Source organism: Cornus florida, unplaced genomic scaffold (genome assembly GCF_030987335.1).
Source record: "Cornus florida cultivar Cherokee Brave unplaced genomic scaffold, ASM3098733v1 CherokeeBrave_3.0.0_Hap2_Chr10, whole genome shotgun sequence".
In the NCBI taxonomy this organism is placed as follows: Eukaryota; Viridiplantae; Streptophyta; class Magnoliopsida; order Cornales; family Cornaceae; genus Cornus; species Cornus florida.
This window is the reverse complement of record NW_026775580.1, coordinates 71228134-71337784: the sequence shown is the minus strand read 5'-3', so window position 1 is coordinate 71337784 and position 109651 is coordinate 71228134. Positions and strand designations below refer to the sequence as shown.

Genomic DNA, 109651 nt, shown 5'->3' with positions numbered 1-109651 from the left:
AAAACCGGTGCACACTGATGTTGGGAATATTTTTTTGTTTTGTTTTTGTTTAACAATGTTGGTAAGAAAAAAAAAAAAAGAAAATAAAGAAAAACAAATTTTAGTAGAAAAAAGTAAACTAAAATCTCAAAAAATTCAAATCCTTTTTCTATAAATTCTCAAAATTAAAAAAAAAAAATGTTTAGAGATATATATAGAGAAAAAAGTTTAAAAATATATATATATATATATATATATATATATATATATATATAAGGTAATGTGCACATAACTCCCCTATGCTATGAGATTAGTATCATATATACTCCTTGGGCATTTTCGAAAAAGTAAAAGGGCAAAATGGGTATTACAATACTAATTTATGTCAGCTACGGTATTTTTGCACAATATAAAAAGATTAGAGGTGTTTTTTGCACTTTTTCAAATAGGGGGTAAAAGTGTTATGCGTAGTATACTTTAGAGGCATTTTTTGCACTTGTCCCTTTTACTTGCTCATTTAGTTAATTTTTATTTATTTTAATTTTACCGAAATAAAACTAAAAGCAAACCCACAAAGCAAAAATAAAATACAAGTAAAGTAAATAAAGTTTGAGAGATGACACCGTAATTTTTAGTAAGGAAACTTCGACTAGTGGAAATCAACCAATAGTTATGGGAAAAACTTTGTGGACTATGTCGTCCAGAGCAAAATGATCAATTATGTTTGAAGCAAAGTACACTGAACTTTAACTTAGACTCACACCCTATCATTTTACCAAAAACCAACTGTTAACAATCTCTGGCTTTGTGATTCCCTCATCCAACAGCTTTCGACCTCAGTCTTACTCTTGATCTTTGTAGAAGGACTGCTGGTAGATTAAACAACACTCCACGAATGCTTTGATCCCTTCAAAATGTGATCGAATCGCCCATTTTCTTCAATTATGAATTTGATGAAAAACAATTAAAATCCTACTTTTCGGAATCTTTGAATCTTTAATTATACTCCATTTCGATCAGATAAAGAATACCACTCCTAAATCACTCATGCGTATATGTGTGTGCTCTCAAAAGTAAAATCAGATTGATTTGCTGAATAAAATATCTCTCAAACAATTCTTTCAATTAGAAAAATATATATTTTCAAGCCCTAAAAGTTTAAGTGAGAAAACATATATTTATAGACTTTTGAAAACCTAATTGACCTTGAAAAACAAGTCAATTTTGTGCATAACTATTAAGGTAAAAGCCTATGCAAAATAAAAAATCAAAACAGACCAGAAAACTAAGTTACCAAAAAGGTCTGAAGGACTTGAAAAATACTCAAAAAAAACTTCAAAAGTTGAACCTGCTCGAGAGACTTGAACCAGTTCAAGTTGGGTAGAATGTATAACTTCCCAAAAGTTTAATGTTAAACCTCCCAAGTGTCCTCACACATTTTATTACCTTCCTAAAGCGTTGTTCTCATCATCCCATAATGTATCAAAGTATGAACACGATCACTTTTTCAATTCCGCTTCTAATCTTGATTCTTGACAAATCAAACTAAAAATTTACAATTCAATCGGACTCGTTTTAACAAAGAAATATGCCACTTACAAATTTATATCTCACATATCAATGTGTCTATATATAACACTCGATATGAATTTAATTTTTACTCTTTAATTTTAAACTTGTTGATGTTTTGTTTCTCAATGATGATATAAAATTAGATCCAATGAGAGATGTCGTTGATCTCAAAAAATGGGAAGCTGCGCCTGGTTAGGGCTTCTCATTTCCACTTTGTTTCATTTTCAATTTTGTGATAATTTTGTTGAGTTACTTACGATAGCAAAGAAACTTCAAATCCGTACACATGTTCAGTGCAGTTGAATTTTATTATTTATTATTTATATTTTTGTTGTACTATCCGTTCTCATAATTTAGGTACTATAAGAAAATTTGAATTTATGATTATTTGTGTAATTCTAATATATATATATATTTTGGAATTTAGGGGTCATGAGGGTGTGGGCTATGGGAGGGAGTGGTATATGCAGTGTATTATTAAGGGTACGTTTTGGGAACAGGAAAAGGGTGTTTTAGGGATTTTGGGTGTCAATTATTGCATGTGCCATGGCATGACTAATAGTTTTATTTATTTATTTATTTTTAATATTTATTTATTTTTTAATGGCTAGCAATTTTTGGAAAAACTTTAGGCAGGGACTTATATACACAAATGACAAAACATATTATAAGGGTGTGCCGGCTTATTTGGGCTGGTGTGCATGGGCGGGCGCGAGATATTGACAGACTATCATATTAGGTGACCATATAATTTCACATTGTGTAAAAAACGTCATTCTATGAGGCAACGCGATTTAAAGTAATGATGATCGTGAACCCATTAAAATAAGCATGTCTAATCTGGACTAGTATTAGGATGTGATACTATTGTGTTTCGGTAGGACGAGGGTTATTACAAATGACGTTTTATGTACAATATGTATGCAATGAGGGTGTCTTTTTTGTAATTTGTCAGTTCTTTCTTCCTTTTTATTTTTTACTTTTTGATGGTCTTTTTTATTACTTAAATCGCTAGTTGACTATTTTCAAATAAAATACATTTCCATTTTTCTTACTATATCAATTATCTCCAATTAATAATTGTTCGACTGATGCTTGTTTCAATGTTTAATGTCTGCAGATGTCTTGATAGTCTAGTAGGTTAGTGCTTATTGCCTTCGGTGAATTTTAGAATGTCAGGCTTTGACTCTCAGCATTTACTAATCTAACTTTTAACCCTTCTTGCCTTGTAAAAAAATAAAAATAAAATTCAATGTCTAAACGTCTAAAGTTTTGCCTTTGCGAGTTTGGGTGCTGCAGGGTCCAGGCTTTAAATGCTAGTCCCAACTCCAAGAACAGAAATTGGGTTCATGTTTCCTGTTTTTTAACAACAAAAAGGAAAGCAGAGTTGAAAAGCATAAAGGAAGAAAAAACCTCCTCCAAGTTTGTCAAGTGCTCTATCTGAACCACGTGTATATGCCACCCTTAAAAGGGACAATTAACCACCATTGACACTCAAAATGTCACTTTGTTAAAAATGGACTTGCCACCCAAAGCTAAAAGCACAACTAAACATGTATAAAGACAGTTGATCCTTATCCGAAAGATTGTACAATTTATTCTGAAGGATTGTAGAACTTTATTCCAGAATTCTCCTAATTGTTAGATTGTAAACGTTTGTATAGATCTTGACGGTTCGTTGTAAGGCTGTTAGTCTATATAAAGGGAGGTGAGCATTCAATTGTTGTTCATCAAGCAACTAGCTCACTTTCTCTTGTGGCTGAGTGTTATCTTCTGGAACGTCTGAAGGTTGTCTTCTTGCATGTGTCATCTATATAAGTCTATGCTCCGCAGCAAGGTGGGCTCAACACAATAATTGACAGCACTATTTATTTCTTTGTAAACGGAGAACATGCTTTGAATGTAGTCAAAAACCTCACAACGCTAAGACATAATAGTCGCTAACACACAATAGTATATGTCTTGAATTTTTTTAAATTTTCGAACAATTTATTGCAAAAATTATTACAAATTCTACAATGAACAGAAGAGTAGATAATTCAATTTCACCTAGTTACCCACCCAAATGGTACACAAGTTTGCATAGAATATCTAGAAATATCATCTCTATTATTACGTTCGGCATTGAGAGGTTACGGCAGGTAGACCCACGGATAGATGACAGTCTTTCTACAATGTTATGGACCCTTTCAAAATTCTTCTAAGACACAATAGTCGGCAGCTGTAAAAATATATGTCTTTGAATTTTTTTAAATTTTCAAACAATTTACTGCAAAAATTATTACAAATACTACAATAAACAGAAGAGTAGATAATTCAATTTCACCTGGTTACCCACCCAAATGGTACACAAGTTTGCATAGAATATCTAGAAATATCATCTCTATTATTACGTCCGGCATTAAGAGGTTACGCCAGGTAGATCCACGGATAGATGACAGTCTTTCTACAATGTTGTGGACCCTTTCAAAATTCTTTTAAGTATTGTTGAGTTGTCTAGACTTGTACATACTCGTATATAATTCTCTAGAATTCTCTGTTTTCATGTATTGATTCTTCTATGAGGATTTTAGAACCCAAATTCACAGAGACTCAGATTTAAGTAAAGTAATTCAGTGGGAGAATGGTTCATGAATGAGATCATAGGGGGAGTAGTATAAGTATCTGCAGTGGTGCATTTTACCCATAGCAAACGGATAAATGAGAAATGAGAAATGAGAAATGACAACGTGTGCGGTCAATAGTAAAATTTACTATTGTTATATTTGGTAGTATCAAATCGTGAATGGTTATATTTGGTAGTGACGAATCGTCCGTGTTAAATTTGAATTTGAAAAAAATTTAATAAAAATTTTGAATTAAACTTCCTTCAATTCCAAATCCAAATCACGTTTCGATACTCTCTAACATAACATATACATTTTCCTTGATTACATAACTGAATTTTCTCCAATGTCGATACTTTCTTTAAGATGATTGGATGTTGAAGGAATTCATTTTGTCTATCCACAAGTCTGGCACTAAATGCATATGGAATAAAATTTTATATATTTTCCCCCAAAATAGCACAGAACAATTCAAGAAATAATGGTAGAGAATTTGGTCTAGCAGACGTTTATGGGATTCCTTGTAAAATGTAGTACGAATGCCTTACCCACAATTAAACAATAATTCAAGAAATATAAACTTCTAGGAATTACCTAAAATTTAATCTGAAAATAGCGTACGTACATTCATGAATCATGTTTCAAATTATTAAAATCATCAGTCCGCAAGCAACCTTAGAAGGGTGGAAGGGAAATTTGTTTTCCAAGAAAATTATAACTAAAAAATAATGCAGTAAAGAGTTAGCATCAAAATTAGCACTAGGCTAATTTTAATTTTGTAAGACCTATTTGAATGTGCTTTGAATTTCAATAATAAAATTCACCTAATTAATTATCTTTAATGGTTAATTGAGGAAGATGGTAGCCAGCTGAAGAATAATTGTTGAGAATAATGAATTTAGTCATTTCAACATGGCTTAAAGATAATCATCACAGAAGAAATACACGGTTTAATTTGATTAAAGTGGTGAGGCTATGACACAGCTGATTCTAACCAGTTGGTCCTCCTTATTTGTCCCCTGCTTGGGCTTGCCTGTAAGCTCTATTTGGGCTTTATGGTTTTGGGTTCTCTTTTTGGATTTCCTTGTTTGGCACTTATTGTGGCCCATTGTACAGTGTTCTAATTTATACATTGCTTAACGTTAATATATATATATATATATATATACTAGTAAAAGACACGTGCGATGCACGTGATGATTGTTTTGTAACTCATTGAATTTTTCTTTTCATATATTTTTTAATTATTTTATTTTATTTATATGTCCTTGTCTAATTAGATTTTCTTTTATTAAAAAAATCATAATAAATAGGTAAATAGAGAGGTTATATGTGATAAAATTTTATTTTAAAATTAATTAATAAATAATTTTTATATTAAAAAATAAATAGTGAAATGCTAAAACTCTTTACATTTTTATATTTTACTTATATGTATTATTATATGTATTATATATATATATTTTAAATATATCATTGTCAAATGTGATATAGTTTTATAAAAAATAAAATAAGTAACTTGTGGTAGAGTTTTATAAAATAATTTATCATTTGTGGTAAAATTTTATATAAATTATTTTATTTTCTTTAAATATATCCTTATCTAATTAGATTTCCTTTTTATTAAAAAACTCATAATAAATAGATAAATAGGTAAATTGTGTAAGATTTTATAGAAACTTTTTTAAAATTTCTTTTTTATATCAATTAATAAATATTTTTTTATATTAATAATACTCGTATAATTAGATTTCCTTTTATTAAAAAAACACATAATAAATAGATAAATAAATAATTTGTGTTAGAGTTTTATAGAGACTCTTTAAATATATCTTTGTCTGATAGAGTTTTATTGAAAATAATAATAATAATTTGTGGTAGAATTTTATAGAAATTATTTTATTTTCTTTAAATATATCCTTGTCTAATTAGATTTCTTTTTATTAAAAAAACTCATAATAAATATATAAATAGTTAATTTGTGTTAGAGTTTTATGAAAACTCCTTAAATATATATTTGTCTAATGTGATAGAGTTTTATTGAAAAATAATAGGTAATTTGTGGTAGAGTTTTATAGAAATTATTTTATTTTCTTTAAATATATCTTTGTCTAATTAGATTTCTTTTTATTAAAAAATTATAATAAAAGGCAATTTGTTGTAGAATTTTGGAAAAATTATTTTATTTTATATATCAATTAATAAATTTTTTTATATTAATAATTATTCCCTAATTAGATTTTCTTTTATTTTAACTAAAAAAATAAATAAATAAATATATAATTTGTGGTAGAGTTTTATAGAAATTATTTTATTTTCTTTAAATATATCATTGTCTAATTAGATTTCTTTTTATTAAAAAATTCACAATAAAAGATAATTTGTGCTAGTGTTTTAAAGAAATTATTTTATTTTACTTATTTACTTTTAATTAGTAATTAATTTGTGTCAAAGTTAACATATTTGAAATTGAATTATCAATAGCACTCTTTTTAATATTTAACGTAATATATATTATCAACACAGAAAGAGCATTGTACTCCCCCCAATCACTGAGAAGCGGGTACTACATCAAATAGAAATGAAACAAAAGACCTCCCATTCCGTTCCGTTTACGCCGATAAGGTTAATGTTTGGTCAGGTCTCCGTTGTCAGCCAGTGGTAGTTGTGAGCTTACTGTTGAAGCTTTTTTGTCTTCTTCATCCTGTTATGGGGGTGTCTTGCCACCAAGTTGTGCTATAACCTCTGACACGCAGCACTGGGATGCTATTTGGCATCTTAAGGAACCTGTAAATCAAAATCTACTTGATGTTGAGAGAATTATTCCAGAGATGTAAGGGCCTTGATTTTCAGTGTTTTTGGTAAATTTGCGTATACAAACTATGTAGAGCAGTGTGGAGACTTCTGTTAAAATATTTCACAATTGTGTAATTAAGCCACACAAATACGAGGTAACAATTTAAAATCAGTATTACACACATGGATTGATCTCTCAACGTTTTCAGTGTTCTTGGTAAGTTTGCGTATGCAAACTATGCAGTGGTGTGGAGACTTCTATTTTAACCTTCCACAATTGTGTAATTAAGCTACGCAAACAAATGGATTGATCTCTTAACTTCACATTGATTGAAGGCAGGCTCGAATGCCATTTAAAGGCTGTAAATCCCCCCTCCAAGCGTGCCTATTAAATAAAGGCTCGTAAATGGTCACACAGGAATGCTTTGATTACCCGGTGTGAAAGGACAGATCGACCAAAGGATGGTGAGCTTGCCATGGATTGATCTCTCAACATACTTTGAGATGCTATCCAAATCTCTCCTCTTCTTGTTCTTTGAGAGCTTCAGAGAGTTTAGGGATTCATTCAAGAGTTTCTTATCCTCAAAAGTTACCCATTTGGATTTCTAGAGTTCCCAATTTCTGTACCCTTCATCATTCTTTAATGCCTCTATTTATATGCTGATGACATGTGTCCTCTCCTGATAAAGACATAATCATAACTGGGTCGGGTCGGAGGAATGTCATTATCTTTTATAATAATAGTATAGATATAGATATAGATTTTGTATTACAGTTTTATAGAAACTCTTTTAATAATAGTATAGATTGAATTTGTAATTTGAATTTATAGAAACTCTTTTAATAATAGTATAGATCTATTAGGTAATTTGTAATAGTATAGATATAGATATAAATTTTGTGTTACAGTTTTATAGAAACTCTTTTAATAATAGTATAGATTTATTAGGTAATTTGTAATTTGAATTTTATTAATTTTTTTTAGAAACAAATAAATAAATAGGTAATTTGAATTTTATTAGTTAATTATAGAGTTTTATATCAATTAATAAATATTTTTTTATATTAATAAATAAATACTGAAATACTGAGACACTTTGTACATTTAATAATAGTATAGATATAGATATATAAAGTATTTTTTGTTGGTAGAGAATTTGGTCTAGCAGATGTTTTAGGCAAAGTTCAATGTTGGTATTTTATAAAATTTAATGACATGTACAAGTAAAAATTGCTTATGATAGCTTTAATTCAACCAACCCAATCCGTTAAACAATGATTTTATTTTATTTTAATGGATTAAACTTTTCTAAACAGTCCATTAAATCCTTTTTTTTTTTTTTTTTTTTTTTTTTTTCACTTGGACCGTGGTCCATTTGTTAAAAAAGAGAAAAATGAATAGGAAACTGGTGCTTCTACTTTCTTGTAACTGCTCTGAGCTATATAAGCAAAAAGAAAAATTGAAAAAACAAAATTCAATTTCCACGAAAACAAAGAATAAGTTGCAATTTCTTAAACCAGCCATCGCCAATTTGTCAGCTTCAAGTGCCAATGTCATGTCTATATAAATGCCAATGTCATGTCTATATACATAAATAGTACTCCATTATTAGTAATAGAGAGTATCGCGTGAGCTTTTCAAATAATTAGTAACTTTGAAATTTGAAAGATTTAATATTCATAAACTCTAATTTTAATTAATTAATTAATAGAATCTCTCTGTATGTATTTACGGAGGCGGCGTTGCACCCCATTTTCTTTTTACATTTGCACTCCTATTTAAAATGAAATAACATTTTCTTTTTACCCTACCCACAAAAAAGTTATAAATAAAGTATAGGGTTAACTGGAAAAAAAACCCCACTCTACTATCGATATAGTTTATATGTTTGGTAAAAAACCCTTTATACTATCAATTTGGTGTGATTGGGTCCTGGTGGTGTAAAATGATGATAATACCATCACTTCAGTTGAATAAATTAATGATTATAATACCGGCCATGTAAAATGACTTTTTTGTCTAAATTTGTATAAATTGGGTTTTGTTTGGCGGAAGGATAATATAAACCTCAAATTGTATAAAATAGGGATAACCTAATTAAATCTAAAACCAAACATGCCCTTAAACTTCTCTCTCCACAACCTCCCCGAGCATCTCTCTTCATCTTCTCCTGGAGCTTTTTCAGCTGACTTCACATGTTGAATAAGTTAAAGGGACTTTTTCCTTTTTTAGTGATGTCAAAGGAACTTGTTTTGCACAAAGCCTATATATCAAGGATTTTTTTTTGCACTTAACCCCTAAAGTATATCTACTTTGGCAGATTCTAAAAAAGGAAATAGTTATACATGTTGAATAAGTTATCTCTTTGACATCACTAAGAAAAATTAAAAAAAAAAAAAGAGTGTTCCAAAAAATAAAAAAATTAAAAATCTATGGTGAATAAACTCCTGTTTTGACACGACCGGTAAAAAAACAAAGAGAGAGAATATAGTAAGCAAAACAAAATGAAACAGCTCAGGAAAATAAAGTATCTTTATTGAATAAATTATCTTTTTGACAAGACCCAAAAAAAAAAAAAAAACTACATCAGTTGATAATTTATATTTGATATTACAAAAGGAAAAAATAAAATAAAATTATAAAGACCCAACAAAAGTTATACATCTTGTTGATAATTTATTTGTTTCGGTTGATAAATTATTTTTGTTGAATAAATTATCTCTTTTAATAAGACTCAACAAAAAAAATATCAAAAAAGAAGAAAAAAAAGAAGAAGTTATTTTTGTTAGATAAAGACCAAAAAATAAATAAATAAACAAAAAAATTGTAAAGGAAAGTAAATAAGGTAAAAAAGAAAGGAAAATTTAAATATAAAGGGTAATTATGGTATTTTCTTAAAAAAAATTAAATGATGCATTAATGAGTTTACGAAGTATTTTGGTTATTTTTTCTAATAGAAAAAGACAAGTAGAGTGTAAGTGTAGAAATATTATTATCAAATCCGTCACTAAGGGTTTGTTTGGTTAGCATGATTTTTTTTGTAAAAAATTTGTAGGAAAATGTTATTTCATTAGTTTGGTTAGCAAGACAGTAAAAAAAAAAATGATTTATATACCAAAATTACCCTCATGAATTCAATACTAAGTGAAATACATAATGCAACAAGGATAATAAAAAATATAAATAATTGTTTTATGTATAAAAATATGTGCGTGCATATATATATATATATAGAGTCCTAATTTGAAAAGTCAGAAAATTGTAACTTAATTAGGAGTCCTAATTTAAAGAGTTAAAAAGTTATAATATAAGTAGGAGTCCTAATTTATTAAAAAGAAGTTCGTTCCTTTTACAAGTCTAAAAAGAAGGAAGAGAAATAAGTACAGAGGGTATAATTGGAAACTAACACATGATGATACAACTTTTACGTGAAACTGAAATTTTCGCGTGTTTATAGAGAAAACATTTTAAGGAAAATCAACCAATTGCAGGAATATTACTTTTCTGAAAATTTTCCCTTACCAAATAATTTAAAAAATTTCCGTTTCTTTTCCTTTCCAGCTAGTTGACGCTAACCAAACTAACCCTAACGTTATTTTGACCATCAAACCTATTAAAATTGCGTAACCAGATAATGGTTATAACTATTAAACAATCCTCAAGAGTAATTTTTTTTTCTCATTTAATCACTCCCTCTAGGATAGTTGAGAAAAATCCTAGAATTTTTCTTTTTTCACACATGGTAAAGGATAGGTTTTTATGTTGAGATAATTGAAAATTAAAAATAAAAATAATATATATATATATATATATATATATATAATTTCATCCGGTTGATTGATAAAAAGTCTTATTTTCATTTTTTATAGTTGTATGCTCACAATTTCAGAATTGTTTTGAGACTACTGTGTTGTTATGCCACGTACATGTATTCAAACTTCCGGTCTTCGCTAAAGTACGACTTGAATTGACTTCAATGGTGCCAAATTAATCAGTCCGGGCCAGTGAATTCTAAGTAGACGCATTACTGATGTTCCAAATTTAAATTACATCGTGAAATTGCAGAGATATTGTATGATTTGTACACTTTTGGTACTCTGCGCAAAAACACGTCTACACCTTTAACAAGTAATGTGGAAATTGACATGCACCATGGCACAATGGAAAAAAAAATGCAATTTTTTTTAATATCAAAACAGTGAATTGGAGGGTGACACTAAGAGCCCGTAGTCCAGTAAAGTAGAAGATTGAGGCTTCAACACGTAAGCCTGTGAGGTTTTTTCCGAAATTAAAAGAGAATTAAAAATAAATAAAACAAAATTTCAGGTAAAAGTCACCTTGCCTCAAACTTGCGCGAGGGTTCAAGTTTTACCTACTGTACAATCAAAGTCGGTGTGATTATGATCCAACTACCTTTGATTCTTGAAAGGGTCAACAGGAAGACAATAGTTTGAAAAAAAAAAAAACACACAAAAAAACATACCATAACTAGCTGCAAGTTCTCATTGCACGATTTCCTGCTTGTTCGGATTTTAGATAGGATTTTCTTGAGTCTCGAAGGTACTGAGCCATTTCACTACAATTTGGTTGAAAATTGAAACATTGTTGAGTCTGAAGAATATGTTGATCTTAACTTCTTGATGTAACGTTTAGTGATTTATCAATTGCAGTGTTCAGCTGAGAAAGTATGGGCTACAAAAAAGCAAAGTGCTAATCAAATATATATTCAATAATTGACCAAGGAAGTCATGTGGATGACATATGATAACCCCTATATTTGTTCTTGGAGCAGGTGAAACTGAAACCAAAAACATTTCAATCATCAACAAATCCACTCCTCTCTCTCTATCTCTCTCTCTCTCTCTCACACACACACACACACACGCAATACACATTATGATGCAAAGAGTGTAAAAGGCTACAAGTTGACATGGTCATGTGCATGTCTATAAAAGGTATCTTCTTCTGAGAGGATTTGGTAGGAAGAGTGGTTGATTTGATCACATGAGTGAGCTCTATATATATGTACAACTAGTACAAAGCAAATATCAATCAGCAAGCCCATCAGAGAACTTATTCCTAGAGTCTTGAGTTATCAATGGCTTCTTACAAAGTTGTGTTCAGTCTTGTAGTAATGGCTTTTTTGTCTTCCTCCCCCTCCATGGCTTTTCCAGGTTCAAATTTTGGGTGGGGTAGCCGGGGTCCTTTCTGGGGAGGGTATTCCGGTCTTTCCCCAGAGTTCTACCAGTTCTCTTGCCCTCAAGCTAATGACATTGTCATATCAGTCTTGGAGAAAGCCATTGCCAAAGAGCCTAGGATGGCTGCCTCTCTTCTTAGGCTCCATTTCCATGATTGCTTTGTACAGGTTCTGGTTTTACAATGTCTAACACACACACACACACACACTTGCATGCACACATACATATATAGGTTTATAAAATAATTTGGTTTGCTCATGCTACTGTTCTAAGATGTTTTTATTTTTATTTTATATTGTTCTCAAACATGCTTTTCATTTAATAAGGATCAATGTTCCAACTTTAAAATCTGCAGTACTACTCTGTTTGAGATGTCAGTCATGGTGTGGCTTTTTTTATATAAAATATTCTTATTATTCTTCTTTAATGTTTTGATTTATTTGTCTTTTATTCATTTTTTAAAAGTATGAATTTACAGGGTTTTATCCAAATAAGTCTTATTTCATTTGCCACCACCCTCTTGAGGACCTCCTGTTGTTAATTTGTTTAGGAAGTAGATATTTTGAAATTGTGTCACTGCTAGTTTACTTTCAATCATAAGCTCAATCCTGTTGTTAATTTGTTTAGGAAGTTGATATTTTGAAATTGTGTCACTGCTAGTTTATTTTCAATCATAAGCTCAATTGTGTTGATTTTGTAGGGCTGCGACGCATCGGTCTTGTTGGATGATACCTCGAACATGGCCAGCGAAAAGAGGTCAGGACCAAACCAGAATTCCCTTAGAGGATTTGAAGTGATTGACGAGATCAAAGCTAAGCTAGAAGCTGCATGCCCTCGGACCGTCTCTTGTGCTGACATTCTAGCCCTTGCTGCTCGAGGTTCCACCGTGCTCGTAAGCAACTTGAGAACTTGAACTTGAACTTGAACTTAGTAATTTTTTTTTTGGAATGGCACATCCGACTATATTTATGTACGTGGTGTGGCATAACAGAGCGGCGGACCAAATTGGGAACTGCCACTGGGAAGAAGGGACTCCAAGACAGCTAGTCTCAGTGGCTCGAACGCCAACATTCCTCCCCCAAACTCCACCATCCAGAACCTCTTAACGCTCTTCAATCGCCAAGGCCTCAATGAAGTGGACCTTGTTGCACTCTCAGGTATGCATTTTGTTCTCAATAATAAATAGTAACAAAGGCTTCTTGATTTTGTTACACCGAAGGGCCTTTAAGCTCGTGCGTGGGCAAAATGGTGTGTGTTTGCTTTACCATTCCGGAATGAAAAAAAAAAAAAAAAAATGTTTGTTGATTTTGATGGATTTTGTTTCATAGGGAGTCATACAATTGGGGTGGCAAGGTGTGTGACATTCAAGCAGAGGCTGTACAATCAAAATGGGAACAACCAACCGGACGAAACCCTAGAAAGGACCTACTACTTCGGTCTGAAATCAGTTTGCCCTAGGTCCGGTGGCGATAACAACATCTCCCCGCTGGACTTTGGCTCTCCAGTGAGATTCGATAACGCATACTTCAAGCTCATACTGTGGGGAAAAGGACTTCTCACTTCTGATGAAGTGCTTCTGACCGGAAATGTTGGGAACACTAGGGAGCTGGTTAAGAGCTATGCTGATGATGAAGGTCTGTTTTTTAGCCAGTTTGCTAAATCCATGGTCAGAATGGGGAACATTAGTCCTCTCACTGCCAACAATGGTGAAATTAGGAAGAACTGTCGTCGAGCTAACTGATGAACTAATTATCCACCTCGTAAATAATGTATGGTGGATTTGTGAGATGTTCTACTTTCTTAGAACTTGAATTGCTGTGAAGCTTGATAATTAATCTGTCTTTGAAGTGTGAATGAATTAGAAATTTGTAATGCCTTGAAAGCTACTAGTATTACATTACTTTCTTGATTAAAATGTGCAAGCTCAATTACAGTGGATATTAGTATGCCTCAATTACATCTAAATGACCGTTAAAACTCTGACAAATTATAAAAACGAAATTTGAAGTCTCCGGTTTCCCTCCAGTGCCATGAAATACAAGCATCATAATCTCTATCACCAATTCACCATAGAGTACTCAATCGATTAAGATGCCTGCTCATACACTGTGTGGAAAAAAAAATAAAAACTGTAGGTATAAATAGGCGACAATCATTCAATTGTTCTTCTAAACACCCTGAGAGCATATCGGACTTAGTCACACTCCATCAACCCATATATAATTATGGAATTGATGTCTTAAAAATAAAAAATTAAATCACGACTTTCATACAAGTAAAAATTTATAATTAAAAAAAAAAAAAAAAAAAAAATTTATACATTAAGTAATTTCATTAAGTTTAATTATTACAATCATTAAAATTTCTAGATCCATCCCTATGGGTACTCACGTGACCAATATTTTCTAGCAAGACTTTTTAAATCCAATTTCAAAATCCCATCAAACGATTGATCTACCAAGGAACGAGGACTAAGGACTTAAAACAAACTGTAGTTCAGTGTTACATTGCACGAGTGGTGACTGGTGAGTAGCAAAGTGTCCCAGTAATGTACAATATTTATACCAAACCTATGGACAAAATGATTCTTGGAAGACGGTGTCGTTTTGTATCTTCAGTAAATGGTGTTCTGATTGGCGTTTGCGGACATACGCCTTAAATCAAAGATCTAGTCTAGCTGGTGGTGGTAACTACTGTGAACTACTCCACAGTTTTGCTCAAATCGAAGATCGAAACCCTAGAATAATTGCAAGGATCTGTAACGTGATAAAGGGCATTTGAATTATATATGTGTATACATGAACCGTAGAGATTATACGATAGTATGGCGAAGCATTCGACGGTGTTGATCTCATTACGGAAGAGATGGCCAATGATGATTCTTGTATTGTTCTCGCTCTCCACTGCCATCGTGTTCTTCACCAGAGCTTCCTTCGATTATTGTAACACTCATCATTACGAAGACGATGCAGACAACAATATTCGCACGACTGAGCGAGTCGGAACCCAGGAAAATCCACTTAGTTTCATGAAATCAAAGCTGGTTCTCTTGGTTTCTCACGAACTCTCTCTTTCTGGTACACTTCCTCTCCCTCCCTCTCTCTATATATACATATATAATATACACGCGCGCACACACACACATATACGCAAACACAGAGAAAGGAAAAGAATGTTAAAGTATTGCCAAGGAAATAAAACAATTTTGTAGAATTTTATTTCTCTGTCTTTTCTCTCATTCAAACAAACAACATCATTCAATTAATTAGGATTTTCAAAAGAAATGGCACAATAATTATGCTTTTTTTTTTTTTTCCTCTATGTTGTTGCTATAGTTGATGTTGAAGGTGTACTTCCAAATTTTGATAAAACATGGCTTAAATTAGCAGTATTTGACAGAGAGGTAGGATAAAAAGAAAATTGAGTTGGAATCTGAACCTGGTATAACAATGCGGTCCCCATAATTTGGTACTATGAATGGGCATTGTATTTTCGTCAAATTGCTTCTTGATATTTTGGGAACTAAATCAGAACCATACACCAAACAATAGAACTTGTGATGGTTGATACAGCAATTTGGATTTGAATGTAATAGCGATGATAGCTAGTAATGTTGTTTGAATTGGTAACATTGGTTAAATTTGATTATTTGTCCAATGTTGGCATGTTGATAATTCAAGTGCGCCCTCTGGCCACATAAGATTTGATATCAAAGTTTCATGGTGGCATCATCTGCTCCATCATTTTATTTAAGGGTTTTTTTTTTCAGCTTCGGTCTTTCTTTTATGTATTTCACTTTTGACAAAGTTATTCATGTGGGAAAATGAGAGAGACATGTTGAGAATGAGGGTTTTATCAGGTCATTTCTAGCAAAGCTATTTATTTTCTAGTTTATAGTGGCTGTTGTAACACTGTTATAAGAGTTACTAAAGAGGGAGTTGAAAGATTATGATGATTTTTGGAATTTATGTAATGTCCGTCATCTTGTTGACTACGTTCCTAAGTGAACAATTTATTGTTACCTTTTTTTTTCCTAGTTGGTACTTACACATACATGTCTCTTCTGAGACTTGAACCCTTGACCTCTCTTTGGGAAGCAAGAGACCGATACCGCTAGGCTACTGGCCCGTTGGTTTGTTACTTTAGCATTATTTGATTATAGACAAATAATTCCCACAATGAATTACTATTAAATAATAACAATTCATTGAAAACTAGAACAGTTTGATATCTTCACTGAACCACTTCATATTTATAACAGGAAGTAATGTATCAAGTTTCTTTATTGTTAAAGACTAATTATGTTAGTTTGTACATATATATGTTTTATTTATTTATATTTTTGTATAGTTTTATATTTTTTATTCTTCCTTCTTGGGGGAAACATATAATGAATCTCTCTTTCTCTCTCTCTCTCTCTAACGCAGTATTACTGTAGACATTGTGCTGTCTTTTACAATATTTTTATGCAAGAGGTATTAAACTAGCGACATCTGTTAACAGGTGGACCTTTACTATTGATGGAACTAGCATTTTTGTTAAGAGGTGTTGGTACGGAAGTTGTTTGGATCACTAACCAGAAACCAGCAGAATCAGATGAGGTGATTTACAGTTTGGAGCAAAAGATGTTGGACCGAGGAGTACAGGTACTAAAAATTTCATTTGGCCAAAAGGTCATCTTAACTGTCAACAACAAGCTTTCATATTTTGCAATTTACCTGCTTTCAAATTTTTTATTTGAAAAGAGAGCTGCATACAGATTGTATTTGAGTCAGCAGATTTCAGTGGTTCATAAATCATGAACAATGGTTTTGATTTTGTGGATGTTTAAGTTCATCTTTGAAGTAGTTTGTAGATTGTTAAGAATAGTAAATTAGGCCCAAATTGTCGTGTGAATCATCATTTATGGAATTGGAATTTGGCTCTTGTGGAACTGTTGGTTGTCTTTGCGGTGGCATGTAGATTTTTAAAAATTATTATCTCTATGCAAATTCTAATCTTGCAAATCATCATTGGAAAATTGGACATCAAATTTAATTTGTGTTCAACTTGCTTTGTAGAAACACTTTCTTATAGTGATAACTTCTCGTTTGTTTTTGGATAAAATATTCTGAGGACTATATATATATATATATATATATATTGGTTGGAAGCTTTTGAGAATTAGATAATGTGAAGGGATTTACAGGATTAGGAAACCATTCTTTTGAAATTTACTTCTGTTGGATATCTATCAAGTTTTTGTTAGTTGGTGTAGTGGTGGTGGCGATAGTGTGTTTGTGTTGGTTTGTGGTTTTGTTGATAGCACGACCATGGTTGTCGCAGTGGTGGCTGTGATGACAATTATATTGCTAATTGATTACTCACATCTTAGATGATAAATCTACCTTGGGATTTTAATAAAGAATTTTTGGCACTCCAAATCCTTAAATCCCTAGATAGTGTGTTTGTGTTGGTTTGTGGTTTTGTTGATGGCACGACCATGGTTGTCGCAGTGGTGGCTGTGATGACAATTATATTACTAATTGATTGCTCACATCGTAGATGATAAATCTACCTTGGGATTTTAATAAAGAATTTTTGGCACTCCAAATCCTTAAATCCCTAGATAATGTTTTAATTATCTCCTTGTGCAAATTAATGAATTAAGGAAAAAGGAACATACCAATGCATCTTCACCTTTATCCAATATCTCATTTAAACACTACCTATCATCACCATCATTATTTTGCTTCAGGCTTTGTCTGTAGTGACTGTTCGCTTCTTTGTTTCAAAGAACGTTATGTCCAACAGAATGAATAAATTGGTTCTAAAACATGTAACTAATACCCCTCCCCTTCTTTCTAATCCTGATTTATCAACGAGATGTGTGTGCATGATACTTTATAGTATGACTTAGTTAGCAGGAAAGATCATTATTATTATAATTTTATAAGTGAAGTATTAATATAAGGCATTCAAAAAGGGAACCATCACTCAAAAACAACAGAGGGGCCAAATAGGGCACCTAAACCCTTGAAGCATCCATCAATTATGTTAATTATGTATTGCGAAATATGGTAAAATGTCTCTCATTTATGATAATAAGGTGTAGGTTCATGTCTTTGTCATGCTCTTCAGCATTTGGTCATGAATGACGATATTAATTATTTAATTAGTTTCAAGGGTGTGTTGCAAATGTCCTGAACTGCAATTAATTCAGCTTTCAGAAGTCCCTAATTGTGTGATTTCTGAGATTTATTCTACACTTACCTTGAGAAGGGTCCTCATCCTGTTGAATATGCTTCCAAGGAGTGCTTTCTACTGAAAATGCAATTGAAATTTTTTTGAACCCCAGCGGCAGGGGAAATTTCTTGGACAGTTTGTTTCCATATTAGTTTTGTTTGTAGAATTTCATTGATATAACCTCTACTCTGTGTGTGTGTGTGTTTGTGTGTGTGTTCGTGTGTTTGTGTGCTCATGCTTGTGCACATAGTAAAATTACTATGTGGTTCTTTCATTTGAATTTTGATGATCTAGCTATAAATTGGTGAATTTTATTTCAGAATGAATCAATAATTGATGTACTTGCCTTTTTTTTTTTGGCCTTTCCTATAGAGAAGCACTTATGTTTTTTAACCACTGCCTTTGTGGAGCTCTTGATTTTTTTTGGACTTAACTCTAAACTCTTTCTAGTTTAGTGTTGGCTAAAATCTGTTTTCTTAATTTTCTTTCTCTCATCTTGAATGGGTGATTTGGTCTTTGTTGCACAAGTAAGGAATTACCATTTAATTGTGAGTATCCTAACTGTTTTAGGTATTTTCTGCAAAGGGTCAAAAAGCTATAGATGCAGCTCTTAAAGCAGATTTGGTCATCTTAAATACAGCTGTTGCTGGAAAGTGGCCGGATGCTGTTCTCAAGGAAAATGTCCCTCGTGTTCTTCCAAAGGTTTTGTGGTGGATTCATGAAATGCGAGGGCATTACTTTAAAGTGGAGTATGTCAAGCACCTCCCTTTTGTTGCAGGTGCCATGATTGATTCACATACGACAGCAGAATACTGGAAGAACCGGACTCGTGAGCGTTTAGGGTATGCTTCTGACATCTTTAGTTGTACCATATATTGCATTATTCAAATCTTTTGCTATCCTCTTTTGCCATGAGGCGGGTACATTCACATACGTATAATGTACTGAGGTTCTTCTGTGGCTTTATCCTACGTGTGTTTTATCTTAAAACTTAAAAGTGTTCGATAGTTCGACCAATTAGGCCTTTTCGGAGTTCCTATAAATGTTGTACAAATATGTATTGAGTATTTGCATTTTTATTTGCCATCACAATAAAGAAGAATGAGAAATGCATTCTTCACTCCATTTACAGTCAGCACAGCTGCTTTTATCGTTTTCCACATGACATTGTTTAAATGGATTCTTTTTCTTTTTCATGGTTAAACAACAATGAAATTGGTGATAGTCGCTAAAAACATGGGAAGCTGAATACCACTTTCCTTGTACAATGTAAAGAATCTCCAGAATGTGTCGGCAACTAATGGTATGAATTGCTTCAGTCATGCTTAAGCATGTGTTGAGTGCCAATACTCGGACTATTTGCCACCACCACGGGCCGCCTTGGGATGCAGCAATGATGATTGATGCTCTAATTATGTCTTGCAAAATACTTTACAACTGGTAATACTTGGGTGAGGTGATATAAGGGAACATTGCTAGGAACCAACATTTTTGTTTTTGAATGTAAAATATCTTTTCAGAAAACTTTTTTATTAGAAATTGTGTCTAGGAATTATTTGAAACTTCTCAATCTCTATTTGGAAGTTTGGGATTTTGGATCCTGTGGACTCTTTGATGCATAAACCCATCTCATTTTCCCTTGTACTCTTTCATTTGATTTAGAAACACTTGGTCCTGTTAATAAGGAGCCAGCTTTTTGGTGGTTGAAATCGTGAAGGTTTCTAGCACCTTTACTTTAGTTCTTTGTTGATTATGAATATATCAATTTTATGATATGCCTTCTTGAGTTTGAAATAGTCAGTTAGACTTTTGGATGCTTGGTCCTCATGCAATGCGCCATAGTAACATTGCTGACGGTGTCCTTCTACACGGGGCTTGAGTTGGAAAGCCTAGGCCCTAAGATCATTTGAACTTGGACTGAGTTGAGATGTGGAAGAATCCAGTTCAACTTTGGTTCTCTTATAGAAGAAAAACCTGCATCAGGGTACCTAAGCTACAATTTCAACCTCTTATAGGCTATTTTTTTTGTTGTCTACTTCCAAACCAAAGCACATCTTCTCATGGGAGGCACCATTTGTCTTCTTTGAACATTTATATTTCAGCTGGATTAGTTCTATGCTTCCTTGTCACCCGTCATTCCATAATTTATCTTAATGTTTTCTTATATGCAGCACCTTTAACATTCATAACTCAAGATTGAGTTCGTTGATTAGTATCTCCCCAGGGTAAAATTTCCCTATAGTGACTCATTAACTCCCTTAGCGGGTCATGTAAAATTTAAATTTACTCTCTGAAAATTTTATTATACTTTAAGAAGCCATTTTAAGTTTTGACTTTTGATGTAGTAGTAGGGTCAAATGATCTGATATGTAATGACATACTCTTTACTCTATTTACTGAAAAACGTGGATTCTTGTTATGTTTTTTGTATTTATGTTGCAGTATACTCTCTTACAGCAGCTTCCTGTCGTCAACTTTACCTAAGATTTATGTTTCACTTTCACATGTTTTAGGATTAAAATGCCTGAGACCTATGTTGTGCACCTTGGGAATAGCAAAGAATTGATGGATGTAGCTGAAAACAGTGTAGCAAAAAGGGTTCTCCGTGAGCATGTCCGGGAATCTCTTGGAGTGCGGAATGAAGATCTTCTCTTTGCCATCATCAATAGTATGCTTTTTTAGTTGATGATAATTTTTTCCTCGGTTAGTTTGTTACAGAAATTAAAAGTTGATATTGTTGTGCCCACTTCTTTTTTAGGGATAATGTTACACCTTTCGATTAAAGGAACTAAGCTTCTTTTCTGGTGCAATGGTTGTTAAGTAGGGCTTGAGTCCATATCTGACTACATCGAGGGTTCAGTTTGACCTTAGTATTCTTCATGACCTTGGGTGTGCAAATTTAGATTGCCTCGTACATGTGTCCTTGTATGCTTGGTGAACCATAGTTTCTGAGAAGTGGAATTTAATGCACCTGCTTTTTTATTTGCATTCCTTGGTTTGCAATAATTGGCATGGACTCTTCTATGTAGGATAAGTGCCATGCTGGAAATGACATCCATTAAGCACACTTGAATATGTTGCAAACTATAATTAAATATGTTACAATTTGAAATATATATTTATTGTTTTTAAATAGACAAGGCTAGCAAGCGGTTGATTGTGAATGCTGGTTTGAAACCTTAGAGAAGCCACTTTGTGAAAATATTATCAAAGGTTAGATCTGTATCTAGTCCATCCCCTCTAACACCCTCGATTAAAGGAACCAAACTTGGTAATGTCCCTTTTAAAAGGCTAGCAGGTAGCCAATATTGTTGGACATTTCTTTCGATATATTTGGGCACATGCCTTTCATTCAAGTATAGAAGAGGAATATTGCTGTAAGGAAAAAAAATTAGGGGCTTGTATAAAATATTTCAAAAACTCAGGCATCTTTTTAGAGGTCTGATCTTGTCAAAACCATGTCCTATGTCCAAGTCTATGCAATGGTGTGACCATGTGAGAAGCTTAAAACACAATCCATGTCCCATGTCCAAGTCTGTGCAATGTGGACTATCTTGGATGTGAGAGAGTCGAAATGCTTGCTCTGAGAAAATATTTAGGGGCTTCTATAAAAAATTCAAAGACTATTGAAAAAAAAAAAAAAATCAGTGTCAAATAAAACTGAGAGTTTGATGGAAGGAAGATAGAAAATGGAATTAATTGTTTGTCTTATCCTCACCATGCTCATGTTTCTATTTTCCATTAGTCCATGACAATGTGTCTTTATCATGTCAAATCCTGATATAGACCCAGCTATTGAGTTATAGTCTCTTGTTTTTTTATTTTTTTTTATTAATATTTTTTTTTTTAAAGTAAAGATTGTATAAAGAAGCATTCAAAAGGGGAACACAGCCCTCAGAAAATACACAAGGCCTAATAGGGCCTCTAAACTCTCAGAGAGTCCAAAAAATCAACTACGCCATGAACTCTCTTTTCACGACACTTTGATATTGTGTTATGGATCTTGTTTGCTAACAATGATGCATTAACTTGTTTGCCCTTATTTTGGAAGTTGATTTTATTTCCCCACCTTCCAATTGTATGGTGGCACTTGCTACAACTTTGTTTCAAATTTTTCACTGAGCATTAAAGTTGAATACAGATAGTCAATAAAATTATTGATTAAAGAGATATATAGCAGCACCAAAAATTCCGGATATTGCTAGATGTTGACAGTGTTTTAGAAAATTTGTAAAAATTAATTAAAAAAATGTAAATAACATGGATAATATCAACTGCGATATCAACGTCTTAAAATTATGGAGACAAATTTCAATATTTAGTGTAATAAAGAAAGATGAACATTTCTAGGGAGGAACCTTGCAATATGTAGATATTTATGAAACTAAGAGGTATGGACACTTTTAAGGACTAAGGAGTCATGTCCATGCTAGGAATGTGTGGGATACCAACACTTCTCTGACTCTCTTGGACATGTGTCTAAACATTTTGACGTGTCTATAATTTAAAAATGAAATTCTTAATTTCGGACACATAACCTGACACCTTTTATACCCATGTATAACTGATGAATCATGTATATTGGATAAGATTTTATTTTAGCTTTGAAAAATTAATAATTATGAGAAAAAAAAAAAATTATAGGTTTATATAAAATTTATAGAGTCCGTCCATATTAAAAATAATTTTTTTTATTAAAGGAGCAGGCATGGGTGATGGAGAGCACTAGTCAGATTCTGCGTATGTGTACATATACATATGTATATGGACATAGACATATATGCTGAGTCCTTGTTATGACTTTCTTTATACGCCCGTAGTGATTGTGAATATATAATTTTTAAGTTATAAATTTCATGTACCCTTAGATATTAGATATAGTTGTCATTCAGTAATGTTTGCGTATATTAAATAAGTTTATGGGATGTGATATCCGAACTCCACTTTTGTATTCTTGTACTCCGGTTGATTTATTAATAAAGGAAATGACAAATGACATCTCAAAAGTGGAGATAAGAATACTTCTTAATTTCTTGTGATAGTTCGAATGTGAGAATCCTTTTGAAGGACGACTGTTTAAATTTTTTATTTTTTTTTAAAAAGCAAGTGGCGTGCAAGAGTACAAATGTCATTTTCCTAAATTTTATCTATAAAAATTGTTTGTATCTTACTTTTTTAATAAGTTTGTAGTTTTGGCTTGTCCTTGTGTCATGTCTGTATCTTATATTTGTACCAATGCTTAGTATTTCATGTTGGTAATATAATTTTTACTCTCTTCTGTTAGTATGACATTCAAGTTCTTCATTTATATAGTTCCATGTGGCTTCTATATATTTTAAGCGGTACATAACTGCAGGTGTTTCACGAGGGAAAGGTCAGGATCTATTTCTCCGTTCCTTCCATGAAAGTTTGCAACTCATCCAAGAGAAGAAACTGCAGGTGCCACCAATGCATGCAGTAATAGTAGGAAGTGACATGCAGGCTCAGACCAAGTTTGAAACAGAACTGCGTAACTTTGTGGTAGAGAAAAAAATTCAAGATCATGTACACTTTGTCAACAAAACCCTGAATGTAGCTCCTTATCTGGCTTCAATTGATGTCCTTGTTCAGAACTCTCAGGTGCTTTCTGCTGATTCATACTGTCAATTACCTTTTACCTTTTTTATTTTCAACAAGCAATTACGTTTTTAATTTAATATCACGACTTGCCTTTTCCCTTCATATTTTGTTCATTGTCTTTTTTCATGCTATGAATTAAATCATAAGTGATCTATGAGCTGATAAAAGGAGTTATTGTGTTAATTGGGAATTTATTACAAAGTCCTAAAGGATAATATTTTTAAAAAAATGATGTTCATGTTAATAATACTCTTTTCTTTACTAAATTGCTATTTCTGCATTTGAGTTGAATCTAGCCTTAAGTGCTATTCTATGATAATGTTGGATCCGAGTAAGATTGGTGTTATGTTATGGAGTTTGCTACCTTTTTGTAATATTTTTTAAATATATGGAAGTACACTAATTGAGAACCAGATAGTACACACCCATGTAACCATGACCTTGAAACCATACAAATTATATCATTGCATCTAAAAAGATAGATAGATCTAGAAAACAAAGATTCCATTGTGATCCCAAAGAAAAGGAGCTCAAAACGGAAACTTCAATCTCCAAATAGGCATCTCTAACCCATAAAAGGGTTGTCTGAACCTCTGGCACAGAATACTCCACCCCAAGCAGAGAGTCACATCTTGCCGAATTGCTTTGACTCACTCACTTATCCATATCTATCCTTTCAAACTTTTCTATGTATCAACTACTGAACTAGCTAATCAAATGGATCCAAAAAGAGAGAAAAGAAAGGCGATATGTCCCACACAACTGGGCAATGCATCAACAGATGGTTCACTAACCCCCTTTCCTTCTAAGCATGCAACAGTGTTTCACAATAATTTTTCACCTCTTAATCAGATTACAACAAGGATCTCCCTTCTCAACATCCTATAATAGATCAGACTTCAAACTGGTTGTCCCAAGAGGCCATTCATCTCAAGGCCATCCCCACCTCAATGTGCTGTAAATAAAAGGAATCTGAGGAAAGTGATAATTGCCTTACAGTTAATCCTGAGTGATCAACTAGAGCCTTTTTATTATGTTGAAAAGTCTCACGTAGGTATTCCTTAAAAGGATCCTTATTGCAAGTTGAGACAGTGGTCATACTAGAAAAGGGTTCCCGTCCCTTTTCCGTATCTCAAAATGCTTAGAGAATTTCCCTCATCACTTCCAATTGCCTTTTCACAACCTCATCCCATGAGTGGTTCGAACTTCCCGAGAATGCTCTCCTGTCAGCATCATGCTTATTGTCCAACTCTCTAGACTCTCCTTTAAAGATTGTTCCTCTCCTTTGCAAACTTGTACAACATTTTTCGAAATGCACTAGGTTGAGTGAACAGATGTTTTTAATCACCACCAATCCACCATCCTTCATTAGAGAGACCACAGAGTCCCATTTGACCAAATAATACTTAAAAATTTATCCCCTATGCCTCCACTTACAACTTTTACATGCAAAGAACTAATTGTTGACTTGCAAAGTTTTGTCCAAAGCTTTTAATCTTGCAAAGAACATAGTTTTTGGAGGAACTGTTTTGAGAGAAGCCGCCTACTTCTAAGTAAGAACCTAAAGAATTACTTTACTGAATATTTGCCCCTTTATGGACTCCTAAACCTTGTTGTCTGATTCTGAGTATTGTTCAGTAAAATATCATGATAGATACACCAAAATTTGATGAAGGTAAATATGCGAATCTGTTTAACATTTGTTGCTCCCAGGTGCCATTTAGGCTGGATATAGAATGTAACTCTTCCCTACTATTATTGTCTTTTTCAATTTGTGGTTTCTTTTATTAATCTTGGTCTTCCCTTTCATGACATATGTTTGTCAATATCAATTACGCTTTGATGCTGAAGTTCTAGCAAATTCTTGTGTAGGCACGAGGGGAGTGCTTTGGGAGGATAACTATCGAGGCTATGGCTTTTCAGCTGCCTGTATTGGTAAGGCCTAAACTAAATTCTGAACTCTCCTCCATTTGTTGATGATTTGTGCTCAGTTTGTATACCAATATGCTTGAAAATAGTCTGGTGTTTAATTGGTTTCTTTTGCATGCATGTAATGTGCCTTCCTTTCAATTTTTAGCCTTTGTAAAAGCTTTCCGCACTCCAAACTAGGCTATAATACATGCTTTATATAAAGGACTGGAGTCTCTGGAGATTAAGGAAACTTGGTGACCAAGTTTGATTATAGAAATTGGATCTTTATTCAATAAATTTGACCCTCCATATGTAACCCAAAATACATAGATAAGCTCTTTTAAAAAACAAGAAAATAAGAAAATAAAATTTAAAAAAAAGTCCCAACATGGCCCCATTTCTATGGCCTTAAACCGAATTACCAAGATACCCTTTATACAGAAGAACTTTATAAACTAATATAACCAGATTTGTACTCGGTCCATACTTCCCCACAATCTCAATTAATCGGGATCAACTAGGTAATAATCTCCGCCACCCCCAACCCCACCTCCAATGTCACCTGTCTTGCTTTTTCCTTTTTCATTTTGTTTAAAAAGTTTCCTGTCATATGACTTTAATTAATTTTCATATTTAGTTTTGTGTTGTGGAATGCAAGGAGATTATTCTATTTGTTAGAAACTGAACATGGAGATGGGATAATATTGTATTTGCCTTGAATAGTTGAATGTGCAAAGTAGGATGGAGATGTGGTCACTGTTCTTGCTCTAATGTTAAACACCCTATGTTGTGATCTTCAAATTTTGCAGACCAACTATTGTTTTGGTATTTCTACGCAAACTACCATGCTGTCATGCCACCCGAATTACTGCTAAATACGCTATGCAGCTAGCCAAATGAATCCCTTTTACTCAGAATGGTATTATTGATTCTAGAAATGTATGAATCATGCATTTATTCCTCTTTTAGAGGTGACATACTTCTTTTATTTGGTTGGGTAGGTTCGTCTCTCGTGTGTTTATTTGAACGTGTATGTGTTTGTGGCAGATTCTGCATTCTCATTGGGCAATTGATGGCATTATTTTTGTATGTTATTTTGTATGACAGGGCACAGCAGCTGGGGGCACAATGGAAATTGTGGTAAATGAAACAACTGGATTGTTGCATCCAGCCGGGAAAGATGGTGTAGCACCACTTGCAAAGAACATTGTCCAACTAGCCACACATGTCCAGACGAGACTGACAATGGGAAAGAGGGGTTACGAGAGGGTGAAAGAAAGGTTCTTGGAACATCACATGTCACATAGAATAGCTTTTGTGCTGAAGGAGGTGTTGCAGAAATCAAAGAGCCACAGTTATTCTTAGATTGCAAAAGCATGTGTACCATTATGTCTTGAAATATTTTGATGAGCTTGCATTCTTTTGGGGGTTACGGCCGTTACGGGTATTGTGGAAGATTGTCCTATCATGAGTTTAGTAGAGGGCAATTCCCATACTACTGAAAGGTCTTTTGTACCACATGTAACAAGAAACTTTGTTCATTGAAAAGGTGAGTTGCCAAATAGTAGTCATTTTTTCTTTTTGCATAATCTACAGATGTATACCTAGAAGTTCATTAGTTAATTTCTTGCACTCAATCTCTTTTTATTGGGAATTTGCATCAGTTTTGGAGCAATATAGGATGGTAGAAATCAAGTTATCAAGAAAAGGGTGTTAGAACTAACTTATCAAGATACATCAATAGAATTTAGGCCTCCTTGGTTGATTAATTTTATACCCTACAAACTGTTCTCTGTGCTGTTCTGGCATTCCCAGGCTTGGGATGGTGTCCTTCAGTCCTAGGTTGTAAACGAGTGTGACCCACTTTTATGGTCTATTGTTATCTTCTAACCTTTATGTCGCATACAATATGGCCTAACATGAATTCAAAAGTAATACTAAGAGAGTCAGAATTGAATCTCGACATTCTGAAAATGCTATCAAATGACGAACTATAAGCTTCCTTTGATTGTCTAATTGTTGGATTGAGATATTTATTACTCAAAGGTTGCTTTGATTTTATCTCTTTATTTATGTATCTTGAGTATGTCTTCGATTCACGTCACTCTTGTCATGGGAGTGAAATCTCTGGGTAGAATTCTGATCCTAAAGATGGAAATATAGTTCCGGACTTGAATTAGCATATTATATGCAGCTGATGGATAAATAATTATTGAATTAGCATATTATGAGCAGACTCAAAACACGTGTCCATCTAAAGATATCCATTTAAAAAAAAAAAAAAAAAAATTTATACCCAATACATTGAGGGGGTTTGGATTGCTTTGTTTTAAAGTTTTTATTTTTATTTTTATTTGTATTTTTATTTTGAAAAATTCATGCTTTAAATAGTTACTAAATTTAGTTCAATAAAACGTTTCAATAATGTTAGGATTTGAAGGGGAATAAGGTTAGGATTTGGAGGGGAATAAAATCATATTCTAAAGAGAGGTTGAATATTTTACTATTTTGTCATTTTATTTTTTATAACGACAATTACACCATTCTTAATTAAATTAATATTATCAAATATAATAACATCATATTAAAATATATTATTATAAAATTAATAATTTAAAATTTTTATTACCAAATAAATTTAAAAACAATTTAATTATGAAAAATACTAATATTTCACCAAATACCTCACATATTCTTTTATGCAAATTTTATTTTATTTTTTTCCATGAATTGCTAAAAGCGAAAAGAAGTTAATAAAAAATTAAGGGTGATGAATGTCCAATAACGATATTGCCTCACACAAGGGTAGTTTGGTAATAACATCCCCTTAAACAAGTTCCCTATGCATTATATAAAAAGGGTTTCCATAGTGAGACGAATCACTGATTTCTTGTTCTCTAATTTACCCGACTCTCCTGAATCTCAAAATTTTTGGCTCTCTAACTGCGGCGATGACTGACGGAGAAGACGCAGCGCGACGCCTCACTGCGATGGCTGACTACCGTAAAAAGCTCCTTTCGCATAAAGAACTCGAATCTAGAGTACGCTCAGGTCTGCCCATAGCCCTAATGCCAAACCCTAATTCAATGCCTAATGATCTATTTTTTTGTCTATCATTTTTTGCAATTATACATATGGAATTTCAATAATCTTATACGATTTATGACTGATTTCAAATTATTGCTTGCCTTCACCCTCGAATTGTCTTATTTGCCGAAAATCTAAGTAAAAATATTATGTGTCCTCTATTTTGTTCTTAGAAATAATCGAAGAAAAGAAAGCACAGCAAGTGTCAAAATTAGTGAATGAATGTAATCTATATTGCTTATGTTTTCAGACTTTTGATTATAGAGACAAATACTATTTGGACAGAAATTATGTGTTGACAGGATATATATATTCACACACACGAATATACATATATATGTATTTTGGAATGTACTTTGCGGTTGATGTTGGATACACCGCAAACCACATTAGCTAATTATGCTAGTAGTTAATGCTGATCTAATTTGAGTGGGAATTAAAATATTGCACATGTTTCCAGACTTCTCAATAATCAATTTTGATTGTGAAAACAATACTATTTGGACTGAAATCAATCAAACAATACTATTTGGACTGAAATTAAGGCATGTGTGACGACATGTTCTTTCACTTCAGGACTGTTGCAGTTGATGTGTGTGTATATATATATATATATATATATATAAATATATATTCGGAAAGTACTTTGCGTATGGTATATCCAATACCAAATGCGCATTTGTTAATTGTTCTAGTAGTCAATGCTGATCCGAGTGGGGATTTAAAACATGCAGTGAGGGAGAATTTGCGAGCTTCCAAGAAGGAGTTCAACAAAACAGAAGATGATTTGAAGTCTCTTCAGAGTGTTGGGCAGATCATTGGAGAAGTTCTCAGGCCTCTTGACAATGAACGATGTAATTACTCTTTTATGTACTTTTTCTCTTTTCCTTTTGCAATGTAACTTGTTTGTCATTTCTATTTAGATGTTTTGTTCTACTATTGAACCTATTTGTTCAAAATGTGAAGCAAATAATGTTATTCACCGGGAGTTTCAAACCCCCAAAAGAAAAGCAGAGATTAAGGTGTTCAATGAGATACCTCATCATGCACTTTAGTTAATTAAACTGCTAGATGTTACTTCAAGTAACTGGAGGACCTTTTCTATTTGAATTTGAACTTATATTTACTCAGAGAACTTTTCTTGAACTGGTGTAACATATCAACGACATTGATTGCTTGCATATGTGGTATTTTAGTGATTGTTAAAGCAAGCAGCGGTCCTAGGTATGTTGTTGGATGCCGTAATAAAGTTGATAAGGAAAAACTGACTGCTGGGACGAGAGTGGTACTTGATATGACGACACTGACAATCATGAGGGCTCTTCCACGCGAAGTAAGTTAATATGATTTTTTACTTGTAGACTTTATAACTGAGGCAATATTGATTATCCTATTGTTTACTCCCTTTCAACAATATGTATGTAATGATGTTGAGAATGTAACGATACATGGTGATGCCTGATGCTGAACATTATGTATAATCTGTTTGACAGGTTGATCCCGTTGTTTATAACATGCTCCACGAGGATCCTGGTAATATCAGTTACTCTGCTGTGGGTGGTTTATCGGATCAAATTCGAGAACTTAGGGAATCTATTGAGCTACCTCTCATGAATCCTGAGCTCTTTATTAGAGTTGGAATCAAGCCTCCCAAGGTGATTCATGTTTTTTGTGGTGATTATTTTGTCATATATTGTTTATTTTCTGCGTCATCATTAACATAGGCCCAGTGTTTGTGGGGAATGATATGTACTGGTGGCACAAATTCTGATCAGTAGGCATCTCAAATATTGATTGTTTCAGGGTGTTCTTCTTTATGGCCCTCCTGGTACTGGCAAGACACTGTTAGCTAGAGCAATTGCTAGTAATATAGATGCCAACTTTCTAAAGGTTAGAACTGTATTTTGCATCTCCTGCTTTTGAGTACCCTTCTGATGAACATTATCTAAGAATTTAGTACTCTTTTTTTTTTTTCCCTATCTGATTCTAGGTTGTTTCAAGTGCCATAATTGATAAATACATTGGGGAAAGTGCAAGGTTGATACGAGAAATGTTTGGATATGCACGTGATCACCAAGTAAGATCCCGGATTTCTGCAGAATGTTTATTGCCTTGTGGTATCTTATAACTAATTAATGAAAATATTTCTGATGGTTTACTTCTATTTTTCAAGCCCTGAATCATCAATGTTTATCTCCTTGTGGTATCTTATGACTAAAGAAAGTATTTCTGACGGTTCGCTTCTATTTTTGAAGCCCTGCATCATCTTTATGGATGAGATCGATGCAATTGGTGGACGCCGTTTCAGCGAGGGAACAAGTGCTGATCGTGAAATTCAAAGAACTTTGATGGAGTTACTTAATCAGCTTGATGGATTTGATCAGCTTGGGAAGGTATCTCTTGGTTCACACCCATTCCTAGATGATTGTTAAAAGTACTCACATGAATAGCACAAAGGCACATGACCACACACTTTTCCCTCAAGGGCTGGTTTTTGTTGAAAATCTCAAGAGAATGGTGGTGCCTCGTTGGTGATCATAGACTTTCACTTAAGTTTTTCACTCAACTAATCATAAACCTTTAATTCATGCAAATATCATTGGTAAATGTATATTTCAGTGATGTCTCAAATAAGATTTCAATATGCTATAGGTATATGACCTCGATGTGGAGTGAGAAACTTCACAGACACAGGACTAAGATGACCATTTAATACATTTAAAATCTGATTCAGGCTTGTCATCACTCTCTGATTAATAATAAATGAAATTTAAAAGCCCCGTTAAAATCTCTGTTTGTGTGTGTGTTGTTCCATTTATGGGAGGTGAGCCCCGGAAAGATATTTTTATCCAATCACATATTAGCTGTGCACTTTATAATGTGGGCTTCTTGCACACAAGGATGAAAAAACATAGAATTGTTTGTTAGTGTTTTGTGTTTTCATGTGTGTTAACTCTGCATCTTTTTTTTACTGCCAATTTTTCTATACAAAATATTTTCTTTATAATTGGGAAAAGAAAATCTAATAACGTCGAATTTGTGCTACAGGTAAAAATGATTATGGCAACAAATCGACCTGATGTTCTTGACCCTGCTCTTCTTCGCCCAGGACGTCTAGACAGAAAGATAGAGATCCCATTGCCAAATGAGCAATCAAGAACGGAAATTCTTAAGATCCATGCTGCTGGAATTGCCAAGCATGGAGAGATCGACTATGAAGCTGTTGTAAAGCTTGCAGAGGTGAGTCAAAAGAACTAGTATATATCAACAATTTACTGTCGGATCTATAGTATAACTTTTTCCTCCAATTTGTTTAGGGCTTTAATGGAGCTGATCTTCGTAATGTATGCACGGAGGCTGGAATGTCAGCAATCCGTGCAGAACGTGATTATGTCATCCACGAAGATTTCATGAAGGTATATCTTCGTAGCATATGATTCTCTCTATCTTATTTTGTACTGTAGTTGAATTTTTGGGTATTGGTTGTCATCACTATAGAGAATTCCTGTACGAGGCTTTCTATTCTGTGGATGAATAGAAGTAAAATGAAGTTTGTGTGTCTTTTAACAATAAGGGGATGTTTGATGTGCCCATTGCATCATGTAATTTTGTAGGCTGTTCGGAAGCTGAATGAAGCAAAGAAGCTCGAATCAACCGCACATTACAACACTGATTTTGGGAAAGAGTAGAAGTAAGATTATTCGTTTCTCAGAGCCATGGATATTAGGGCAGTGCGTTTCCTTTACTTCGCTACCAGCTACATAAGCTGGATCTTTTAGAACTCTGCTGCACACTTTAAAACAGTCCTGTTCATTGGTTCAGTTATGACTTGTATTTCCTAAGCGGCTTGAAAAGATGACCAGCTGCATTGAAGGGGCAAAATGTATGTTGTGTGGTGAGATTCTTTCTTTTTAAGAATCCGAATTTAGTTGCTGGTCTGTTCTAGTTGATCTGGGAGGTTCAATTCCAATGTAGCCATATATGCGGATTATTTGGAGCTTCCATGGAATGCTGGTCATTCCATTGTTCTCGATAGCACGTCTGGTATTGTGCTTTTTGTTGTTCCAAAATGGGTTTTAAAAAAAAGCCATATTATGATTTGATCTGATAACTTTATTTCTGATATCTAGCATTTGTTTGTGAAGTGTTTTATGGAACCCGGTGGATGATTTCATTTTGATGCTTTATTATAAAATTGTAATTGCGTCAAACTGCTTGTTCAAGTGTTCATTGTTATTTTCTAATGTTACCAACAATACAAATCAAATGTATTGCTAAGGTAATTCTTATTTGATGAAAAATTGTAGTTCCAAACTGGTTGTTTTTGTCTCATTGTTGTATAGAAGGCATGCCGTCGGAATCTGGATCCTTTCTGGTGTCATTTCATTCGGTATTTAGATCTTGTAAGCAACAATTTTACCTCGCTTATGCAACAACTTTGCACTACGATACAGTGCGTCTAAACCAGAAGCATATGTTACATGATTTACTTCAGTGGAGGGGATCCAGCTTCATGCCCCTTCGTGGTATTGTATTTAACTTTCTTTTAAATTGTTAAAAACAAGGGTAAAGTATAGCCACACTCTTAGGGTGTGTTTGGATAGTATTAGTAATGAGAGAAAAGAAAAGAAAAGAAAGGATAGTATTAGTGAGAAAAGAAAAGAAAAGAAAAGAAATGATAGTAATAATTTCTATTTGTGTTTGGATAGATAGGAGAGAAAAGAAAAGAAGTGATAGTTATTTTTATTTGGATAAGATAGAGGAGAGAAAAGAAAAGAAAGGATAATAGACAAATTACTTTTTTACCCTTTCATAACCATGGGACTTGAATGGAATAATAAATCTGTCTATTGATTTGTGGAGGATAATTTTGGTATTATCAAAATACCACTAAAATCACTATCCTTTCTCTCACTATCTCTCCCTATCTTCTCAATTTTGAGGAGAAAGCAAATAAGAGATAGGGAGGGATAGCTATCCCTCCCTATCTCTCCTTATCCCTCCCTATCCCTCCACTTAAGTTACCCAAACACAAAGTTACACTATCCTCTCTTTTCTTTTCTCTCCCTATCCCTCCAAATCAACCCTACCAAACACACCCTTAGAGGTTTAGCAAAGATGAAACTTATTTATTTTTTGGATAAAGACATCCCCTAAAGATTCAAAGACGGACAAAGATACCCCTTTATATGAGAAATTGACTGAATTACCTTTTGACCGTTTAGGAGACTTTTTTAACTTTACAATTTAATAAATTGGACCAATCTATTCTTATGAACAATTTATGCCAAAAAAAAAAAAAAAAAAATCCTTTGTTCACTTTTTTTTTTGGTTATTTACTTTATAAATGTCCCAACTTCCTATAAAAATGTAGACGATCCAATACATATATTTCAAATAAATTATATTTTGTTATTACTTTTTTTTCTTTTTTATTTTTAAATTAAGATGTTTAATTCTTTTATCTAAAAAAAATTAAACCAATATATTTTCCTTAAAAATAAAAAATAGGATACCAGTATAACTTTATGCATCTTAAATTATATATCAAATAAAAAAAACAAAACAAACAAAGGCATGTATAAAGTTAAAATGCATAAAGTTATACTGGTACTTATTTTCTTTTATATTGGGAAATGCATAATATTTGATATATAATTTCAGATGTACCATTTTTTTTATTTTTAAGAAAAAGAGATTGGTTTAATTTTTTTTAGATGAAATGATTAAACATCTTAATTATTTTAGACGTCTACATTCTTAAGAAGTTGGGACATTTATAAAGTAAATAACAAAAAAAAAAAAAAAAAAAAAAGTGAACAATATAAAGTTTTTTTTTTTTTTGTACTTTTTTTTATCTATAAATTATTCATGAGGGTAGATTGGTCCAATTTATTAAATTGTAAAATTAAAAAATCTTCTAAACAATCAAATGATAATTTGGTCAATTTTTCATATATAGGAGTGTCTTTGTCCAAAAAAAAAAAAAAAAAAAAAAAAAAAAAAGAAAAGAAAAGAAAAGAAAAGAAAGAAGAAGAAGAAGAAGGTAATTTTTCTCTATAATTTACCCTAAAAAGAAAGAAGAATATACATACCTCTTAAAGGGGCATATTATCATGGTAAACATAAATGACCTAGAGAGGAGTCATAAAGAAAACATTCCCTCTCATAGTCGATCAATTTATACAATTGATTAATTGAGCTATAAGCCTATATGGCATCTTATAATTTAGGACATCCTTTTTAGTGTGATTCTTCCTATTTCTAAGAATGTCTATCGAGAGGACCATTTAATACTCTCCCTATCATATTATTTTTTCTAAATGACGTTTAAAGTCTCTTTCTACAATTTTTTATTTTTATTTTTTTATTATTCATCAAATAATGAAACTTAAAACACACACACACATATATATATATATATGCACAAGTATTGTGGAGGAAGAGAAAGAAAGCAATGACTACATTAATCTTGAGAAGTATACAAGATTTTGTAGGTACAAATAAATTGTGATTGCAGTAGATTAAAACAATCCAAAGTTAAATGGTTGTGATTACAGGGTTGATTCAACTTTTTTAGTTGTAATCCTTTTGGTCAGTTTGTGCTTCACCATCCTCGCAATCTTGTAGAACCAGAAAGCGCTAACCAGCTGTAATCCCAGTGCCATTGCCTGGACAAACAACCATACAACAATTTCAGAAAATGGCGTGCTGAAATACATACATACATACATATATATATATATATATATACATATATATATATATATGAATTTTACCTTTATTAGGAATGGATTGTTGGCATATAGAGTCACATATAATAGATATGGTCCACCCACCATCCTAGCAGATGTGAAAATTACTGCGAATGAAATCTGTCAAAAACAAAGTCAACTGTGAGGCATCACAATTCAGTCATGTAATAACAAAACTGGATCTATCCGTCACATTATGTTCTTGTGTTCAATTCATGTTTAAGAAGCAAAAAGAGAAACTGAAATTGTTTTGAAAGTGACTATCAATGATATCAATTTTGAATAGTAAGGATCCTCTGTTGTACCGCAACGAATGGTTGTGATCGCTCACGCGTGTTACTGCTGAGGATACGACACAATTTTGAAATGCCCATCAAATCATAACGGAACTGTTTTTGTTTTGCATTGTTTCCCATATGCCTATTTTGGAATGCCAATCAAATCAAAACGAAACTGTTTTTGTTTTGCATTGTTTCCATATGTCCCATTTAGAGTTGGAAAATTGAACATACATCGGCTGCCAAATTAAGGTCAGTATCCTTGTAACCAAGCTCTTTGAGAAGCTCCCTCAAGTGTAGGAATGGACTGGAGATCTCTGTTATCCATAAGGCCGCCACCATTTCCGATCCACACTACACATAACAAGTATTATTGTAAATCATCTTTCTCTAATTATCAGAAACAAAATGTTATAACCAATATATATAAGAAATTGAACTCACAAAATATATATATATATATATATTACCATTTCATAGGCCAGACCTGCACCAATTCCAACTATGCTCACTAAATGGTGGACCATATTGTCAAGCTTGACATGTTTGTCTAAGAAGCAACATATTAGATCATAGATCAGATAAGCTTGGGTCACTGCTAGTGCTTGCATCTGCTCAACATTCAAGATCCACCGTATCAAATAACAATAAAACCTTTTTCTTTTTTTTTTTTTTTTAATTTTTCCCACCATTACAGTAGACTACGATTTATGATGTGAAATGTTAGGACTTTCTTAGTTTGTCATTCAGAAAACAATTCTCGAGAACTCGAAAAACAGAAAAAACGAGTAGTGAAATACCTGCTTGGGAGAAGATTTTGAAGCAACGGGACAAACCGGGCAGCTCCAATGTTGTACAGAGAGGGAAGACAGAATCACAGCTAAAGAAGCATGGATTGTGGAGACGATACGATTGCTGAAATCGAAAGAGCGGTTTGGGAAGATCCTTCTTGTCGCTAGAAATGCTGTAGTCCATGAGATGACACCAAATACAACTAAGTTTGTGATATAATCTTCCATGAGATGAGACCAAATGCAACTCACAACTTCTTCAAGGAGATGATGAGTGATTACAATCTGAAAAGCAGATCCATCTGGTTTTTAAAATTTTCTCGAGAAAAAAAAATTAAAGAAAGATGGAGGCAAGGAGAAGTTTGATTCTTCTATACATAACAAAGTTGAAGATGGTCATGAAATAGTATACTGGAAGATGTCAAATAATAATAATTAGGAAGGTTGAAGTTTCAGTTGCAAATTGATATCAGCTATCTGTTTGTAGTTGAACTTCATTAAATTGTTTATGAGAGATCAATTTAGGTGGGGTATGTTACTTGCATTTTTTTTTATCAGTTCTCAACCAAACTTCAGATTATAAAACAAAATGCCAAGCTACTAAACACATATAATCAAAAACTACCTTGTAGTATCCAGATCCAGAAGATAAGTTTTTGAAATTTCGTTTTCGAACTGCACTGTAATTTGAATTAGTGTGTGTTATGAGATCAATATACATGCTCTAAGAAAAAATATATATATATACTAGAATTCTTTTTTTTCCTTTTGAATATATAGAAAATACTTCAATATGAACATTTTATTTTTTCTTTTCAATTTTAAATTACTTTTAATATAAAAATTAAAAAATAAAAAATAAAAAATAAAAAAACAGAGAGAATTTAAAATCGTTTAAAAGTCGATTCTGCCAATTCAAAGGACAAATAGGTGGCCCTTGAAAGGGACATGCACGCTGCCGCCTTAAATGTATTGGTTGAACATTTTCAATGCGGGTAGGGATAGTATCAGCCGGCAGGAGGTACCTTGTTGCTATATTGATTATGCTATCATGTTTATTCGCTGAATAAAAAAATAAAAACTTTATTTTTATTTTTTTATTTGGCTCTTGAAGTCTTTTAATCAATCTTTTGGCCGATAAAAACCAATGTAATTCATTTATTTTTGTTGTACTCAATGTCTACACACTGTAAATAATGAAATTCATTTATTTTTGTTGTACTCAATGTCTACACCATGTAACCAAAGGAACTTTGGCCAATGGTATGATCTCTCCCTCTTCATAGGGAGATGTTGTGATGAGTCAGGTAGGTGGTCCGTGATCCCATTTAAAAGTTTTAAGCTATTACAGAATTCATTTATACTCATTTACTTTTTCATTCGAATCCTATATGAGACAAGATTTCTCTTGTAACATTCACCCCTACTCGAATTTGTAATACCCCTGTTGCAGTCGGGTCACCCTGTCTGTCCGAGTAATACACCCGAACACCTTTAAGCCAAGCGCTTGATATGACACCGGATCAATAATTGAATCTAATTATGATCCCATTTGTAACAGGCCGAGTGATTCACAACTCGGCCTGTTATAGATATCGAGTTCTAAGTTTCATTTTGAATATATTGTGAAATAATTGTATATTTACCTATTTGCTTCAATCTGTCTGATTGTATGATCCCTCCTTTTCTGAAAACATGCCATGCAAGGACGGATTTAGGGGTGGACCATAATTTTTTTTATTTTATTATCATAATCATTTGTAGCCAAGCCCAAAAAAATATATTTATTACTAGTATTTGTGCATTCTTTTTTCTTTTTTTAAGGCCAAAATTAACTAAAAACACTAACTGAACTATCGATACATCTATAGTATTAATCCATCCGGACAACTCTTAAATCCGCCCTTAATGTGCCATTGCAGTGGGTTATCGTGTCTAACACAACCCTTCTCATATAGTATATCTAGTAATCTGTTTGTATAACAAGCCATGAGAATAGTTTTGATTTGTAATTTTCAAATATACCCTCCATAACAAAAGAAAATTGAGTAAATAACCAAGTTTTTTTAATACATGTGTTTGTGTATATATTTGTGTATAAGTACCACCCACTACTACTCTCTCCATTTATAAATCTACAACCCAATTAAATAACTTTTTCCAGAAGGTCAAAGCAGAAAAAAGTCAACAATTATGTTTTCATAGACTTGACTATTTTTTAGTTCCAATAAATCAGTTATTAAAAAATACATAAATAAAAAGAAGAAGAAGAAGAAGAGTCCAACCATTTTTTGAAAACACAAAATTAACTACAAAGACAACAATTATGTTTTCATAGACTAGACTATTATTTAGATTTCTCAAGACTAATACCAACAGCAACAAAGACAACAATGATAAAATACTGAATTTTTATTCAAAATTAGCCCTCGCAACTCTCTCTTCTACTTCTCAATTAATATCCCTATATTTATTCCACTAATAATACAAGCGCAAAAGTCTACATTCAAATCTAATTCCAATTGCGTGTACCCTCCCAAGTTAACGCCTAAATAAATCACTTTGACCAACACATGAACTACTAAAATAACAAAACTCTGTAATCAAGCTTGATCATCTTTCCCACCTTATGCTAAATGCCCCAGTCTGTAGCCACCACATAAGTAACAAAACAAAATCTCTGCAGCCAAAACTTGATTATCATCGCATGTTACCCTCCCGCAAGACATCCATCATATCGTAGATACGCTTTTCTGCCTTTGTTTTAACCTGTATTAACAAAACATTATCAATGAATGAATGCAATAAGAAAATACACTGGGAATTAAGACAGAACAATGTGTGTGCACAATTTACATACACGTACACCATCCCGTCTCAGCCAAAATCTGGTCACCCCTTAATCCCACTAATTTTGCTTTTCATATTACCTTAATTATAACTAAAATGCTAAATCAAAGAATAAGATATTATTTTGAACATTGGGCTATTACAAATAGGAATAGAAAAGGTAAAAGCATATGACTATTAAAATCAATACGACACAGCTATCTCGTGATTCACAACAGGGCTCATATCATTATGAATTGTTAAAATGTTAAGTGAATAAAAAAAAATTATGTAGTATGCAAGGAGAGGAGACAAGCATGAGCACCTGTTGTGCGAGGAAAATTGTAGCATCGATAGTACCCTGCGCATAGATTGATCTACCACAAACATTATGCTGAAACTCAAACGAAACTCTGCAGAAAATACAAAATAAAAAATTTTATGCTTAAAAGTTGAGATGAGAGATCAAATTTATATATATATATATAAGAAAGAATAAAATTACGTTTGATCAGGTGACGTCAGATGATACATATGAAATGCATGACCAGACAGGTACTCCTCTGGGACACCCACCATCTCAATCTGTTGCTTGGGATCACGGATTTTTTGTATCTGATTGAAAATTTTAAATCAGGTTTGAGGACAAGTCGAAAATCCACACAAAGACACAGACACAGACACACATATATAGAGAGAGAACATGTGCTGGTGAATGGTTCCTCGGATAGCTAAGCAATAGATGCAAAATGACAACAAAGTAACAAAGTTTGATCCAAGAGGCAATGCGTCGATGAAAATTTCAGTGTCATGGATTTTTCAAGTTAAATGCAAGAGATATCATGTTTATGAAGGATAGAATATTCATATTTTGTTTTTGAGGTTACTCCTATGCATTTTCAGGTTGCAGCGTAAAAGAAAGAAACCCATAATAGCTAGGAAGCACAGGTGCAACTTTTCTGTCTTTCTAAAATAAATGGACATGCCATGGACATGCACCAAATACTTCATGTACATTGGACTTGCCACGAACACACAGCTGACCCATTGTGGACGCACATGTCAGATTAAAAGTGTTTTTCATTAAAGTACAATGTATGTGAAATTCTTCCAAAAGTTTCAATAATATAGAGATCAAATTTATCAAGCAATTTTAATGCCCTAATTTTTTATGCTTATTACTTGTTTTGGAATACATTGGATCAAAAACAAATAATAAAAGTGTGTGTGTGTGTGTGTGTGTCTCTCTCTCTCTCTTGCAACCAAGCTTCAAATTACTACAATCGACCATCAAAAGCTTGACTACTGGCAAGCAGCCTTCTTCTTCTTAAACAAATACCCTTTTTCTTGTCTTCTTGTCATCTTCTTCCCATCACAATCCCCTTTCTTCCTCAATAGATTCTCTCCTTTATTATCAACAAAACCCTAATTCTCCCTTTTATTTTATTTTATTTTATTTATTTTTAACTATTTCTCTCTATCTCTCTCACACACGCGCGCGCGCACACAACATAATTCCCTCTTCTGCTTCTTTTCTCCTGTACAGCTGCAATCTTTTGTTTAATTTTGGGTTTTTTGATTATTACAAGATTTTTTTTTTGTTAAGTAATAATTGAATTAAAAAGGCGTTCAATAGGGGAACGCATCCCTTATACAAAAGTGGAACCGGGGTTTAAGGCCCCAAAGAAGCCAAAAAAATAATTAAATCTTTGGAAGAGGAATAGGACTTCCTCTTCACATAACTGAAAAGAGAGCGTATGATATGGAGTTTTAGAATCGTCGTGGACGATTCTTTCCCTTCGAACATTCTACTATTCCTCTCATTCCAAATGCACCATCAGACACAATGTGGTACAACTCTCCAATAATCGCGAACAGCACTACGCACGGGACATCCTCTCCAAATACGAATCAAATCCTTAAGATAACGAGGCATAACCCAACGCATACCAAACAGACAAAAAATAAGATTCCAAAAATCCCTCGCTACAGGACAATCCATTAGAATATGAGCAACTGACTCACCATCTTGTTTGCAAAGGCAACACCAGTTAACAAGACAATTATCCATTTTCCTTAGATTATCAATCGTCAGGATCTTACCCTATACAGCGGTCCAAACAAAGAATGCCACTCTAGTTGGAGCCATAGAGCGCCAGATAGTCTTCCACGGAAAATCAACAATATCAAAATCAGATAGACATAAGAATAAAGATCGAACTTCGAAGCAACCATGGGAAGAGGGAATCCATGTCATATCATCACAACCTCTGCCAACTGTCTCCTATTGATACAACAGATCCAGAAAAACACATACCTCGTCCACCCCCCAATCCTGAAAAGAGCACCGAAATTGCACGTCCCACGTAATCCCACTACTATCAAACCGATAATAGTCTGCTACGTAGGCATGTCTATCAACTGCAATACTGTATAATCTGGGGAATAAACAAGATAAAGGCCGGTCTCCACACCAAAGATCCTCCCAAAAGCGTACACACCTGCCATCACGAACTTTAAATCTGATATGAGTGGAAAAAGCATCCCATCCCTTCCGAATGAATTTCCACGCCCCTACTCCTCCCACGAGAGAGACCAGACAAATAGACCAACCACCACTCTCTTCTCCATATCGACATGAAACAAGCTTTCGCCATGGGCGATGTCTTTCCCTCCCATACCTCCACATCCATTTTCCCAAAAGAGCTTGGTTAAAGGGGACCAGTTTTCTGATACCAAGACCACCAAACTTCATTGGCTTGCAGACTTGTTCCCAATTGACAAGGTGACACTTAAATTCTTCTCCTCTTTCGCCCCAAAGGAAATCCATTTTAATTTTTTCAATCCTAGCAGCAATAGAGCATGGAATTTGGAACATAGATAAAAAAATATGTGAGAAGGCTCGATAAAGTGCTCTTTATGAGCGTAACTTTCCCCCCCTTAGACAAGTATTGCTTTTTCCATCCTGCCAATCTCTTCGCATACCTATCAATCACAGGGTCCCAACTCCCCACCGTTCTAAAGGAAACCCCTAAAGGCAAACCCAAATACGGAATTAGAAAAGAACTCACCCTACACCCAAGGACTGCCACTAAAGATGAAATATCCTGAACATCTCCAACCGAAACAAACATACTTTTAGCCACATTAACCTTCAGACCGGAGACAGCTTGAAAACAGGCCAAGATAAACCTCAAATATCTAAGCTGAGACACATCAGCATCATAGGAAACCAGGGTATTATCCGCAAAAAGTAAATAAGAGACCTCCATCTGATGGTCATAATCTCTTCCTACCATAAAGCCCTTAATTAGGTCAAGATCTTCTGCCTTTCTCATAAGTCGGCTTAATCCCTCCATAACAATAAGAAAAAGGAAAGATGACAGGGGATCTCCTTGTCTTAAACCCTGAGAACACCCAAAGAAACTAGTAGGAGACCCGTTAACAAGAACAGAGAACTTAACAGACGAAAGGCATGTCTCTATCCATTTCCTCCATTTACTTCCAAATCCCATTCTCTGAAGCAAATAAAGCAGGAAATTCCAATTCACATGATTATACGCTTTCTCAATGTCAAGTTTGCATAAAACTTCGCAAACACCACTTCTCAATTCAGAGTCTACACATTCACCTGCAATAAGGATTGAATCAAGAATTTGCCGTCCAACAAAAGCATTCTGGGAGTCCGATATAATCCCATCCATCACTCCCCTCATCCTAATAGCAAGAACCTTAGCCATAAGCTTCTATATACAACCCACTAACTAAGCTAATGGGACGGAGGTCTTTAATGTCAGAAGCACCTCCCTTCTTAGGGATAAGAGCAATGAAAGTTGCATTTAGCGACTTTTCAAAGGCACCAGTAGAATAAAACTCCTGAAAAGTGCCTATCACATCGTTTTTCACAACTGCCCAACTTTCCATAAGAAACCGCATAGTGAACCCATCTGGCCCCGGAGCTTTGTCCCCGTTACAACTTGATAAAGCCTTTAGAACTTCTTCTTCAATAAAGGGAATCTCAAGCCCCTCCCTATCGATCTTAGAAATAGCCTCAAACTGAGGACCATCCAGTTTAGGTCTCCAAGCTAGCTGCTCGGTATAAAGCTTCTGATAAAAAGAAGCAATCCCATTTCGCACATCTTCCTCCCTCCACATCTCTACACCTTCCACCCGAATACGTCCTATATGATTACTTCTTCTATTAGCATTATCGAGTTTGTGAAAAAAAATTGTATTACGATCTCCCTCTTTTAGCCAAAGAGCCCGGAATTTTTGTCGCCATGATATCTCCTCCATACTAGCAATCTCAGCCAAAGCTGCCTGACAAGAAGCTCTTCTAGAACGCAAAAACTCCACATCCCCACCCGCCTCTTCTAGGCGATCAATCTCATAAAAATCAGCAAGGACTCTATGCTTCCTCCATTCAAGATTCCCAAAAACATCTTTATTCCACTTCTTAAGATCGAATTTAAGAGCCTTCAACTTCATAGTTAACATGAAGCTAGACGAGCCTGTAACAACGACTCCCTCCCACCAAAGCTGAACTTTCCCTTGGAAGTCCTCCGCTCCTAGCCACATATTCTCAAATCGAAATGGAGACTTTTGAGAACACAAACCTCCACAATCTAAAACCAGAGGAACGTGATCAGATGTGACACGTGCTAAAATTGCTTTAAAGACATTTAGGAATTTCTCTTCCCACTCCCCAGAAATCAAGAAACGATCCAGCCTTGAAAAAGTGACTGGGTCCCTTCCATTTGACCATGTATAGGTTATGCCTTCCATTGGTAGATTAATGAGAAGATGCTCATCAATGAAATCAGAAAACTGATCCATTTCAGAAGACCTCCTTCCTCCTGTGGACCTCTCTAATGGGAATCTAACATAATTGAAATCTCCACCCAAACACCAAGGAAGATACCACATTTCTTGAGCATGGTTTAGCTCCTCCCAGAAAAAAGGCCAATCAATATCGACAATTGATCCATAGACCCTAGTGAAAACCCATCTTAAATTGTCCTCTTCTAATTCGAACTTGCAAGACACTGAGAATCTCCCCACCCATACATCCAACCGAGACAACCATCTACAATCCCACATGACTAAGATACCACCCGAAGTACCTGTAGCATTCAAGACCTCCCATTCCACAAACCTTCCTCCCCACAAACTCCTAACCACCCCATCAATAATGGATGCCAACTTTGTTTCTTGCAAACAAACAACTTGGGCCCCCCACTTCCTTAAAGCTACCTTTACCACCCTCCTTTTATTCGGGTCGTTGAGACCACGAACATTCCAAATAATAATTCGTAACTTTATTAAAAACCAGATAAGATGATCTCCCCTCCACCCATCGTCAAACTCCAACTCCTAGTCCTTCCCCTCTCCCTCACCACCCATTTCTTCCCTTCATAATTAACTTCAGAGATAAGATTCTTGATCTCTTGTGCCCCTTTCTAGGACGAAATAGGCCTCGTGTTCACTACCTCTTCAGTCACAGCTACCTCTCTTCCACTATATCTTGAAGAATGGATAGTGTCAGGTCACTGTTCCCCTCTGAAGAAACACCCAATAACTCACTAGCAGCTCTTATATTTTCAACCATCCAGTCCTTACCCAAGTCAACATCTGTTTTTGAACAACCAGGTCTCTCAATAGTCAATGGTTCCTCCATCACTTCAGAAAAATCATTCTCCAGCCAAGGGACAAACTTGTTGGAGCAGACTTGTTGGATGGAAACTAGATCTGTAGCCGCCTCCCCATCACAATCTCTGCCAAAATCAAATGACTCTGTAAACGAGTCAGAATCTGTATTGTAGTCTCCCATTCCACTGCTCAAGAAACTGACCAATTTATTCTCCTCAACCCAACAGACGGCATGCAATTAAAACCTTTCAAGGCTACATAAAGGCAAAGTTCTTTGAGCAAAGCCATAGCTGACTCATTAGACAGCTGAAAGTTTTATAAAGGGATATTTCAAATATCTAATCTAGCCCATGCTCTCTCTTTTGTTTCCTTCTATTTAAAATGAGACAATCAGTGGTGTAGATAATGAGTTATTATGAATTCTGGATTTTTGATTCTTTGGTTGATGAAAAATAATGTCTTATATATTGAAATATATAACCATTTGTTGCATCCCCGCTCCGTTGGGACAAATCCTCTACATCTTTATCTTCACTGTTGTCATCTTCTTGACTTCTTCCCGTCAATCCCCTTTCTTCCTCTACACTCTCTCTTTTATTATCAAATCCCTATTTTTATCTCAACAAATCCCTTATTATTCCTACTTTTTTTTTTAATTAATTCTCTTAGAATAATTCTATCTTTTTTTCTTTTCTTTTCTCTTGTACAAGTGCAATCTTTTGTTTAATTTTGGTTTTTGATTATTGCAAATTTTATAAAGCAATATTTAAAATATCTAATCCAGTCAATTCTCTCTCTTTTTTCTCTCTTTTTAAATGAGATGTCAGTGTCATAGCTAATTAGTTAATGTGATTTGTGAATTTTTTATTCTTGGGTTACTGAAAATTTGTATTAGTCTTCGTAAATTTTAAAATATACAATTATTATTATTTTGTGCCCACGCAGTGTCAATGTCTCAATTTTGAATATTTTGATCTTGGATACAAATCATTTGGGATTTTTAATGAGATTATTAAGTTAATACTTTATTTTGCATTAGATGCCTGGCTAAGCATTGGGTTTTTGGTAATCCCGGGATGTGACACACACAAGTGTAAGGCAGAAATTTTTCCTTCAGGGTGCTCATAGGTGCATTAGAATAAATTTCAATAAAAGTAACTACTCGTATAATGATAGAAACTGAAAAACAAATTTTTTTTTTTTCCTTTCTGTTTTGTATGTGTGTATATTGAATAGGCAGAATAGAGAGAATTTTGATTAATATAACAAAACTGATTTATGTGATCTATATATTAAGGGTTAATTGCAAAAACCCTTGTACCATACAAGTTTTGGCAAGTTGACCACTTGGACTAAAGATAAAGCATATCACCGCCTTTATTTATAAAAAAATGATTGCAAGATACCTCCCTCGGATGTGGGCACCTCACAAATTTTCAATAGTAGAAGGACAAGCTATGAGAGAAGTATAGTTTCAGAAGAACCACTAATAATAAATTAAACGGTTAGTCCCTCCCTATCCAAAAAAATCTAAAGAATGTAACTGGATACTTGCATACTGCTCTAGTATCTTCTTTAGAACTAGAGATAAAAAAAAAACACTGTAATAAACTTGGATGTCCTTAACGCACCTCATCCATTTTAAAAGAGACCCCCAGCTTCTCAAAGCATGAGATGACAGCCTTGGCAGTTCCAGAAGTGTCCAATTTGTTTGATTGATGAGACTCCATCACCTGAAAGTTCAAACAAACATACCAGATGTTAGCATTACTATGCAATATCAACATAATGGTACAAGTCCACCCTCGAATGATAACAAGTTAAGAAATCACCAGTTTTGAGGGAAGTGAATTAGATACAAGTTGGCAACACATTTATTTAAGGGGAGAGAGAGAGAGAGAGAGAGAGAGACAGAGATGAAAGCATCAATGTAAGAGGATTTATCGTTACCCATCAATGAAGAGGAATCATTGTTGCTGTCAATAAAAGAAGGATGAATTCAATTCTTTGTGGGTGTATTATTTATTAAACCGCGCGTGATAAATACATAAATCATCATTATGTCTTTTCTTTCAATCCTAAATATACTCGCAACTGAAACAAACGCTAGGGGAAGTTGCCACAAATTAGCTCATGCATATATTATTACACACATGCACACATATCATGTGGTCTATTGAATGGTTAGGCCTAAGTTCTTGCATGATAAATACATAAATCATCATTATGTCCTTTCTTTCAATCCTAAATATACTCACAACTGAAACAAATGCTACGGGAAGTTGCCACAAATTAGCTCATGCATATATTATTACACACATGCACACATATCATGTGATCTATTGAATGGTTAGGTCTAAGTTCTTACATGCAAATAACTGTAGTTCAATTAAGGAACTGCTAATGAAACAAGAAGCTGCAATATTAAAAGTAAAATAAACCCCATCCACATAAATTATTCAACCTAAATCTACTTCAATGATCTGGTCATCAAGGATAGGATTAAGATTTCCCACCTCTTTACCTCCCTTTATCTTCCATTTCTCCCTCCATTCTTTCCTTTCCATCTCTTATATCTTCCTCTCTTTTCTTCCTTTTTCCCCTCTCCTTTGCTCTCTCTTTTCCTCCTCTCCTTTGCTCTCTCTTTTCCTCTTTTTTTCATTCTTTTCTCTCCCTTTTCTTTCTCCTTTTTCTCAAGCCCCATGTCCCCCGTTTATAGGCGCTGGAAACAGGACACCTGGTCTGTCAGGTGTCTATTTTATTGCCACCTCACATTATTTTGATTGATCAAGATCCACTAACTTCTTTTTTTTCTTTATTTTAGCTTCACTTCTTATCCATAATTACAGTTCAACTTTTAAACCATTTCCTAATTTTATTTATAACGTTCATTAATTATTATATATATATATATATATTTTTGATAAGTAACGTTCATTAATTATTATATTACCAAGGATACCACAGCAATACAACCAAAAGAAAGGAAGAAAACAAGAACTACCTGTAGGGAATACCCAGAAAAGGCTCCAGGAAATTGCTCAGCCATAATTTCCATGGCAGCAAGAAATGCTACAACCTAATCAAAACAACCACCAAAGTTACATAAGGAATACAAGATCAGGGTGTCAAACTACATCACAACCAATACAAGGGTGTTGAATCTTGAACCTGCTTTCCCATTTGAGGGGAGATCACAGCATAAACTTTTGATACTTCTACAGTCTTATACAAACGCTCCCTGTCTCCACCAGTGGTTCCCATTACAAAAGGCACTCCAACTTTGCAATATAACTCTGCATTATCTGTAAATTCCATGATAGTAAAAAAAAAAAAAAAAAAATTCAAAACAATCAAAAACAGCCCCAATGAAAGAGAACTATGGGAAATTTGACCCCTTTGGCCATTATAACCTTAAAAAACAAATCCCTAAGTTAAGGCAGACATAAAACAAGCACCAGAGTCAGGAGGAATAAGGTTATAAATTCAATTTTATGCACAACCCATAGTGTGTGTGGGTCATAGACTGCACCATTATTATGATATATGTCATAAACAAAAATTACAGGGATCTTGGTGAGGTACTTTCGAATTTCCTCTTCTTTTACTTGCACAAGGTTAATTTATCTCCACCTTATATTTTGAACTACGTTTGCACCAACACGGTGTTCCTAGGAGTTAAACGGTAGAGTGTTTGCTAAAAGAAAAAAGAATTTCAATGATAACATATTTTAATAAGTTGACAAACTTTTTTTTCATCGATAAGTGATGAACTTTATTAAGTATTCAAGTGGCAAGGTTCACACACACACAAAAAAAAAAAAAAAAAAAAAAAAAAAAAAAAAAAAACAACAAAAAAAAAACAAAAACAAATTCTAAAAACTTATTAAACCCTTACTTTATACTTTATCGGTATTTTAGCAGATACTATCACTTTATATTTCCGATTTTTTAGTGTGTCCTCCACTTCTATGTTATTGATTTTATTTAACATTGCTATATTAGGTTCATTACACTCAGTTTCTTATTTGGATACTACTCATTTGATAGTTATTAAAATAATTTTTCAATTTATCTAATATATCGCTCTTTGAATAACACTATTTGATCAATGTCCTTAATGCATGTAACTTTATTCATGTCTCCACTCAACCTATTTCTCTCTTTTGTCAACTTGTAAGTAGCTCTTCCACCCTCCTTTGCACATAATTTTCCATATAAATCATTTCTTGCTTATAAGTATATTGTATTCCTGTTCAATTAGCCCTTACATGTCCATTGCAGTCAACTCTATCGATATACTTTCATAACTTGTTACCCATTGTATCATTTCATTTAGCAACTCCTAAAATAACATTTTTTAGTTTCATCTAATGGAGCTTACTATATTTAATACATTTGTGTCCAACACAGTTGTAGTAGTTAATACGATTGTGTCCATGAATACTTACCATTCACTGCAGAAGGTACAGTGTAGTCCACCACAACCAAATTTGGATACTCATCAAAGAGAGATGCTAAAATGTTTTCTCTGTCAGAAGGACCATGAAACTGAATCTCTTTCCCACTGACTTGCACAGTTTTCCCGGACTCCTCTGCACTACCAAATGATACAGGAAGAAGATGAAGCCCTTCAGAAACCGCTGCTTCAATAACCGCCTTTCCCATTTTACCACCACAACCATTTACCTGCAACAGAATATTATAAACACAGAAGTATGAGACAAATCAACAACTAGCCTTCTTGAGATAATAGGGTAAGATTACAAAAATAATTCATGCTAAAACTTTTTATCTTCCTTATAGGGAGTATAAGGTCACATCGAAGTGTCAGTATCATATAGTGTTCGTCTTCTATTATCGTTGTCCATGTTTCATAACTAAGCACTAAGAAATGCATGGTACAAAGACCAGCACCAATGTTGTAAAAAGGCACGAGTCTAGACCCATTGCTAGCATGAATTTATGAACACAATGGTGAACCACCCATATAGCATGGACAGCGTCATATTCACTCCTAGGCTCCAAAAAAGCCTAGGCTTGTCACAGTTCAGCCTATGGAACGCCTCAACCTACTACAATTCAATTGATCTAACAGGTCCGAGATGAACCATAATATGACATATTAGAGCCTATAGCATCACTCTGAAGTTGTGAATCCAATTATATAAATATATATGTGTGTGTATGTATATTGAGACCATAAATAGAATTTTTTAACCCCGGCATTTTCTTTTGAATCTCAAATATTCCAAAATTCTTCGTGCAGTCAAAGTGACTTTTTCTGTCAGCAAAAGACTGAATCATGCAATCCTCTTGTGCATAAACCATATTTAGATGAATTACATAAAAGAGGAATTTGTGTGGAGAACCATAGAAGGAATACCTAGAGACATAAAAGTTCAGTCTGAAAATAAATAATCATTTAGACAATGAGCATTACTATCTCATTACTCTTCTCCACCAATGCACCAAATGTAATGGAAACTTGTAGTTGGGAATACCCATACCTAATTAATCAACCGTTCAAAAAAGAACTGCAAATGGAATAACCAGTGAGTGTTGCGATACCTAGAGGTATTTGTATGAGATAATGAACATAAAATGGAAAATAGAGAAAGTAATGGAAACATATAAACCATCAATGGAAGCGGAACAATTGATTCTATCGGTAGATCTACAGGAAACTAGAAGTTGATCTGGGGATCACAAGGAAAAGGCTCTTCCAATCTCAGTCTATTTCTTATAACAAGTGAAAATTCCTATTTTGCACTTTCTACTCCCATTATCCTTCCGTTTTTATCCTTTTGTTTCTTTTCTTCTCTCTCATAAATAGTGATATCCTTTCCTTTCATTTCCATACTACTCATCAAAACACATTGTCACAGTTCATGTTAACCATAAATAAGTTGATTGGGAGAAAATAATACGTATACATATATCATATAGACAGAGCTAATAAATGCTTCCCTGTCAGCTATGGATGATGAGTAACATTGGGTATATTAACACGAGAGTACCATGATTGGAAGCCCGAGGTTTTGTGATGCAAACGAAGCCTTCTCAAGAAATTGCTTAGCTGTGTTTGACATGGAAACTATTCGATTTGATAATCTTTGCTTCCTAAACGTAGTCCTAGTCCATGTTCCACCTCCTGGTAGGGCCACAAGGTTCCTTTGTTGTTGAAAGATATCATTCACCGGCACTCGAAGAACAGATGCCATAATCTGCAACAAGGATAATTAAATTCAATACACAGAGCAAGTGAGCAACATATCCAGGATTGATGACTTGGTTAAGCACTCCAAAGCATAAAATAGAAAAATAGTGAATGTAACAACTTCGTTGAGCACACAGTTTGGATTGGATCGGATTGAGTTAAAGCTTAAAAGGTACACTGGAACCAATCCAATCCTAATGGTTCCATGAGAATTGGAACTGAATCGCCTAAAGCAAATCAATAGGAACTGAATCACCTACTGATCCAGCCACTCGCTGCAAAGATTGCTTGTTGGGTGGCTCGCACCTTGGTTGGTGCGCAGAGCCACCTGAATGTAGCAACACAAGCCTAAGAGATAGTGCAGTGGGTGTTGGTTTCTTCATTATTTTAGCAAAATATGGAAATTAAGTCCTTACAAAGCTTCAACTCGAGCCCAATAAGCAATGGTAATCGCTGGCTCATAGAATTGGAGCAATTCAATATATCATATATTTATAACCTTCAATTCTAGCTCAAAAATCTCCTAGCCAGGGCTCCAATTTTTCCAATATATACATGAAAGGGTCAAGTTCATAAAGGTTACTCGGTGAGACATTTTATCAAACAATTGGTAGACAATATATATTGATGTTTTTTTCGTTAGACAGCGCAGTGGGTGCTGGTTTCTTCATTATTTTGGCAAAATTTGGAAATTAAGTCCTAACAAAGCTTCAACTCGAGCTCAATAAGCAATGCTAATCGCTGGCTCATAGAATTGGAGCAATTCAATGTATAACCTTCAATTCTAGCTCAAAAATCTCCTAGCCAGGGCTCCAATTTTTCCAATATAGACATGAAAGGTCAAGTTCATACAGGTTACTCGGTGAGACATTTTATCAAACAATTGGTAGACAATATAAATTAATGTTTTTCTGTTCTGTGGTGCAACCAAACACCGGAATAAGAGAGGGAAAAAAATCCGGGAAACATTTCTTACGTTGAAACAAACGGGTGAAAAGAAAAAAAAAAAAAGTAAATTTGTAATAGCAGACCTTATGTTTCCATCAACACTAACTGTACGAAAGAAATCAGAAAAATGGTGATCGAGAAAGAGTGCATTGTTCTGTGTGTGTGTGTGTGCGGGAGAGAGAGAGAGAGAGAGAGAGAGAGAGAGGGACGAGAGAGTACTAACACTGCTGTTGCTGTTGTAATGAGATTTCCCAGTGGTGGCTGCTGGAAAGAGATGCCGACGGGTGGGAGAGAAGATGCAGTGGCTGGTGGCACGAAAAAGAATTATAGAAACGAGTTAAATCAGCTGGGACATACACATGGGCTGATGGATTTGATTAAACAACTCATTGGGCCTTTATGAATCATAAGTTTTTGTGCTACTCATTGGGCCTCTAAGGTTTCTTTTTCTTTTTCTTTTCTATTATTATTATTATTTTTTTCCTTTGTGTTGTGTTAATTTTCATAAAAAACCTAGAAATGAATGAAGGATCTTTCTTAGTTCGGTAGAGATAATATAAGGAAAGAAAGGAGAATAAAAAGGATGACCCATCCTTCCTCCTTTATAAATTTTCAACCACCCAAAAATGAGCGATAGAAAGGAGGGAAGAATGAAAGACAAGTGAATTGTTATAAAAAATTTAAATTAAATGCTGTCATAAATTATACAAATTTTATTATCTTAAAATAAAATATAATATTACAAATATTATTAGATATAATTGTAAAAACAATTAAAACAAAATCCATAGGCAAAACAAGAATTACAGACCTTGATTAATTGATTTAGAAAGAAAAAAAATAAAGACAAAACCCATACATACAAGTTAGCAATTGGAGAGAGAGAGAGAAGCTTGAGAGTTGAGAAATAGCGGCTGAAGCTTGCGAACGGCAAACCCGAACTGGAACAGCAGGCGATGGAAACTAAAAGATATGGGTTTTGATTTTTTGAACAATCTGAAATGATATGCCGATATGGGTTTTTATATAGGTAATAGGTTTTCAACTTTTGATTATTGCAGACAGATAGATTAGCTGAAGTATATGGGTTTTGAACTTCTGATTCTTGTAGATTTTGTAGTTTGCAGTTGCAGAGACAGAGAGAGGGTGAGTTCAAAGTTGAGAACGAGAGCATAGATGGAGGCGATTCGGGAGGCTGAAATGATTTGCCCTTAAATATTTTTTTTTTTGGTGGCCCATCATCCATGGGCCTATAAATTTTGAGGCCTTGGTCGCCTTGGGTCAGGGTCGGCCCTGAAATTTATTACAAAGTATCATTTAAGAGTTGCAAGGAAGGTGCATTACACGCATGCAAACGAAACCAATAAAACAGCAAACGATTTTCAACTCTTAAATGATATTTTTTAAAAGGGGGCTATATTTGCACTCCATTTTTTTTTTTTTTTTTTTTTTACGTTTGTACTATAAGTTTATATAAAATGGCAATTCTAACCTTAATTTTACAAGTAAAACATTGTTACTTTTTAAATGACACAACTGTCCTTTCAGATTTCCTTTTTATCTCTAATCTTTAATATTTTAGGTGTCTTTTAGCAAGAAAAAAAAAATTTAATTTGAATAAATTGCCTCGTTTGATCGGACCCCAAAAAAAAAAAAAAAGATTAAAAAAAAAAAAAAAAGTTATCTCTATTGAATAAATTATCTATTTTGATAAGACAAACACAAAAAAAGGTTATTTCTATTGAATAAATTATTATTTTTTACCGGACTCATAAAAAATTACCAACAAAAAAGTTACATCTTTTGACAGGAGCGAAAAAAAGTTTAACTTTGTTGAATAAATTATTTCTTTTTATTATAAAAAATAATAATAAAAAATATTCACTATTGAATAAATTATCTCTTTTTACTGCCAAAAATAAAATTATCAATATGAAATCATTTTTCTTCTTTAAGAGGATATCGAAAAAAAAAAAAAAAAGGTATAACACAGAAAAAAGAAAAATAGTAAAAGAAGTAAAGAAGGTAAAAAAAAAAATTAAAGTTACATAAAGGGTAGTTATGACATTATAAAATAAGCAATGATGCATTGATGAATTGAATTACCTTTTTGTCATTTCCTTTAAAAGAAAAAAAAAAAATGTAAGTGAAGTGGAATCGGAGAAAAATGAAATGTCCCTTTTTAAATTAATCATTATATTTTTCGAAGTTGCAACATTCTTTTACCAAACATGCTTTCATATTTTTATTTTCAAAAATTTTACAACAAATGAACTGTTAAATATATTGTAATATATATATATATATATATATATATATATATATATACACACACACACACACGTGTCTTTTGATTTTAGGTTGCAACTATTCAGATGATACGTGACTTTTGGTTTGCACCTTCTGAATAAATTGCAACTATTAAGATGATATGTGACTTTTGAATTGCACCTTTTGAATAGGTTATAACTATTCAGAAGATATGTGACTTTTGGTTTGTAACTTTTGGAAGTTTATAACTAGCGATGGTGCAGCACATTCTGAATATACTTTTTTTGGTCTCTTTCTTGTTTTATATCTAGTCATAACAGTTTCAACGAATGTTTAGAGAATTTCTTCAGTATTGCTAACTGCAGGAACTCAGACTTTATTGTATCCTAGGAGTGTTTTGCTACAGAACCCGTTAGCAAACTCAATTTGAGTGGGGGCAAATAACACTTAAAGGAAAGTGAATACACGCCTCAAAGTCTGTATTTTGTTTGGGTTTTCACATTGGAAAAGTTGATATCAGTTTGCTTAAGAAGGTTTGGTTATCTCCAATAATTTCTGGATCAATTATTTTAACAATCTTAAAGTGTTATTTGGATGGAGACTATATCAGACAATACTATGTTCAAGGTTATGAATCAAGATTTTGTGAAGTTAGATCGATTTGATGGATCTAACTTTACTCGTTGGAAGGATAAATTAATGTTCCTATTCATTGTTCTTAAAATCTCATATGATCTGAATCCAAATCTCCAACCATTCCCAGAGCCAACAGATAAAGATATAGAGAAAATGATCGAAGATAGGAAGAAACGAGAGAAAGATGAATTGGTCTGCAGAGGTCACATTCTGAACACACTTTCAGACTGACTTTACGATCTTTATACTCTTATGAAGTCTCCTTGGGAAATTTGGAATGCACTAGAATTCAAGTACGAAACTGAGAAACTAGGTACGGATAAATTTTTAATATTTAAGTACTTTGAATTCTCAATGGTTGATAATCTGTCAGTTTTAGATCAAGTTCATGAATTACAAGTTCTAGTCACAAGCTTCGTGAAGTGAAAATTGTACTTCTAGAATCCTTCCAAGTGGGGGCTATCATTTCAAAGTTGCCTCCTAGCTGGAATGATTATAGAAAGAAACTTCTGCATAAGGCAGAAGAATTTACTTTGGAAGAAATACAGAAGTATTTACGAATTGAAGAAGAAACTCGGATTCGTGATAAGAAATATTATGTTAAAGATTCTTCCAAAGTGAATTATGTGGATGGAGGCAAATCAAATAAATATCAGAAAAGCCTCAAGTTGAAAAATAAAGGGACTTTCAAAAGGAATCATCCTTATAAGAATAAAAATCCTTCTGGACCATGTTTCCATTGTGGAAAGAAATGACATTTTATTTGTGATTGCAGGTACAAAAAGTACGAAAAGAAAGAGAATGCCAACAATTCAAACAATGCTACTATAATGGAAGAGAAGATTTCAGATTTTGTTGTTATGGTGTCTGTAATGCAAATTGGCATGATAACTGAGTTGAACATGACAACAGTAACTAAGTCTTCAGATTGGTGGCTTGATTCTGGGGTTACTATCCATGTTTGTAATGATAAATCACATTACAAAACTTATGAATCTGTAGATGATCAAGAAGTTCTGATGGGAAATCACAACTCTGCCAAAGTTTTGGGAAAAGAGAATGTTGAAATTCAATTTACTTTAGGAAAGAAGTTGACATTGCAGAATGTTCTTCATGTTTCAGATTTTAGAAAGAATCTTGTATCTGCAAATTTATTATGTAAGAGTGGCATTAAAGCTGTGTTAAAGGCTAATAAGTTAATTCTGTCTGAGAGCTGAATTTTTGTTGGGAATGGTTATGCTTGTGATGGAATGATTAAACTAAGTATTAATAAAATAAGTCATTCTACTTATATTATTTGTTCTTCTTCTATTTGGTATGCATGTTTAGCACATTTAAATTTTAAATCTTTAAAGTATATGTCAAACCATAGTTTTATTTCTTGTCGTGATGATTGTAATGATAAATGTGAAATTTGCATTGAATAAAAAATGACTAAGAAACCTTTTTCTAAAGCCAATCGAAATTCACAACTATTAGAAATAATTTATTCTGACATTTGTGAATTAGATGAAAAATTAACTAGAGGATGAAAAAAATATTTTATAACTTTTATTGACGATCGTTCTAGATTTACTTATGTATATCTAATAGCTAGTAAAGATCAAGCTTTTGACATGTTTAAATGTTAGAAGGCTGAGATTGAAAATCAAAAGGAAAAGAAAATAAAAAATCTTCGTAATGATAGGGCTAATGAATATTTTTCTAATGATTTTTCTACTTATTGTGAAGAATATGGAATAATAAATCAGAAAAGTGCACCTTACACTCCACAATAGAATGGTTTGGTTGGAAAAAAAAAAATAGGACACTTGTTGATATGGTTAATTCTATGTTATTGAATGCTAAGTCACCTATAAATCTATGGGATGAAGCTTTACTTACTGCTTGTTATGTGCATAATAGAATTCCATCTAGGAAAACACATATTTCACCTTCTAAGATTTGGAAATGAAGAAAATCAAACTTCGAATATCTTAAATTGTGGGAGTGTTTAGCCTTTTATAGAATTCTTGATCCAAAGATAACTAAATTAGGTCCAAGAGGAATAAAAAGTGTTTTTGTGGATTATACTGAAAATTCTAAATCCTATACACTATTAGACTTAAATTCTAATGTCATTATTGAATCTAGAGATGTTGAATTTATAGAAAATAAATTTTGTCATTTTTTTTTTTTTTTTGTCTGAACCAATTTAAAGAAAATCTAATGATTTGGAATCCAATATATCTCTTAGAGATAAAAGAAAAATAAATGATGAAATGACTGTACCTAGGAAAATTCAAAGAATTAGAAAAGAAAAAGCTTTAGATCCTAATTTTATTTCATCTCAAGTTATAATATTTCTTGTAGAAGGAGATAGAAATAAAATTCTTAATAAAATATCCATTTTATTGAATATAGAAAATGATATTAAAACATTTTCTGAAGCAATGGGTTCAAGAGATGCAGCTTCTTGAAAAGAGGCTATAAATGATGAAATGAATTCATTGTTGTCAAACCAAACTTGGATTTTGGTGAATTACCACTGGGATCAAAACTGGTGAGTTGTAAATGGGTATTTAGGAGAAAGTATAACATAGATGGGTCTATTTAAACCTTTAAAGCCAGATTAGTAGTCAAGGGTTTTAAACAGAAGAAAGTTATTGATTATTTCAATACTTATGCACCCGTGGTTAGAATTTCATCTATTAGAGTTCTTATGATTTTGGCTTCTATTTATCATTTACATGTGCATCAAATGGATGTAAAAACTTCATTTTATTTTTAAATGGTGATCTTGAGGAAGAAGTATATATGGAACAACGAGAGGTTTTGTCCTACCTAAAAATGAAAGGAAAGTTTGCAAATTAGTAAAGTCATTATATGGTTTAAACCAAGCACCAAAGCAATGGCATGAGAAATTTGATTATGTGATACTATCATTTTATTTTAAGTACAATAATGCCGATAAATGCATTTATTCTGAATTCACAAATGATTATGGTGCTATTATTTGTCTTTATGTTGATGACTTGCTAATTTTTAGAACAAATATGAGAGGTGTTTCTAAAACTAAGAAGTATCTAACTTCATGCCTTAAAATGAAAGATCTTAATGAAGTAGATACTATCTTAGGAATTAAAGTAAAGAAACATGAAAAGGGGTATGCATTGTGTCAATCTCATTATATTGAAAAGATGCTTCTTAAATATAATTATTTGGGAATTACAGAAGCTAGCTAGTACCCCTTATGATTCAAGTATTAAAATGCTTGAAAATTCTCGCAGAGCAATTGCATAGTTTGAGTATGCTAGTGTTATAGGTAGTATGATGTAAGATATGCATTCTACAAGGCTAGATATAGCATTTGATGTGTGCAAACTTTCTAAATACACAAGTAATCCTAGTACAGTTCATTGGAAAGCAATAATTAGAATCCTTGGATATGTTAAGGGAATAGTGGACCAAGGACTAATTTATTATGATTTTCCAGCAATACTAAAAGGATACTCAGATGCTAGTTGGATTATTAGTGCGAGTGATAATAAGTTCACGTCTGGATGGATATTTACAATTGGTGGAGGAGTCATTTCTTAGGCATCTAAGAAATAAACGTCCATAACACATTCAACAATGGAATCTGAGTTTATTGCATTAGCGGTAGCCGCCAAGGAAGCAGAATGGTTGAGAAATTTGTTATTAGATATAGAGTTGTGGTCACAATCGATGCCATCTATTTCTTTGCACTGCGATAGTGAGGTAACTATGTATAGAGCATATAATAAAATATATAATGGAAAGTCTAGACATATCAGTTTAAGACATGAGTGTGGTAGACAATTAATAACTAATGGAGTTATTAACATAATATATATTAAGTCAAGTAATAACTTAGCAGATCCTCTTACTAAGGGATTCTCGAGAGATTTGGTAAAAATTACGTCAAGTGGAATAGGGCTGAAACCCTTTCTTAAAAATCACCAGTAATGGTAACCCGACTTTGTACTAGAATACCACTAGTCTAAAGTTTAATGGGTAATAACAAGTTATTGATATGTGGTTGTATAAGCACTGGAAATATATATATAAACTGCCCCTTCCAAGATGTTCAGTGCAGACTGCTACGTTTTGAGGATGAGTTATATACTTTTAAAGAAGTTCAAAATTTTGAAATGTCTATAGTAGTAGAGACACATATTGGAACTTCTCCTATATCAACAAAAAAAGTGGTGTCGCTTTTAGCAAGGGTTATTAGGGTTTACTCTTGTAAATATTTATGAAACCAGGATGAACACATGGCCATAATAGTGTTAAAGAAAATAAGAACATCTTATAGAAACTGGATAGAATCATGTGTGTAGTATTTTCGATTTTAATAAAAAGGAGACTTGGTTTAAGCTAAGGCCACCATTATTCTTCATTAAATACTTAAACTAATTGAAGGTTTAAATCGAAAGGTACCTTCTTGTATGCGTGATAATATCACATCGACTGGATACTTAATATATTATAATATAGTGGGGGATTGTTAAATATATTGTAATATATATATATACAGGGGTGGAGCCAGCAATTTGGTCAGGGGGGGCATGTTAACATTGATAAAATAATTTATTTTCAAGCAGGCCGAAAATATAATAGTGTAACAATAGTACATTAGAATAAGTAAATAAAAAATAAATAAGAAAAGAAAAAAGAAAAAGAAGGTTTTTGCACATAAATTATGCATTAGTGTAAGAAAAAGAAATTTTTAAGAAGAAAAATGAATTTTTTAATAAGAAAATGAAATAAAAAGAAAAAAATATGTGAGAATTTTGAAGGAAATGATAGGTTTTAATTGTAGAAAGAGAATGTAAAAGTTTTGAAGATGACAAAAAGAAATTTGAAGAATAAGAAGGAAAAGGAATAAAGAATTTAAGACATTTTTAGAAATAGATAATTTTATGTGGAGAATTTATAAATTTTATAAGGGTGTTTTATAAATATTTAGAAATTATACGCATAAAATAAAATAAAATTTAGTGAATTCAGTAGTAGAGGAGCCATTTTATTAATTTTAGGGGGCAGGGGGGCATTGTGTCAGTTTTTACAAATTTATGTATAAAAATAAATATATATTCTAGTGGGGCAGCATGGGCAGGGGGACAGCTACCCCCCAGGCACATGCTGCCTCCGCCTCTACACACACACACACACACACGTGACTTTTGATTTTAGGTTGCAACTATTCAAATGATACGTGACTTTTGGTTTGCACCTTCTAAATAGGTTGCAACTATTAAGATGATATGTGACTTTTGATTTGCACCTTTTGAATAGGTTATAACTATTCAGAAGATATGTGACTTTTGGTTTGCAACTTTTGGAAGTTTATAAATAGTGATGGTGCAGCACATTCTGAATATACTTTTTCTGTTCTCTTTCTTGTGTTGTATTTAGTCATAACAATTTCAACGAGTGTTTAAGGAATTCTTTTAGTATTGCTAACTACAGTAATTCAGACTTTGTTGTATCCTGTGAGTGTTTTGCTACTGAACCCGTTAGCAAACTCAATTTGAGTGGGCCAAATAACACTTTAAGGAAAGTGAATACACGTCTCAAAGTCTGTATGTTGTTTGAGTTATCATGTTGAAAAAGTTGACATCAGTTTACTTGAGAAGGTCTGGTTATCTCCAATAATTTGCAATTAATTATTTAAACAATGAATATTACTATACCCTTTGTAACAAAACAATATATATACCTAAAATAAGACACCATTTTGTCAACCAATTGTGAATCCCTTCCATTAATTGCTGGCCATGATCTCGTCATCTCCTTAATACAATATTAATCCTTTCTTTTACCTCTTTATAACAAGCCATCAAAATCTAAATATAGAAATGGCATGACGGTTGATTTCATCATCCTTCTTTTTTACTGTTCGCTCTATTTTAATTTATCAACATAATTAATTGCTCATCCACCTATATTAATCTACCCTTATCTTTTTTCTTTTATCTTTCTTTTTTTTTTTATTACAACAACTTGCATTTTTAAATAGTTTTATTTTCTGTTTCAGGGTTATCTCTTACCACTTTATTTTTATTAAATTGTACGATAATTGTTCTCTACGTCACTAAAAGAGAAAATCATGTAAGTTTATATGGAAGAAGGAAAAGCTGCTATGAGATTAGAAATATTATAAATATAGTTTTTTTTCCCCTAGGTTTTGTTACATTGGGTGAAGGAAGATTGTCTAATGTGTGTGTATGTGTGTGTGTGTGTGTGTGTATATATATATAAATATAATACTTATACAATTGCTTAAGACATAGGATAAAACATGATCATCAAGGACATTAGTGAATTGCTTTTATGTTTGTAGTTTGTCTAGCAAACACATTTGTTTTCTTCATCTTTAGTACAATAATTGTATCTTAAACAAGTCTGTCTATGATGAGCAAATGAGAGAGACACCCAACCCACAAGCTGGAGCAAACTGACCAACATGAACACGCAATTAACTATTATTCTTAATCCTGTTAATTAGAAATTTCTAATAAATTAATACAATTAAACTATGTGGTGTTAAAGTGACCAAGAATATACTTAGTTGTTTTTGCTTTCACGGCACAAGTGACCTTCGCTTTTTCATGCACACGGTTTAATTTGATTGCGTCATTTGGCGTGTACCGGCTTTTTCCGTATTTTGGTTCCTGTTCTCTTCATCAATTACTTGCAAGGTACATGTAACGTTGTGGCCTAATCTTATTTTCTCTATCTTTCAAAATGAAAGATGAAGTCGAGTTTCAGTCTTGTGAAACAAATGGATATGTTAGTTTTTTGTTAATAAAAAAATATATATATGCATGTTCACTTGCAATGATGGACCGGAAACTTTTACTTGGTGGTTGAAATTTAATTAAAATTTAAAAAATTATAAATTGATATGAATATAATTGATATATATGAGGTAAAGAACCTGCTTTTTTTCATCAAATTTAAGCTTTGCTAAGTAACGTTAACAAGTGTATTTCTTGCCCAAGTTTAGATTTGTTATGATGGAACAAGTTCCTCTTAAGTGATGGAAGTGTAAAGATTAAAAACATAATTAACCAATTGTTTTTTTTTTTAGGTGAATAATTACTTTGAGACTCAAATTTGCCTTCGCTTCTAACTTTTTCTCTGTTCTCTCTCTACCCTTTCTCTCTCTCTCTCTCTCTTTCTCTCAGCCGCTCGTCCCCTTTCGATTTGCTCCCTGCTCCCTTACATGGGAGTGGGGAGGTGACCTTGCTTGCCTCCCACAGATTAATAACCTCGGCGTGTCTCAATAAGTTCGCCATGTGAGTGGTTTTTCACGTCTTTTTTTATTTTTATTTTTGTGTGACTTGATCTGCTCTTATTTGGTTTGTTTCCGACTCGACGGAGTGGATCTGTTATTTTCCCTTTGGCTAGATCTCTGATCTAGGTCGATTTTTTTTTTCCTTGACTTGATTTGATCTTGTGCGGAGTTGGGTGTGTGGAGGCGCCTTGTGGATACAGTTTTCGAGCTGTTACCTTGATGATGACATGACGTTTAGTCACTCCAGTTGCTACTCTTCTCCCTCGGTGGTTTTCGTTCTAGAGCGGTGGTTCTTTCTCAACAAATCTGGAGTCTGTTCTTTATTTTTATTATTTTACTTTATTATTTGTATGCCTTTATCTTGCTTGGCTTATGCATCTGTACTGTCACTTTGACTTCGCCTTGTGCCTTTCAAATTATAAAAAAAAAAATTCTTAAGATTGCCCCAATTAAAATTTGATATTAACAACTTTCATTTTTATATGATGGTTATATAGATCAGTGCTAGCCCTCTTTGTCAAGTTATAATAAACACATCCGTAGATAATTATACCAATTGAGGTTTTTTTAAATTATTTTTCAAATTGTAATGGTGTTTTGAAAGTACTTGGATCCTGGATCCTCTGAGTTATAGATTCTTTAAATTATATTGTTTTGAAATAAGAAAAATTTACCAAAATTTAAAAACTACACCGTTTTAAATTAAAGAAAATTCACCATACTTTAACAATGTTTAATATCGTTATCTCTCCTTTATCTTTTCCAAAAAAAGATCCTCCCTCTCTCCTCTTTAGAAACTGCACCAGTTTAAATCTTTTTTCAGCAAAAAAAATCTTAATACAATATGTAGAATGATGACAATACAAATGCATGATATCTTGATTTATGCTACTACTCCAAAATACGTAGTGTCTGTAGTGATATTAATCATGCATATGGTTGAGTTGAATTCTGTTTTAATGGATCCATTACATATTACCCAAATCAAAAAATAAAATGATAAAAAAAATATAAAATCTAAAAATTTCGTGCAAACAATCATTTGAAATCGAAGTTGTGTGAGTACCAACTAAGAAAAAAAAAGTCTAAAATTCTTTACTATTTAAAAGAGAAACAGAGACGCGACTTGTTTCAGATATGAATAAAGAGAAAGAGATAATCTTTTTTTTTTTTTTTCAAAAGATGAGAGAGAGATAACGTGGTGAATTTTCCTTAATTCAAAACGGTACAGTTTTTAACTTTAGTAAATTTTTCTTATTTCAAAACGATAAAGTTTTTTAAAATTTTTTAAATTAGTTGACATGGTTTAACACCAGCAATAGATAATTTTCAATGTTACGTGTCATTATGTAAGAAATTCAACTTATGATAACTTAGAAAAATTTTAACTTAGAGGATTCAATTTATAAGAGCGAAATTTAATAGATTAAACCGATGAAAGAGCATTGATGATGGACTTCACTGTGTCTTTGGTGACAAGGCATGGCATGGAAAGGTTAATAAAGTAGATTTGTTTGCATTAAAATAGATAACATATTTAGCTCATGGTTACAGTATCGATCATGGTTATAATATGAGTTACGATCGTAATATAATAAATTTAGATAAAATTAATATAAATTGACCTATACCAATAACAAGTGAATTTCACTTGAAACTCTTGTACGTATAAAATTACCAGAAAAGTTTGCAAAAACCAAAGTTTGTATACATTGAACCAATGTAAGCTCATTGGCAATTTAGCATATTTTTCATAATTGGCACACCAACCAATAGAAGATGGAGGAAAGAGGAAGAGACAAAATAAAAGAATAGTATTTTTCTCTTTTCTATACACAATTACTACTAAAAACTAGCTTATCATGAAAGAATATTTTAGTCCACTAAAATTTGATTCCATATTGTATAAAAATACACAATACAATCATATATACATATATATATTATTGTTGTGGAGTTAAAATCATGCCACCCAAAGGATTCCAGATGCTATTAGGCCCTTCGTCCAAGGTGGAGGCAATTTAAGATTTCAATACGGAAAATGACATATTATCTGATTATAATTGTTTGCCTTTTTTGTCAGTGTAATATGCTTTTCTAATTAATTTCTCACTTACTATGTAGGTGCTAGCAATCAGTATTAAATTCCAACATTTTCCTTTATTTATTTTTTTCTTAATTGCAAAAGGTAATTAATTCTTTTCTTCTTTTACCCATGAAAATGTTAAGAAATATGCCAATTTATAAAAGTAATATAACCTTACCCATGAAAATGTAAAGAAATATGCCAATCAATGGAGGATTAGAAAATTCCAAATTAAGTTTGCTAGATATAGACATGTCATCTTTAAATAAAAAAAAAAAAACAAGTGATGGGTCAGGGCTACAATCAAGACCTAAAACTAAATAAATTAAGAAAATTTGATAACAACCATTAAATATATATATATTTTTTATAAATATTTAAATTAAATTATTATTATTATTTTATCTTGACAAAAAATATACTCACCCACCTACACCCGCTACAAAGACTTAAACCTCGACTTTGAGAAAGTACCGCTAAATTATTGATTTTAAATTAAGATTATTTTATTATAATATTTTTTAACTAATAAAATAATAAGAAAACAAAATAATTCTTCACAAGTGACGAGGGAAAGGAAAAACACTAACTAAAACCACTAGTGAAGGATAGCAAACTACATAATTAATTATATATAATCCCAAAGGCAACTTTGTACACAGACAACCATTCATTCCATTTCATTGATGAGTGATGATGACCCACATACAAGCCAAGAACACAGTCCCCACATCCCATTTTAGTCGAGTACAACTAGTAGAACTAAGCTAACTTTAAAAAAACTAAAAGCATCAAAACAAGCCTCCCTTTTTTTCACCATCTCAAGACCACAAAACAAACACCACCACTAAGAGAACAAGACAACAAAAGTTCACCACTTTTCAACCTTGTGATTGATGATGATGATCAGTACTGAATCATATCAGCCATGATGGGTTGGTTAAGATACATCAAGTTCCATGGATTAATGTTCATGAGATGATGATCCAGCTGAGGCTCAAACACACCACCATTGCCTGTGTCCATATAACCAAGGATGTCGTTGAGAGACTGCAGTCTCTGGCTCAGCTCCACCATCTGAGCCCTCAGCACCGAGTTCTCGGCCTCCACATTCAGGTAGTGTCGTGTTGTGATGTCGGTGCTCGTCAGGATCTCGCTGTTCTGCTTCTTGAGTTGAGCAACTTGTGCATTCAGATCATCCAAGTGCTTCTGTTTTCGCATCCTTGACCGCCTCGCCGATTCCCGATTCGATTGCATTCTCTTCCTCTTCCTCTGATCCATCAAAACCTGCAAGTCTTCCTCAGAACCAGAGTTCTGGAACTGAGTAGACCCTGAGGAATTTCCACTAGAAGATGCCATATATATATTTGAATTTATGTAGCTTAAAAAAAAAAAAACAAAACAAAACAAAAACGCAGGACCAAGATACTAATTATATGTAGTTGATTCTGATATATATATATATATATATATATATATAGATAGTTATATGTACAGATGAAGATGGGGTGATAGTTTACTTATGAAAAAACATAAAACCAGTAGAGGAAGACAACAGAGAGAGATTGAACAAGGTGGGTCCTGCGTCTGAGAGATGAATTTATTATAAGGCCACAACGGAGGATTTCACTGAGAACTGGAGACATGAAACTAAAACATTCAGAAGGAAGTATGAAGCTTCAAGATTGACTTGAAGAAAAAAGAAGATGGTTTCTTTGGCAGAACAACAGAGCTTCAGATCTCCACAACAAAAACGTTTTTTTGTTGTGGAATTGAAGATTTCAACAGAGTAATCAAATGGGTTTTTGGTATTAAATCCAAAACTCTAACCTCCGAGCCCCAAAAGAACAGAATCTACCAAAGAAATCAAGAGGCAGAACAAGAAAAACAGAGCCTCAGATCTATAGTAAGAAGAGAGTAGTGAAGAGGAAGAGGTTTTTGAGGTTGGAGAGGAGGTGATTTATAGAACCAAAAAAGGTGGGGTAGAAAATTATAGAAAATGGGCAGGAAAATTTTTTAATGAAAAGAAAATGAGAGGAAAATGGGAAAAAGTGAAGAGGTTTGGCATCTCCTATGAAAGTTGTTGGCAAGGCGATTGAGGATGTAGGGTGGAGATGAAATCTCCACAACCGTCAAATTCCAGCTGGCGAGTAAGACGCTCGCTGAATGGACCCCAACTATGTAATAAAATAATCAAAGTCTGACATTTTTTCTTACCTTGTTTTCAACGCCTTTCGCTGTAACTGGTTTTACGGTTACCAATATTACAGCATTTTTTTTTTTTAAAGTAAATTACACTGACACATCCGAACTTTGTTCTATTAATAGTCATGCACAAGTTAAGTTATAGCTAACAATGACACCTTGCCGTCGTGTTAGTCCTATGACATAAGATAAATTAATCTTTATATCTTTTGACTTGTGTATGAAATAAGATTAAATATTAATTTTAACAAATCAGAATTAATTAACAATGTTGAACAAGATTTAATTAACATTGTTATTAACAAATTAACACAGTTATTAATAAACCACTAATTTGTTGATATTACAAAAAAAAAAAAAAAAAAAAAAATAGTGTTATTTACAAATAAGTATTACAAATCAACATTGTTATTTATAACCAATGATTTGTTGGTGTTAAAAAATTCAGTGTTCTCAACTCTAATTAATAAAAAAATAAGTGTTCAGAATATAAATAAAAGCACTGATTTAATTAACAAATTAGGTAGTAGAATTCAGATTATTACAAATCAATGTTCACGAGACATAGAGAGATGAGAGGCACGTCTTCATATGATCGAAGGGCAAAAGCGTCTTTTTAGTATTTTGATATTTTACAATTAAAATTAATTACACATTGAAGGGCAATCTCATACTTTTAAAAAATTGTTTGGCTGCAATTTTTTTTTTTTTGATATTTCATTATTCAAAAAATGTTTAACTTATATATAACTGTGAAAAAGACCGTTTGGTGGATGAAGGGTAATGAAAGGAAATTGTTTCTTATAAGCAATTCGATCTTTGCATGTCCAATTTCATCCTCTATCATGTTTTTAATTTTTATCGCATTTATGCAATTATTTTAAAACGTTTTTACCATTGCAATTATTTTTTAGAATTGCACTTTAGGGCCTTGCTTTTTGCTTTTCTTTGGCAAAGCCTTGTAAATTTTCATTTTTTAAAAAATTGCTTCATTTTTTAAAAAATTGCTTCATTTTTCTAAATATATACACACACACACAAAGGGCATAAGAGTAAAAATATTTCTTGACAGCATACAAATACAATAGGACAGTAATAATAAGTTTGGTGCATAGTTTAGTACAGTGGTTCAGATTTAAGTACAAGATTTTTGTGCACTACTTGAGTGGCGATCCAGTACATTGAATTGCTCCACTCAATGAGGCTGACTCCACCTTATTTTCAGACTTTAAATTTAAAAATATTTAAATAATAATTTTTTAAATACTAGTACTACTCCCCCGTTTCAAATTAAAAATTCCCATCAATAATTGTGACTCACATTTTGTGAGTCACATTTTATAAGTTATAATTATCAATAAGGATACTTAAATTTAGACGGAAGAAATAATATTTTTGTATGAATAATAATATTCACGCCGGCAAATTGACAGAATTTCTTGAACATTGTTCTTGATTGATCATTTAAATGGGTGATAGGCAAGTGAGATTATACTAGTATATTTGATCAATTAAGAATATCTGGTCAAATTTTTAAGCTAAATCTCAACTTTAAAAATATTTTTCCTTTTTGTTGCACATTAAGAAAAAAATAAAAATAAAAATAAAAAATAAAAAAACACCTATTAATTTGAGGTAATAAACTTTCAAATCAATCGTGATGGGCTTTCAAATTAAGAGGTGTTGCATGCTCGAACAAAAGGTGTCACACCTTCAAAAGTAATTGCGCTATAAGTGTTCTTCTTCCCTACTTAAGGTGACGACAACTTGGGTAGATTTTTGTTCTTGGGTTCAAATGATCCAATAAGTTGGTCGGATTTTGTTCAATTTTATGGTAAATCTCTTTGTTTGTATCTCTGTTAGTACCGTGTTTGGATTCAACACCTTTTAAAATTATGACTTTGAAAAAATCAGATAAAATAAAAGGATTTAAAATGAAATCTTGAAGCTCATCTTTATGTTTGGTGCAAAGTGGAGTTAAAAGAGATAAAAGGATTGGTAAATTGATGGAGTTTTCCGTAAATAACCCTAGTAATTTTTCAAGTTGCACAACATTTTATACAAATATTTTTAATTGTCACTTCCTAAATGATAAATTGTATGACTATTGTGAGTATGTATGTACGTATGAATGTTTGCATAAAAAAAAAAAATAGAATTAAAATTAAAAAAGAAAGTGAGAAAGAAAGAAAACTACAGCCGTGATTTATAGAATGTATTGCAGACACATGCGCTTTAAAAAAGTTAAGAATATATGGAGCTTAAGAAACAAAGAGACAAAGGAATCTTAAACTAAACAGATGCAAAAATTGACCACTTGCATGTTTTGATTTGGAGTGAGGACCTAACCTTTTTAAATGTTTGCTACTCCATTTTTCTTTCTTCACTTCCACCATAAGAAAAAGGTGATGGGTTATAAACAAATAAAAGTGACAGGACATAAATGATGGCACATCCATGAGATTGGGACATACTTGTCAATGATTTGTACTTCCATATCATTTTACAATAACAACCCTCCTCTTTCTCTCTAAACCATTATTATAATAAATTAATTAATTAATTAAATTACAAACATAAGTTACCGCATTGTGAAATATAAATTAATAAATGATTCTGATTTATTTGACATTCGATGAACTAATCTAATAACAACTTATGCTGATTAGCTGGGTTAGTCAAAAAAAATTGAGCATAATTGGTCCCCAAAGACAAATAGATCAGAGATGGAGGATGAAGATCTACAAAATCCTAAAAGTAGAGTCCCTACCATTTGCAATTTGGTGAAAAAAGCCGGTTTAATTGGGGAAAGCACACACATGGTGTTGAGTTTCTTGATAAGCGAGTCGTCGTCTAAAGGCACCTACTTTGGGTCACTTCACAAGTGTGCTTCCTGGTGGGTGGGTAAGGTATACATCTATGCATGTAATTTGCTTTTCGTTGGGGTATACGATGATTTCAGGAGCTGAAAGTTTCCAAGATTTAAGTTCATCTTTTGAATGGTTTGGTGGGTTGTAACGTGTAATCCTTTTTTTTAATTTGACATCATGATCATTACAACTATGATTATAATTATTTGTATTAAAAAAAAAAATACTCTATTAGTCACAAAATATGTGTCTATCGACTCACAAATTATAAATTACAGTTCTTAATATGAACACTTATTTTGAGACTGAGTTAGTCTTAAAATTCAGAGAAAGAATATGAGAATTAAAATTCTATTTGATACCTTTCATTGATGATGTTACATCCAATTCATATAATATGATTTAGCTAAAATAAGTAACTAATTACCTACCAATTGGTCCTAAATTAAAGAGTAAATAATTCAATCATACAGCTGTACTATAAGAGATAAAATCTCAACACTCCCCTCAAGTTGGTGCATAGATGTCACACATGCCGAACTTGTCTAAAAATTTAGAAAACACATGATTTGAGACTGCTTTGAAGAGAATGTCGGCTAGTTGATCCTCAGATCAAATCTTAAGCAACTCCACAATTTTCCCATCCAACTTCTCCTTAATGAAGAATCTGTCTATTTCGACATGTTTCGTACGATCATGTTGAACTAGATTATGGGCAATATCACATGTTGCTTTATTGTCACAATATAGTCGAATAAGTTGCCCGGGTAGATAACCCAAATCCCGCAAGAGAAGTCTTAACCACAATGTTTCACAAAGTGTAAGCGCTATACCTCTGAATTCAGCTTCTGCATTCGAGCGAGCAACAACATGTTGTTCTTGCTTCTCCATGTAACAAGATTACCTCCTACAAAAGTAAAGTAACCAGATGTAGATTGCCTATCATTTATAGTTCCAGCCCAGTCAGCATCAGTATATGCATCTATGTTTTGATAACAAACATTTTTAGTGAAAAAAATTCCTTTTCCAGGAGCAGATTTCAAATACCTCAAAATGCGCATAACTGCATTCATATGTTGCTCTCCAGGATCATGCATAAATTGGCTAACAATGCTCAATGCATAAGCCAGATCCGGTCTCGTGTATGCTAAGTACATCAATCTCCCTACAAGTCTTTAGTATCTTCCTTTATTAGCAGATACTTGGTTGAACTCAACACATAATTTCAATCCTTCTTCCACTGGTGTCTCAGCTGGTTGACATGCTATCATGCTAGTCTCTTGTAATAGATCTAAGACATATTTTCTTTGAGATAGAAAGATTCCTTTATTAGATTGAGATACTTCGATCCCAAGAAAATATCTCAAAAGACCTAGATCTTTCATTTCGAATTCTCTGGACAAGTACTTCTTGAAAGTCTTCATTTCTTCAGGATCATTCCCTATAACTTCCATGTCATTTACATATACAATGAGTGCAGTGATCTTACCCTGTTGTTTCTTCAAAAATAACGTGTGGCTTAAATTGTTTAGACGGTAGCCAAAGGCTATCATAAACTTTGTGAATCTTCCAAACCATGTTCTTGGAGATTGTTTCAACCTATATAATGATTTCTTTAACCTGCAGACCTTTCGACTACACTTTTCGGGTATCATGCATCCTGGTGGGAGATCCATATAGACTTCTTCAAATAATTCACCATGTAAAAAGGCATTCTTCACATTGAATTGTTGCAATGGCCAATCCAAGTTCGCAGTTAAAGACAACAAGACTCGAACTGTATTGATTTTGGCTACAGGTGCGAACGTCTCTGTGTAATCAATTCCATAGGTTTGGGTGTAGCCTTTTGCCATCAATCTTGCTTTAAAGCGTTCAACTGTGCCATCGGCTTTATACTTCACAGTGTAAATCCATCGACATCCAACTGGTTTCTTTCCTGGTGGAGGATCAATAAATTCCCAAGTTTCATTTTTTTGCAAGGATTTCATTTCCTCGTTCATAGTTGCTTTCTACCTAGGGGCAGCTAAAGCTTCTTGCGCACTGTTAGGAATAGATATAGTAGATAATAGATTTACAAATGACAAATTTGATTCTGACAAACGATGGTTCGACACATAATTGCTCATGGGATACTTAACTTTACTAGAAAGTTCAGGTTCATATGTGGGTTTAAGAATACCGCTAGTGTGACGTGGTGGGAATTGTTTTCTGAGCGGCTAAGGCACTAAATCAGGAACATCCTTAGAAGGCGATTGGTTTGATATATCAGTTACGAGGGACTCGAACTCGGATGACAATAGGGTTGGCGCCATACTTTCCATTCTGGGCATTCATCACCACTTTGATCCAAATTTATACCACTCGAATCCAATTCCCCCGATTCCTTATTGGTTGGTCCAACTTATGAGTCATCAACACTAGAATCGCCGTCCTCAAAAGTGTGATAATCATAATCTAGAATCTGAATTTCATTCTGGTACTCCCCCTAAAGTTCATACGTAGAGGAAAAATACATTGAGTCTTCATGGAAGACAACATCCATTGTGATAAACATTCGTCGAGTTGGAGGGTGATAACAACGATTCCCCTTTTGATGAGTAGCATATCCGAGAAAAACACAACGCAATGCTCAAGGAGTTAGCTTGTTGCATTGATGCTTATGGAGGTGTATAAATGTTACACAACCAAAGACATAAGGAGGTAGATTTGGGATGGTTGAGGCAACAATTGCGTCAATGAGAGCCTTTAATGGTGTCCGGAAGATAATAAAGTTGGAAGGTCCTCAATTGATTAGATATGCTGCAGAGGTAAGTGTTTTACCCCAATACGATAATGGCATATGCGATTCTATCAATGAAGCACGAACAACCTCCAACAAGTGTCGATTATTTCGCTCTGCAACCCTGTTCTGCTGGTGTGTATTGGAATAGTGGTTTGATTAATAGTTCCATGTGTTTCCAAATACTGCTGAAGGTCAAAACTCTGATATTCTCCACCATTGTCACTACGAAAAACCTGAACATGTGTATTGTATTGAGTTTCAACCATTTTATGAAACTTTTAAAACAATAAGTTCACTTCACCTTTGGACTTCATCAAGCACAAATAGGTCATCTTGGTACAGTCATCAATAAAAGTAACAAACCAACGGGATCCACCTAAAGTAGTGACTTTGGACGGACCTCAAACATCAGAATGTATAATCATAAAAGGAAGTGGACTTTTATGCAAATATAATGGATACGAAACACGGTGGCTCTTTGCTAGTTCACAAACATCACAACACTCCCCCTCAAGTTGGTGCATAGATGTCACATATGCCCAACTTGTCTAAAATTTTTGAAAACACTTGATTTGAGACTGCTTTGAAGAGAATGTTGACTAGTTGATCCTCAGATCGAATCTTAGGCAACTCCACAATTTTGCCATCCAACTTCTCCTTAATGAAGAATCTGTCTATTTCGACATGCTTCGTACGATCATGTTGAACTAGATTATGGGCAATATCACATGCTGCTTTATTGTCACAATATAGTCGAATAGGTTACCCAGGTAGATAACCCAAATCTTGCAAGAGAAGTCTTAACCACAATGTTTCACAAAGTGCAAGCACTATACCTCTGAATTCAGTTTCTGCACTCGAGCGAGCAAGAACATTTTGTTTCTTGCTTCTCCATATAACAAGATTACCTCCTACAAAAGTAAAGTAATCAAAGTAGATCGCCTATCATCTATAGCTCCAGCCCAGTCAACATCAGTATATGCATCTATGTTTCGATAACTAGCATTTTTAGTGAACAAAATTCCTTTTCCCGGAGCAGATTTCAAATACCTCAAAATACGCATAACTGCATTCATATGTTGTTTTTTAGGATCATGCATAAACTGGCTAACAATGCTTAATGCATAAGCCAAATCCAGTCTCGTGTGTGCTAAGTACTTCAATCTCGCTACAAGTCTTTGGTATCTTCCTTTATTAGCAGGTACTTGGTTGGACTCAATACATAACTTTAGTCCTTCTTCCACTGGTGTCTCAGTTGGTTGACATGCTGTCATGCCAGTCTCTTGTAATAGATCTAAGGCATATTTTCTTTGAGATATAAAGATTCCTTTATTAGATCGAGATACTTCGATCCCAAAAAAATATCTCAAAAGACCTAGATCTTTTATTTCGAATTCTTTGGACAAGTACTTCTTGAAAGCCTTAATTTTTTCAGGATCATTCCCTGTATCCACCATGTCATCTACATATACAATGAGTGCAGTGATCTCACCCTGTTGTTTCTTCAGAAATAACGTGTGATCTGAATTGCTCTGACGGTAGCTAAAGGCTATCATAGACTTTGTGATTTTTCCAAACCATGTTCTTGGAGATTGTTTCAACCCATATAATGATTTCTTTAACCCGCAGAACTTTCGACTATACTTTTCGAGTATCATATATCCTGGTGGGAGATCCATGTAGACTTCTTCAGATAATTCACAATGCATAAAGGCATTCTACACATCGAATTATTGCAATGGCCAATCCAAGTTCGCAGCTAAAGACAACAAGACACGAACTGTATTTATTTCGGCTATAGGTGCGAACGTCTCTGTGTAATCGATTCCATAGGTTTAGGTGTAACCTTTTGCCACTAATCTTGTTTTAAAGCGTTCAACTGTGCCATCTGCTTTATACTTCACAGTGTAAATCCATCGACATCCAACTGGTTTCTTTTCTGGTGGAGGATCAATGAGTTCCCAAGTTTCATTTTTCTGCAAGGATTTCATTTCCTCGTTCATAGCTGCTTTCCACCTAGGTCAGCTAAGGCTTTCAGCACACTATTAGGAATATATACAATAGATAATTGATTTACAAATGACAAATTTGATTCTAACAATCGATGGATTGACACATAATTGCTCATGTGATACTTAACTTTACTAGAATGTTCTGGTTCATATGTGGGTTTAGGAATACCTCTAGTGTAACGCGGTGGTAATTGTTTTCTGAGTGGTTCAGGCACCAAATCAGGAACATCCTCAATAGGCGATTGGTTTGATATACTAATTACGAGGGACTCGAACTTGAACGATGATGGGGTTGGCGCCATACTTTCCATTTTTGAGCGTTCATCACCACTTTGATCCAAACTTATACCACTTGAATCTAATTTTGCTGATTCCTGATTCGTTGGTCCAACTTGTGAGTCATTAACATTAGAATCTCCGTCCTCAAAAATGTGATAATCATAATCTAGAGTTTGAATTTCGTTTTGGTACTCCCCCTGAAGTTCAGACGCAGAGGAAAAATACATTGAGTCTTCATGGAAGACAACATCCATTGTGATAAACATTCAATGAGTGGGAGGGTGACAATAGCGATACCTCTTTTGATAAGTAGCATATCCGAGAAAAACACATCGCAATGCTCGAAGAGTTAGCTTGTTGCATTGATGCTTATGGAGGTGTACAAATGCTACACAACCAAATACATGACGGTTAGGGCAACAACTGCGTCAATGAGAGCCTGCAATAGTGTCCGGAAGGCAATAGAGTTGGAAGATACTCGATTAATGAGATATGCTGCAGATGTAAGTGCTTCTCCCCAATACGATAATGGCATATGCGCTTCTATCAATTGGTGTGTCGTCGTACCAACGTCTAAAGATGTACAAAAGATAGTGAATGTGCAATGTAGCCAAGTTTTACATTTATAAATGCCACTACTACCATTAACTAAAACTATAACAAGGGTGAGTAGGGATCGTCCCAAGGGATTGAAGGGCTACTAGTAATGAAACAATGCTTAGGGTTAGTAGGTCGAGTGATCAAAGGTAGGTTGTTTGGTTGATTAAACTACAATTAAGATTAAACAAGATCAATATAAAACAAGTAATTAAAGGATAGATAAAACAAAAGAGAGAGATCTTGGGACTTAGAAATCACCACTAAGCATCACCTTTCTATACACTCAATTAACAATTAATGAGGGGGAAAACATATGTTGCAGCAATAGTGAGTGTATGTGGTTGTTTTTACAAGCATGGATGACCAATTAAGTATATATTGTCTAAAGACCACAATGAATAGCACAATACATCAAACTAAGTCATTAATCCTTCTTTAAGCTCACAATCCAAACATATCACATAATTAGAGAAATATACTACTTGCATTCATAAGTATGGAATATCAAACAACAAGCATGGATTGTCCTCCCATTTAACAACTAAGGTAGTGACACTACATCTAAGCTAATGACATGGAAATTAAACTAATTAGACTAAGGGAGAGGCACAATCCATCAAGAAATGAGTATGAACTATTAAATAAACTACAAGAGTATTCTATTAAGCACTATATCTTGACAATCTCTAAATCTATAGCATCAACACACATAGACATGCATCAACAACACGAGATAGAGATAAACACATGAACATCTATTCTAGCATACATAGACATATGGATAGAATGAAATAATCAATTGGAAAAATTAAACCACACAAATCATTGAATAAATAAGATCTATGTATACAAATATGTCAAAACATGTATTACAACATAAATCCCCTCAAAAATACATAAATCAAGGTAAAGAAAGCATGCTTAGGGCTAACTCTAGCCCCAAGAGGATGTCTAGCCACTCATGAATGGTGTCCTCCAACCCTCAAGGGCTATCTCCATGTTAGAAATGTTCTTCTTCTTGAGGAAGATGGAGATCTCTCAAGAATGTCTCTAGCCTCATCTTCTCTTTTTTTCATCTCTAAGAATTGTATCTAAGACTATCAAAAACTATCTATCTAAGCATCATTGTAAAAATGGCTCATAATCCTTATATAGGTAGCTCAAATGTCACATCCAATGGTCTAGGCTCGTACACAAGGGCTCCTCCAATGATTGCACAACGAGACAACTTTTAATGAGCTGGAGATATATTTTTTCGGATTTGAGAGGGTTCGATCGATCGAACCTGTGCTGTGATCGATCGAATATGGCTGAGATCTATCAAACTTTAGCTGGATTGATCCTCCCATGGCGGCTCCTTTTTGGATGAGGACAGACCTGAGATATTTTGGGGAATGAGACAAAAGTGGTAGGTAGGGTGGTACAACAGGATAAGATAGAATCTTTTCGATCGATCTGAGAATTGTTAGATCGATCGAACTTTGTGGGATCTTCGGATAATGACAAAAGAGCTTGGATTCATCTTAGAGAGTCTAGATCGATGAACTTTCAATCGATCGAAGTATTCTTGAAATCGATTGAACCAACTGAATTTCCACACTTTGCTTCAATTTGCTTCCACTTTGCTCCTTTCTTCCATCCAGCTTAAGTTAGCTTCTTTGAAGCTCTTATTTAGTTGAATTAGCTTATTTTGGGGATAAGCACCTAAAAAGGGTAATAACACGAAATTAGTCTAAAACAGAAAAATAAGATAGATAAAGGTCCTAGAATACTTAAGCTTAAGGGGTTTAAATGCGCACTTTTCAGCGCTCATCACACCCCCAAACTTAAATATTGCTAGTCCCTAGCAATGAACTAGAAAGTAAAGGAATGAAATGAACAACTATACAAGTATGAACTAGAAAGTAATAAATGGATAACGCCACTTTCGTAGGGAACACGATTGTATTTAGCATATGCAACAAGCCTTTTAAACCCCTAGGTTACCCCTAATGGACGAGTGAAGTCTCGTGAGGGTTTCCAGAAATGATACCTACAAACATTAAGCTCATTCTTACAAAAAAGGCATCAATATTGCAAACAAGCATTGGAAGAAAACTACCTCAAGTATGCAATCTCTCAAAATTTCAACATCAAGCAAATAAGTATGGTCCTCCACACATCAAGAAAATGATCATGCAAATCAAAACAACACTAGAATCCTTTTTGAGTGGACCGGCATCAAGTGTGTTACTATCTAAGCCAACTAAAGAAATAATCACATCCTTACCCTCAAACTAGCATACAAATCTAGTACAGATTATTAAGACAAAGAATGGACCTTCTATTAAAGTTTTATTTATCTAGGTGCGCTTATTCTTTTCACTCGATTTTTTTTTTTTTTTTTTATCCCTAAGGATCAAAGATGGAAGTATGGTGCAATGTGCTGATCTATTAAGCTTTCTAGCGATCCATGAGGTCGAGCGTTAGGTTAATGACTCCCAAACCGGATGGCTTTAGGGCATTAGGTGTTCAAACATCCCTAAGGACTTACAAGCTCAAATCAATTAGGTTACAAATTAAAACAACTTCCATCTAATCATTTCCCACTTCTTACCTTTTGGGAGAAGTCCTCACTTTTTTACCTACCCTTTTTTTTAAAAGCAAAGTTCAATTATTAACCTAGAGTTTGGGCCCTCCACCTTTCGGCGCTAGAAATTCAGTGCTTGATGAGACTAGAATCCCGGCTACTCAATGAAAAGTGATTGTTATCCACTTTTGTCAAAATGAAAGCTTTCAATGCACTACTAGCTCAATTGGGATATAATTAATTCAATAATTAATAAAGCATGTATCCCACAAATGAATGCTAGTATGCACCTGTGCTAGTGTAGAACCCTAGAGTGAATCTCAAAACAATCACAAAATCAGGATGATGTGGACCACAAATGCATGCAAGGAGTAAATTTTTCAAAAAATTTACTCCTAAATGGCATCCATAAGGCATACAAGGAGTATTGGACTCTTAAGTTAAGCAATTTTTAAATTTTTATAATTCTCAAAAGATCAAAATCATCACTAGTTATGGACCAATCATAGACAATCCCTCAAATACACAAGTCATGCTTAAAATTTTGAATTGAAAGCAAATCCTGCAATTAACACCATTACCCCCCTCCTCAAACTTAAATGGCACAATGTCTTCAATGTGCAAAGAGTACAAAGGAAAAAGTATACCAGTGTAGCTATAGCAAAGAATGGCTGGGACACAAGTATCCAAAGTGGGTGGTATAACCCCCCCAAACTTGGGATTAAATGTGGTCTTGAAAAGATGGCACTGGATAAACCTCATTAGATAACAAAGGGAATAATAATAGTGCACAGTGGACATACAAATGTAAATGGGATAAGAAATTGAAGTAAAGAGAGAGAGAGGAAAAAGGGTGGTCCTGAAAATTTGGGCAACACTCTCTTTCACTGAAGTCACTGGGATACATCTGATAAAGTCAATCAAATACAGATATATCAATACAAGGTATGACATCCGGAAGATAGCAAAATATAGCATGTATAGCAAAAGATAGAAATAATGTAAAAATAATGTACATCAGAATATCTGGGCTAACAGATTAGCCGTAAAAATATCACAATAGTAGCAAAAATAGCAAATATCACAGATATGTAAAGCAGGTAATAGAGAGATATGAAGATCATGCTGAGGAGGTAGAACGGGCAGGGCGCGCTCCACGGATATCTCGGGATATGTCTCGTAGTACAGCCATGCCATCTGTACGCAGGGAAGAAATGTCAGCTTGGATGGAGACAGTGTCTGCGCTGATAGAGACTACGGCATCCTCCAAAGCCTGGAGACGCTCTCCAAAATCGAGTGTCTGTACTGGAGCCTCAGGTATGACTGGATCAGGAAACTGTGGTACATCCTGAGTGTGCTCCAGAGAATGAACTGGTGACCTTGCTAGAGAATGATGTTGTAGACCCTCCGCAGGATACTGTTATAAGTCAATGTCTATATGGACTGTAGCTGGATCGACTGCTGAATCATCCGCTGCTGGTGCGGCTGCTGCCATCTCCTCCTCCTCTGCTGCTATCACTGCGTCTCTAAAAGACTCTTATTCTAGTCATTTTTGCCAAAATGGCAAGCTTCTGTCTCTGAGCGCTCAGTGGGACGAAATGGATAGCGCTGATCCCGGAGGATCTAAGTGATCAGATGGCCAAATGGAAGATACTTAGCCCGCTTGGGCTTGGCTTTGCTAATATAGTCGGCATAGAGCTTTATCATCACAGTCCAGTAGAGGGCTGGAATAGAAACCCAGCACCCTCTGTAGAGGGCATATAGGGTTGTCAAATAATCGCCACGCCTCTTGATCTTGTGGCCGCCATGAACACATTTCGGTACAGGACCGAATCAAAGAACCACAGGTCATCGGGCAAATAGGTGCGAGTAGCAAATGTGTCACCCTCACTGTAATGGCCTGTAAGTGCCTCGGCCATAAATGTATAAGAAGGCCTCCTCTCCAAAATGGGATAATCGAGCTCAAGCTCAGGAGGGCAGGCATACAGGCATCGGCAGGATCGGGCCAGAGTCTCCACTGTGATGCAGATAGGATAGCCATCCACTATAGTGCGTAGCTCCGCCAGATTACTCTGGGCAGGTCGGAGGTTCTGGAAGAACATCCGAACAAGCCTTGGGCAAACTGGGTAAGTGACCGGGGCTAGAATGGCTGAAATTCCCCTGCGGTTAATGTAATGACCCGGTCATTTTCCTTCATTTCATTTTTCTCAGATTTTCACGGATTTTTTTTTTTTTTTTTTTTTTTTTTTTTTTTTTTTTTCCGTTGATCCTTTCTTTTCTAAGTTCAGTTTCTTGTCACTTAGTGTCATCTCGAGTGCTCTGGAATGATTTCTGAGCCTCTTTTCTTTGGATTGACAACTTCCTTTGAGGACCGCGTCATTTCCACACTTTCATTTTTCGGACACTATTCACTTTTCGTCATTTTTCCTATTTCGTCTTTTCTCCATTTGTCACTTTGTTGGCATAACCACACTTCTTGTGTTCAGAGTTGGTTTTTGACTTCACGTATCTTCATTCTAAGTGGTTTTCACGAAATACGTATCTTTACTTTTGCAGAAAAGTACTCTGGTTGCTCCCGGTATCCGTAAGGGTACGAATGCAAAGTTCTTTGAAAACTTATTCTTTTCTTGGGGTGTTTTTCATAAATATCTTTTGAAGATATTTCATTTTAGGGGTTTCTAAGAAAATATTTTTGGAAGATATTTTCATTTTGGGCTAGTTGTGCAGTTTTCACTTTTTGTAGGGGCCATTGTGCAATTAATGAAAGTTATTACTAAATGTCTTGTTTTGAGCCTGGATCCTCATACGGGATTCATTTTCACTTTTCGTCAAGTCACGTACTCTTAGAATTTCCTTCTGGTTGTTTTTCTCCAGTTTTAAGGTTTCTGGCCCGAGTTGCCGCCGAACTTGTTCGGTGCATATCTCTCTACTCGGGACTCGGTTTTTGATACCGTTTCTTCTGTTATTCATATTTTCTCATTTTGGTTATTTTTTGTTCATGGAGTTTTGCCGTTTGAGCGCGTCTGCTCAAATTTCACTTTTTCGGACCGGCGGGGCCTGTTCGGGGCACTTTTTGAGATTTTCTATAAATAGGGGGCCTTAGAAAGAAAAATCATATTTTTTTTTCTCTCTCTCTCCTCTCTCTTTGCCGGATCTCATGACAGCCATGGCTGCCATCTTCTCTCTCTTTTTTTGAGCTTCTTCCCTTCAATGAAAAGTCATTGTGCCTTAGTGTTTTATGTTCGTCTTGGCGAGGCCTTTGATTCCACCGATTGGAATCTCGTTTTGGCCATTTCTTGAGTTTGGGTTTAAGGTCAAGTTGTGATTTTCATGGGGCTTCCTTGGGGTTCTTGTTCATCGTGTTGTCCCCAACAAAATCTAGAAGTTTCATCGGATTCGGAGCCGTTTCATTTCGGTAGGGATTTGAGATTTCATCTCAAATGGAGGTAGGGGATGTTTTAGGACTATCTATGTGTTGTATTGAGTGTTTCCCATGATTATACAACTTATATGTTTGCCTTGTATTAAATCTAAAAAGTTAGTAATGATAATTTCTTTGTATAAAATTTAATTCACATGATGATGTATAACTTAAATTTAAATTGTGGCATGCTAGAAAGTTTAGTTTTAATATGTTTGTTAATATATTTCAAATTGGGATTTATTGAATAAGAATTGCACTTTTTATTTAATATTTTTCTTTGTGAAAGATTAATTCACATGGCCATACCTTGCATGAAATTAAGTTGTGACATGCTTTTAAATTAAGTCTTGGCATGTTTGTTAACATACTTTAATTTGAGAGCATTTGGACAAGTATGAAAATCTAGAGATTTTAAATTAAATGACCAATTAAAATCTATTTAACGGTTCCCTTTGCCTAATTAAGTTTTTAACTTGATAATCATGATGACTAGGACTTGTATACTAGTATATATTAAATAGGGACCATTTGAAGTTGCTTTGAAATTTAAAAGTTTAATTATCATGATATAATTAAATTCTACCTTATTGTACCATTGGCCTACTTGAGATTTTAGTGAATGTGTGTGGATACCATGTTATGTTGTTTAACATGTATGAATTGCAGGCCATTTGATTGAGATTTGAAACCTAGGGAAATTAATTAGTTATTTGATTAATTTTCGTTTCTATTACATTATTGATCAAATCATGCGTTTAATATTGATATTATGTTTAAAGCATGATTTTAGACTTGTAATGGACTTATGCGATTATGTTTCAATATTGAATTATATTGTTATATCGTGTAACGAATCGCACACTGATGATTCGACATGTGATATTATAATAGCGCGTAACGAATCGCGTTCTGAAGATTCGACATTGTCATCCTATAGTAGTTGTGGATTTAGGGCATGTATCGCGTGGTTTCAACCTACTTGTGCATGGAACGTAGTTTCGTGCTAATATATATATTTTGCATATAAGTTGTTAACTTATTTATTTTGGAGTCTTGGGACATTGTTACTGTGATGTGGCTAGGGTTTGGCTCTAGTGCGGGAGGTATGAGTTATCTCCATTAAGATAGTGTGCACTAGGGTGGTCTTCCCAGCGGGTTAATGCCTGGAATAATCATTTTGTTCTTGGTTTAGTTCAAGACGTGATGTCCAAGTCTTCCACTATTTGTTTTCGCATTCAATTCCAAGTTGATAATCAATGTTTAATTGTGACTTATGGTTTTGGTTATTGGCGATTTAATGTTGTTAAGTACATTTACGTATTATGGTTTTGAATGAATCATAGCATGCTTTTAATGTTGTTAAGTACATTCATATTTTTATGATTTTTGATAAATCAATGTAAACCTTGATGTTGTTAAGCACATTATGTTGTATTGTTCAAATGTAACTTAGGAATGATCCTATAAATTCATTTGGAACGTAGACGTTAGGTGGCATGACCCACTTTTGTCATCTTTGTATTTTAGATTTCAAATTGATAACTTTGAGAATCTATGTTTTGTTGCTTTGTATAGCATGCATCTATGTTGCTTAAATTGCATAGATATGGTGAATTGTGCTATATTGTTCAAATGTAACTTAGGAATGATCCTATAGATTCATTTGGAACATAGACGTTAGGTGGCATGACCCACTTTGGTTGTTTTCGTATTTTAGATTTCAAGTTGATAACTTTGAGAATCTATACCTTGTTGTTTTGTATAACATGCTCCTATGTGGTTTAAATTGATTGGATGATGTGATTTGTGCTAGAAATGATCTAGGGTAGCTTAGGATGCTCCCTGAGTCTCATCTTGACATAGACGTTAGGTGGTATGAGCCCCTTTAACATGTTTCACCTTAAGGTGATAAAATTGTAAAATGCTAGGTCGATGCATGCTCATTTTCTACGAGTAGCTTTATGTTACTCACCCACGTAGTGGGGACATTTTTCAGGTACAGGAATCAAGGTTGAGTTTCTTGTTATGCTTGGATGATTTGTGGACTTGAAGGTTCCATTCTCGTAAAGGTTAGCTAGAAATGCCACTTGTAGCCTTATGTGTAAAATGTGTATTTTTTGTTCTAAATATGTAATGTGTACACGAGTACGATCTTTTCAATGTAATCGACATGTATGAGATGAGGTCGGAGGCCAATGACATGTATTTTGTATCCTATGTAATTTATGACTTCATGAAATATATGAAAATATTGAAAAATGCCAAGTTATTGTTTCACTATGTTTGTATCGGGTGTGGGAATTCCATTTTCATTCTTTCATAGGGTCTTACTAATAATGCATAAAGTGTGGCCAAGGTCCAAATGGTGCTTTGTAACCATTTCATAATTTTGAGTTCCAGGTTTTTATCCCAAGCTTCATTTTTGTCATTTTGGCAGTTGGGGGAGTCGTATTTTGCATCGGTGGTATTTTTAAACTGTGGATCATTGTAACGCGTCCTAATAGGTAAGTTACGTCTGCGTGCACAGTTATTTTCGGGAAAAACTCTTTCGTTGGCGAAATGAGCCTCTAATGGATTCATTTCACACTTTTGTTGAAAGATCTTGCTTAAGGGCATTTTGGGAATTTCTTTTGGGAAATAAATTCCATTCTTGACTTCGTCACATAGAAAATGTGATTTTAGGGGGAGTTTCTTCACGATATTTTTTCGAAAAATGTCATCTTGATCTCGAAAACTGTGCTCCAAACTCAATTTTATGTTATTCTACTGTTTCTGCTGTTTAAGTTCAACTCTTGTCAAGTTGAACCGGTTCAAGAAGGTTGAACCGGTTCAAGTGTGTCTCTTAGTCCAGCATGGGCGTACTGCCCATGTTGAACCAGTTCAAGTCTTGCAGTTACTGTTGTAAGTTCAGCTTTGACCTTCCAACCTCAAATTGTTGTAACTTCTTTGTTTCAACTCCGAATTGGTCCGTTCTTGAGTCTAAATTGACCTCGTTGAAATAAGCTTTCCAATGGTATCAATTTTAGATTCGTATTCTTCTCCTATCTCAAGATATCCTCATTTTAGTGAGAGGGTGTCGGATTTAGTTCGAACCGAGATAGGGTTCATCTGGGATTTCAGTTCCTTGGGACTTCAGGTGAAGTTACCAAAGGATGTTTTTGGACATTTTTGATCTTATTTGACTTGTTAAAAGTCAAATTCCTTCCTTTTGGGGTAAAATGACCATTTTACCCTTGGTCCTTCTTTTGTAGGATTTTGATGTCCTTGTCTTCGTTTTGCTTCCGCTGAGTCTCAAAATTTCTTGAAGGGCCATTCTCGTGCTTTAGGGATGATGTACATCTCTAAGGACTTGGTTTTGTTTTGCTTCCGTATTTTGGATCCGTTTCGGGTCATCACATGACACACTGGGTTAAAAAAATTCAGGGTCGTCACAGTCAATGTCCTCATAGGCTGCCCGGGTAAGGATATATCGGAAGAAGAAAGAAATGTCAAAAATTGACTCATGTGCCACCTGAAGGCGTGAGTATCTTGGCAGCAGTCTGTCTACGGTCTAGTCTGGCTGTGCAGGAGCCGGAGATGAAGAAGGTGATGGTTTATGCTCAGCCTTATCATGAGATGATGAAGATGCAGAAACAGAAGACTGTAGTTTGCTGTTTGATGGGGATTGAGCTGGATCGACCTCTGTATAATCCTCCAGTTGCTCAGGATTCGGGACCTGAGATGGTTCTGTCTGATGTTCGGGCTGCTCCCGAACATGAGAGGGCTCATTTGGCCCCTCTAATCTGGGCCTGACTCGGTGATGATAATGTCCACGAGCAATAGTCTTGACCCTAGCCATGGCCTGCAAAACAGAAAGAAAACACTTGTAATATAAGTTAGTATTGGCATTAAGAATTGAAGCACAATATATAAAAACATGTATGTCAAATAAGATAGACAACACAAGCCATGAATCTACGCAAGTATGATGGGGCTAAATAAACAGTGACAGTAAGTGAAGCATGCTAAATAATATAAGTATAGAATGTATCCAATGTGGAAAACTCAGGCATTGGGCATGTATGAGATAACATGGAATCACAAAAGAAAGTGTGTGAAGTGTAGGATGCAAATTTGTGAAATTCGACCGATCATAAAAATGTGAGATCGATCTGAGAAATGTTCGATCGATCTTTGAACGATCGATCTGAGAAAACTTCGATCGATCGAACTGGGAAGGGAAATTCGAAAAGTCACAGATCTATGACGTGGAAGGCACGGGGGCACCCAAGCAAACTTGTGGGGCCCTCTTACACATCAACAACACAATATGGGTCACTTGTTTGGCCCGTGGCACTCAAAAATCAATTTAAAAATGAAATATATATACAAAACTATATATATATATATATATATACAAAATCATGGAAACTTCAAATATAGCAAGATTCAGACATAGCAACCATAGATCTAACATGGCAAGCATTACAAATGGGTAGATTGAAACTCAAAATCAAGGGGAAAGCTAGGAACTTACCAAATCCGAGAGAGAGGAGTGGTGGCAAGCATTACAAATGGGTAGATTGAAACTCAAAATCAAGGGGAAAGCTCGGAACTTACCAAATCCGAGAGAGAGGAGTGGTGCGAAGGAGAGAGATGAGATCTGAGATGAAGGAGAAAGATTCGAGCCTCGGGAAGGTCGCCGGAGGGCTCGTCGGAGATGGGAGAGAGATGGTTTGCAGCAGCGAGGGCTGAGAAGGTCTTTAGATCGATCTTTGAATCGATCTAATGACCCTAGGATTTTGTTTTTAAAAACATTCCCGACAGGTTTGATCGATTAAGGAAAATTTTCGATCGATCGAACAAAGATTGATCTTAAAAATGTTGAGATCGATCTCTGTTCACTAAATGACATTATTATTATTATTATTATTATTATTATTTATAATATTATATTATTTATTATTATTTTTTTAATATATATATTTTTTTAGAAAAATAACATAAAATAAAATTTTCTGGAATTTTAGAAAATATATAAATTTTTGGATTTTGGAAATTTTAAAATGAAAAGAAAAGTATAAATTAAAAATAAAAAATCTTTAAAATAAAATAAAAATCTTTTTAAGGTTTTTTTTTTTAAGATAAAATAAAAATAAAAATAAAAATAAAACAAAAACAAAAACAAAAACAAAAATGCAATCAAAGTCAAAATCAAGGTCAACAAAGAGTAGAGATCGATCAAACTGAGATCGATCGAAAAGGTAGTTCGATCGATCGAATAGGTGAAAACCTGCAGAGAAATTCGAACGATGCACAAAGAGGCCTTTTTTCATGGATCTCAAAATTTTTCTAAGTGCGGAGTAAAGATCGATCCAAAAAAAAGTTGGATCGATCTTGGAACTTTCAGATCAATCCAAAGGAATTCTTGAACGATACATAGAGAGCTGATTTATGCAGGAATTTTCAGATCGATGGAATAGAGCAGTGATTGGATGCAGGGATGAGTGTTCGATCGATCGAACCTCATTTGAAATCGATCGAACAGGGACAAAATGCCTATTTTCAGAACGAAAGTGCATGCATACTCAATCAAAATTCCTAGCTAAGTGTATGCATTCCAAAACATATCTAGACGACACAAGAAATGAAAGATTAAACAGAAATGAGGGAGGAATAAGGTTGTAAACCCTACGAAGCCTTTACTAGTCTTTAACGTCTCTAGCAAGACATTGGGCTCTTTTAGCCCGGATCAAACATCTTGTAATGCATTCCCTCCTTGTCAGTGTGATAAGTACTTTGAATTCCACCCAACAAAAGGTTCCCTAAAGAACTTATTGGATTAAGTTCAAAGGAATTTGTTGGCCCTTTGTCAAGTGATCTTTGGGCTTCCATGCCCTTTCAAAGCAAGATTTTCAAACATTATTTTTTGAATTCAAGGTTGAAGATGAACTTTTTAAAGTTTTGGTTTTAAGTAAAGGCTCCATTTTTTCACATTCAATGTCTAGACATTTTTCTACAACCTTTACTTCTTCATGCTTGTCAAATGAATTTGGGGTCGGATTGAAGATATTCAACTTCATTTTCATATGCCCAAATGAAATTTTCATTACCCCCGTCCTACAATTGATGTTAGCATTTGAGGTTGCCAAAAAAGGACGGCCAAGGATAACGGGAATTTAGATCTTGGGATTTGGAACCGATTCTATGTCAATGACAACAAAATCGACCGGGAAGAAGAATTTATCAATTTTAATCAAGACGTCCTCAATGATACCCATAGGCTTTTTGATGGATCGGTCGGCAAGTTGTAAAATCACCGACGTCGGTTTCAAGTCTCCTAAGCCTAATTTGACATATACCGAGTATGGAAGAAGATTAACACTTGCTCCTAAGTTTAGAAGAGCCCGATTAATGACATGGTCACTAATGACACAAGAAGTAGTAGGCGAACCGGGGTCCTTAAACTTTGGAAGGGTGTTATGTTGCAAGATTGAGCTCACTTGCTTGGTCAAGATCACTTTCCTAGGTGCTTGACTTTTGTTCTTCCTCTTTTGGGTGCAAAGATCTTTTAAGAAATTGGCATAAGCCGAAATTTGCTTAATTGCATCAAAAAGTGGAAGATTAATCTTCAATTGCCTAAACATTTCAATGATTTCATTAGTTTTGATCTTTTGTTTATCAAGATAAATGGATCCTTTCAAGGCATCCGGAAATGAAGCTCTTGGCTCAAAAGCTTTTTCAAAAATTTTCTTTGAAGAGTTTTCAACGTAAGAACTTTTAAAATCCTTTTTCAAAGCTTTGTTCAATTCATCTTTCAAATCAATTTTGGACTCACTTTTCAGATCACTTTCTAACACTTTCTCATTTGAATGATCATGCATATGCAATGAAGGAGGAATATGATAAGAAACAGGATGGGTGTTAACTTTTGGTTTCACTAGTTCACTCTCTTCATTGGACACACCTACTTTGTTGTCCACAATCTTCCCACTTCTTAAGGTTGTCACCGCATTGACATGCTCAATTGTGTGCCCTTCCGATGAGGAATAAGTCTCCACAACACATTATTGCTTTGGTGGGGCATTCAAAGGCATCTTCCCCTTCTCTCTAGCATTTAAGATATTAGCTATTTGCCTACTTGGGTTTCTAACTTAGCAATGGATTGAGAATGAGAATGAAGCAATTGAGTGTTCGCCTTTAGAGTGCCTAGAGCGGTCAAAACTTTCTCTTCAAAGGCGGGACTCCTAGAGTTTCCTTGGGAATATGATGGTTGATTAGGAAAATGAGAATTGGAAAATTGATTGCCATGTGATTAAAATGATGATGATTTAAAACCTTGGGAACCTTGGTCTTATTTTTGTGGCGGAACATACTTCCCTTGAAAACCACATTAGGAAGGGTTTGAGCTTTCCCCTTGGCTTTTCCAAGAAAAATTTGGATGGTTCCTCCAACTTGAATTGTAATGAGTGCCATAGGGATTATTTCCTTGATTAACAAATGTAGCATTGACTTGCTCATGGGGCTCACTTTGCATATGTCCATGGGTACAATTGGAAGTAGAATGCAAGACACTTGAACAAGTCATGCAAGATTCATTAGATGCACGATGATGAATATAAGTAGGGGAAGAAGATACTTGATTTGCCGAAGTTTGGTTGATCAAAAATTGATCAAACCTTTGAGACAATGATTTCATCTCGGCGGCTATGTCATTGGAGTTGTCAACTTGATACAAGCCGACATTCTTCCTTCCACCTAGGTTTCTACCATTTTTAGAAGATAAGGACCTATGCATGGAATTTTCAGTCATACTTTCATACAATTGCCACACATCATTTTCATGCTTATCAAGATAAGAACCACTCATGGATGCATCAACCATACCCTTGTGATTATCCGGTAAACTTTCAAAGAAATATTGGACTAGTTGCCACTTAGGTATGTCATGATGAGGGCACTTTCTAAGCAAATCATTAAACATTTCCCATGCCTCATGAAACATTTCCCCATCCCCTTGAGAAAATTCTCTAATTGAAGTTCTTATGGCATTGGTCTTAAAAACCGGATAGTACTTTTTCAAGAACTCTTGTTGCATTTCCACCCAAGAAGTTATAGAAAAAGGCCTAAGATTGTTGAACCAATATTTTGCCTTGTCTTTAAGGGTAAAAGGAAAAAGTTTAAGTCTTAAAACTTCTTTCGACATGTCCGTGTATTTCACGGTGGAACACACTTCAAGAAACTCATCCAAATGCTTATAAGGTTCTTCACTAAGAAATCCATGATAGTTTGGAAGCATTTGAATAGTTTATGGTTTAATTTCACAGTAATGTGCTTTAAATGGAGGCAATTGAATGCAAGTGGGTGCATTGTATTCATTAGGCACATAATGGTCTCTTAATGCAATAGGAGGATTCGCAATTGGTAGTGTTAAACGAACACCTTGATTAGCTTGAACTATGGGGGGTTGTGGAACAAATATTGGCTGAGGCATTCCCAATAGAACTTGACCTTATTGTTGTGGGTGAATGAATGATCTAGGCATGCCTAATGGTACTTGAACATTTTCATGATGCACATTAGGGTGGAGGTTGCCTTGTTGGTCTATGTGGCCAAGGTCCTCCACATGGTCGTTATTCAAATCCTCCATTCGTGAAATGGAGTGATGAGAACTACCTCTCCCCCTAGGATTACGAACAATCGATTCAAGATGCAAATTAGGAGGGACAAGAGTAGGATTCAATGACATACAACCATGCATACACTAGCAAAGCAAATAACAAGCAAGTAGCAATCACTTTGCTCCCTCAACAAATCAATCAACAAATCTCCACATATAATGATCCTATGCTCCCATGCTTAAACAACATACAAAGAAAAGTAAATTGCCTCCACACGGGCTCACGATTTATCTAAGAAATAAAAAATAAGCCTTCATGCGGGCCGACGATTTAACTAGAGCTTGAGTTAGAAAGATCTCACAAAGGGTCCTTAAGCAACTTCAATTCATTTTCAACTTCCAAACTTTGCTATGCTTTGCATTTTTTTTAGATTTTTAGTCCTTTTTGTGCATATCTTAGCTCCTTGTTTTGAATTCTCCTTTGCTTAACCTCCTTGCTCAATTTCACTTAGCCAAATAAGAACAAACACAATAAGTAACCAAAAATAAAATAAAGAAAAAACATGATCAAAAGAGTACTAATCCTTAATTGTTTCCAAAACAAGGCGTTGCAAATTAAATCCCCGGCAACGGCGCCAAAAACTTGGTGTGTCGTCGCACCAACGTCTAAAGATGTGCAAAACATAGTGAATTTGCAATGTAGCTAAGTTTTACATTTATAAATGCCACAACTACCATTAACTAAAAATATAGCAAGGGTGAGTAGGGATCGTCCCAAGGGATTGAAGGGCTATTAGTAATGGAACAATGCTTAGGGTTAGTAGGTCGAGTGATCAAAGGTAGGTTGTTTGGTTGATTAAACTACAATTAAGATTAAACAAGATCAATATAAAACAAGTAATTAAAGGATAGATAAAATAAGAGAGAGAGATCTTGGGACTCAGAGATCACCACTAAGCATTACTTTTCTATACACTCAATTCACAATTAATGAGGGGAAAAACATATGTTGCAACAATAGTGAATGTGCGTGGTTATTTTTACAAGTATGAATGACCAATTAAATATATATTGTCTAAACAACACAATACATCAAACTAAGTCATTAATCCTTCTTTAAGCTCACAATCCAAACACATCACATAATTAGAGAAATATACTACTTGTAGTCATAAGTATGGAACATCAAACAATAAGTATGGATTGTATTCCCATTTAACAACTAAGGTAGTTACACTACATATAAGCTAATGACATGGAAATTAAACTAATTAGACTAAGGGAGAGGCACAATCCATTAAGAAATGAGTATGAACTATCAAATAAACCACAAGAGTATTCTATTAAGCATTATGTCTTGACAATCTCTAGATTTATAGCATCAACACGCATAGACATGCATCAACAATATAAAAGATAGAGATAAACACATGAACATCTATTCTAGCATATATAGACATATAGATAGAATGAAATGATCAATTGGAAGAATTAAACCACACAAATCATTGAACAAACAAGATCTATGTATATAAATATGTCAAAACATGTATTACAACACAAATCCCCTCAAAAATACATAAATCAAGGTAAAGAAAACATGTTTAGGGCTAACTCTAGCCCCAAGAGAATGTCTAGCCACTCATGAATGGTGTCCTCCAACCCTCAAAGGCTATCTCCATGGTAGAAATGCTCTTCTTCTTGAGGAAGATGGAAAACCTCTCAAGAATGTCTCTAGCCTCCTCTTTTCTTTTCTTCCTCTCTAAGAATTGTATCTAAGACTATCAAAAACTATCTATCTAAGCATCTTTGTAAAAGTGGCTTATAATCCTTATATAGGTAGCTCAAATGTCACACCCAATGATCTAGGCTCATACACAAGGGCTCTTCTAATGATAGCACAATGAGACAACTTTTAATGAGCTAAAGATATATTTTTTTCGGATTTGAGAGGGTTCGATTGATCGAACCTGTGCTGTGATCAATCGAATATGGCTGAGATCTATCAAACTTTGGCTGGATCGATCCTTCTATAGCGGCGCCTTTTTGAATAAGGACAGACCTGAGATATTTTTGGGAATGAGACAAAAGTGATAAGTAGGGTGGTACAACAGGATAAGATGGAATCTTTTCAATCGATCTGAGAATTGTTGGGTCGATCGAACTTTGTGTGATCTTTGGATAAGGACAAAAGAGCTTGGATCCATCTTGGAGAGTCTAGATCGATGAACTTTCGATCGATCAAAGTATTCTTGAGATCGATCGAACCTGCTGAATTTTCACACTTTGCTTCAATCTGCTTCCACTTTGCTCCTTTCTTCCATCCAGCTTGAGTTAGCTTCTTTTAAGCTCTTATTTGGCTGAATTAGCTTATTTTGGGGATAAGCACCTAAAAAGGGCAATAATACGAAATTAATCTAAAACGGGAAAGTAAGATAGATAAAGGTCCTAGAATACCTAAACTTAAGGGGTTTAAATGCCCACTTTTCAGCGCTCATCATCAATGAAGCACGAACAATCTCCAACAAGTGTCGATTTTTTCGCTCTGCAACTCCGTTCTGCTGGGGTGTATTGGAATAAGTGGTTTGATGAATAGTTCCATGTGCTTCCAAATACTGTTGAAGGTCAAAATTCTGATATTCTCCACCATTGTCACTACAGAGAACTTGAACATGTGCATTGTATTGAGTTTTAACCATTTTATGAAACTTTTGAAACAATAAGTTCACTTCACCTTTGGACTTCATCAAGCACAACTAGGTCATCTTGGTACAGTCATCAATAAAAGTAACAAACCAACAGGATCCACCTAAAGTAGTGACTTTGGACGAACCCTAAACATCAGAATGTATAAGCATAAAAGGAAGTGGACTTTTATGCAAACATATGGATACAAAACACGGTGGCTTTTTGTTAGTTCACAAACATCACAGCGGAAACTAGAAACATCACATTTTGCAAACAAATTAGGAAATAATTTTTTCAGATAACCAAAGGAAGCATGCCCCAGACGTCGATGCCACAGCCAGATTTTAGATTTTTTTTTCTCCCCTTCAGAACCATCCATTGTCAATGCTTGTTGTACCTTATTGGAACTTTTGGACATCAAGTCCAAGTAATACAGTTTCTCTAGCCTAATACCACAACCCCCTCAGGTTGGTTAAAAAAAAAATATAAGAATTAAAACTATATTCGATACTTTCATTGATGGTTTTAAATCTAATTTATAGAATAGGATTTAGCTAAAATAGGTAACTAATTACCTACCAATTAGCCCTAAATTAAGGAGTAAATAATTCAATCCGACAGCTGTACTATAAGAGATAAAATCTCAACACTCCGCTTCAAGTTAGTTAACAAAACTAACTAACTTGTTCGCTGGTTGGAGTGATGAGTGATGTGAACCATCAAATTTAGAAAAATTCTACAGTACTTCGAAAATATTTTAACAAAGGGTACCCTTTCAATCGAAGCTTTTCATTGATCTTGAAACTCTTCATTTATTAATTTATCAAAAAAACAATGAACTCTGATAGAAAGGGGTATCACTTTTCAAAATATGTCTAAAGTATTGTAGAATTTCTGGTGCTATAAATTTTTCTAATTGTGTTATTTGAGGATTCCTCAGTAATTATCATTGTTGTTTGAAACAAATTAAAGGGAGTACTCAAATTAGGAAAAATTATAATGTTTGGTCCGGCCAATCTCAAATCATCACACAAATCAACATTATTTATTTATTTATTTATTTTTTATAATACATAGTCAGGAATCATGTAATAATTAATTCGAAGACGCATAATTAGACCCATTGAATAATAAAAAGTTGTGTCCCAAAAGCAAGGATATGAATACCATTTGCATAAAAACAGCACTTGCTTATCACACAAATATACGCAATAATGAGAGCTGTAAGGTAGGCCACGAATTAAACAAAAGGAAGCCACCGCCAAGTATTAACCATACGCTACTCACTGGACTTTGTCTCTTGTATAATAGATTCCCAGACTCATGACTCTAGAGTCTAGAGTAAACATATAAAATCTCTCACTTTGGTGGCTCTACCAATATTAAATGTGTGTGTGTCAGTGTGTGTGTGTGTGTGTGAGAGAGAGAGAGAGAGAGAGAGAGAGAGGGAGAGGGAGAACGTTGCGTTATACATACAGCTGATGCAGTAACATAAAGAAAGGGCGGTAGTGGTCGGTTTGTAGGGTCCGATAAAGGGCCTACTAAAACGGGGAAAAAGGAGGGGTTAGGTCAGTTTCAGCTTTGGCTGATGGTTACAAGAAACAAGAGTGTCACTTTTGTGTTTATATCAAACTAGTCATGAGTTCCATATTGCTTTCACTGATGAGTTGGGTAGTGTTTTCTTCATTTGGTAACAATGGGTACAGTGAGGCTCCTGAAATGCAGCAACAGCATCATCATCATCATCATCATCATCATCCTCTCTTTTCTGAGTTGTCTGTTTTTTCACAGTAGCCTCATCGATCACCATTATATCTTCAGTTGCATTACACCTGAGAAAACAAATAACACTTTTATTCGGTTACAAGCTCAGATGGAATAGGTTTTTTTAGGGTATGGTAAAGTAAAAACACATTCTTTTAACAATGTCGGAACTCGAACTCCTTTCTCTTTTTCTTTGAAGATGAGAAAATTATACCATTGGACTATAGACTATGCTTCATGACCATTGTCATAAATTTAACTTTCTTAAAATTAGTAGACTTTGAACACCATAAATCATGCATGGATCATATCATCAAATTACTCGTAGTAAAACAGTCTCATGTCAAATTCCTTTAAATCATAAGACGAGTAAAAAATTCATGGTTGTTAAAATTCTGATTCTGGATCTTAGAAACTTACGATTCTATGATCCTAAGTTGCCATAACGATTCCGATCCTATCAAAAATCTATGAAACGTAGATTCTTAGTAGGATCTATAAAATCGGAAGTAGGATCCTAGAATCTTGTACAATCTTACGATCCTACTGATTTTACTAAATCGTGTTATTTTGTTCTTTTTTCCAAATTTATTTGAGCCTACCATTAATTTTGGACTAATAAATTTAATCATTTTAAATATAAAGTACAACTCTTTAGCCTAATTACATAAAATAAAAAATAAAGAAAGGAACTTCAAATGTAGAGACGATCAATTCTGAATTTCAAAAGTATTGTTTAAAATTTCAAAAATTTCCTCTATTTTATTTTATTCTTCTTAATTTCTCTCTTTTTTTTTTTTTTTTTTTTTTTAGTACAAGAAACATAAAGAATTATATTTTTCCACCTATTTTTTGTCAATTCCGAAACAAAAATAAAGAAAGACTTCATTTTTATTGTTGTGTTGTGATTTGTTTCGAATCAAAGACATATTAATAACTACTTGGTCCATACTCCATAGTCCATACTTGAGTCTGTGACTACTTGGTGATGATGAATTTGAGGATTTATGTTTTGTGTTCTTTTGTTCGGTTTATGTCTCAATTTTTTGTGTTTTGGCCATATTCTTGCTATATTTTACCAACAATAATGTTTAAGAAAGTATTTTGATTTTTTTTTTTTACAAATTGGTAGAATCTTACGATTTACGATCCGATTCTACGATTCCGATTTTATAGAACCTAAAACGATTTTACGTAGAATTTCGATTTTAACATCCTTAGTAAAAATACGTTTCAATTTCATAAAACAAAGAGTTTAATAATAGTTTGACTAAAGCGTGTGATCTATAAGTGAATTTTAATATAAACTTTTTATCGTTATATAATCTTAATTGCGATTCTCATTCAAACAATTGGATCCATTGACATTTGTGTGTGTATATAATAGCAGGTTTTATTCTTTTAGGGTCTCTGTCCTTGGCTGTGAACCTAATCAACAATTGGGATTGACACCAATTCTTTCTCTGGTACAGGTTTTAAGTCAAATAAAGAAATGACATAGATATATGATATTCTTAAAGTTCAATTTGAAGACTGCTAATTTTTCCTTTTGTTCAATTTTTCTGCATAAATTCAAAGTTTGGTAACGATCTTTTCGACAACAGTGAGGGAAAGGAAGTACATGCGCGTTAGAGTTTGAGTGGTTAATGTTTATATAATTGACTATAAAAATAACAATAGTGACGTTCATGAATTGATCATAACATTGCCAACGTTGCTATTATAAATTATTTTTTTAATCCAACCATATGGTCCAGACGTACCTCTCCATGTGATGGCTTTGAAGAGTGCATGACAATGGCATCCATTAATTTTCAGCCTTTTTTTTCCTCTTTGAAATTCATGTCTTTCATGTCACAACTCAAAAAGCAGCCAGGGTTTATCACATTTGAAGTATTAGTTGCATGTGCATGGAGGAACAGTCTTATAAAGTAATTGTGACAATAAAGGTAAAGAAATTAGTGCTGTTGTTTGAACTTTCTCACTCGAGTTTTGTACTTCACCACTAACATTGAGAATTCCCTTATCCGATCCCATAACTATGAGTTAGCTTCATTCCAAAGGCAACACACACACACACACACACACACACACACATATCTCACTTTTTTCTTTTTTCTTTTTTCTTTTTTTGCCTGGAATTTCAAGAGAAGAAGAATGTAAATCAATTCATATCAACAATGATATCGAGTTTGTGAAAATTTTTGTTTCATTAATCACCATATTTGAATAAATTAATAAGAATATCATATTCTCTGTCTGATTTTAATGTTTCACTTACTCCCAAAAAACAAAAAAAGATTAAAAAAAAAAAGAGATTATGGTGTTCTACGTTCAACAAGAAGAGGGAAAGGAAAACGATGAGTGAAGATTCCTTTGCTCCCCATTTGATTTTATCCGTCAATGCAAAACAGCCAAACAATTACCACCACCATTTAAAAGGTGGATCAAAGCATTCTAATATAAGCTACCATGTTCCATATCATGCGAACAATTTTAAGCATTTAGTACTAAAAAAAAAAAGAAAAAAGAGAGCTCTAGAAGCTGACAAAGAATCCCATATTCTTTTGCTACTTTAAATCTCAAATCTTATTATATATTCATCTCAATCACACCACATTTCAAAAAGCTAGCCTTAGAAGCTTCTCATCAAGTTCAGAACTGATTTATCATCCACATTATACAGCATACATGCACATTATATATATATAATAGAGTAATTTCATATATCTTAATTACCATGCACGAGTTAAATATTGGGAAATTAAATTGAAATAATCAAGAAAGCTGTTAGCAGTACCTTACTGACCAAATCTTCCTAAAATTTAATGCCCACATTCATTGAATTAAACAGTCACTAGACTCACAACTACTGAGTGTTTCCTCACCCGGGGACCAAAAAAAAGAAGCTACTTTAAATATCTTATAAAGAGAAAATACATCTAAAAATAATCGGTTCTTGGTTGAAAGCTTAGAACCACACCATACATGCCTCACCTTATCTTAAAACCTTTTTCTAATGGTCGATCGACCTAGTCTAGTTTGTGGGCCATCAAAAGAGTAACCCCTAATGTTGGTGCATGGTTGAAAGCTCTCTAACAATACGAGTACAAGATACGTATCTGATTGGGCAATTGACCGGTCACATTAATGCTTATGACCCATTTGGCATACACTTTATTTTAGACGTTTTATTTTTGACTAAAACAGAAATAATATTTTTGATGTAGGAATATTTAAAAAAAAAATCGGAAGCAGTACGTTTGAGAACGATATTTTGCTGTGAAACTATCGAGCACGTATTGCGCTACTGTTATAATTTTGGGCCATGAACAGGAAAAAATAATTTTTTGATATTCTAGTTTTGGACCACTTTTCACCAAACGTTTTAACATTGTATAAAATAGAATAAGGCCGCATCAAACATACTTTTGTTACCAAAATCAAAACTGTAACAGTCCAAAAATAAAAACGGCAGAAACAAAAAACATGTCAATCGGAGCCTTAACATGACATGGTTGAATAAGAAAAAGAATAGGTGCCAAAAAAAAAAAAAAAAGATTTCAAATTTAATAACACATGAGTTTTCAATTAATGAAATAAAACACATAATATATGTAAATGAGTAGTAGGTGTCTCTACGTCTAACCAATTTTTGGGCACATATTCTTATACATTAAGATTTGAAATTTGAACAGGTCCGATACTAGATACAGACCGAGCATGAGGGACCTGCAACATTTTCCATATTGGATTTATCCCAAAAAAAAAAAAAAAAAGGGAGCATTTTCCATACTGGGAATGGCGCACTAGTAGAGCGACAGGCCCTCGACTTGGAAATGCTTACCTACCCTTCGCTGGTCCATTTGCCCATAATATACCTTTAGGCTTTAGATACTTATTATGTATTTTATTTATTTCAATTTAGATGTCATTTTTGGAAAGTAAGAATTTTTAAGATGATATTTGGGACATGTCTTGTTTCCATAAAAAGTTATTAATTTACCTTTCTAAATTTTGAATATTCATATACACTACTATTACAAATGGTAGCAAATCATTTATCGGGTCCCAGGTTAAAGTGGTGTGGGCCAGAATCTTCGGCCGCTCTTGTTGGAGCAAAAACCTGATCAGTGCCCGCCAACTGGGCTGATATTTTTTCCCTCGGCCCATGGTTGGTGGTTTACAAATTGAAGGCTCCTTATACACACGTAGTGGCGGACAGCTAAGTCCATACGAAAGGATGATCAATATTTTAATATAAAATTCAACATTACAAACTTTAAATGGCAATATATATCAATAAAATAATAATAATAATTTAATAATTTATCTACTTAAACGGGCGGGACAGAATGACCTCCCTCGCCCCTTTGAACCCGTGGGAATTTTTATTAGTAAAAATTATCTCCATCCAAATAAGCTAAACGGTTCTCAAAAATCGGAGGTGAGACTTGGTAGGGCAACCCCATGGGGCTAGGTGTGTGTTAAAAAACTGTCAATCCGAAAAATCAAATCGGATCAAATCAAATTGGGCAGTCTGGGCTTGTTCCATAACGGTTCGGTTCGGTCCGGTCACAGTTCTTAAATAATGGAATCGTGAATTTTTAGTTCGGTTTCAAATTAGAGTCCTACAAGGACCGGACTGCCCAGACCCAATTTTTATAATACATATATATATTACTCTTAACATTGCAAGCGATTTCGACATAACAATCAAACGTGAGCCAACATTTATCACTATCTGATATTTTTTTTTTTATTTGTTTTTGTTTCTCTCAATGTTTTTATTTTTAGGTGCATGCCAACAATTGTCCACTATCGCTTTTTTCTTTTGTTTGCTCACCCAACCTTCTAAATTCAGTCATCATTGTCGATCTTTTATCGCTGCCGTAGGTGATATCCTTTATTATAATCCCTCCTCTAGCTTCTCTCTCACTTTTAGTTCATATATCTCTGAGTCTCACGGCGTGTGTGTGCCTCAAGCATAACCAACAACAATAACGAATTAAGTTTCTTAATTTTCAACCATGAATTTGTCACCCTTTTCAGTTTCAGCAAGATTTAACCTTATTTTAATTTTTAGAGTTTAACTTTTAAGTCTATTTCATTCACTTTTTCCTATCTTTTTCTCTCTCTATTTTAGTTTTGGATTTGAGAATTTAAATATTTTTACTGTTATTTTTATTATATATACAATTCGAGGAAGAAAATATGAAAATAAAATTTAATTAGAATAGTGGAACCGAATCTACTCGTTTTTTTAACCATTTGGGCTAGTTCGGTTTATGACTTAAATGATTTGATTTAATTTTAAATTTTCTAAAACCGTAGGAACAAATTGGTTCCAAAATTTCTCAAAATCGGACTGTGCAGTGGGCACCATCCCTGTCCCTATCTACAACCTTGTAGGTGTAGTTAGTGGAGGAGCAGGTGTCAATTTATTAAAACGACTGATGATGTATGTGTCATTGTGTCAATAAGCTATTGGTGGTTTCAATAGCATGTTATTAGCATAAAACTGTTAGGACAAATCTAACCTCATTGTTTCACAATATATCAGCCCTCCTCTCCAAAAACGAATCACTTCACTCTCTTTATATACTGAGTATATCCCCTCTCTCTCTCTCTCTCTCTACATATTCCCTTTACTCGGTAAGAATTTGGTCTATACATACCCTTTCGTCTCAGTAAGAATTTCGACCACCACTTCTCTGTGATGTCAGGCTGATACAGTTTATACACGTACTGTTACTATGCGAAGTAACAGTTGTGTATAAAATATCTAAGGATTGGTTTGATCAGCGTGAAGTAGATAAAAAGAAAAAAAAAGAAAAGAAATTTTTTAAATTTATAAGGGTTTGGAAAGCATGAAAGAGAAATTTTTTAGAAAGTAATTTTCTCGTAACCGCTTAATTTTTCTCAAAATGTTTCTCACAAAAAAACAGAGTAAAATTTTACTTTCCCGAAAAAGTAATATTTTCATATCTTAGTTTCCTATTTTGCCCATGCCACTTTCTCCACAAACTTCATTAATAGATCAGTTCTCTTCTATTGTAAATTGCTTATATAATAATGTAATACTATTTTGATTGTATATAGCTTTATACATGCATAAAAAATTAAAATTTTGTAATATTTTTTTCTTTCCATAATTAATAATGATTTAGAGTGATATATATATAGATATATAATTCTAATTTTTCACCCAACACTCTACTTAGATTTATTTATATATATATAAATTAGGATTAGTGTCTCTACGCAAACAATTTACAATTTAATTTGTAAATATATTTTTTTATACATAAACTTCTCTCGACTTTAAGACTCTAAGTAATTAGATGTAGCAAACTAATTTAATTTTAATTCTTCATATATTAGATGTATCAAACTAATTTAGTTGAAGCATTGCATTGTATTTCTTTTAGGCTAGCCTCAACATTTTTTTTTTTTTTTTTTTTTTTTTCTTATGACTAAAAGTATATATATTAACTTCAATCTTTTTTCCTAAATATTTTTTGGAACAAAATTTTTTATTAATTAAACTTGTATCCATAATCACATATATAAAATTATTAAATATTAGATTCATTGTTTCATTTTGAACTTAAAATTTTAATTTTGTTCATAATTCAGAAAATAGAGCAATGTCTCAGAGTACAAAATAATTTTATAACTAAAAGGGGAGTTTTGGTAACTGCAATCACTTTCTTTTCACTTCCAAACTCACAAAATAGTATTTTCTCACAACTTTTTTGAAATTTTTTTTTGCTAATCAAATGCATAATGGAAACTTGATTTCATTTTCCTTTCTTTCACTTTCCATGGTAATTTTTCGTTTAACCAAATGGACCCTAAAAGAAAACCTACAATTACGGTAGGTGAAAACCTACTTTCTCTGCTACTTTCAAGTTATGTACATACTGTTACTTTCTATGTGAAATCAGGCTAATTTAACTTGATTAAGGATAATTTTGTCTCTAAAAACTTATGCTTTAATGTGCTATGGAAGTATCATTTTTCAATATGCATAAAAGAAAAGATTACTTCAAGAAATGAAATGTCTTAACCTAACCTGTCATCCTGCTAACATCAACATTGGTAAACAATCTCACTGCACCATTAAAAACACAAAACCTACAAAATCAGCACCTTCCATCCTAAATTTGCCTCATTCTGCATTGCAATTATTAAGATAGGTATCATGTATTTTGCATTACTATTAATATATATAAAATTATTTCCCTTCCTTTGCCCGACAACGGACACCGTGCAACTAGAGCTTTTACCCTTGGGCATGGCCCCCAAGGAATTGTTTGTCCTCAAAATGGCTAAAATAAAATGAAATTGTTTCATCTTAATTTGGCATCCAAACATAACCTAACAATGGCGCTTAGCTTGTGTCTCCAAAGTTTCAGGGCTGTTTTGAGACCCATTTTTTTTTTTTTTTTTTTTTTTTTTTTTTCTCTGAAATGCATAATCCATTATTCACATGAGCATATGCATCCAAATATATGCATGGAGTTATAATAAACATATGCATGTGAGTATATGTATGTCCAATACTCCAATAAGGAAAGAGATACAAAGAGAGAGATTCATACAAACACAAACATTCATAACAGTATGATACATAAACCTAATGTTAATGTACAAAAAAGTTCCTGCAGCACACCTATATACAACTTTTAAGAGGCCACCTCACCTACTGATACACAACTTCATAAAAGAGCTCTCATAAGAGAACATCAGTAACATTATGCTTTAACAGCACAAACTGCTAATGCATTACTCCTCAAGATTATTGGAACTAACAATAAAAACATAAACTGATCTCTCTCTCAAAATACCCACAACCACCAACCGTGGACTCCCAAAAACCGAGAGGGGAAAAGTTAAGAGCTTACCTCCAAATTGGCTGCAGCACCTTCAGGATGGTAATGAAGCATTTCCATCAACATCATCTCTCTTATCGTCTCTTCCTTTAAATCCTCATCTACGTCGAGATCAATTGGAACCTGGGCTGTAGGCTCGCTCCCCGGATCGTATAGTGCATTCATGTATGGGTGTTGGAGTGCTTCATTGACACTAATCCTCTTTTCCGGATTAAACACGAGCATCTTCTCTAGCAAATCAATTGCTAGAGGATGGGCTTTCGGGAACAGATGAACAAAGGGAGTTCCGGAAGTATATGGCATTTTTGTAATGAAATTCCTTGCCTTTGTAGAATCAATGAATTCTAGATCTTCTTCGCTCTGGGTGCCAAGGATGTTAACAATCAGCGTGAGCTGATTGAGACACTCTGTACCGGGGAAGAGCGGTTTCCGGCCAAGAAGCTCAGCAAAGATGCATCCAACTGACCATACGTCAATGGAGGTCCCATAGTTGTCACAGCAGAGAAGGATTTCTGGCGCCCGATACCAGCGAGTGACCACATACTCGGTCATGAACTTGTCCTTCTCCATGGTGCTGGCACGTGCGAGCCCAAAATCACAAATTTTGAGGTCGCAATTTGCATTGATGAGCAGATTCCCAGGCTTCAAGTCCCGGTGAAGAATGTTTGCCGAGTGGAGGTACTTCAACCCTCGAAGCAACTACAATGTAGATACTGGATTACTTTCACAACCAAAAAAAAAAAAAAAATAGACAAGAAAATAACATGGTATGCGGTCTTCAAATCAATCACCTTTAAGAAACAAAATGAAAACAATATGTACAATACAAAAGGAGTCACTTCCATGAGATCAACATCCAAATTCCCTGACAGGATGGCAAACGCAGTAATTGAAAAGAATACCACATAATGCAATTCATGTCATATCCCTGATAGGATACCAAAGTTTTCATTGTGAAGTCTGAAAAAATGTTCTATCATTACAAAACCATACAAATAAAGAATACCAATAATTATCAAGATGATGCGGGCAATTAAGTTTCTACATCAAAATACTACATCTAAAGAAACCGTTATATCACATAAATATATGCTATATTATAAGCAAGATGGGATTGATATACTCTACTTCAGCATTTCATCACCAACACAACAATGTGAATGAGATACCTTTCTACAAAAAATAAAAAATAAATAAAAAATTCATACTACCAGACATAACTTCAAAACTTTTGATCCGTTTTCGCAATACTGCAGAAGCTTCATAGAACTAAGATTGCAAACTAATGCATAATCACTTTTTAAAACTCGACCATCAAAATTATATTAAAAAATAATTAATTCAATGCCACTATTTTGTTTTCACATACCTGGAAGAGGAAATATTGGCTATGTTCATTTGAAAGTAGTTGTGAGGACTTAATAATCTGATGAAAATCTGTATCCATGAGTTCGTAGACCAAGTAGACATCTTTGAATCTTCTCCTATCATTAGGCATCATGACATCTTTCAAACCAATAATATTTTCATGGTGAAGATGGCGCAGAAGCTTCATTTCGCGCAAAGTTCTCAGGGCATCAATACAATTTTCGAAGGCATTGTGTATCTTTTTAATTGCAACCTTCTCATTGGTTTCCCTGTTATGAGAAGAACACACAACTCCATAGGCCCCTCTACCAATGGCCCTGATTGGCACATATTTGGTATCAATCTCAAAGATGGTTTGCCACATGGAATAGTGATGCTTCCCCGGAACCCTAACCCCATTTGGAGGCTCAACTGGTTTTGCAGCCATTTCCCTGCAAATCACCATAAATATGGATAGTGAAGACATGTTTTTATTTTATTTTTTAATTACTAGTTTGCTAAGGACTTATGTAAAATGATCAAATTCTTGATGTAACTTAACCAGTTAAGTGTTGTAGTTAACTGATACTTAATTTGTTACAAACTACAATCTACAAAAAAAAATAATAATAAATAAAAAAAAAAAAAATGGAAGCCCCACAAGACTTGTAGAAGTTAAAGAAAATTGAGACGTTGCCATTACTAAAAATATAACACCACTTTTAAGGAAAGTTTAGATGCCTAAATTGAAGTTTTCACTTGACTAATGACTTATTCTTTATGATGACCCTATTTCAGGAAGCATGCTCTAATCGAGTTATATTGGGAGTTCAACAACAAAATTAATGAAGTAATGAATTGAAATTGACGACATTAAATAGAAAAACGAGAGAGAAAAAGGATTGTAATTACTTTACAGAATTAATGGTAACTCTTTTTGTTTAAATAGTGGCAACTACCTGAATTTATAGATAGTCTTCCACCAATTATGCAATACAAAAACCCCAATTATGCAAATATAAAAACCCTAACCCCAGATAGATTTTAAAAAAACAAATTAACGAAAAGAGAGATTACTAGTGAACAGAGATAAATAAAGAAATTTGCAAGTGAAGAGAAATAAATAATGAAATTTCAGAAAAATTACACGTTTTTGAAAAACCTAAAGCATAAAGCAAATCACCTGAATAATAATAAATTTCTAAAGCAAGAAAATTTGTAAATTTATCAATATATTCATCATTATCGATTATAAATAAAATAAAAAAATAAAAACCTAGTTGTTCACCTTGTGCTCAACACGCTTTATTGAAAATTCTGCTCTAATCGGTTATGCTGTAGTTTGTATCGATTCGAACTCTACTTCTTCTCTCAAATCAAAACAATACGTATTAATCTTGCTCTTCAAGTACAGGAAAAAATTCACAATTTATCCCGACGAATACACTATCCTCGTTTACAACTCATCCACTAGTGTAAAACTAAAACCCTAATTCTCTCAATTCCAATTAAACCCAAACTGTCACTACTAAGTATCAATAGTAGCATTTTTTTATTATCTTCAGATCCCTCTTCACCGAATTAGAGATGAGATAGACGACAGAGATAAAGATAAAATTGTAAAATATTTATTATTTTTTTCTCCATAACGTAGCACTTCTTTTACCCTCGTAACGACAGCTAACCTCTCCTCAGCTCTCGTAGTGACAGCTAATAATTTTTAACTTAAATAAATACATATATATCAAAGGCTTTCTTATGGTACGGCATCGTTCTTATTGATATGTTCATAAAACGACTCCGTCTAGTTTTTTTTTTTTTTTTTTTTGGGTTGGGAAATATCAAAACAAAGCATCTTCTCTTTTGATTTTGTGTGGAGGTGATGAGCTTGTAGAAAATGAAGAAATAATATATATATATATATATATATATATATATATATATATATTATTTCTCTAAATCCAAAATAATAATAATAATAATAATAATAACAATAAATAATAAATTTGAATTCTTTTTAATTTATTAATAAAAAAAGTTTGAATTTTGTAAGTTTGTAGTATGCGTTTGTTCAACATTTGAAAAAATAAATTAAAAAATAGTCTTTTGCCGATAAATTTTATTGCCATGTGCTCTATAGCAGTTATTACCGAGGATAATAAACTATTTAGCGAATAAAAGTAGAGGTCATTCTGTTAGTTGGGAAGTTGTAATTTAACCCATAGTTTGGGAAAGTTTGTTATTCCTTTGAAGACTTTTGTGTGTTAGATGATTGTAATTTATGAATATGTGATCCATAAAATTATTGATTTGTTTTAAAAATTTAAAGATTGGAGTCTAATTGTAAAATGTGGAGGGTTTAAGATAAAATATCTCTAATAGTCTTAAAGACCTTTGAATATGAGAAAATTGCATGATGTGTATCCCGTTAATTATTCATGTTGTAATAAATTTTAGAGTCCAGTGCTGAAAACACTCTTATAATATGTTTACAGTATTTATCACACCTTTATGTACATAAAACACCCTTAAAATTTCAATTTAGAGTAAATAAGTCCCTCCTGATAAGTTTATGTTATAGTTTGACTAGATTACCTTATATACACATATTACATATTATTTAAAAATACATCATTTTATGAAATGACAAAAATGGTCATTTAGTACTTGAGAGGTGTGATACGCACTGTAAGCATATTATAGGGGTATTTCTGCACTTTATAAACTTATTTTGAATCTTTTGATCTTAAAGGTTAATTTAATTGAGAACGTGATTTGAATGTTATGATAACGGTAAGTGATTGGATACCCATTTATTATTTTTATTTATTTCAATAAAGAGTGAATATCTATTTGTTGTTATGTAAAGTATTATATATATATATGTGTGTGTGTATGTAAAATTATAGCAAATTCTAAAGTTTAAAAAATTAAATGTATATTTTTATATATAATGAATAAGTATCTTTAATTTAATTTCTTAGTTATATATTTAATGAAAACTGACAACTATATTAAGATTTAATTCGGAATATATTTTTTTCTTGTTTATAATTATAAAAGGAATTGCAATTTTCATTTCATATGATATAGTACATTAATCTGACAATTGTGACACTTTTTTTTTTTTTTTAAAGAGAGATAATACACTGTTAGCGTAAATATATAGAAAGAATTTTTTTTTTGGAAAGGTGAGAGAAAATAATTAAAAGTGGGTTAAATATAGTTAATGTGCACATAACATCCCTATATTATGAAACTATTAGCGCGCATACACCCTTTTAGGCATTTTTGGAAGAACAGAAGAGTAAAATGTGTATTACAACATTACTTTATGTCAGATTTATGATTGAGGGGTATTTTTACACAATTTTAAAAGAACATAAGTGTTTTAAGCACATTTTTTCAAATAGGATATGAAAGTGCTATATACATTAGTCATTAGAGTGATTTCTGCACCTTTTTTTATTTTTATTTTATTTTTAGTTAAAGGTAAGCTTTTATAAGATAAAAGAATGTACAAATCAACACCAAAGTCTGGGGACACCAAGTTGCAACATACAGAAGAAAACTAAAGCTAACAAGCTAAAGCTTGGCAAGAGAAATACAAACAACATACAAAAGCAAAATCAAAGCTAACAAGCAAAACCAAAGCTAACATGCACACCAAACCAAATCATACTATCCACATAAGCTAAGCATATGCTATCTCAACAAATCTCCAACTTAAAACAGTAACAACTAATTAGTGGTAAAAGCCTGGGCATAGGCCAAACTATAACCGCCCATGAAGAGTTTCTGCAAGTCTTCAATCCGGTTAAGATTACTCAAGTCAGCTGCTTTCTTCAGCTTAATTGAAGCCAATCTCCCTCTGATCGTTTTCTTAATCTAACAGATGATAGTGTTTGGGGATGAGGATGAGGATGAGTTTCTGAAAGCTCTATTATAACTCTCCATCTAAAGGAAATGGACAGCAGCAAAAAGCAATAATTTGTGGACCAAGAATCCCCTAGAATTCCAATGTGAAGAGCACCAAATGATCAAATCTCTCCAAGAAGTAGGTTGGATGTAAAGCCCAATTGAGTGTTGAATGAATGACCAAATTATCTTTGAGTATTGACATTGGAAAAATAAGTGATACAATGATTAACAGTTGGCAAAACAAAGATAACAAGTATTGATATGATGTTTGTGCCTCGTTGGTTTTCTATCCAAAGTGTATAGTCTTCCTTTAATGGCTAACCAGGTGATGAAACTATGTTTGGGGATATGATGCTTAAACAATATGGTCTAGTACCATGGAAAATTGAAGGTAGGAGGAAGGAGGTAGTTGATTGTATGAGCAAAGGAGAATGTGAAGTTGGGAGAAGGTAGCCATATTACTGAATCTATTTCAGTGGAAGGGTTTGGCAGCTCATTTTAGCTGAGATTGGAAATTATGTGATTGAAAGAATGGGATTGAGCAAGTGAGTTAAGGACTTCCCAATGATTTAAGGAAATTAGTCTATCAACTTTGACTCTTAAGTCCACTTGAAGAATTTCCCCATCATTGAGGTTGATTTGGTTAAGTATAGGACCATTTGGAAGCAATAGTCCAACCACATCATAGTGTCAGTACCCTTCCCTATCTTGTGCTTCAACAGACCCCTTGCCATGTCTCTCAGCTTTAACAACCTCCTCCAAAAACCAGAGCTCAAAGCTATTGGCTTAACTGTCTAGAAGCTTCTAGCTTTGATTAAATATCTATGAGTCCATGCAACCCAAAGGCTTTTGTTCCTCTTAGCAAATAACTTCTATATATGCTTCAAATTTGTAATTAAGTTAGTCATTTCCAAGTTTGGAAAGCCTAAGCCACCATTGATCCGTGGCATACATACCATATCCCATGCAACTTTAGCACATGATGACTTCAATTCAGGACTTGACCAAAGGAACCTCTTCAAAATTCTGTTAACTTCTTCAATGACTTACTTGGGTAGGACAAAAGTTTGTGCCCAATAACTTTGCATAGAACAAAGAATGGATTTGATAAGGACAGATCTACCAGCAAAGGAAAGAAATTTTGAAGTCCATCTCCTTATTTTTGCTGTGATTCTTTCAACTGAGGTTGTGCAATCAGTTGAGGTAAGGGTTTTGGATGTAAGTGACAGGTAGTGATCCAGTATTAAATTGAAGGAGGGCAAGGATGTCAGTTTTGGTTTGGTGATCAACTCCAGACAAGAATACAAGACTTTTGGACAGGTTTATACTTAAGCCAGAGAGATCCAGAAATTGATTCAGGGCCAGGAACAAAGTTTGAACTGAAGACAAACTTCCATGAGAAAATAACAGTAAATCATTTGCAAAGGTTAAGTGGGATAAAGCCAGCTTGCTGCACCTCTAGTGAAATTTATGGAAAGGGTGAGAACCTCCATTGCAATGACAAATAATAAAGGGGAAATAGGGTCACCTTGCCTAATCCCTCTTTGACCATCAAAGTATCCAAAAAGTTCACCATTTAAGGAAATAGAGTAAGATGGAGTGGTGAGGCACTGAGAAATCCAGTTGACTAAACAAGCAGGAAACCCCATGAGGTTAAGGGTATCAATTATGAACTACCAATGAATATTATCAAATATTTTCCTAAGATCCACCTTTAGTGCATATCTAGGAGGGTGTGATGACTTATGATGGCCATTAAAAACTCATGGGCTAAAATCACATTTTCAGAGATATGCCTACTTTTCACAAATGCATTTTGAGAAGGACTGATTAAGGTAGGTAGGACTGAGTTAATCTTCAAAGCAATCAGTTTGGATATGCATTTATAAATCAAATTGCAGCATGATATTGGTCTGAAATTATGAACTGT

General features: G+C 33.8%; 7 protein-coding genes and 1 pseudogene across 8 annotated transcripts; 4 read left to right on the top strand and 4 right to left on the bottom strand.

Moving 5' to 3' along the window:
* The first annotated feature begins 12052 nt into the window (after positions 1-12052).
* LOC132279100 (peroxidase 9) lies at positions 12053-13893 on the top strand. Its single transcript, XM_059781029.1, has 4 exons — positions 12053-12319; positions 12853-13044; positions 13144-13309; positions 13481-13893. Exons 1-4 carry the CDS (start codon positions 12053-12055, stop codon positions 13891-13893), a joined length of 1038 nt encoding a protein of 345 aa, XP_059637012.1.
* Positions 13894-14791: 898 nt separating this feature from the next.
* Positions 14792-27496, top strand: LOC132278634 (uncharacterized). Of its 2 annotated transcripts, XR_009471097.1 has the most exons (8): positions 14792-15229; positions 16656-16798; positions 18948-19219; positions 20891-21045; positions 23734-23996; positions 25869-25931; positions 26717-26904; positions 27015-27152. XR_009471097.1 is itself a non-coding variant. In XM_059780473.1 (7 exons), the coding sequence occupies exons 1-7, from the start codon at positions 14977-14979 to the stop codon at positions 27270-27272; spliced, it is 1407 nt and encodes a 468-aa protein (XP_059636456.1). In that variant the 5' UTR covers positions 14793-14976; the 3' UTR covers positions 27273-27496. The 2 variants fall into 2 exon arrangements, 1 of the variants encoding a protein (XP_059636456.1); XM_059780473.1 differs by lacking the exon at positions 26717-26904 and having other exon boundaries at positions 14793-15229; positions 27015-27496.
* Positions 27497-28783: 1287 nt separating this feature from the next.
* LOC132276146 (26S proteasome regulatory subunit S10B homolog B) lies at positions 28784-33138 on the top strand. The gene is made up of 10 exons (XM_059777431.1): positions 28784-28958; positions 29729-29848; positions 30191-30327; positions 30488-30649; positions 30798-30884; positions 30985-31071; positions 31250-31387; positions 32043-32234; positions 32312-32410; positions 32609-33138. Exons 1-10 carry the CDS (start codon positions 28859-28861, stop codon positions 32681-32683), a joined length of 1197 nt encoding a protein of 398 aa, XP_059633414.1. The 5' UTR covers positions 28784-28858; the 3' UTR covers positions 32684-33138.
* Positions 33139-35427: 2289 nt separating this feature from the next.
* LOC132276147 (uncharacterized) lies at positions 35428-37242 on the bottom strand. The gene is made up of 5 exons (XM_059777432.1): positions 36828-37242; positions 36498-36638; positions 36262-36381; positions 35774-35869; positions 35428-35665 (listed from the first exon to the last, which is right to left on the bottom strand). The coding sequence occupies exons 1-5, from the start codon at positions 37044-37046 to the stop codon at positions 35549-35551; spliced, it is 693 nt and encodes a 230-aa protein (XP_059633415.1). The 5' UTR covers positions 37047-37242; the 3' UTR covers positions 35428-35548.
* A 1900-nt stretch (positions 37243-39142) lies between these two features.
* On the bottom strand, positions 39143-52843 carry LOC132278535 (4-hydroxy-tetrahydrodipicolinate reductase 2, chloroplastic-like). The gene is made up of 9 exons (XM_059780343.1): positions 52688-52843; positions 51317-51523; positions 49748-49985; positions 48468-48601; positions 48301-48375; positions 46928-47029; positions 40153-40262; positions 39973-40060; positions 39143-39587 (listed from the first exon to the last, which is right to left on the bottom strand). The coding sequence occupies exons 2-9, from the start codon at positions 51518-51520 to the stop codon at positions 39519-39521; spliced, it is 1020 nt and encodes a 339-aa protein (XP_059636326.1). The 5' UTR covers positions 51521-51523; positions 52688-52843; the 3' UTR covers positions 39143-39518.
* Positions 52844-65370: 12527 nt separating this feature from the next.
* Positions 65371-66810, bottom strand: LOC132278683 (bZIP transcription factor 44-like). The gene has a single exon (XM_059780529.1). It carries the CDS (start codon positions 66120-66122, stop codon positions 65670-65672), a length of 453 nt encoding a protein of 150 aa, XP_059636512.1. The 5' UTR covers positions 66123-66810; the 3' UTR covers positions 65371-65669.
* Positions 66811-89426: 22616 nt separating this feature from the next.
* LOC132280332 (small nucleolar RNA R71) lies at positions 89427-89525 on the top strand (annotated as a pseudogene).
* A 12614-nt stretch (positions 89526-102139) lies between these two features.
* Positions 102140-105500, bottom strand: LOC132278743 (mitogen-activated protein kinase homolog NTF3-like). Its single transcript, XM_059780610.1, has 3 exons — positions 105089-105500; positions 103823-104252; positions 102140-103152 (listed from the first exon to the last, which is right to left on the bottom strand). The coding sequence occupies exons 2-3, from the start codon at positions 104246-104248 to the stop codon at positions 102454-102456; spliced, it is 1125 nt and encodes a 374-aa protein (XP_059636593.1). The 5' UTR covers positions 104249-104252; positions 105089-105500; the 3' UTR covers positions 102140-102453.
* Between the last annotated feature and the right edge of the window lie 4151 nt (positions 105501-109651).

Bases quoted from the DNA above. Each gene is read 5' to 3' on its own strand.
- LOC132279100 (XM_059781029.1), top strand. From the start codon at position 12,053: ATGGCTTCTTACAAAGTTGTGTTCAGTCTTGTAGTAATGGCTTTTTTG. The intron at 12,320-12,852 runs GTTCTGGTTTTA...TTGATTTTGTAG, and splicing joins TCCATGATTGCTTTGTACAG to GGCTGCGACGCATCGGTCTT. The intron at 13,045-13,143 runs GTAAGCAACTTG...GTGGCATAACAG, and splicing joins CTCGAGGTTCCACCGTGCTC to AGCGGCGGACCAAATTGGGA.
- LOC132278634 (XM_059780473.1), top strand. From the start codon at position 14,977: ATGGCGAAGCATTCGACGGTGTTGATCTCATTACGGAAGAGATGGCCA. The intron at 15,230-16,655 runs GTACACTTCCTC...ATCTGTTAACAG, and splicing joins TCACGAACTCTCTCTTTCTG to GTGGACCTTTACTATTGATG. The intron at 25,932-27,014 runs GTAAGGCCTAAA...TTTGTATGACAG, and splicing joins CTTTTCAGCTGCCTGTATTG to GGCACAGCAGCTGGGGGCAC.
- LOC132276146 (XM_059777431.1), top strand. From the start codon at position 28,859: ATGACTGACGGAGAAGACGCAGCGCGACGCCTCACTGCGATGGCTGAC. The intron at 32,235-32,311 runs GTGAGTCAAAAG...CAATTTGTTTAG, and splicing joins CTGTTGTAAAGCTTGCAGAG to GGCTTTAATGGAGCTGATCT. The intron at 32,411-32,608 runs GTATATCTTCGT...GTAATTTTGTAG, and splicing joins TCCACGAAGATTTCATGAAG to GCTGTTCGGAAGCTGAATGA.
- LOC132276147 (XM_059777432.1), bottom strand. From the start codon at position 37,046: ATGGAAGATTATATCACAAACTTAGTTGTATTTGGTGTCATCTCATGG. The intron at 36,382-36,497 runs GTAATATATATA...TGTTATGTGTAG, and splicing joins CAGGTCTGGCCTATGAAATG to TGTGGATCGGAAATGGTGGC. The intron at 35,870-36,261 runs GTATGTTCAATT...TGTTTTTGACAG, and splicing joins ACCTTAATTTGGCAGCCGAT to ATTTCATTCGCAGTAATTTT.
- LOC132278535 (XM_059780343.1), bottom strand. From the start codon at position 51,520: ATGGCATCTGTTCTTCGAGTGCCGGTGAATGATATCTTTCAACAACAA. The intron at 40,263-46,927 runs GTGCGTTAAGGA...ATTTTCAATCAG, and splicing joins TCTCTTTTAAAATGGATGAG to ATACAAAAAATCCGTGATCC. The intron at 40,061-40,152 runs GTAATTTTATTC...TATTTTCTGCAG, and splicing joins CTGACGTCACCTGATCAAAC to AGTTTCGTTTGAGTTTCAGC.
- LOC132278683 (XM_059780529.1), bottom strand. From the start codon at position 66,122: ATGGCATCTTCTAGTGGAAATTCCTCAGGGTCTACTCAGTTCCAGAAC.
- LOC132278743 (XM_059780610.1), bottom strand. From the start codon at position 104,248: ATGGCTGCAAAACCAGTTGAGCCTCCAAATGGGGTTAGGGTTCCGGGG. The intron at 103,153-103,822 runs GTATGTGAAAAC...TCTACATTGTAG, and splicing joins GCCAATATTTCCTCTTCCAG to TTGCTTCGAGGGTTGAAGTA.